The following is a 105747-nucleotide window of genomic DNA, read 5'->3' as shown; positions in this document are numbered from 1 at the left end:
ACTGTGTTGGGGTTCTGCAGAGCAAGCCTGGGAACCGTGCGTGGACTCACGGGAAGGTTGGGATTGGCTCTTGTCCTCAGGCCAGGGCAGGCAGTGGGGTCCAGTCTCATGGCCCCAGAGCGGGGCAGGGAGCCCGAGGCACTGTCCTGAGTGGGAAGGCTGCTGGCAGGAGCTGGAGTCCCAGGGCTGTGTCTGGCCAGGGGAGAGGGCATCCCAGCCCAGTAGAGGCACAGTGGCGTCCTCTCCGGTCCTTATCTGCTGGGCCCTCAGCGACTGGACTGGGTGGTGTGCAGGGCAGGAGGTAGCCTTCTGGGGCCTTCCTGCCACGTGGACGGCCTGCAGGGCACAGCTTCCCGGAGTCCAGCCCTCAACGCAGGCACTGCCCTGCTGCCCTGTCCCAGTACCTGGCGGGGAGGGGCGGGGAGGGACATGGGCGGAGCACGGGGTTCCAGGGCTGGCATGTGCTGTGCCCTCCTCCAAACCCAGGGAAGGCCTCAGCTTGGCCCAGACAAGGCGCAGTGTGGACTGGGGGAGGGTGCAGCCGGGACAGTGCGGCCCACTGGCAGGATCACGAGGGTGAGGCCACGCGTGTGCGCGAGGGGACACAGGGCACCGGACCCTCTGCTCAACGGGGCTGTGAACCAGAACTGCTCTAGGAAACAAAGTCCACCTGAGGGGACGGCCCCACCCGCTTCCCAGAGGGGCCTCGCACACGAGCAACCACCACGAGACGAGCGAGCGCTTCGTTCAGTCTTTAATAGATGCACAGGAACACGACGCCGTGGCCGTGCGGGCAAGGACAGCGTCTGCGGCAGAGCTGGCACGCAGGCTCTGCCCAGGCGTGCGGGACGCTTCACCATCACCAAGGCACCAGATGTCATGAACAATTTCCAAAAGCTGTGCTCGTGTCTGGACTGTTCGAAGGGGAGGCTTTTCCAAGCCAAGCTTTGATACATCCCTCACCTTCTTTAATTTGTAAAACAAATTCCTACATATAAAAACGCCCTCTCCCATGAGCTCAGTCTCACCGACACCTGTCCGCAAGCAGCTGCGCTGGCGCCTGCACGTTTGGCAGCGTGGCAGTGTCGGAGTGAACACCCTGAACCGGGCAAGCCAGGGGCGAGGGGCTCCCAGAGGTGGCTGCCCCCGGACAGGCGGACCGCATGGCCCTCAGACCAGGGCTCGGGGGCCGCCGTACCCCGGGGGGCTGGAGCTCTCCTGGGCCCCACAGGTGGCCTGGGCCTCTGTCCCTGGAGGGGGTCTCACTGGCTGAGGCTGGGAGTGCTGCAGGGCCACCTGGGAGCCCCAGCTGGGGTGGGGTCAGCTAACGCACCAGGGCAGCCTGGGAACCGGAAGCACTCCGCAGGCCTGTCCAGCACCTGGACCCAGTATGAATTTGTGACACGTTCAGTGCCAGCTGCTGCAGTGGCCTCAGGAACCTGAGTGTGTCAGGGGGACTGCTCTACCCAGGTCTCTGTGCAGCAGGGGCAGTGGATCCTGCACCTTGCACTTGTGATTGTTTCTAACATGACCTCCTCGGGAGGCCCCTGGGGTGAGACTGGCCTCCACACTGCCTTGTGGGGAGCCAGAGGGCGTATGGCGATGTCCCCAAGGCACGCCAGGATAGCTCTTAGGGCACAGAGCCCCCTGGCCACTGCAGCACAGGCCTCCCACACACTGCCCAGTGGCTGGGGGGCTTAAGAGGTGGCTGGCACACCGAGGGGCCAAGGACTTGGCTCACCTCTTTCTAGAAACCTGGGAAGCAGCCCTGACCTGGCCATGCAGCACTGCCCTCCTGGAACCAGCGCTGGCTCTCAGGGCTGGCTGCTGACCGTAAGGCCAGGGTCCCTCGCACCGTTTTTAAATCTCTGAGAGTATCATGTGACTGATAAATTTTCCCAAAACTCTGACACAGAACACAAGAATCCCGGAGGCACTGGTCAGCGTCTTCAGACACATTTTGTGCAGATTTCGTTTTCAGATTTTATTTTTCCTTTTTTTGGTCTACTGGTGCTTTGGTGAGCGACGTCTCAGCATCTCTGGGATCCCAATTTCCCCACCGGGTCCATGGAGCGGGCAGGTCAGCTCTGCCGCTCTGGCCAGGGCATCAGGACCAGCCCACTGCCGCGGCTGGTCATGCGCGTGGTGGGGGAATACTTGTAAATGTCACATCAGGAACTTACCGGGATCTAGAAAACGTTCCGAATCGGCAAAGGTTCCTTGTGCAGTGTACCCCTGCAGGCACTTGGACCCCGTCCCCCACCCACATCCGGACTGCTCCCAAGCTCGGCTCCTCCTCACATCTGGGCTGCATCTGCAGGTGCCACTCGGAAAAAAGGCATCAGAGGGACGCTGGACACCATCGGGACATTTTATTCCTCAGGACACAACACTAAGTCTCCTGGAGGAGCACGTCAGTGCATCGAGTTCTGCTTCTGTGGAAAATGTGCACCTTCGAGATGGCGAGTCTCCGCCTGGGTAGCTCCGCGGTGGTCCACCACGCAGGTCCAAGAAGCCATTCCCCAGCACGAAGCCGGCCTCTCCAGGCCCAGATGCAAGGGGCTGCTCTGCCCAGAGGCGCCTGCCTGAGGGGATGTCTCCCTCCACAGTCTCGGGCCAGCGTCCCTCCCTGACGGCCCAGAGCCTCGTGCCCAGCCTGGCATGCATATGCTGTGGTGAAGGATGAGGTCACGGGGTCATTCACAGGTATGTCCACGGCAGAGAGGCACGAGGCCTCACACGGACTCCTCGGTGGAGAGCAGAAGCGGGTTGATGTACTCGAAGCCTTCGAACTCGGACTGGTCGATCCTCTTTATGACGTCCCTGGAAGCACAGAGAAGGGGTGGGTGGGGGGCCGGGTGCCTGCTCCCTTGGGTTCTGCTGAGACCCCCTTGCCAGACCCATGGTAGAAAGGGAGGCCGGGAGGGAGCTGGACTGGAAGCAGCTGGTGCCCTGCACCTCAACTCGGCAGCCCAGGAGGGCGTCCTGACCCCTGGGCTGCCCCAGCACTTACTCATCATCTGGGGTCAGCTGCACGGGCTCGCTGGTGAACTGCGTGTCGAAATTGTCCAGGCCGTAGTCATCAGTGATCTGCGGCTGGAAGGGAGGCAGGGCCTGCTTCTTCTCTAGCTGGGGAAAACCAGGCGAGGAGCCTCAGATCAGTGCGGGCTCCACCCCCAGATTAGTCCTCGGCACTCGCTCAAACCACAGAATGAAATGGGAGAAACGCTGCTTTTCGGTATGCCTTGTAGATGGATGCCGAACACCCCTTCTTCTTAAAACAAAACCTACAGCTGGGCGCAGTGTCACACGCCTGTGATCCCAGCAGCTTTGGAGGCTGAGGCGAGAGGATCTCGAGTCAAAGCCGGCCTCAGCAAAAGTGAGGCGCTAAGCAACTCCATGAGACCCTGACTCCAACAAAATACAAAACAGGGATGGAATCTGGCTCAGTGGTCAAGCACTGGTACTCAAAAACAAAAACACACACAAAAAACATTCTCTCACCCATTCACTAACTCACCTAGGAGAAAATATCCAACAGCAGAAAAATTCAACTTGAGCTCAAAAACACTGGAGGCCTGGGCTAGGCAGGCCAGTCCCGGGTGGTGAGGCGCCCCACCCCAGGCAGAGACCTCCACGCTGGCCGGCCTTGCCTGAGAGCCACTGCCACCGAACTGGGGAACCGGGGCTCAAGTTTCCTTCCGTTTTGTCTTAGACGCACAGGTGCTGGGAACACCTGTGCTCTAGTCCACAGTGACCGCTGAGCAGGGAACGCACCAGGCAGGAGGGCCCCTGGTCCCCAGGCAGGCCCTGCACCCTCGCAGCACTTACCCCTGGCCACAGTCAATCGGGCTCCGCTAGCTGGGCTGTGGAGGGAGCCGAGAACTGCAGACACCAGGCCTGGGGCCTCGACCTCCACTGCTATTCACACACTGCTAGCCAGGCTTCTGCCACAGCCACAGGGACATCCCCTCCGGGACTCCTCTTCCTCAGACTCAGCCTTCCCTCCCTCCCTCCCTCTCCCCCCCCATGGACTCACCCATTCACTCACTAATTCACTCACCCGATCATCAATTCATTCCCTCACCTGTTCATTCACTCACTCACCCATCCATTAATTCCCTCACCTGTTCATTCATTCACTCACCCATTTTTATTAATTCACTCACCTATTCGTTCATTCACTCACCCATTCATTAATTCCCTCACCTGTTCATTCATTCACTCACCCATTCATTAATTCCCTCACCTATTCATTCACTCGCTCACCCATCCATCCATTAATCCATTCACTCACTGTCCACCAACTCATCCACTCATTGATTCTCTCACCCATTCACTAACTCACCCATTCACTAACTCATTCATTCATTCACTCCCTTCAGTCATTCATTCATTCACTCCCTTCTCACTCCCTCCAGCTCATCCACTCACACTCACGGGTGCTGCTCTCCTGTACAGGGCCAGGCTTGTCCCTAAACACTGAGCTCCAGCTGTGAGAGGCCCCATCTCTCCTAAATGGAGCTGCCACCTGACAAGTCCAGGAGGTCTGCCACGCTGGGTCAGCGCCCTTCCTTGCCAGGTGTGTAGGGGGACAGGGATTGAGAGGAGACAGACTCAAAGCTGGCCCTTTGAGGCACTGGACCCCCCAGCTACTCCCAGAGCAGCTTGGGCCACATGGCAGATGACCTGGTCACTCTGGACCAGCTGTCACCACCGTCTCCCATGGAAGAGCAGAGTAGGGCTAGTCAGAAGGCTCTCCTGCACTGGGCGTGGGGGTGGCTGATCCTAGCCAGGATGGCAGAGCGTCAGTCACTCTGCCAGTAAACAAGCCCATCCACCCGCCTTGGCTGGCCTCCCCCGCTCCCTGTCCTGGAGCCCAAGTTGGGGAGGAAATCAGGGTGCTAGAGAAAGATCTTTCTCACGTGAGGCTGGATGGGTGTTGGGGAGGTGGCCTTCTCAGAGACGGGCCTCCTGCAGGGGAGGCACAGCTGTGGGGACAGGACTCTCCCCGCCACCCCCACCCCCAAGATCACCCGTTTCTTTGTCAGTATGAGTTTCAGTGTTTCATGATAAGGAAGTGTAAAAGGGGGCATTTCTTGAATTGTTTTCTCCATCTTAGGTCTGGCTGCTTGAAAGGACCGAGATACCCAACAGGAGTCAGAACGGGAGCCGTGTGCTGGCCTCTCTCTGTGGAGGGCGAGGCTGCCTCGCTCTCCCTTTGAGAGTGAACACAGAGGCCAGCATTACATCCCTCTCTCTTGGCCACCGTGGCCCCTCTCAAGTGATATATATATATATATTTTTTTTTTTCTTTAAATATTTATTTTTTAGTTTTCGGCGGACACAACATCTTTGTTTGTATGTGGTGCTGAGGATCGAACCCGGGCCGCACGCATGCCAGGCGAGCGCGCTACCGCTTGAGCCACATCCCCAGCCCCTCAAGTGATATTTGTTGAGCATAGGTTGGTGTGAGCCATCATCCTAGGCCACAAGGACAGAGCAGTGGACGAAGCAAATTCTGCCTTGGAGCCCCCAAGGCCCACAACCACGGGGGCAGAAAGGACACAGTAGGCCAGGCTGTGCTTTGCCGCTGAGGGCCATGGGCCAGGGAGATCAGCCTGGGAACAGCCATGCAGACCGCGCCCTGCCTGAGAGGCCCTGTGGCAGGAGCACGCCCTATATGCTGGGGGACTCGTGGGGCCCTGAGAGGCACAGGAGGAAGGACGGGGGCAGGCGGGAGGTCCCCGGACAGAAGCTAGGCTGGGTCCATGATGTGGGTGGGGAGGGGGGTTGTGGGCAGAGGGCCGGGTGGGTCCTCTGTGCCGCTGAGCCCCTGGCGTGACTGGGCATGTGTCTGTGTGAATGCATGTCAAGATGCACCTCCACAGGGATGAAAAGGCTAACGGCTGATGTGGTGACAGCCATGACCTGCAGGGGACAGCCACCTCAGGCCCTCAGGCTTCTAAGGAGCAGGTGTCCTTCTGGCCTGCAGGGCTGGCCTTGGATTTGGGTGATGCCTTGTTTGTGAAAGAAGAGACTGTCAGGATGAGCCACCTACTCCTGGAGAAGGAGCTGAGCTGGGTGGGGGCAGGAGGTGTCCGGGAGGGACGCATATCCCACTGAGCACCTGCCCCGGGCTCCACCAGGTTGGCAGTGGACAGCTGAGTGTCAGTGTGGGTCAGGGGCGGGGTCACCTGGGTGGTGAAGTCAAGTCCAAACCCGTCTTTCCCTGGGACTGCAGAGCAGTAAAATCAAACAGAAAACAGCAAAGTTCTCTCTTGAAGTCTCTGCCCCCAGAGAGGAAGGACATGGGGCTCTGGCTTTGCCATGCACAGCTGCTGGGCTCCAGGAGGGGCCAGGGCCTGCCTGGTCACCTGACCCGCCCCCTTCCCAGGGTCCCCAGGTGTGCAGGACAGCCCTCTGACTGGCTGTGTGGAAGGGAGCCCGCTCTGACCACAGGGCCAGAGTGGACGTCGCTGCTGTGGCACACAGACCAGGTGGGGCTGGGAAGCAGACGCCGGCCTGAGCTTTGCCCCGCTGCCTCCCCTCACGGGCTGTTCGCATCACGGAGACACACTGCGTCGGCTTCTCTCCAGTCCCAGGGACCGACCAGACCCCACTTGAGTGTGGTGCCACTACCTGTCTAGTGACTAGTGGGGACAGACTGAGACCAGGCAGCTTTTGGAAACCGACTAGGACACCAAAGAAATTGCCCATAGATGGCCAGGAAGTGCCACCCTCAGCTTGCTGGCCGAGTTCTCTTTGTGTCCCCCTCACTCCTGGAGCCCTGGGGCCCATGCCCTCCATTCCCATCCTGGCAGCCCTGGCTCCACGCAGTGGGGCCCCACTAAGGACCCCGAGGTGCGTGGCCCTCCCACACGGCCTGCTGGAGGCCTGCTCGTGCCTGGGACGCACAGCTCCCTGAGGCCTTACCAGGTCCCAGTCGATGCTGCGGAAGAAGGCGTGGGACTTGATGTCCGAAAAGCCAGTCTGTGGCCGGCAGCCGAGCCTCTCCTTGGGGTCCTGGGGTTAGGATTCAAACGAGGGCCAGTCAGCCTCCCAAGACAGGCCCATGCTCAAGAGGAGACCCCGCCACCCCCAGTGGAAGTGTTCTGCGGAGCCCCGAGAGTCCCGAGTTTTACTGGCATTCTCTCCCAGACGGGCTGGGCTGCTCTCCCCTCTCCTCCTGGGCATGATGCCCACTCTGTTTTGTTAAGTATGAAGGCCCAATGAGGGCGGGGATCCCACATCCCAGGACCCAGAGCCCTCCACGGAGGCCCCTGGACAGGCGTGGGGCCAGGCGTGTACCTTGTTTAGGAATCCTTTCAAGACGTGGGAGGCTTTGACGGAGAGGAACCGGGGGATGCGGATTGGCTTCTCCAGGATCACTGCCAGGAGGGAGCAGGGAAGGGCCTGGCTGAGCCGGCTCTGCCCAGCACTTGCGGCCTAAGCCCAGTTCTGAACAGGGCCTCTGGGTGCCCTGCCAGGCCCCGTCCTACCCTGCAGGAGGGCTCCACGGGCTGCAAACCAACTGCTCCCCACACTCAGCCCTGTCTCAGGCGCACGGCAGCCTCAGCACACTGGCCAGCAGAGGGTGCCGAGGGACAGCCTGGCCCCTGGACCTGCATTCCCAGGACAGGGGCCTTGACCAGGGCAGGTGTCAGGGCTTCCAGGTGACAACGGCCGGGGCACTGTCCAGGCCTCCAGGTGTGCCTGGCCTGGGCAGAAGGGGGTTCGGGCTAAGTCAGGGTTCTCTTTTCAGGTCACCCTTGGTGACGTGAAGTGCATCACCACCACATGGCCACTCCCTGACTCACAGAGCCTGCGAGCCACGTGTGGGAACGAGGCTGGCCAGAGGGAGGGTGGCCAGGAGGAAGCCCGGGAGCACCCTGGGCCCACGCACCTTGGAAAAGGTAGTCCTCTGTGTTCATGTCAGGGTTGTCGGTGATGATGTCGAAGGGGGAGCGCCCGGCCATCATCTCGAACATGAGGACGCCCAGCGCCCACCAGTCCACGCTGAACCCTGGGAAGAGCCGTCTTTGGTTTGCTTGACAGGCTCAGCCAACACAAATGGGGACGCTTCCAAACTGGCGCAGCCTCGACCCAGGGAGCCCGCATCCTCCTCGGCGGCTCCCGCCACCCACTGTCCTGGGCCTGTCTCCCTCGGAGCTGCAGGACTGTTTGCAAGTTGAGCCGTCACCCTCGGCCCACACTGTGGCTCCCTGGTGGCCACCTGGGCCTTCAGTTCTGCTCGGGCATCCTTGATACGCTGCCCACCTAGTCGCCCTCCCTTTTCTGGGGGCTGAACCAAGGAAGGGTCTCACCACCGAGCGCGTTCCGTCCTTTTAACAATTTATTTTCAGACAGGACCTCACTCAGCTGCCCAGACTGGCTTGGAACTTACGATCCTCCTGCATCAGCCTCCCAGATCGCTGGGCTCACAGGCGTGGCCACCATGCCTGGCCAGTCTATTTCTTGTTTCTGCTTTTGTTTAACTGAGTTTGGAAAGCCCCCGCGACAGCACAACGCTCCCGTGACCCCGGCTACATCCACTCTCCGGCCTCCTGACGTTCAGGTGGTCTGTCGGGTACTGTCTTAGCGCACGGGGAGCCTCGGATTCTGCCTAAGGACAGCAGCTGCCACCACAGTCCAGATGGCCACCTGCCCTAACTAAGTCAAGGCCCTGCCTGCCGTGTGCAGGGCCCGGCCCAGCCCGCTCTGGACTGTGTTTTAGTCCACTGCCTGTCTGGTCTTCCTGCTCTGGCCACTGAGCACCTTTACCTTCAACCAAAGCAGCTTCGGGGGCCCAGTTACTCCGAGGGCAGGGCCTGGCTGGCCTGCCGGCTCCACCTGGTCTCCTGGCACAGGTGTGTCAGGGCAGTGGGCACACTAGTGGGCACACGCAGCACACCCTCCACACACAGGTGAACGTGGGTGCACATGACGTCCCGCTGCCGCCTCCCACCCAGAGCAGGACGGGAGCAGAAGACGCGTCAGCCTTCCCGGGGACACCTCTTCCCCTGCACCTGAGGTGGTGCCCCCCGATGCAGGGCACCTGTCCTGACCCCTGCCTGTCCTTGCTTCCTCATCCTCTCCCTGCCCCAGCCTCGGGGCTCTTGGATAAGGAAAGTCCTTGCAGGGCCCTCAAGGACCGGCTCTGGACACCAGGAGGTCTGCAAGGGCTGGCAGGCCAGGACACGTGGGGTGCGAGATGGCCAACCGAGCCTCTCCCTGGTGGCCAGGCAGGCCTTGCCCTGGACCCTGGGGGCTGGCCCAGTTGCCCCGCCTCCCTCTCTGCTTGAGGGCAGAGGCCTGGCCACGTCTGCTCCTGTGTGGCACCCACTCACCGTACTCCTCTCCCCGCAGGATTTCTGGGGCGATGTAATTTGGGGTTCCGCAGAAAGTACTTGTGGTGTCCCCAGGGCCCAGGCCTTCCTGTGGGGACAGATTCAAGGAGGGGACTGTACATGGACTGCAGGTGGAAGGGCACCTTGGAGCCCCACCATCAAGCTGTATCCAGGTGGTGGGCATTTCCTGGGGCACCAAGGGCAGGGCAGGCCGAGGTGCTGTCCCCCTGGACCACAGGAGGCTGGGGGACCTGGTGCCAGGGAAGGGCAGCTGCTCACCTTGCACATGCCGTAGTCTGTCAGCTTGATGTGTCCATCAGCGTCCAGAAGCACATTGTCCAGCTTCAGGTCCCGGTAGATGATCCCTCTCTCATGCAAGAAGTTGAGAGCAACGCAGATCTCAGCAGCGTAGAACCTGGGGGGCACCTGCCGTCAGCAGCGGAGGGCGGCCCGTGCAGAGGTCCAGCCGGAGGCCGCACTGCCTGACCCAGCTCCTGGCCACTGGCTGCGTCTTCTGTGTGACGAGCCAATGAGTGGCCCCCAAGACCCAGAGGGCACCCAGCACCACTGGACGTGAGGGGAATGCAAGTCCAAGGCACACCCAGGCCCCTCTACCACTGGGTGGCCACAACGACAGCACAAAACGGCCAGAAAACGCCCGCGGTGAGTGTGGGGAAACTGACCCCATGCCCTCTGCGGTGCAGCCACAGCGCACAGCAGGAGGGACGGCCCTTGAGCATGAAGACAGAACTCCACGTGGCCGGGCAGTTCCCCTCGGGTGTGGAGGCCAGAGTCCGGAGCAGGGCCTCAGAACTGCCCACCAGAGCAAAGCGCTTTATTCCCAGCAACTGAAGCGCGGGGTGACCTGAGTCCAGGACATGTGAATGGAAGGAGGAGGCCAAGTCTGTCCACTGCGTGGCCTTTAGAAGGACATCGCGACCCCGGGGCAACAGGGCAGGATGAAGACATCATGCTGAGCCATGGGGGGACGCAGACCAGCGCACCACGAGGAGCTCCTCTCAGAGGGGGCAGCCGAAGGGGCTCAGGATGGAGGCGGGTGCCCACCGACTCAGGGGACGGAGCTGTGGCCTGGGAGGTGTGGCAGGACGGCCACACAGCAGCGTGAAGGCCCACAATGCCACCACACTCACGCTGGGAAGCGGGCCGTGTGCACACGCCGCCACAGGCTCCGCGTCCCCAGAGGGTCCTGGGGACTCAGAACTGCAGGGCGGGTGGGGTACGGAGGAGGAGAGCTGGTGAGGGGAGGCTGCTGGGGGCCGCGCTGCCCGAGGCTGGCAGAGGCTTGTGGGCAGACACCGGTGCCACGAGAAGGGGCAGGTGTCCCTCAGTCGTTTTCAAAGGACACGGAGACCGCTCTTCCTGGCACGCTCTGCCACTGGGCCGTCTCATGTTGGAGCCCGCTGCTCCCAGGCGGGGCCTGGTGACATCAGGGCCGCCCACAAGACCTGGCTCCCCACAGCAGTGTCCTCTCTGCCCTTCCTCCCAGCTCCTGCCGACCTCCTGAGGAGGGTCCTCATGCCTGCCCCGTCTATCCGGCCCCTGCCCTGCCCTGCCTGGGACCCACCTGGCGTGTTCCTCCGGGAGCTTCCTCTGTCTCTGCATGTGGAACATGAGGTCCCCACCGTTGACGTACTCTATGACCAGGAACAACCTGCGCAGGAGACAAGGGGCCGGGCTCATGTCCCTCGGCAGCACCTATAGCCTCACCTCGGGCAGAGCAGCTAAGAGCTGCCTGGGAGTGGCAGCCTCCGAGACGGCCACTGGTGTTCGGAACTGGGGATGCCCTGCCACCAGGCTGCATCCCAGTCCTGTGACTTTTATTTTGAGACGCCGTCTCTCCAGTTGCCCAGGATGCCCAGGATCAAAGGTGTGAGGCCCCTGAGCCACAGGGATTGCAGGGGTCGGCCACGGTGCCTGGAGGAACTTGACCTTCAATAGCAGACAGAGCTGCCTTTGGCTGCTGGCCTGTAGCCTTTCACGTCCAGCTCCTCCCAGGTGGCCCAAAGAGGAGGAAACCAGGGACCCAGGTGGCTCCTGGGACCTGCAGGGACAGCTCAGACTGAAGGCGGCTGAGGCCAGCTCTGTGCCTGGGCTGGTGGGTGTGGCTCCGGCTCTCCCAACATCTAAGATCAACCCGGGGGCAGGCGCAGCTCAGGGCGCCAGGCAGAGGACGGGGACGAGGAAAGAGGGACCGGTAAGCAGCTGTATCTCCTGATCCGCCCTCCAGGGCTAGAGGCCCGAGGCCTGCCAGGTGGGGACCGTGTGGATAGGTGACCTCTGACAGGGCGCAGAGGCCTGGACAGGGCGCAGGGAAGGGGAGGCAGAGCTGCAGGACCACAGCTGGCCACCTGGAGCCGAGCCGGGCTGGGGCTGGCCAGGAGGGTGGGTGGGGGACCTCGTGGGGACCCCATGGTCTGCTGCCTCGTCTGAAGGGATTCCTGGGAGGGCCGGCCAGGAGCCACAGAGGGCCAGCAGGGGTGGTCTGGACCAGGGACGAGCGTGGCAGGAAGGGTGGGCACAGCTGACCAGACCTGCCAGCCACCAGGAAAGACAGGAAAGGGTGGGACTCTGGGTTGTAGCCCGGCCTTCAGGACTCAGATGTTCCAGTGTGGGGACAACACAAAGTCCCAGAGAGGAGTGGCCACGATGCGTCTGAGATGCCACCAGCCCTCCAGGCCGACAGGTAGGAAGGATGGCTGGGGCCACTGAGGTGACCATGAGTTCAGGGACAGGATCTCGACTGCACAGGTCCCTCCAGTCTCCAAACCCCTGGCCAGAGATGGGCTTCCTTTTACTGGAAAGACCTCGCCCGCACGTGGTGAGACCACTTCAGGGAAACCAAACTCAAGCCCGTTTGCAGACACGCCCTGCCGGGGCCCGGTGGATCTGCGCCCTTGGCTGCCTTGGAGCCCAGGCTGTCGGCCCCAGGGCACTGGCTGCTCCCCGGGCCTGGGGTCTGGACAGCAAGAAAGGGACGAGCAAGTCCACTTCTTCCTGCAGGGCTTGCACAGCCCTGGGCAGGCCCAGTGGGCACAGCCGAATACCCTTCACGGCAGCCGTGCCCATCCTTCGCCTGCCCTGGGCTCCAGGAGAACTGGCCGCAGGCCACCTAACAAGGCCCCGTGACCACGGCGACTGGAAACAACAGCTGCACACGCAGAAATCTGACGGGCGGAGCCGGGACGGGGCAGTCTGTGTGGGGCTGGGCAGGCCTTCCTTCCTGCCTCTGAGGGATGCGCTAGGGACACCACCTGCCTTCACTGCCCCTGGGCTTGCCGGTCCTCTGCCGCTGGCTATGAGAAGACACAAACGGACACAGCCATAGAGCCACATGCACGGTCCTGCCTGGGGCCCAGGAACATCCCAGGACCCCGACCCCACCTGGAGGGAGCTCGAGCCCCCTGTGGTGGCCCAGAGCAATCCCCCCACTCTTAAGTCACCCCCGGATCCCACCATGGCTGGCACAACCCCACGCTACATGCTCAGCCGAGCAGCGACGCCTCCAGGGCTCCCTCTCTCTGGGGTGCCGCCCGGGTGCCCGCTGCCCTCGGCCAAGCCTGGTGTCTGCACATCTGCCTACAGCTGCAGCAGGAAGGCCCAGGGCACGAAGGGGGAGCAGCCACGCGTCACTACATGACGACTCACACCCCCAGCGCTTTCTAAAATTTCTTTTTAAAATTTATATATATTTACAGTTGTTGATGGACCTTTATTTGATGTGTTTATTTCTAGGTGGTGCTGAGAACTGGACCTAGTGCCTCACATATATGAGGCAAGGCTCTACCACTGAGCCACACCCCCAGCCCTGCTTTTAAAAATTTTTGAGATGGGGTCTTCCTAGGTTGCTAGGGCCTCTATACATGCTGAGGCTGGCTTTGAACTTGCAATCCTCCTGCCTTAGCCTCCCGAGCTGCTGGGATGACAGGTGTGGCCACCACGCCGGGCTGTTCATGGTGCCCACACACTGGTGAAATCTCCCAGTGACGCGTTTCTCTGCACACCCCCGTGGTGGAGAGATGCATGAGGACATCAACCTCCTACATGTTACCGAGTCTGCCTACCCCTAAGTGGTGACGATGAAAATCACAGCTGTCACGTCCTTGCCGTGTCAGGACATTCCGAGCCCGTCTGTATTTTAACTCATTTATTCCCAGACCTCCAGGTGGACTTCAGCACCTGCCCTATTTTACAGATGGGACAAACAAGGGACAAGAGGGGAAGTGGGTTCCCAGCCCACATCACCATGACAATGAGCCCTGCCCCAGACAGCCTGGGTGAGCCCAGAGCCCACCCCGGCAATGCCTTGCAGGGTGGCCAAGTGACGGCAGAGCCAGGAAGGGGTTAGCCCAGAGAGTCCAAGGCCCAGAGGCCGCGGCCCTCAGGGGGCAGCCTGGGCACCGAGGCCCTGTGACACCAATAAGACGGTGACAACAACCAGCAACAGCGACGGGCCAGAACCCCCCGACCCAGGGAAGCACACGGAGGCGGTGCTGCTGGGGCAGGTCCCCGGTGGCATCTGCAGGTGGGAGGGGAGCGGGCAGCCTCAGCTGTCCCTGAGGATGGACTCAGAGCTGCAGGCGCTGGGGCAAGGGTGCTCTGGGAAAGTCACAGCGTGCAGGCCCCACCTTCCCAGGTCAGGAGACACTGCCTGCTGGAGGAGAGAGCTCCCAGAGGAGGAGTCAGGGGGCGCCCCCACGGGCTGGACACAAGGGGGACACCCTGGGCCAGCAGCCTCAGGGCACCCTGAGAGAGGACGGCAGGGGTGGCTGGCCCAGCAAGTGAGAGGCCCTGGGTCTGACCCCAGCAACACACACACACACACAGAAGGGGCTGGGCGTGGTGGTGCACCCCTCTGACCCCAGTGATTGGAGGCTGAGGTTCAAGGATCAAGTGTGGGACCAGCCTCAGCAACTTAGCGAGATTCTGTCTCAAAATCAAAAACAAACGTACACCAAAGGACTGGGTGCTGCTGGGCAGTCAAGTGCCCTGGGACAGTCAGTCCCCTGTCCACCTGAGCAAGGAAGAGGGAAGGCAAGAGGGAAGGGAAGGGAGGGGGTGAACTTGCTGAACAACAGGACTGCTTCTGCCAGGCTCCGGCCCTCTTCTCACCCCACACTGCCTCCCAGTCCTTCTAGAACCTTCTCCCATCACAGAAACTTCAAGTTCTCTGGGTCCTTTGCTAGTGGAAAGGCCACCAGATGGGCGGGTCCAGGAACTGGGGAGACAGATCCCTTCTCTAGCAGCGGGGCAGGGGCAGCCGCTCCAGGCCTGGCAGAGCCCACAGCTCCCTACACCCCCACCCTGCCCTGGACCAGCACCGCAGGTCTGCAGCGGGCACAGGTAACAGGCCCTTCTGACCTGCAGCGGCCGATCACTGTCCTGGCACAAACACCCAAGTGTCCACTGCCCACCAGGGCTGGCCAATGACAGCAGCCAGAGAGGGGCATCAAGAGACATCAGAACCAAGAGGGATGACATTCAGAGGTGTCCCCAGAGCCGCTTCCACACAGAGCCCAGGAGCTTCCGCGGAGGGAGGCCTCCAGGAGGCAGCACCGCACCCCAGATGCCGTGGGAGTCTGGTGGGGGCAGAGGCCACACCCCACTGCACCCTCATGCCACGGCCCAGGGACCTGGCTTGGGACAGCGTGAGTCCAGTGGCAATAAACGTCCCTGCCCCGATCTATCTTGTTCCAAGAGCCGCCTGTCGCCTCCTGATTAGGTGCCAGCGATGACCCACTTCCCCTGGAGCTCCCTGTGTGGTCCCCACAGCAGGTGACATGCCCCAGCAGCAGGACACAGCTTCCCTCTGCCCATCAGTGGACAGAGGCCAGAGCCATGGGGTCCTAGACAGACTCTGCTGCTCAGGGCTTCGGGACGACGCACCAGCATGTCCACAGTGTTCCCAAGATTGTGCGATGAACCCACATTTGACAAAAAAACCCCTGAACTCCTGCGTCCCTGGCCAGTACCTCCACCCTTCTCTCTTTGGAAAGCCTGTCCACCAGCTGGAGCCTGTCCAGGACTCAAGGACTGAGCTGCATCTAACCACGGCAAGCATTCCAGATAAAGAGGGCACAGCAGGCGGGTCACAGGGAGGCTGGTCCTGCGGAGGCCGCCCTCCTCTGCCTCACTGCAGGCACAGTGGCCCAAGCACCTGGCTCGCCCCCTCCCAGGCTCCTGGAGGCCCCGGGCCGTCCTGGCAGCGGGGCAGTGGCTGGCTCCCCGTTACCAGAGGCTGCATGGGAACCCTGGACCCACCGACCCTAGCGTGTCCCTCCTCTTCAGCCCTCCAAGGCAGTGGCCTGAGGGCTGGACCTGGCAGCTCTGCTCCTTTCCACCCCTCCCTCTGCTCCGGCTGGGCGCTCTCCCGGCCCTGCCCGCCTGAGGGCTGTTGGGCCTGCCTCGTCCAGCTCCCCTGGCCGCCAGGAGGATCCCAGCATCAGGCCACAGGCACCCTGCTGGGGAGGGGCTCCCCCGGCTGCTCCTCACCCGAAGGCCGAGCTGGCAGGCAGCAAGAGAGCTGGCCACGCCTCGAGAGCCCCAGGTCTCCGCACGTGGCCCCGATGCCTGCGCAGCCCAGTCACCATCTGCTCTGCCTGTCCTCGGGAGACCCAGCCAAGGTCCGCACATGCCACGGCTCCTGCCACTCCTCTGCATGGTGACTAAAGTCACCAGCTGCCCCAGAGCCCCCTGCTCTCTGCTGTCCCTCCTGATGCTCCCTGTGACTAAGCCCAGGGAAGCTACTCTGCTCCAGAGAGAGGCTACCCCCACTGGAGCTGCCCAGGTGGCATGCAGCACCTCCAAGCCACCTGGGCCAGGGCAGAAGTGTTCGAGGGTCTCACAGGGCATCCTGGAGGGGTGGAGGCTTGCCCCTCCTCCCTGTGCCGAGGGAGTGGCAGGGTGCAGACCGTCTGGCCTGGGTGGAGCAGGAGGGGTCTGCGCCGACAGCATCACCTCTGTACAGTCTGTAGGTCGCCCACTTTTCCTGGAGCAGCTTGACGGGAGGCTTCCCTGTTTTGGAGACTTTGTGGCAATAATGATCGTGGCCACTACCAGGACAAGGTGGGCCGTCTAGATACGGGGTACGGTCTTCCTGTGAACAGACGCTCATTCCTATTAAAAATACCACAACGTTGGCATCCGCGTGGCAGAACCAGTGCTTGGTTAAAGATCTGGGAATTCCGTACAGCTGCTCAGTGACGCGGAGGACGTCCGAGCAGAGCGGTGCCACTGGACCTGGGAGGACAGCCAGCGATCCTCGTGTCTTCCTACCCCGAGGCCCCTCTGCAGAGGGTGAGCCCATGTGCAAACGGCCGTGTCCTATCTACCAGGTTCCACGGCAGCGGCCAGGGAGCGCCTGTGTCCTGCCCTGCTTGGCCAGCTTCCTGTTGAATGGGATCCTGCTGGGGAGGGGACCGTGGCTTCCCCGGCCCCCCACAAGAGGCCTGGCAGAGCCACACGTGCTGGCTTCAGGGGAACCCAGGAGCCAGGTAAGTCCTCAGGTGCCCCCATTATGCTCAGCGGCTGGGGCAGCAGCTGGGCACAGGCGAGAAGCTCCTCCCAGCCAGTGTCGGGCCAGGCCTGCCAGGCCGACCCCCCTGGATCAGGAGCAGCTGGCTGACTCTCAGCACGGTCCAGCAGTGTCCTGGTGCTCGGCTCCTCCCCTGGGCAGTCTTCCCAGCCGCTGTCTGGCCGTGGGAGCTGCGGGCTCCTGTGGGGCCACGATGCCAGCAGGGCGGGAGCCCTCGCAGCACGGGGCAGACCTCGGCAGCAGCTGCTGGGACCAGGTCCAGCTGTGAGCCCCTCCAAAGGAGGGGGTGGCAGGAGGGCCGCACCAGGCAAGGACAGCCAGCAAGCGTGGCACAGGGCCTTTGCTCCTATGGCTGCCCAGGAAACCCTTAAGACGGTCCGGGGGAACCTGGGTGATCCCGGGCTCTTTTTTTTTCTTTTTTTCTTGGTACCAGGGATTGAACTCAGGGGCACTCGGCCACTGAGACACATCCCATCCCCCCTTTTTTTTGTTCCTGGTGCTGAGGATTGAACCCAGGGCCTTGTGCATGTGAGGAAAGCACTCTACCAACCGGGCTGTATCCCCACACCCCCAGCCCTTTCTGGTATTTTTTTAGAGAGAGGATCTCACTGAGTTGCTTAGTGTCTCATTTTACTGAGGCTGGGTTTGAACTCGCCATCCTCCTGCCTGCCCCGCCATGCCTGGTGCGGGCTCTCTTCTTTGCCCACTCTTTCTAGGGGTCGTCTGTGGTCCTGGAGGTGCGCTCTGACTCTAAGAGGCCTAGGACGCTGCCGTGGACCTGCGAGGGAGGTCCCCATGCCAGCTCTGCATCACCCAGGGGTCTCCTGACGCAGGTAGCACCTCACGCCTTCTTCCCTCACCCCACGAGTGGGTCACGTAAAACCAACCACCATCACGCTGCACTTGGACAAGAAGCGCGAGTTTCCCTGTTTTAAAAAGTTTCATGTAACACATTGCTGGGTGCCAAGGGCCAGAATCAACCAAAGCCGGGGACCAAACAGCACAGGACACGGGCTGCTCCTGAGCAGCTCACCAGTGGGGAGACAGCCTAGGGGTCGAGGCAGGCACAGGGACACCGCCGGGAAAGACACACCCGGCCACCAGTGTCCGGCGATCCCGGCTGGTGACAGATTCAGTGAGAAGTCAGGTGTGCACATCACTCCCTCCTGCGAGGCCTCCCTCCACTGGGAGGGCAGTGCAGGGAGCCCTGCGGTCACAGGAGATGCCGCCCACGCTCTCCTCTGCTCCGGTTCTGCACACGCAGTACTCACACCTAGGTCTCTGGAGGCCGGGCGCAGAGGCCACACCTTGGGCCACCTGGTGGAAGCGAGTCTGGAACAGCGGACCCTTTTAGATCTGCACCCTACCACTCCATGCAGGGAACAAATGGAGACAAAGCTCTTCTCTGGAGTCTCGCCCTCCGGGAACGGCTCGGGACTGTTCCGTAACGGGGAGCCACTGGCCGAGGGCCACGGGGGTGCTCGCAGGGGACCACTGATGGGGCTGGGCTCTGGGAAGGAGTGGGAGGGGAGGTGGGCTCCAGCAGGCAAGGCCGGAAGGAGGGCCAGGATCCGGGGCCTCGACACAGGAAACGAGGATTTTATTTGCTGGGAAAAGGTACCAGGAGCTTTGGCAAAGGGGAGGCAGTTCAGAGTGGCAGACCTCCATGGGCGGGCGCGGTGCCAGGCGCAGAGCGGAGGCGGGGGGACCCCAGGGAGACGCCTCTCGGGGGGCTGGGTTCAGGCAGGAGGGAGACTCAGGTGGATTCAGGAGGTGTGACCAGTGAGGACGGGAGGGGCAACTGCCAATTTCCCAGCTGGGGCGATGGGGAGGACAGGAGCGCCACAGAGGGCGGCGGGGGGCCAGCTCCCCGAGCAGGACGGGAGCTCAGCTCACTCCAGTGCTTTGCGAGCAGGTGACAGAGCCCTGAGAGGAGAGGGTGGGGCGGAGGGAGCCTCTGCATAGGGCTGGGCCACACCCAAGGGCTGAGTCTGCTGTGAGGGGAGAGGCCTGCAGGCGAGGCTGGCCTCAGTGGGTGGCCAGTCCCCTACACACATACAGAGTGTTCCCTGACAGGAAGGGCGGCTCACTGGGCCCAGCTGCACACCACGCCTCCAGCTGAGGTTTTATGTCAGCTGACTGGGCCGCGCAACACCCAGGTAGCTGGTCACAGGCCTCTGGAGATCAGCCTCTGGGCGCGCAGCTGGGCGGGGGGCCCCCTTCCCAGGGTGGGTGTGACACCCCACAGAGCAGAGGTGGGGGAAGGCTGGGCTTGTGTCCTGCAGGGCCGGGGCGTCTTCCTGCCATCGGGGCTCCTGCTTCTCAGGCCTTTAAACCACGCCATCAGCTTCCCCAGCCTCCGTGGTCTCACGGCCAACACTTTACAGTAAAGCTGTCCTCTCTCTCTCACACACGGCTGCCTCTCTGGGGAACCCCGAGGACTCCCGATGCTGAGTGTCTTCGGGCACTGGGGGTTTGGGCATGTCTTGGGGGAGGGTTCCATGGCCGGCCCTTGGTAAAGCCCTGAGCCACCCAGCTCACTGCGGGAGCCTGGGGGAGGCCGTGCCTCACTTCCTCCAGAACCTGGGGGCCTGTCCTTTGGCCCGTTTTCCCTTATACTTTTGGTGCAATAAATCACAGCACAGTACCCTGAGGTGGTCTTGGGCACAAGACAGAAGTTTTCAGATAGACACACCGAGTCCCCGCCAGCGGTGCCCGCGTTGTAAACAGAGCACCTCAATGCCGAGACCACGAGCCTTCAGGCATCTAAAAGCAGAATCCCAGACAGCACAGAGCTCGTGAGCAAGGCCGTCGGTGCTTACTGACAGCCCTCCATCAGCCAGAGGCTCCTGCAGAGGAGGCCTCCGACCCCCTGCACTCAGCACCCGGCCTGATGGTGGTGCACTGCGGGGCGCTTCCTGCACGGTTCATAAAGGGAATTGCACCACTCAGGTTCGACTGTGGAACCTCAACAAGGAGAACACAAAGCAAGCCTGAGGACCCAAATGCCCGCCCTGGCCATTGGCAGAATGCGGAGGACGCTGACACCTCGGCTGGGCTCGGCTTCCATGAGGCTCGAGTGGAAAGTCAGTGGAATCTCCAGGACACCTTTTTTCCTTACCTGCTGGTTGTCTGGAAGCAGGAGTGTAAGCCGACGAGGAAGGGGTTGCTGGATGCCTGCTCAAACACGTGCTTCTCTGTCTGCACCCAGTCGATATCCTGAAATAGAAACCAGGGGGTGCTAATGAGGCTCCTCAACACTCATCACCCACGTCCTGCAGAAGGCGGAGGCAAAGCAAAACCCTCTGTTCTCTGCTCTTGAGAAGATAATGCATAGAGGAAGAGAACACACCCACCAAAGAAATACGTCACCAACACAATCACCACCCACCCCACCATCATTACTGTGATACCACCAACTCTCGTTGTCATCACTATCAACCATTAGCATATACCCATCCCCAGCTCACCACCACCACCACCAATCACCACCACCATCACCAATCACCACCACCACCATCACCAATCACCACCATCACCAATCACCAACATCACCATCACCATCACCATCACCAATCACCCCACCATCACCAATCACCACCATCACCAATCACCACCATCACCAATCACCAATCACCACCATTACCAATCACCACCATCACCAATCACCCCACCATCACCACCACCAATCACCACCATCACCAATCACCACCATTACCAGTCACCACCATCACCAATCACCCCACCATCACCACCACCATCACCAATCACCACCATCACCAATCACCACCACCACCAATCACCAATCACCCCACCATCACCACTATCACCATCACCAATCACCACCATCACCAATCACCACCATCACCAATCACCCCACCATCACCAATCACCACCATCTTGAGACCCTGTCTCTAAATAAGTACAAACAGGGCCGGGATGTGGCTCAGGGGTTGAGTGCCTGTGACATCAATCCCCAGTACCTCCCCCCGCCCCCCACAAAAAATAAGTAAAATAAAAAGGATGGTAAAATGCCCCGGGTTCAATCTGATACAAAAAAAAAAAAAAAAAAAGACTCAAATCCAGCCCCAGCTCTGAGCCCTGAGCCCCGCCAGGTGGGGAGCCCTTCTGCGGCCACTGGCCACCTGGCATGCACCAGGGGCTGGGTGACAGCAGCACCGTGGCACCTGCACCTTGCCCTCTGCTCCTGAGACCCAGCGAGTACTCAGGTGTGAGGCCGACAGGCAGAGAAGACCCTCAGTGCTAGCCCTGGGCTCTGGGCCACTGGGAGGCACCACTGCACACCCATGAGGACCAAGGGACGCGAAGCCAGAAGCAGGGTGGGCATGTGCAGACACTGGAGCCCTCGCCCTCTGGGAGCAGGCGCCACACTCTGAAGCTGCCACGGGTCCTTGGGAGTTAGCGCAAATCCCAGGTGACCAGCAACTCCACCCAGACGTGCCTCCCGGGGGCTCAGGGACTCTGACCTCACTGCCCGACCGCTGTCCGCAGCCAAAGGTGGGAGAGCTCTGCCCGTGGATGGACAGATGCACAGAGCGAGGCCTTGGGACCACAGACTGGGCATCCTGATGCACGCTACCACCAGGGGACCCTGAGCAGGTGCCAGTGACATGCCCAGCACAGGACGCCACCAGAAGTCCACGCAGGACGCGGTGGGTGGCTGGGGGGCCGATGTGAGGGGAATGCCAGCCCAGCTTGGTAGGGTCAGGTCTGGCAGGGGAAGGGATGTTCAGGACTAGGTAATGGTGGCGGTCGTTCATAATGTGACAAACCAACTCAACGTGGCTAAATGGCAGGCTCTATGTCACGTGCACTTCACCACAACTTCACTGGCCAGTTCAAAGCCAGCCTCAACAAGACCCATCTCAAAATAAAACACAGAAGTGGCTGGGGATGCGGCTCAGTGGTCAAGTGCCTCTGGGTTCAATCTTTGGTACAAAACTAAACAAAACAAATCTTGAAGTTGAAATTGAGATTTCAAGAAATAAACCATCAGTCCTGTTGCCTTAACTTCTCCCCAGAAGCACCGGCGCCAGGGCCTGAGACAGGGCTCAGCGGCCGAGTCGTGCCTCGCAGTCACAAGGCCTGGTCACCCAGCACCACAGAGAGAAAAGGAAGCAGCTGGCATGGAGCTGCCGCTCAGCATGTGCCCAGAGACAGTGCCACCCTCACCACCCGACCGGCTCCGGCTTCACTGCCATGTCACCAGACTCAGCCATTCTGAGCTTGCAGCTGATACATCAAGCCAGCCGGTCACTCAGCCCAGCGGCTCCCCTCACCGGAGGAATCCAGCCTTCACCACAGCCTGCAGCGGCTTCCTCCTGCCCAGAGACGCAGCCCGTCCCCATCCCCTCAGAGACCCCTGCCCATGTCCACACTCCATCCCTGAGTGGACCCAGGGTGCCCACGTGGTCCCGCCATGCAGCCCTGCCCCCTGGGGACCCAGGTGCGTCCCCGGCCACCCCCACGCCCACGGGTCTGCACCACGCAGCCTGGTCCCCTGGGGACCCCAGGGTGCGTCCCCGCCCCCCCACCTGCCCACGTGGTCCCCCATGCAGCCCCGCCCCCTGGGGACCCAGGTGTGTTCCCCACCCCCCCACCTGCGCACGTGTTCCCCACCGCGCGGCCCCGCCCCTGCCCTCGGCCCAGCGCCCCCCCCCCCCACCTCGTCGTCATGGACCAGCTCCTTCTTGACCACCTTCATGGCGTAGACCTGGTCGTTCTTCTTCAGCCGCACCAGGAGGACCTTGGCGTAGCTGCCGCGCCCGATGACCCTGATGAGGTCGAAGTCCTGCAGCCCGAGCCCCTGAGAGATCTTGATGCCGTCGACCCCATCGATGACAGGTTTCAGGTCCTAGGGAGGGAGCCCAGGGAAGGGGAGGGATGTGTCTGCCAGGGTCGCTGGGAGGGCTGCTCCTCCAGGTGCCCCTGGGCCCTGTGATGGCACTGCAGCCCACCAGGCAGGGCCTCCCGCAGGGGACACAGTCTTGACAGCCTGCCAAGGTCTGCCCCGCCCCCAGCAGGCGGCCCTAGAGCGGCCTGCCAGACATCTGTGGGCGCCAGGGGGTGGTATGGGGTGGTCCCAGCGGGCTCCCGGTTCTTTCCAGACAGACTGGCCATGACAAGACCTGAGTGGTCCACGTCGTCTCTTTTTTGAGCTACATTCCCAGCCCTTTTTGAGACCAGATATCGCTAAGTAGCCGAGATGGGGCCTGCGGTCCTCCTGCCTCAGCCTCCTGAGCCGCTGGGATGACAGGGGTGGCCATGTGTGGCTGGTCACTTGAGGAAGGGCGCCCTTGAGGGTGCCGAGCCCAGCTCTCCCTGCATGATTCACCAGGCTGCCTGTGAGGCCCGTCCACCGCCTGGTCCACACCCAGGAGAGGGCAGCGCGGTGCTGGCCAGGCCAGAGGGTGGGAGAGGCAACAAGGAGGTCTTCATGCAGATAAAATGGGACAATGGCAGCTCAGAGGTCAGCCCTGGCCTGGCTCTGGGGCCGGGATGTGGGTCCCAACAGCCTGCAGGGCGCCCGCCCCGGGGAGGGGGACTCGTGGAGCAAGCGTCAGCAGCAAGACCCAAGGACGAGGTCCTTCTCCCAGACGCCACCGAGCCCTGTCTCACCTGAGGCCAGCAACAATCCCCAACACGTCTAGTTCATGCCTAAGTGTCCTCCACTGCCCAGAAACCGGCTCCACGGCTCTGGACGAGGGGACACACTCACCTCGGAATCGTCTTTGATGCCCTCGTGCTTCCGGGAGGAAGAAATGTACGCAACTAGAGAAGCAAGGGAGAGAAAAAGGCCATCACCCTGTGTCAGGGTCCTCCAGGGGCACGTGGTGGCCTGGCCAGGGCTGCTGTGCTCAGGGGCATCCCAGGGGCGGCCACATCAGACCCCAGTCTTAGGAAAATGCAGCCTTCTGGGTTCCACTCAGACCACAGAATCTCCACACAGGGCCTGGGAGCCCTATGCCAACAGGGTTCCCTGGGACTCTGGGAACTGGGGCGTCACATCCTGATACACTCTGTGTAGGCTGACAACAGTCCAAGTCAAAAGAGGAGTTTAGTGCATCTACCCTTTCAAACATCGTAAAGGAAGTGCTCACGTCTCCCCATCCAGCACGCCGCCTGCACCGTCCTCAGACTGACATCCTGAGCAGAACCACTGCCAAGTCTGGGACACCTCCCAGCCTTTGTCCTAAGGACAGGCCCTCGCAGCAGGGGCAGGAGGTCAGTGCTGGCTGGCTGGGTGGATGGTGGACAGGATGGTGCACAGAGGATGGATGGCTAGATGCTGGCTGGCTGGGTAAGTGGTGGCTGGATGGATAGGTAGCTGTCTGTTAGGAGTCTTTTTCATGTGGGGTGCTGAACTAAGTGCTCTGTGCTCTGTGGCCTTGTTTCATCCTTCAAGTTCCCAAGGGGACTCTTATCCAAGGGGAGCCAGAGCACCCATGCACCTGGGTGTGCAAGCTCACAGCTGGGCCACGACCCAACTGGTATCTGAAATCTCTTATCATTAAAAAAAAAAAAAAAAAGGTTTGTGGACCCACCACTGAGTGGACCTGACCTCACTGAGTGGACCTGACCTCACTGAGTGGACCTGGCCTCACTGATCTCAGGAGCTGAGCACCTGGTTAGGTCAGACTCACCTGAGCAGGTGAGTCAGGTTAGGATGTGGAAACAAGGGGCACCCTTTCCCAGAAACCCCCACAGAAATCCAAGGGCTGGGCAGCAGCCACCGTCGGCAGCCCCTCAGGCCCTCCCATGAGACCAGCCCCCAGCACCAAGTGCTCTCTGAACTCTCAAGTCCGTGTGGGGAGGGTCCTCACTCCACGGTTCCCAGGGCACAGAAGAACCAGCCTGGCCAGGATCCTCAGGTGGCCCCCAGTGCACCCCCAGCCCTGTGGGAGGGACCAAGCTTGCCCACATGAACCCTGGGCACCAGGAGGCCAGGAAAGGGAGGCAGCGGGAGGCAGACCGGGCAGAGAGGAGCCCAGCCAGGCCAGCAGGAGAAGAGAGTGCCTACTGCCATCGGTCTCCTCCGAGGGAAGGTCCACGCCGTCGCTCTTCTCAGCTACTGGAGGCTCTTGGGAAGGCATGACAGAATCCTGCCAGAGAGATGGGCGCGTCACCGTGGCTGTCCACGACCGCTGCTGTGCCCGGTGTGCCAGGGGTGTGCCGCCCAGAGCACAGCGGCCAGGCTGCTGCACTGAGCTCAGGAAGGAGACGAGCTGCCCAGGACAGCAGGCAGAGGACACTGCAGGGCCCTGGGCTGCGGCCTCCCTGCCAGGCCTTCTGTTTTCTAACTTTAATTTTACTATCTCGAGGTCCTGGGGACTGAGCCCCAGGGTGCTCTCCACTGAGCTGCACCCTTTTAAGACGGCGTCTCACTCGGTTTCTCAGGTTGGCCTTGACCTTGCCGTCCTCCTGCCCCAGCCTCCCGAGTTGCCAGGACAACAGGTGTGGCACTGTGCCCCCAGGAGGTGTCTTAGGGCTTCACACGTGTGGTGACCCGCCCCCGCATCATGTGCCTCACCGCAGCCAGACCCCAAGCATCACCCAAGGGCGCTTGGGTCCCACATGGCTGGCACCACAATGAAGCACTGAGCCATGGGCTCCCACCACTGGCCCGGGCTCTGGCTGACCACACCCGGGCTGGGCTTGCCTCCAAAAGCTACCGTGGACCTTGGGGGAACTGTCACCAGGCACTGTCATGGTTTTTGGCAGACAGGCCTGAAAGGACCCAGGAGTGTTTGCCCCACCCCTGCCTGTGGTACCCTGTGTCTGGGGCTCCAGCAACACCAGGCTGACACCCTGGGCCAGACTTGGTCCTGTCTGGGATGGGTGGGCACGCCGCCCCACAGCCTTGTCCCCACACACACACCTCCAGATGGGGTGTGGCCACCACCACTGGCCCTCAGCAGGGCTGGGGTCTCGCGCCCAGCCCTGGTGCCCTCTCCCAAGGTGCAGCAGAGCTGGGGTGTCTGGAAGAACGGGGGGTGGAAGCTGGGTCAACAGCGTGCCCAAGGGCCCGGTCTCCTCAAGTCCAGGTGCTCGGGATGAGCTGTCGAGGGAGCTGCCCCCACCTGGTCCCTAGGCCCTCACGGCTGCTCCCAGGCAGGGCCCCCAGCGTTGGGTGCAGCCTGGGAGCCCTGGAGATCTGAGCCACAGCGGGCAACAGGAGGTCCTCCCCACCCACCTGCAGAGGGCACTGGAGTGCCCCCGGAGCCCTGGCGGCTGTCACAGTGACACACAGGAATCCTTCCCATGGGGCTAGGGTGGGGACAGGGCCACGACCCCTCAAGACAGATGGGTCACAAGGCCAGCCTGGACCACAGGCCAGAGTCCGGGTCTAGCGCCCACCCTGGGCCCCGACTCACCATAAGCCTTCTGCAGGTCAGCGGGACGAGGCCGTGGCAGCGCTTATGGACCAGCAGCTTGCAGTGGACGCACCTGTAGCCCTGCCTGGCGAGGCCCCATATCCTTTCACTGCACTGGCCACAGTACGCTTTCTGCAGGTGGGAGGGGCACGTGTCAGGCCAGGGCTGACCCTCCCTGAGCCCTGCTGTGCCACGGGGCCCAGCCGAGGACCCAGCGGGCCGCACCTTTCACAATCGCTCAGGAAACGCCGCTGGGGCGCCAGGAGCCCCCCACTTCCCTTCCAGGAGCCGGGCCGGAGCGGCCTGGGCCCCACCGCGTGGTGCCTGCCCTGCCTCAGGCTGCGGTGCTGCCTGCTGGGTCTGGTCAGGCAGTCCAGGCCGCAAAGTGCAGGGGAGAGGTTCCCTGACCCTCCTTCAAACTGTCACCTGGGAGCGAGGACCTGGGGGAGTGAGCCTGCAGGCGACCTGACGCCACTGCCCACTAACTGGGAGGGCAGTCTGCCACAGCCCTGGGGGGGTTCTTGGGCACGGAACCCAGGGTTCCATCCACCACTGAGCTGCAGCCCAGCCCTTTAAATTTCTTATTTTGAGACAGGTCTTGCTAAGTCACCTGGACTCAGCCTCCTGAGTTGTTGGGATGACAGGTGTGGCCACTGCACCTGACGTTATTTTCCAATTTTGAACAGATCTTTTCTTCTTTGTGACTCTCATCAACCTGAAGTTAATGATCATCGCTTGTCTTGTGACATTCTCATGGGTTTCTGAATTTCACAAGATGCACATGGAGGAACATCTTTGGAACCCGGCTTAGTCCCGTGCGTCTGTGGTGTCCACAGGCCCTGGATGTCCCCTCTGGACTTTCCTAGGCAAAGTTCTTGTGCTTTTGCGCTTGGTCATCACTCTCAACCATGTCCTTCTTCAGTGATCCTCGGATCACTCCTGCCCAGGGCATCTGAGGTGACTGAATCTGCCCAAGAAAACTGAGCCCTGGCACCAGGGCCACGGGGCACTAAGGGGACCGCCTGGGAGCCGGTTCTCATCAGAGAAGAGCCATACCCAGGAAGCCAGGGCTCGGGGCTCGGGCACCGAGGCCAGCACCAGGGACAGTGCCCACCACACATGGGCTCCCACCATGTTCTTGTCATGGACAAGACCACTGCTTTTAACTTCAGTACCAGAAAAAAAGCATTCCAAGTCCTCACATGTTTTCGGAATCCGTTCCCCACCAGGGAAGGAGCTACCTTGGAATGCTCTGACGCGCAGGCAGGAGGCAGGGCGGAGTGGGCACGGGCTGGGGGCCCCAAGGCCCCAACCGGGCCACACAGTCTCACACCCATGGTCAGCTCCCGAATGCAGGCCAGTCTCCATTTCCTGCTGCACCTACAGTCCCCAGAGACACCGGTCACCACCTGTGGAACTCTTTAGTGAAAGGCCAAGTTTTTGATCTAATGTGCTAGATGCACTTAGTTTTTCTTTTAATATTTTTAGCTGTCAATGGACCTTTGTTTATTTATACGCGGTGCCAAGAATCAATCCCAGTGCCTCACCCACACCAGGCAAGCGCTCTACCACTGAGCCACAACGCAGCCCATGCACTTAGCTCTTCTAAGTCTCCATTTAACATCGTGATCTGCAATGCTTGGATCCCATGTGGCGGCGAATTCGCAGCTCCCAGGTGCCTTCACAAAGCCAGGACAACTGCTGACCTCTCCCACATGAGATTTGTACGGGAGGCTGCCAGTGCTTTACCAACAGCCCTTATTTAAAATCTACACTTGAATTACTGACATTTCACACAATGTGCCATTAAAAAATAAGATAAAACCAAAAGAGTCAAGTTTCTATTGTTACAAATTCACACAAATTAAATAAAGTCTTGTTTCTTGCTCATATTTTCAATCACATATTCTAATTTTTAAAGACAGTAAACACATTCTAACATTTTCAGCCAGTCTAAGCCTTCCGTCTGGGCTTCCGCCAGCTCTTACTCTGGATGTCCAGGTCCCTGCCACCCTGTGTGGTTTTGGATTGGGAGCTCAGACGCTGAGTGCACCCATCTGTGGGAATCCTTTGAGGCTGGCTGGAAGAGAACGGTGTTTGCAGCTGCCAGCCACCTGGGGGCACTGCTGGGCTGGACCCACTTAAGGGTATGAATCTGGGCTGCAGGTGTGAGGCCCAGCTCGATGCTTTAAGTCCTTGGGAACAGTATCCCTTCCCCCTCTTCACGTGGACGCTAAGGCAGCCTCAGGTCCCCTCTTGTCCTCTGAGCCTGTGCCTGGGACCGTTTCATGTTGATGGCAGGGTGGGCACGGGTCCCTCTCAGGTCTAGATTATCTCAGCAAACATAACTCTGAGCCTCTAGCAGGGTGGTGGCAAACCTCAGCTGCAAGCCAAACCCAGCCCTTCTCTTGTTTGCCCATGTAGAGTCGCAGGGTGCACATCCCAAAGGCCAAGGCGTGAACTTGGCTCCTGTACAGGAGGTGCTTGCTGACTGATCACAGTTGCTTGGACCAAAGAGCTCAGGAGAAGCTTTTTTTAAAAAAAGTAGTTTTAGTTGTAGACGGTCACAATACCTTTATTTTATTCACTTATTTTTATGTGGTGCTAATCTGGAACCCAGCGCTCGCACGTGCTAGGCGAGTGCTCTACCACTGACCCACACCCTCACCACAGGAAAGGCTCAGCCCGAGGGTCCCAGCTCTGCACTGATCAGCGCACCCCACCCACGTCACACGGCTCAGGACCACTCTGTCACTGCAAACTCTCTCCTTGTGACTTTTTTTCCAGAAGCCACAGGGGAGGCCAAGTGGAAGCTGACTCACGAGGGGCCACGGGGCTGAGCCCGCCCTGCAGAGCAGTGAGGGCCCCGGTGCTGCCCAGGGCCCCCGGCAGGTCTTGGGGGAGAGTGTGAGCTTCATCTTGGCAAAACCAGCCAGTCAGACACAGGAACGGGGAAAGGGGTTCTAGAACCCTCTGATACGGTGGTGGGCTGGGGCATCTGCTGGAGACGCCTCCTCTCACCAGCACCAGGCAGGTTCCCAAGTTTAGGAGAGAGAAGCTGTGGCCCCCGAGGGGCTGGTCCGCTGCCCACTTTGTAAATGGATGTGGGGCGGCAGGTGCAGGTCCTGGCCAGGCACCTCCACTTCCGCACACAGCGGCAGCCGGCTTTCCGTCTGTCCTGGCTCGTGAACAGCCTCGTGGGCACGCCCTGCTGCTCGGCCCAGACGGCCAGGGCCCATCACTCCTGCCCTGCGGCCCCCACCCACTGGCGGCAGCACCTGGTGCTTGATGACCTCCCTGGCCTCTTGCGGGTGACGCCGGTGACACCAGCCTCTCCACGATCTGTGTTCCACAGCCCCCTGAGGTCTGCCTGGACTCCCCAAAGCCGCCTCCTTCCTGGCAGACGCGCCCCTTTTCTCCTTGTCCCCAGCAGGCCCCGGGACTCCCCGGGACTTTGCTCACTCATCACAACACAGGACAAACCAGCGCCTAGCTTGTACCTACTGGGTGCCAGTGCGGGGACACAGCCTCGAGAGGGTGGAGTCCCTGTCCCCACCTGTTCCCAGAGCACTGTGCACCGTGGAACAGCCTCATTCAGAGCCACGAGGAACCTGCAGCGCGTCAGGCACGTCCCTGAGGGAGGCTGCCCAGGAGGGGCTGCTGGGCCCTCCTTGGCCAGGGGCCTGGACCCCTCCAGCCCCACCTCCAGGTGGTACCGTCTCAGGCCGCCTCCTCCAGCAAGTCCGTGGGCACTCCGGGCCGTGCTGGCTGGCCTTTCTGGGTGCGGGCCCGCGGGTCCCCTGGCCTACAGCCCTAGGCACTCCTCTCCTCCTCGTCCTCGGACTCCACGTCAGCCTCGAGGGGCGGGAGGCCCCGAGACACTGGAGGACCAAGGAGGAGGGACCCAGGCCCACAGAGCCTCCTGGAGGCCAGAGGACAGGTCCAGGGCAGGGCAGCACCCACTGAAGGCTGGGCTGGCCTGGGCTACCCCAGAGGAGAAGGGAGAGGGCCAGTGCCGATGGTGGCCGCCATGGGATGGAGCAAAACGAAGCTGCCCAGATGACAGAGCAGCTTCCCTGTGGCCACCTGACACCCGTCACCACCACACTGCTCTGCAGGCAGAGCTCAGAGAGGGTGCACCCTGCCCAAGGACACCTGTCACTGCAACCCTGACCCCCAGATAAGACTCCGAGAACCCTGAGGGCCACTGGGCCAGCAACACCACAGCCTCTGTGTGTGCCATGGGAGGTCACCAGGTCGCAGCTACCCAGCTGGGGACCAACGGTAGAAAAGTGAGGGGCTCAGCGGGCGGCGACACACAGGTGGCTGCAGGGAGCTCTGTGCAGAGTCCTGCAGTGGTCACTGGCCCATGGGCATCCATCCGAGTACCCGTCCACTCTGGCACCTGGGCACCGCCCCTCACTGTGAGGACGAGAGCACAGTGAAACAAGGGAGGATGGCGGAGCGTCCTCGGGAGGGGGCCAAGGTGAGGACATCTGGGGCCACAGGGGGGACAGAGCCCAGGGGAGGTGGGTGCTGCCTGCAGACTTGCAGGTGCACTCTGGACACAAGCAGCCTAGGCCCTCAGAGCCCCTGGGCACTCATCAGGGATCATGCCACCAGGGACGGCTGAGGGACACCATGAGCCCCCATGGGCTCAAAACAGCCCTGGACGCCTGTCCACCGCCTGCCGACAGGAGCCCAGCTGGCAGAAGTCTCGCCTGCCTCCTCCGGACGGAGGCCTGGGGGGAGCGGTGCGAGGGCCACTCACCCTGTTAAAGCGCTTGGCCTGGAAGAGGTGGCCGTTGGCCTGGTACAGCTTCCTCCATCTCCTGGCTCCCCGGCGGTAGATGGACTCTGGAAGGACAGGAGAGAGGCACAAAGGTGGGTCACGGCTGCCCGCCCGCCTGCTTGCTGCCCAGGGTATGGAGAGGACAGGCGGCTCCTGTCCAGGTGGCCTGGGGGACACCAGAGTTGCAGTGACAGCCTCCCCAGTGACCCCGGCCTCTCCTCACATGGAGCTCAGTTCTCACAGCCGTGACTGCTAGAGATGGCCGTCCAGATGAGGGGACACGACCGGGGCCACGGTCAGCACGGGCAGAGACGGACCCTGCCAGGCAGGCCAGCAGCCCCACCCGGGCCTGTCCTCCTTCCCGCCCACCCTCCAGCCAGCCCCAGGAGACTCAGGCCCTTTCTCCACAGGGACCCCGTTCAAATGGGCCGTGGTATGTAAACAGAGCCGCCCGAGTGGGCAGAGCCCTGCAGGCCACGGTCAGCCAGCAGGCAGAGAGCAGGGCCTCAGCTCACCTGGACTCCTAGGCCCAGCGCTCCCTGCAGCTTCCCCTGAGATTGGGGGGGTGGGCAGAGAGCCAAACCCAGCAAATTGCAAGTGACCTACAGCACGGGTCAGTGATTCAGACTGGTGGGGAGCGGGCGGCGGCCAGAGCCCAGGGCCCCACGCGCCTCAAACACGGGAAAACACCCGCGGAAACCACCCCAGGGACGCCACAGAGGATGGAGCTCTGTGCTCCCACAAAGCTGCAGGCAAAGGTGACTCTCATGAGCCCAGAGGAAGTGCCCCCAGCACAAGGCGTGGACCACGCAGAACACTCTCAGCTCCTCTCAGCTCCGGCTGGAAATGGCCACGCAGAGCTTCTCATGCCCCAAAGTCTGGTGTCACCTGATCCCCTGAGGGTTCCAACCTCAGATGAGACGCCCAGATGGCAGCCCTTCACCCACCTGGGACTTCAGGCCTGGGCACCACCGGAGGCTCGAGCCAGGGGGAGTGGTGGCACCCTGGCCCATCTGCCCCAAGGCTCTGGGGAGCCTTGAGAGCCCCACTGGCCTCTGCCCATGGGGACTGGACACGTCCTGCCCTGCCCAGCCCACTGAAGCCCCCTGGGGAAGCCTGGCCCAACACAGGTCCCTGCCCCAACAACCAGACACTGGAGGGGGAAACGACTGGGTGGCGAGGACAGACTGGGACCTGGCCTCTGGCTCCTTCTACCCAGCACGCCTGTCCCTTGAGTGTTGACCCTTCAGATTCGACTAACATCTCCAGGGAGGCAGGGGCTTAAAGCACCCAGCAGAGGCCAAGACTGACCAGCGGGTCCCCAGAGAACAGGGGGCAGGGCAGAGGACCCGAGCCCCCGGGGTGTGGGGTACAGTGGTGACAGGTGGCGGGGGGCACAGCGCGCCTGCCACCCACAGCAAGGAAGCCTAGCTTCGCCATGACCACAGCGCTGGACTGTCCCCAAGCACGTGTGCTAGCTCGGGCCCCAGGGGACTGTACTAGGGGACGAGGCCTCGAGGAGATGACGAGGGGAAAACGAGGGCCCAGGGTGGGGCCCTGATCTGAGGGGATCAGGGTCCTCGCTCTCCCCACCACCTGAGGACGTGGACAGAGGTGGCCCTTCCCTGAGCCCCAGGGTCAGCTTGGAGCCCACGGCAGCCTCTGGCCTGAGTGATAGCAAGTTCCTGCGGCGCACACACCCCTCAGGTGGCGCCTCCCGGCGGCACCTGCCCTGCAGCGCGGGCCGGCCGGCCGGGGCACCACACGGGGCAGCCCGGCGGTCACCAGCCAGGATGCAGGAGGACAGGCACGCCCCGGGACAGCACTCGGAGGCCAGGTCGACCTGCGGAACTGGAGGCCACACCGGGGTCCCTCAGACCTGGAGCTCTCGGTGTGCTCCCAGGAAGTCTGCTCGAGGACGACGCGCTGTGGCTGCAAAGCTAAGGCCACCTGGCCTGGGGCACCCAGACGTGGCGAGCCAAACCCAGGCTGCAGGAACCCGAGGGCACTGTGGGACCAGGAAATGGTGGAGCAGGTGGCGCCAGGCAGAGCCTTGGCAGGAGGCACCCCTGCTGCCAGCTGGCCTACTCCAAGTCCAGGACCTGGCCTCTGGGACAGCACCAGGCCACGCGGGGGCGGAGGGGTCCCAGCCCCACGGCTGCCGAGGGCAGGCGAGTCCGCGGCATCGTTAGGCTTTGGGATGTTCACCAGTTACGTGTTCTTGGCACACGTGCCGTCACACTAAACGATATCCATTAAAAGTAAAAACGGGGCCAAGGCCATGGTGGGCGTGGGCACTTCCCTCCACTGGTCCTCAAGTAGCTCCACCTGGCCTTCTGAGTGTCAGGGTTCGGCTGTGCTCGGGTGGAAACTCAATCCCCATGGCCAGACCTTGATGCATTCAGAGGTGACCAGGGTGGGGGCCCCTGGCCCTGGTGCTCCGTGAGAGGTGAAGAGACCTCAGTGGACACACTCGCTGCCCTCGAATGCTCTCCAGGGTGCAGTGTGACAGAGGCCTTGCCAGACACCACACCCTGCTCTGGTCTATGAAAAGTCCACCTCCAGTCTGATTTGTGAGCCTCGGGTCTGTGGGCGCGCCTGTGGGGGGGTGGTACTGGCACTGGACCCAGAGGCGCTCTGCCACTGAGCTCACCCCAGCCCTTCTGACTGTAGACGGGGTCTCAGTGTGTGGCTGAGCCTGGCCTTGATCTTGTGCCTTCCTGCCCTGGCCTCCAGGGTCGCTGGGGTCTCAGGAGTGGGTGCTGCGCCTGGGAGCACGTCACGTGTTAAAAGAAACAAGGGTTCCCAGCTCCCTGCAGGCGCCAGCAGCTGCCCTCAACTCCCCACTCAGACAGGCGCTGCCCATGGCAGGATCAAGGTCAGCGGGGCTCCACCGAGAGCCACAGGCACAGACACTGCTGTCCAGTCCACCCTGACAGAGGAGCCGAATGCAGAGAGCTGGGAGGACTTCCCTGAAGGCTGGAGAGGAGAGTCCAGGCCCACTCGCCTGAGGCTGAGGAGGCCCAGCACTGGGACTCCTCTGGAGAAGGCAAAGGCACGAGGGTCCACGCACACATGTCCTGCCAGGCTGGGCGGCAGCATGGCCTTGGAACTCTCCTCCTGGACGCTGGGTGTGGTTTAAGAGATGCACATGGGGGCCAAGAGGAAAGGGGCAGCTACGCTGGGCCACAGCCTCAGCTGTTTCTGTGATGGTGAGAAGGGATGGGACTGACATCCAAATTGTGGACCTGATTGATTGGTTGGTTGATTTTTGGTCTGGGGATTGAACCCAGGGTGCTTAACCACTGAGCCACAGCCCCAGACCTTTTAATAAGTATTTTATTTAAGCCGGGCACGGTGGTGCACACCTGTGATCCCAGCTGCTTGGGAGGCCGAGGCAGGAAGACTGCAAGTTCAAAGCCAGCCTCAGCATTTTAGCGAGGCCCTAAGCTACTCAGTGAGATCCTGCCTCTAAATCAAGTACAAAGAGGGCCTGGCTTCATCTGTGGACCTTGAGTGGAGCCAGTGGCCCTCCCTAAGATGGACGGGCCTCATCTACTCAGGTGAAGGCCTGAACAGAACTGAGAGGGATCTGGGCAGCCCCCTGGTGTTAACGTGACCTACAGTCCTGGCTCCTTCCCGGTCCTGGGCTGCCCGCCCGCCCGCCAGCCCCCCTGCTGCAACGCGGGACTTCCTCTCCCCCATCACAAGTGAGCCAGCTCCTTCCGACTTGCCTTCCCCTCTGCACAGTCTGGACTGCTTCTCGGGCATACCCTGACGGACGCAGGGGCTCTCAGGACAGTCCAGGGTGTGCCCAGCCCTCCCTCTCTAGCTCCCCAGTGACGAACTCCACGGGAGGTATTGCAGAGCCACAGATTCCAGCGGGCAGAACTGAGGGGGCCCCTGGGGTGTCGACCCACACCTGGGACACCGCCGGGAATCACAGTGACAGTAGGCATCCCTCACTTTAAAAATACACCCTTAGCTGGGCACGGTGGCGCAATGCCTGTCATCCCAGCAGCTCACGAGGCTGAGGCAGGAGGATGGCAGGTTCGAAGCCAGCCTGGGCAACCTAGCGAGGTCACTTAGGGAGACCCTGTTTCAAGTAGAGTGAGGGATGTGGCTCAGTGGTCAAGTGCCCCTGAGTTCAGTCCCCCCACCAATATGTAGAAACTTTATTCTGCAATAACTTAAGGACTGTATATTCCAAAGGTGACAGGGACAGTTCCCATGTTCACGCTGCCTGCACTACTGCTGCCCCAAGCTCATGCTGCCTGCCTGCTGCCCGCTGGCCTGTCCAGGCTGACGGCGGAGGCCCATGTTCACCAGTGCCCCTCGCTTTCCTCGACAGACTGCTTTTCTGAGGTCAGTGTTAGTGGGGACCCGAGGCCACGGCAGAGTTCCCACAGGCCCCTTGCCGGGCCCCTGCGGCCTGCCCTGTCAGCATGGGGTGACCATAGTCCACACCATTCACCACTCCTCACCTGCATTCCCACCTAGATGCTGCCGGGACCCCATGTGACATTTAGTCACCTCACGCACGCGGGCATCTCCCTGGATGACCGACAGTGCTGAGGAGGTCTCCGGGGTCTCGGGGGCTGGGGGTTGTGCATCCTGGGTCCTGACCTGGTAAGCACCTTTCTTAGGCCACGTTCCCCCGAGGGCTGTGGCTGCTCCATCCCAGAGAGCCTCACACCTGGCATAACTCACTGGAAGGTCCCCTCAGTGCAGGTGGCCCTGGACACGGCCAGAGTCCCCCTGGCTCTACAGGCTGAGACGCAGGGAGTGATGAGACCTGAGCACCCCCCCCCATGGGGACACACTGCCTGCGCGCCATGCAGACCAGTCACACTGTCCAACGTGGGTGCTGCCCGGAAGGGGACAGTCCTGTTCCTGACCTGGCGGCATGTGAACAGAGAGGGACAGATGTGTGTGGAGCTTTCTGGGGACAGACCCCAACCCCAGGCTGCCACCTGGAGGAGACGAGTCCAGGTGGGCTGGAGGGCCTCTGTCGGGGCTCTGGGCCCAGCTGGCCGGGCTCCTCCAACACCTCGTCGCGCAGTGGACAGGCTGCTTGCGGTGGATCGCGCTCCGGCTGGGGCAGAGGGCTGGGTGGCCACAGGCACAGCCAGTCAGGGAGGCGGGGGCCGCTCTTCTCTCAGCCTGAAACCCTGGCACCTCCCGGAGCCGCTTGCCTTTGAGGTTCTATAATTAGGCTGGCTGCAGGAGCGGGAGGAGTTCCGTCTCCCGGGCAACCCAGCAGCCCAGCACTCTGCCTGCCGGGCGGAGAACACACTCTCAAAAGCAAAGCCCAGCAACAGGCTGGGCTCCGGCGGCCCGTCCCAGGTCAGGACCAGCACGGGCGGGCGGGGTGTGCTAGGCTGGTCCCCGGGGCCTGGCAGGCGTCCTCAGGCCAAAGGTCCCCACAGAGCTGGGAGCAGCTGTCACCAAGGGCAGTCCAGAGTGGGTGCCACCTCCAGGCTTAGGGCCCCCCAGCACATGACTGGCAGGGACACGGTGGTGGCTGCTCTCAGCTGCCCTCCCAGGGGCGGAGCCCATTTGTGGCAGACCAACCCCAGGACCCCTGCCCTCGCTGACTGTGGCCCCCCAAGGCCCCAGCTGCGTCCAGCTGCCACGCAGCCGATGGGCACAGGAGTGTGGGTGTTCAGGTGGACTGGGCCTGGCACGGACCCGCTGGACCTTCGACCCAGGCACAGGCCTTCCTGGGGGTCCACAGGCCGGGTAGACACAGAGCCCCAGGACGCCCGTGCGCGCCGGAGCTCGGCCACATCCACTGTGGCTGCGTCCCCACCACAGTCCTTCAGGGCTGGGGCCCCACCCGAGCACTGCGGGCAGCAGGCGCAGCCGGGAGAGGGTGCCGCCCCCAGGGCCTTTCCACGCTGCAGGCTGCGGCTCCCACGCTGCGCTTCTAGCCTCTCATCTGCCCCTGGCTGACCCGGGACTCAGCAGGAGTGGGTTGGGGCCTCGCTGCGCCGCTGGGTGGGACAGCAGCCAAGGGTCCCGCAGTCCTCTGTGCCCAGGGAATGTCCCTCCAGAGCCACACCACACGGAAGACGCAGATGACAGAACACACGGCGGAGTCGAGGCAGGCCAGGCTGGGCCAGCTCTGCTCTGGACCAACCTCCTGCGCCCTAGGCCACCTGGACGGGGACACAGCCCAGGGCCTCAGGGGAACAGCCCTCAGGTGGGCTTCCCAACAACAGGGCAAGGGTGGCCCCAGCAGACACACCACCCCTCAGGGTGCAGCCTACAGGGGGCCACCAGAAGGTGACTCCAGACAGTGGCGCAGCAAGGGGGTGAACCCTGAGCTGTGAGCGCCAGGGCTGCGTGGGCAGGGTGCACAAGGGCCCCTGCCCTGAGCCTCAGGTTCCCTCGTGGGGGACACAGGCCACTCTCCTGGCTTCCACAGGTGGTCCTGCCCCAGCCCTGGAATTCTCACCTGGGGTCCACAACAGAGAAGGGCATTCCCCAGTGATGGGCAGCCGGGCCATCACGTGACCAAGACGGTCCAATCAAGCTGGAGAGCGACTTCAGGTCAGGCTGAAGGGTGGGGCAGGGCGGGAGCCCAGGACACCCTCCAGCCACTGTCCACAGCCTGCAGCCAAGCAACCCCTGGGTGGCCCACTAGCAGGCCAGTCTGTGGCTCTGAGGCTGAGACTTGTGAAATGGAGCCTTGTCCCCAACGTTCCCCTGGGAAGACACACAGGACTCGGAGGAGTCTCGGGAGCCTGGTGGGGTAGGGACCAGAGTGGCATAGGGCACTGGGCCGCAGGGGGAGGTCCCTGGACCTCACCAGCCCTGCCTGCGCCTGTGGGAAGGCCCCGGCCAGCGGGCCCAGGAGGCCAAAGGGACGTCTCAGGTGTGCTTTGTGAGGAGAGCCACAGGTACCTCCCAGGGCAGCCACTGAGCTCTGCTGCCCACGTGGGCCCCCTGCTGGACGGCGGCGGCATGGCGCAGGAGCAGCCCGGAGCGCCTGCGGAGCTGGCTCTGGCCCCAGGGGGTCAAGCCCCTCGGCAGAATCTGATCCACTTCTGCCAGTGACCCCAGCATAAGACAGGCCACACCCACAGATGACCCACTGAGGGATCACGTCCCTGAATTCTATTTATTTATTTATTTTTGGCGGCAGGGACTGAACCCAGGGTGCTTAACCACTGAACCATATCCCAGCCCATTTTACATTTTTGGGCAGGGTCTCATTAAGTTGCCGAGGCTGGCTTTGAACTTACCATCCTCCTGCCTCGGCCTCCATCATCTCTGAATTCTTAAAACGAGAAAATGCTTAAGTAACTGGGCTTCCTGGGAACTGGTGTGGGGAGTGGTGAGGGCTGGTGGGCACTCCTAGAATAGTGGACCCCAGCCACTACTCCCCCTGACCTGCAGAAGTGGTTGTGGGAGAGAAGGCTGCCTCTGGGTCATCATCAAACGTCATGGGGCCATTAAGCCTGAGATGTCGGGGGCAGTTATGACTTGCTGCAGCAGCTGGAGTTGCCAGGAGTTTAAGCTGTTGGGATGCAAATCAAGGTTGCTGGCAATGCTGGGAACCAGCCTTCTCAGACTGCCCACAGGCTGCCCTGCTCCTCACTGCCCACTTCCACGTGGTGACCGACTGAACCCACCTCTCACGCAGACCCAAAGCCAAGGCCAGGCTCAGGAGCCTGCATCCAAGGCGCAGGCTGAGGCTGGGCGCCTGCACAGGGCCCCACGCGCCGGCCCCAGCCATGGCCACGGCCAGGCAGAGGTGCTGCAGCAGAGGCAGCTCACCCCGGACAGCAAGGTCTGCAGACACAACTCACAGGGCAGAGCCAGGAGCCCCGCTCGCCTCGAGAACAATGGACAGAAGCTGGGACACAAAGAGGCGCTGTGCTGGCCAGGCCCGGGGCCTCGCCTGGCATCCAGGCAGCTCGGGAGGCTAAGGCAGGAGGCCAGCCTCGGCCACTCAGTGAGACCCTGTCTCAAAATGAAAAATAAGGGCGGGATGCAGTCCCACCCCTAGTACCAAGACAACACAACAGTCCTGCTGGAGCCCTGGGAGACCGCACAGCAGAGACGAGGGGGAGGGAAGGCGAGCAGCGGCAGGAAGGTGCCCTAGGCCCACCCTGGGGAGCTGCTGGAGACAGAAATGGGGTTCAGGGCTGCAGAGACCAGACTGGCAGTGTCACAAGTCTAGGACAGGACACCAGCTGCCCCATTCAGCTGGGCTGCCATGGCCAAGGGACCAGGGCTCCTCACGCGGGGATCTGAGACAGGGAGCCTGCAGGGCCTGCTTGGGGACACCCCTCCCTGGCATGCAAGTGGTGGGGTTCCCCCTGTGTCCTCACAGGGAGAGCAAGCCTGAGGGCCAGCTCCTAGGGTCTCTCACGAGGCCACGGATCCTACGTGGGCACCCACTCTCAGGACCCTCATCGACCCCAGAGCCCCACTCAACATATGGGGGCACAGACCTTCACTCGACAGGGCTCCATCCACGGCCCCCAGACCGTCTCCATGTCACTCCAGCTGGACAGCCCAGGTCTCACCTCATTCCAGATCACCTCTGCAGCAGAGGGCCCCGTCTCAACTGAGTCACCAGAGTAAGACTCAAGGAGGCAGGTGAGAGCCACCTGGGGCCACATTCCTCTCCCACAGGAACCTACACAACTGGATGGAATCAGAGCTTCCAGAAAACAGCTATGAGACAGGCCTGGGAGAGACGGCCCCTTGAGAGGAGGCAGCAAAGGAAGAAAAGCTGCTGGCCCCAGCAGACCCAGGGCCCAGCAGGCCCAGAGACCAGCAGGCCCAGAGCCCAGCAGACCCAGAGACCAGCAGACCCAGGGCCCAGCAGGCCCAGGGCCCAGCAGGCCCAGGGCCCAGCAGGCCCAGGCCCCAGCAGGCCCAGGGCCCAGCAGACCCAGGGCCCAGCAGACCCAGGGCCCAGCAGGCCCAGAACCCAGCAGACCCAGAGCCCAGCAGGCCCAGAGACCAGCAGACCCAGGGCCCAGCAGACCCAGAACCCATCAGGCCCAGGGCCCAGCAGGCCCAGAGACCAGCAGGCCCAGGCCCCAGCAGACCCAGAGCCCAGCAGGCCCAGAACCCAGCAGACCCAGAACCCAGCAGACCCAGAGACCAGCAGACCCAGGGCCCAGCAGGCCCAGAACCCATCAGGCCCAGGGCCCAGCAGACCCAGAACCCATCAGGCCCAGGGCCCAGCAGACCCAGAACCCATCAGGCCCAGGGCCCAGCAGACCCAGAACCCAGCAGACCCAGGGCCCAGCAGCTAATCTCTCCTCTGATGCTCTGCCTGGCACACAGTGGCTTGGAAGACGGCCCCTCTCGAGATCTGGGAAGAAAGGAATTATGGAGCAGTAGCCCTGGAGGTCAGCATGAAGGTCAGCATGTAGTGTGAGGCTTTGCTAAACCCTCAGTGCCACAGTGGAGGACAAGACCCAAGGTACCAAGCAGGAAGAGACACTAGATGTCATGCCCCAGATTCACAAAGCACAACCTCAATTGGGATCAATTCGATGTCTCCCCCTTTTTCCCGAGACTGCTAATATAGAAGCATGCTGACATGTTGACATGTTTTAAAGGACCCAAGGAGAAAGTCAAAGGTCACCTTTAGGGAAAAGGGTCCATAGGTGATATTCCAGCACAGGTGACCAAGCCACCAGATAATGCACTAAACAGAGAAGGGAACCACCACCCACCACATCCCGACACCCAGCGGGAGACAGGCAGCGGGCCGGGGCCACACCTGCAATCCCAGCGATTCGGGGGGCTGAGGCAGGAGAACTGCAGGCTGGAGGCCAGCCTCAGCACCTCAGTGAGGCCCTGGGGTTCAGCTCAGGGTGGGGCACCTGCCTAGCAGGTGCAAGGCCTGGGCTCGACAGTCAGTACCAAAAAAAAGAAAGAGAGACGCCCTTCTTCCACCTAAGCAAAGACTGACCCTCTGTCATCAGCGAGTTGGTGCTAAAGAAACCCAAAGACCTGGGTGAGAACAGGGCGGGAAAGGACCCGGTGGGAACAGCCTGGATGACAGCAGAGGACTGACCGGGACTGACACGTGGCTCCCACGCGAAGCACAAGTGGACCCAGCACTGCACCCCACAGTGACTGTCAGGCCAGAGGGGACACTCCCTGTGGCGCTCCAGCACCAGGTCCAAGACCCGACACAGAAAAGCCGAGCAGTCAGTCCCCAGTGCCCGAGGGTTCTGCCTGGAGAGTGACAGCAGTCAGGGCCGGGTCAGCACCGAGTGTGGGCACCTGCCTGGCTGCGACACCGACAAGGCCGTGTGACAGCCGCTGAGGGGCCTGACGCTGCCTCAGGAGCCAAGTCCTCTAGAGGTGACTGACGTCCGTGGAGGTGCAGAGGTCCCGGCAGACACTAGGCCATGCTTGGGCAGCTTGCAGATGAGTGTCCTGGCCAACCAGGGACAAGTGCAAGGAGGGAAAACACCATTCCGCACCCCAGGGCTGGTGCGATGCCCTCATCAGCAGTGTGCGGAGGGCGCCGGGCCCAGGTGAGAAGTCGGCACAGCCAGGCAGGAGCCCCCACTGTGAACCCTCCTGGGCTAGTGACATACCGGGCGGCCTTGTGACCACGAGGGCCGAAATGGACATGCACACAGGCCTCTAGGGGGCTAGGCGTGGGGGCTGGGGTGGGCAGTCAGGCCCTCGCTGACTCCCCCGGAGACCGACAGGTGCAGGCCGTGGCCCAGAGCCCAGCACAGGAGGGACTAACACGATCAAAAGAGAAGCTGGCGGATGCCCACCTGCAGCCAGACAGCTGGCGTTTCTTTCTGGGTAACAGGTATGAGAAGCTGACCAAGAAGACAGACAGAAACGACATGAACGTGACTGACGTGTCCACCCAGAGCGCCCGTGGCTCTTGCGTGCCTGGAGTGTCAGGGAAAGCAGGCCCAGTGGCTCAGGAGTCGGGAAGCCGGGGCTCCCTCCCCACAGTGCAGCCAGGCCAGGAGTGAAAGGGAGAAGGGCACCTCAAGACGCCCAGGTCCCGGAGACCAAGCAACATTCCTCTAACCCTGCAGCTCTGGAGGGATGCCAAGGTGTCAGGACGCCCTCGAGAAAGTGGTAAGGGTGGTGCACGCTGTGGAGGTCATGCTTGGAGGGGAACAGGCAGACCACACGTGGCAGGGAGGAGGAGGGGTCCAAGAGCTCTCCAGTGCAGCCTTGACTCCATAGGCAGCACCAAGGACGCCCGAGCCGCCGAGGGTGGACGTGATTCAGATGGGCAGAGGGAGTCGGCAGAACAGAAACACAGGGCAGCACCAGAAAAGGTGACGGAGGAGACAATGTACCTGACAAGTGTGTGCAAGACTGGTGCACCCCAGAGCACTCCCAGACCCCAGGCCCTTCAGACAGCCAGACTCAAAACTGACCACGACCACCCTTGCAGACAGCCGGCGGTCCCAGGCGGAAATGCCCTGAAGCCCCCGTTAGCCACGTTCAGCTTCCATCCCCAGGAGCCGCAGGACCCGCGGAGGCAGAGGCCACCGCAGAAGCCAGTGGGGCCTAGAGATGGGGACCCCGTACTCTTTCAGGACGCCCCAGGCAAACTGCAAAGACCTGCCAGGCACTCCCAGAAGGCCACCATGGGACCAGGAGGACCAGGGCTGGCTGGCCAAGGAGCTCACTGACAGAGGGAAAAGGAGAAACGGAAGGGTCCTCTCCACCACTGCAGGACGCCTTCTGCCAGCGGCAAAGGCCCACCTTGTGCCCAGCCACATTAGTGTCACGAGACCCTGACTCAGGACAGGTAGGACCTTGGCAAATAAGACGGGAAAGTGAGACACAGGCACCACCGGAGGGCAGTCGGAGGACGCGTTCGCCACAGCCCACTGCGGAAGCACGAGGTCTAAGAAAGACCGACTTGAGAAACTCAGCCGGCCATTTACCAGAACATTCCCTCCGAGCAGGCTCCAGGTCCACCTGGTGAGTCCTCCCACGGAAGTTAGAAACAGCATCATCCTCCACAGAACTTCCGCAGCCTTGTTTTAATGTTTATTTTTTAGTTGTAGTTGACACAAGACCTTTATTTTACTTATTTTTAGGTGGTGCTGAGGACCCAACTCGTGCTAGGGGAGCGCTCTGCCACTGACCCACAGCCCAGCCCCTCCCCAGGGTCTTAAAAAGCTCCATTTATTTTCTAAGACCAGCACAGCCCCAAGTAGCCACCAGAGGACAGCGTCCATCACCCAACAGCAAAGTCAGAGGCCACTCTGCTTCATGACACCCAACAGCATCAGCAACCTGCACGCCCCAGGGAGACAGAGCTGGTCAGCTGCCAAGGCCAGGGTTGGCAGAGCAGGAGAAAGGCCCAGCACGTGGACACAGCTGCCCCCGGGGCAGATCCCAGGAGCACGGCAGGAGCTCCTTAATGGGAGGAGGGGTTCCCAGGCGGACACTCCACAATCGACCCCTCCAGTGGAGAGGTTTAAAGGCCGTTCCCTGTAACAGGCACAGGAGGATGCTGCTGGGCACTGCATCCATCCCACGTGCCTGGGAACGAGACAAGGAAAGGGAGAGAGAGGCCTGTCGCCGGCTGAGGAAGTGGCCATTCCTGTGGGGAACCTAGGGAAGGGGAGGCAGAGTGCCAGGGCTGGCTGCAGGCTACGGGCACGGGCCAGCTGACCGCGCCCTCCACACGTTTGCTCGAGCAGCCAGAGAGCAGACTGTCCGCACAACACGGCTTGGATTCACCTGACAAGGACTCGGGTCCCGGGTTCCACCTGCAGAGGTCTGCGGGTGGCTGAAGGAAAGGCTCAGATGGGGCCTCTCTGCTACCATCTCCTTCACTCTGACCTCCTGGATCCAGGAACCAGGTCTGACCCGATGAGCACCTTGTGACGCGTCAAAGCTCCCCCCAGGTGACAGCAGCCTCACACCTGGGACAAGGCTCTGCCCAACCACGCCTGGGTGACAGAGCTGGTCAGCTAGAGGCACTGCCCCGCTACGCCCTCAGAACAGAGCCGACGGTCCTCCCCAGCATGGCCTTCCCTCTGGGGGACCTGGGAGCCTCCCAGGAGGCTGGAGGTGGCACGTGCCGGGACTGGGATGCAGAGGGCGAGGGTCAAGCTATCAGAAACAGGCTTAGGAGACAGGGTCTGGCGGGGGTCGGCCCAAGCGTCCCCAGAGTGCAGGTGATGTCGCCTCGCGGCAACAAGCCCTGGGCAGCCCTAGGGGTCACACAGGGGCTGGTGGGGTGCAGTGGGGGCTCCAGGATCGGGGTCTTTCCAGTCCTCCTCATCCCATCCCAGCCCAGAACTAGCCTCTCTTGGGCCTGCAACCTTCAAGGTGTGTCCCCATCCAGAACCTCTGTCCCCTCCCTCCCAGCCCTGCACAACACCGCTCAGAGGCGCATGTCCTGGCCGCAACCGGATGCTCCATGGCTCTCAGTGTCCCCACCTTCTTAGTAGAGTGTGGCTTCCCCGCAACATGGTCCCCAAACACCTTCTCTGTTCTTTCCCACCAAACCCCTAGTGCTCAGTGACCTTGGCTACTCCTACGTTGGCCCCCTCCACACACGTGACCCCCCGCTCCCAGGCCTCCGTGCCTGGCTTCATCACCTGCAGATGCGGCAGGGGCCTCAGCATCTCCACCTGAGCATCTGCTCGGAGCTGGTTGCCCTCGCTCCCACCAACCTTGCTGCCACACAGCCTCACTCCTGCATGGGGCATGCGGCTGCTGCCCTTCTTCACCTGGGAATGTCCCCTTGGCCTCTGGGTCTGAGTGGAGGCATCACCTGCTGGGAATGCCTTCCTGAAAGCCCACGTTCTAGATGGGTGAGACCCAAGGAGGTACGAGACCCAGGACAGGTGAGACCCGGGCAGGTGAGACCCACGGAGGGACGAGACCCAGGACAGGTGAGAACAAGGAGGGGTGAGACCCAGGACAGGTGAGACCCAAGGAGGGACGAGACCCAGGACAGGTGAGACCCGGGCAGGTGAGACCCACGGAGGGACGAGACCCAGGACAGGTGAGACCCAGGACAGGTGAGAACAAGGAGGGGTGAGACACAAGACAGGTGAGACCCGGGCAGGTGAGACCCAGGACAAGTGAGACCCGGGCAGGTGAGACCCAAGGACAGGTGAGACCCTGGGAGGGACCAGACCCAGGACAGGTGAGAACAAGGAGGGGTGAGACCCAGGACAGGTGAGACCCAAGGAGGGACGAGACCCAGGACAGGTGAGACCCAAGGAGGGACGAGACCCAGGACAGGTGAGACCCAGGCAGGTGAGACCCAGGACAGGTGAGACCCAGGCAGGTGAGAACAAGGAGGGGCGAGACCCAGGACAGGTGAGACCCAAGGAGGGACGAGACCCAGGACAGGTGAGACCCAAGGATGGACGAGACCCAGGACAGGTGAGACCCAAGGACAGGTAAGACCCAGGACAGGTGAGACCCAGGACAGGTGAGACCCAGGAAAGGCGGGACACAGGACAGGTAAGACCCAGGACAGGGGTCTCAGGACAGGGGAGACCCAAGGAGGGGCGAGACCCAGGACAGGTGAGACCCAAGGACAGGTGAGACCCTGGGAGGGACGAGACCCGGGATAGCTGAGGCTCCCCACAGGGGTCTCATCACCTGGGAAGCCCACAGTCTCACAGTGCCATCTCCCACTGTCCACCCTGGGCTGGCTCCTCCCTGAGGATGTGGGACCCTGAAGATGCACCTGGTTGAGGTGAGCTCAAAGCCCAAGCTAAAACGCCAGAGCCACGGCTGAGAAGGAAGCCAGGTCCTGCTGGCGTCCAGGAGGCCGCGGCCAGGGACCCCAGTGGGAGCCCAGTGGAGCCCCTGGAGGTAGCTCTGCTTGGGACTTGGGCCTCAGGTCCCCTCTGCTCGTGGAGAGAGCCTGGGAAAGGCTCTGAGCCCAGCTCCTTCCCCGCCCAGCCATATGGGCTGAGATTGAACCCCTGTGACCACTGTCTCCAATACCCAGTCAGTGACCAAGTCCACCTACCCGATCACTGGACATTTCCAGACTCTGTCCTGCCTCCCAACATCTCCCATCTGAACCAGGGCCCCAGCTGGCCGCCTCCCCTGACCCTCCCCAGCCACGCCGTGAAACCTGGGATAAGCAGCTTGGCCCACGGGCCTGGGTCTGCACCCCCAGTGCCGAGTGGTCTATAAGCAGGAGGTGCTGGGTCCCCACCAACGGGCCGAGGACCAGACCCAGCGGGTGCTGCCCTGCAGTGGGCGGGCGCGAGCTGCGACCAGCTCCTGTCCTCCTGTGGCTGAGACTCCACCTGCAGCCCCTCCCCACCCCGGGCTCCCTGCAGTCAGCCCTCCAGGGGAGTGGGCCATTAGCATGTTCTAAATTCATCACCACACATGACTACCAGAACCATCTCGTGGGGAGGGAGAGGCCTCCACTTACAGAGGAGAAAACCCAGGCACCTAAGGTCAAGGACTGCCCCCCAGGGAGACTGCTAGGGAAGAAAGAACCCCCACCAGCCTCCAGAGGGACATGGCCCAGCCCACACCTGGCCTTCAGCCCAGGTCCACCTTCAGAACTCTGGAAATAAACCTGCGTTGTTTTTAAGCCACCAAGTTGTGCTAATTTGTTACAGCAGCCCAGGGAAGGTAATCCATGTCCACAAGAATCATGTCCACCTGATCCAAGTCTGGTCCATTTCACCTGACCCACGTCCACCTGCCCAGGAATCTATTCAGGTCCACCTGGCCCAAGCCTACCTTCATCCATATCCACCTGTCCAGGAGAGATAGAGGGCACATCGGCTAGTCTCTCTTCACAGCCCTGGAAACTTGAGACCTGCCTCTTCCACGGCCAGTAGGCCGCGACTTGAGTCTTGCGGATGTGCCTGGACAGAGGCTGACCACGTGGACAGAGGTTGGAGGTGTCACTGCAGCCACCCACGTGGCTGCAGTGAAGCCAACCTCCCCCGCAGCTGGCACCCACGGACCTGGATGCAGTAGCCTGGACACAGTGGACACCCAGGAGGCGGTGCTGGGGTGTGCCCCTCACCCGCTCAACCCTTGGTGTCTTGTCTGCGCCAACTAGAGAGGCCCCAGGAATCCTGGCCCGGGGGCATGGCCAGGTGGCCTCAGACCTGTACACGCTCCATCCCACCAAGTCCGCAAGCTGCCCACAAGGCCCTGCCCTCGGCCCCAGTCCTCTGCCTCCTCCCGCCCCTCCCGCCGGCAGCACCACCGCCCAGACAGCTGGGCGCCTCCCCCCACTGGTGCCCAGGAGGGAGCTCACCACAGGACTTGGCCCAGGGCTCCCTGCCCCACCGCCAGTCCGCCCCAAGAAGCCCTGGCAGGGAAGTAAAGTGGGACGGCAGGCACCTCCCCAGAGTCACCACACAGCTGTCCATCACAGGGAGGGAAGGACCGAGACCCTTCCGTCAGCCTGGCACACCACGGAGGTGGGGACTGCCCACTGCAGGGCCACTACCCCACCGGCACCAGGAGGAGGGACACGGCCCCCCAGAGGGCCTGGCTGGCGGACGGCTGACCCACGTGTGGAGTAGCCAGCCCACCCAGGCAGGGACCAGCTCTGGGCAGGCAGCAGTACTCCCGGGGTCTCAGGGCGTGCTGTGACGGACACCCTCCGCCACGGCTGCAGGACTCTGGCTGTGGGGCTCTGACAGTGCCAGAGTCGGTCGGCCGGGAGGTTCTCTTCACTGGTGGTGCCAGGTCACATGTGCACTGGACAGCAATCCCAGGTCCAGCACTGCGCTGCAGTCATCCCTGGACACCAACCAGTGACCCGTGACACCATGCGGGGAGTGCGAATGCTGGCCTCCTGTGGAGGACGACACCTTCCCGTGGCCACACTGACCCCCACGTGGCGCCACCTCCAGCCCTCCCGGGTCCTGTCGATCACTCCTGCTCTGTCTCCAACGGCTTCTCCTGGATCCTCTGTGGCCCCTGCCCTCGGCCTGCTGGGCAGCCGCGGCCCGGTGGGCCAGTGCTGCCTCCTGTCCCGCTCAGCTCCAGGCCGTGCCCTGCGCCACAGCTCTGGCCTCTCCTGGGTAGGAGTGGCCTCCCCCACCAGCCTCTGGGCTCGTCCCACCCAGGGCCCTGTCACAGCTGCTCTCCACACCTGCGGGTCCTCCTCCTCCCTCTCTTCTGTCCAGTCCTGGCTCGGGGTCACCCCCGCCGGCTCCAAGCCAGCTCTGCCCAGGCTCCGTGGCCTCTTCTCTGCCCTCCAGGACGCCAGTTCCTGTGAGCAGGAGGTGCCACCTGGTCCGCGACCAACAAAGTCCCCATGGCACCTGCACAGAGGCCCCAAGGCTCAGGTGACTGATCCAGAGCCCACTGTCGTCCGTCCCTGGCCTGTGGTCTTGACACCCAGCGAGAGGACAGGCACCAACTGCAGCCTCCCTCCAGCTGTGGAGCTGGCATCTAGTCCAGCCAGAGGTCATAGCGAGGGCGGCGACCTGGTCTCGATGCTCGGCCGATGGCCTCGGAGCCCCCTTCGGCCGGCCCCACACCTGGACGGGCTGATGAGCCTCCCTCGACCCTGCTGACCCCCAGACCCCCTCCACTGTGCCGAGCCCTCCTGCCCAGCTCGGAACCCTGTGCGCCTCCCAGACACCTCATCCCACGGGCAGCACCAGTGACAGTCCCTGAACCACATCTGGGTGAAGCTGTCCCAGCCTTGGGGGCCTAGAACTGGCAACGGGACTTCAGGGGCCCGGTCCAGGTATCCGGTGTGGGGGCTGCGCCTGCCCACGCGGCACACCGGCTCCGTCGCGGCCTCCACGCTCCCCCTGCTGCTGGTCGGGCTTCCCCAGGGCAGCTCCTGCCGCTGCTCCCCAACCCACCTGTGAAATGGAGACTGGCAGCTCCACCAGTGGCCAGTGCCCAGCGGGACTCTGGGAAGGGGGACGGCAAAGACCCAGGCATTGTGTCCATGGGATCCAACTGCAGAGAGCAGCCGTGCTCGGGCCACGGCCACAGCCAGCAGCAGAGGATCCACCGGGAACCTTGTGCTGGCCGCTCGGGCCACACTGCCGATCTCAGAAACGCAAATCTGGGCGGGATGTCCCCCACCCTGTCCCGGGTCACACTGTGCACACCTGCCTTCCCCCCCCTTTCCCCGGCTGCGCACTGTTGGCTCGGGCCGCTCGCGAGGCAGGAGTCCCCCACAGTCGGACAACACGAGCAGGGGCCAGCAGGCCTCAGAAAGGCCAGGCAAGAGCCCACTGGAAAGAACACAACCTGAATCCTGGGGCAGAGCAGAGGGACGCGTCCAGAGGAAGGATGGGCTGGGGTCACAGCAAGGCGCGTAGGTGGCCCTCCTGCCAGGCGGAGAGCACGAGCACTCACGCCCTCCTCAGAAGCCTCCCAGGGACACGGTGTCAGGGACTGGGCTCGGCACCCAGCAGCAGGCCTGGGGCACGCAGCACACGCAGAGTGCTGCTCGCACCCACACCGCCCCGTGCCCGGGCTCCTGGTCTGCCGGGGCCCAGGGACAGATGATATCCAGAGCAAGTGAGCAAACGGTGGAGACAGCGGCCACTGCTAGGGGAAGAGGAGCCCAGGCCAGAAGGGCACCAGGCGCGGGACCTGCTCACCAGCAAGGCAGCCCCTTCCCCTCCCTCTACCAGAAGAGCAGCTGGGCCCCCAGGACTCGCCATGCTGCCCAGGTGCTGCCGAGTGGCCGACCCGGGAAGGGCCTGTGGTCTGGACACCCAGCGAGAGGACGGATACAAGGAGTGCTCCCCGAGGACGGTCAGGGAAAGCAAGGGCAGGAGGCCCGAGGCCCTGGGAGGCCCCGCGTGTGGCCTTCCCACAGAGGCCCGGCCCTGGCCCTGCCTGGCCGTGTCGATTCCCCGTGAGGCCACAGCAGCGCTGGAGCCCGACACAGAGACGGAGGGTCTCCCTGAAGCCCAGCCTCAGCTGCCTCGAGAAGGAGCCAGAGGCAGGGACCCGGGCACTTACCTGGGCACGCTGCAGACCATTTCCACAGCGAGTAAAGACGCAGTCCTCCGCTGCATGGAATTCCCAGCAAGACCAAACTCACTCACCGAGTCCCCGTCCCGCTAGGAGGGATTTGCAGACCCCACCTGTCCAGGGCAGCATGAGTGACAGATTACATCAAAGGTGGGGGACCTGGAGGCACAGAAACGCTCATGCCACCAAGAGATGGAGGACGGCTCTGTGAGGGCAGCTACCCCGGCCACCAGGCCCCCAGGCTGACGGTGAGAACTCCAGTTGCCCTGGACCCACCTTCTAAGTTTGCTCAGGGCACAGCCCACAGGCTGGGCCGACGGGGGCTGCACGGGTCAGAGGGCCCTGGGCTGGGAGACGGTCTGACCACAAAGGCTCCTGCTGGGCACACGGCTACCGCCTTCTGTTCACCTCTCGGAAGGACGCTAATATACACTCTGCCTGTGACCCCCGGATCACGGCCACCATCACACTGTCCACAGGAGCCGACTCCCGAGGCCACGGAGGTGGCCAAGGGAAAGGGCAGCCGTGGAGTCAGCAGAGGCCCACCTGGCAGCCTGTGGCAGCCTGCGGGCAGGTGACGGGGTCAGCACAGGGCGGCAGAGTCACGGTCTCTGGAACCCTGGAGGCGCAGTCAGCACCCAGCTCCCCTGTGGCAGACGCTGAAACAACCTCCGCAAGGAAACCTGCACCTGGAGAGCAGAGCCCAGGAAGGCGCGTCGGGGAGCCGAGCCCAGGAAGGCGCGTCGGGGAGCCGAGCCCAGGAAGGCGCGTCGGGGAGCCGAGCCCAGGAAGGCGCGTCGGGGCCCAGGCCGGCTGGTCTCGGCTCGGGAACCGGAATCACTGCCCGCGACAGAGGATGGGAAGGGGACCAGGAAGACCAAAAGGAAAGGAGCTGTTCAGAGCAGGGGCCCCGGTCGCTGCTGCAAGGGGCACAGCCTGCGGTCACCTCTCCCACAGAGGACCCTGACCACGCTGGCACTGAGCTGAAAGCGTGTTTTCCTGTTCCTTGCAAGTGATCCCATTTAGCTCGACAGGGACAGATGACGTTCAGCTTAACTGGAACAGGAAATAGGTCACATCCAGGTTTCACTGAACTGACTCTTAGAGCCTCACCAACTGCTCAGCTAGCCAAAGGCCAGCAGCTCCTGCACTGCCCTGCCTCCTGCCCTCCCCCTCAGCTGCTCTGAGCAGCAGGCCCAGCCCCCAGGGCCTTTGCACATGTTGCACCCCGCCTGGCTAAGGCCCCAGCTGCCTCGCTGCCTCTCCTGCCATGGCCCGTCTGTCTGGTTCTGAGCCACACCTCTGGTCACTCCTTGGTGCTGCCCGCTACTTTGGCCCCTCAGCAGCTGCCCCAACATGCATTACGAGTTGGAACTTTTAATTATCCGCCTGTGTGGACGAACCTGCTTGGTTTTTGTATGTCTGCTCTTTACCAGGGGCGTGCTGGGCTTTGAGGACCGTCCAGCCCGGCACCTGGGGGCCCCGCCAATGCACCTGGAGAGAATGAACAACAGAGCCTCAGGTCAGAAAACCTGTACGTGTCATCAAGGAGGCTTTTAGAAAGTAAGATGGACGTCCGCGGCATTCTCACATTTATTACCCAATTTAATCCCAGCAACTCACGACAGGGCCTTGCGGGAGACAAGGCAGCCCCCAGGTCACCTGGAGGACGGTGGGCGTGGCCAGGTCCGAGCACCGCTGAGAGCAAGTCTGTAGGCATAAGGAGCCTCCACAGGGCCATCTTGCCTGTGGGCTCTACCCTCGGCTGAGCTCGGGCCGCAGGCTTCACCGAGGTGGCCCAGGGTCAGACTGAGTGGGTGGCCCTGGCCACAATGTCTGGAGTGGCCTCAGTGAGGTAAAGCAGAAGTCCCCCAGGCAGGAGTGGGAGCTGGTGCCAAAACTGAGTCTTGGCCCCTCCTGGCCATGAGCTGGCCTCGTCCCCAGGACATCTATCACAGTGTGGTCACCAGCTCTGGGGCCAGGGCACAACGCCGGCCCTGCGGGCAGGAGGTGGGTCGGTCTGCGTGGGGACTCGGGGGCTGCCCTGTTCCCAGCAGGCCGCACCGCAGGTTGAATTCCCGACACGAGTGTCCACGTCTTCCAGATTTTTTTTTCTTAAAAAGCGGAGCGTCCCCAAGTCGGGAGAAGATGCGAGGCCCAGGCCCGCAGGGCAGGTGAGCAGCCCGACCCTCTCACCAGGGCCCTCCCCTGGGAGCGGCCGGGGGACTGGCCACCCCTGCCTTCTCCGTGGCTCAGTCAGTTCTGACCTTCTCCAAAGTTCCCGAGAGGCCCAGAAAGGGGCGTTGGTGGCCGGAACCTCGGTCACACCCAGAATGCACCTGGGTGGCCCCAGGCCGGCACAAACCGGTGACGGCGGAGTGGGCAGGGAAGCTGAGGGCAGACCCTTGGCGCCAGGCCTTGCCCAGCTGGGCTCCCTGTTCACTGTTCCCCACGGGGCTCCGGGGCCGGGTGGGGCCAGCCCCAACATCCCAGTGACCCCAGCTCCAGGGCCAGCTGCAGCCTGGACTCCGCCCAACCCCCCAGTGGGGTCGGAGTTCACACCAGCTGCACCCGGGACCCGTCAGTCAGGACGCCAACAGGTGACATCAGCACCCACGCTGAGGGACAAGCACCGTCGGGACAAGCACCGTCGGGGCCGTCCTTGCTCCGGACACAGGAGCCCATCAACCCTGCTGCTCCTCCCCAAAGCTGCGAAACAACCGCGAGTTCAAGTAGCAGCTCCCTGTGCAGCAACGAGCAAGCACCCCCGCGCCCAGGGCTGGGGTGCTGAGCTCCACAGGCCTCACCCCAAGCCCTGCCCCGGTGCGGACACCAGGAAAGGCTGGACAAGCTTGCTGTCCTCTCCTTGGCAGCGCCTGGGCTGTGCAGGAGAACGCGGGAGCCGGGTAGTTCATGGGGTGCAGACCCCCGCTCAGGAGCCACTCAGACCCAGTCGGCCCACCCGACAGCCAGCCAGGAGCGAGTCCCACTTTCTTGGGAGCAGCAGCACCAAGGCCACTTCAAACCACGAGGAGGGCTGTGTTCACCCAGGAGTCTTGTCAGCCCCCCGAGGCAAGCCACCAGCGTCTGAGAACCTGCTCAAGGCCAGCCTGGGACCGGTACTTGTACTGAGTACTTGTCCTGAGCACCAGTACACATTATTGGGTCTGACCCTTGGGAAAGCCAGGGAAGTTACCTGTGTCCCCAACCTGCCATCTGAGGGAACTGTGGCCCAGAGAGGAGAGGGGACCCACCCGGGGCCACAGAGAGGAGCAGGGCTGACACTGGCTCCCCATCTCAGCCGCCCCGCAGCGGCTGCCTTAGGTGCCACTTCAGCCACGACAGGGGGACCTAAGATGCCGTCCTGTGCCTGATGGACACATGTGGCACTAACAGCCCGTGTGACCAGGTGGTGAAGACACTTGGGGAGGCTCAACGGGAGCCTCCAGCACGGACCCAGGAAGCCACCGAGCTTTCTCCTGAGGGAGCCCAGCCCAGGGGCCCTGAGCACAGCCGTGAGTGACACTCGGTAGAACTGCGTGGCCAGACAAGTGCAAAGCTGAGCACACAGGCCAAGGCCAAGGTCCGGTGGAGCTTCTGCCGCACGGCCAGGGCCCTGAACCCACTGCAGGTGGAGGAGGCGCCGGGAGAGATGCTGTCCACGGCGGACACCAGCGCACACCACGCTCCACCCACTGCCTTCATGGAGACCTGACGGCAGCCCGGAACGTGGCCACCTCTGTGCCTCTTCCAGTGGGTTTCTCATGCCCCACCCGTGTGGCAGACATGAAATTCTCAGCCATGGGGAACCAGCCAGAGTGACGTGCGGTTGCCATGGGCAACAGATCCTCCCCCAAAAGTGGAAACAGTGAGGGGCTTGGCCCACTGCCACCGTGGGCACAGACTCCCACGGAGCTGGTGTCACGAGTGCCAGGGCCGTGGGCACCTGCAGAGGGAGGCAGGCACGGCACGGCCAGAGCCGCCCAACAGAGTGTGGGGCGACCCCGGGACCCAGCAGACCCACGGCAGCCAAGATGCAGAGCACCCCGCACGAGAAGTCATGGGGTGGGCCAGCACGGGTGTCCACGCAGGGCCGGCATCACGTGTGTGTCCACATCTGGGGTGGGTGCTTCCTAGAGGCAGGTGAGCAAAGAGGTCAGAACTGAGCTGTGAGGGAAATGGCCGCACAGTGTCAGGCACAGGCCGAGGGGGGGGAGGACACAGCCGCCCGTGCACCCTACAAGGGAAGGTAGGTGGGGCGGAGGCCGTGGGTCCCCAGGGCCACTGGGCTTGGCGGGGCAGCGAGGCCTGCAGCTGGACCCTCCCAGCGCCAGTCAGAGACGGGTCCAGAAAGACGGACAAGGGCCGGGGCCTTGCCCAGTGGCGGAGTGCTGCCCGGCACAAACAGGCCCCGGTTCAACCCCAGCACCCACAACTGCGGAAACGAGGGGCAGCTCCCAAAAGTCCGGGAGGTGGTGCGCTGGGACAGGACGCCTGGAGGACCACTGGGGATGGAGCTGAGCCCAGCCCGGGACTCCACGCCCGCCGCCCCGTCCTGCCCTCTGGCCCCACCGTGTCAGCGCTCGCTGGAAACTGGGGCCTCGGCTTCCCCAGATACCCATCCCTTAAGGCTTAAAGATGATCACGTTTAGATCCCCTGTTAAGAACAGACAGACTGACAGACAGACCAGCTGACATCCCTGATGAACCACGGGCGCGCTCCCGAGCGCACCCCTAAAGCTGCAGGTCCTCCTGGCCCCACGGCCCACTCCCAGGGGACAGCTGTGCCCGAGGCCCACACTGCAGACCCTCGGCCGCTCTCTGCAGTGCAGAGTGTCAAGTGCAGCTGGCTCCGGCACGGCCACGGGTGCTTCGTGCTGGGGTCCCAGGCCCCCAGCATGCAGGACGCCCAGGCAGGGCCTGGGAAGGGACCACTCCTCCCTCCTCTGCTGGGCTGGGTCCTCTTCTGCACAGTGCCCAGTAGAGCAGCAGGGACCTCTGTCCTCGTTGCCCTCAAAGGAGCACCGAGGTGCTGTGTCCCTGCCCATCGGGATTCACGCAGGAAACCCGGTCAGGAAGGGATCACGCACCGGGACAGGGCCAGCAGAGGGGACAGGCACTCCCGGCTGGATCCCGTGCAGGAGCAAGAATCTCAGAGAAGCAGTGAAATCCTATCTGGCTCACACTGTGGCGGGCAGTGAGGACAGGCCACCCCACTGTCCCCCAGACAGGCAGCTCCTGCAGCTGCATCATGCCGACCTGCAGCAGCTGTGTCCCGCACAGGCATGACCCCATGCAACAGGTCAAGCAGGCACGCGGCGCGCCGGTGATCCCAGCAACTTGAGGTGAGGAAGGAGGATCGTGGGCTCTGGCCAGCCTGGGCAGCTCAGCAGGACCCTGTCTCAAGATTAAAAAAAAAAAAAAAGTCCCGGGAGGCAGCTCAGTGGGAGGCGCCCCGGGTCCACGTCCCAGCACCGCACAAGTACAACCCGACCCACCTGAAGAATATCAAGAAGAGGAAGAGGTGGACCACCCGCACGAGCCAGGACACTGCCCGCTGCCCGCATGGGAAGCCCGTCCACTCTCTGCCCCGGAAGTCAAGGCTGCCCACACCTCTGCTTCTAGAACCAAGAGTTCCAGCCAAAGAGGCGAGACCCATGCGCACGGCCTAAGGTCCGCCATTAGAACCCGGGGAGAGCGCGACACAGCAGCCTTGTTCCACCGCGGTCAGCGGTCCCCAGACTCATCTCCAAGGGGACGCGCGGTGGCTGACACGGACGTGGAGAGAGTGGCACCCTGCACCACAGGACCTGTCCCCACACCCCCAGGGTGGCACCACAAAACAGAGATGGGAGCCTCGGCCCAGCCGCAGGAGTCAGGCAGCTGAAGGACCCGGATGCAGGCGCCTTCTGCCCCCAGGCGCACAGCTGCTCCCACGGCCAGGGCAGGAGGCCCCTCCCTGGGGACCAATGGGTAAGGAGGTGGGGTGTGCACAGCACGCAGTGACAAGCAGCCCAGAAGGAAGGGGACTGTCACACAAAGGTGTCCCCCGAGGGCAGCACGCTAAGTGGAACAGGGTGGTGACAGGAGAGACCTCGTGCTAGTCCATGCAGGCCATCAGGCCCCTGGGGACAAAGTAGAAGGGAGGCTGTGGGGAGGGACGGGAATGAGTGCTTAATGGGACAGTGTTGGCTCTGCACGAGGAGATGTCCTGGGGACACTGCCTGACCACGTGGAGGGGCTTCCTCCGTCGGCTGCACACGAGCCCTCGGTGCTGTGTGCCTTCTGCCACAACTGGAACCCAGAGTGACGGGAACGGGGCTCTGATCCCTTTATCAAGGTCACCTCAGGTGGCGCCTTTGGCAGTCTGTGTAGGGTGCTGGAGACGATCCCAGGGCCTCGTATGTGCCAGGCAAGTGCCCACCACTGAGCCCCAACCCCAGCCCTCGTGGGGTGCGCTTGACGAGTGTTGAGTGATAGGCTCAGGTCATAATGTCCAGAAAAAACAGGTCCTGCATGTTGTGTGGGGACGGTTGATAACACATCTGCACGAGGGGCTGGGCTGGGGCTCGGGGCTCGGGCACCTGGCATGCATGAGGCACTGGATTCAATCCTCAGCATCACATAGAAATAAACAAAACAGGCATTTGTTCATCTACAACTAAAAGATTTTTAAATATCTGCATGAACAAAGTCTGAAAATAAGTGAACCAAGCCTGGTGCAGTGGCCACACTGTGATCCCAGCCACTTGGGAGGCTGAAGCAGGAGGGGTCACAAGGGCAAGGCCAGACGGGCAGCTAAGAGAGACCCTGTCCAAAATAAATAATAAAAGGGGCTGAGGTGGAGCTCTGGTGGAGTGCCAGTCCAGCACGCACGAGGCCCCGGATCCGGTCCACAGCCTGAAAAAACAGACCCACCGACAAGCCGAACTTAGAGTCTAGTTCTGAGCCAGTTCTGGCCACAGATGCTTCCGCAGGCCACAAGCCCAGGCCACATCAGGTCAGCTGAGTCAGACCCCACGGGCAGGAAGGAGAACTGGGACAGGCCTCAGTCTGAGGGTGTGGCACCTGCCCAGCATGGGAGGCCTCGGTCCCGCCCCTCACACCACAAGGAAAAAAGAAACAAGACCAGGTGTCGTTTCTAAAGGCCAGGTGGCCACATGTCGGTCACTCCCCAAACCACCGAGGGTGGGCCCTGACCCCGGTGACTGGGGCGACTCTGGCAGTCTCGCACCCTGAGCAGCAGCTGGCCAGCGGCATCCTGGAAGTGGCCAGCAGCAGCACCCTGTGAGTCCCTGGGCTTGGGCCCTGCCACTAGGGCTCGACCTCGCCTCCCTCTTCGGCCACCTCCACACCACCCACTGCGCAGCCACAGGCATGCAAACCGGGGCAGGCTGGGGTGCCCGTTTAGGGCAAGGAGGCACAGGGGCTGCTGGAGATGGAGGATCCTTGGCATGGGCACTGCCAAGTTCAACCTCCAAACCCACGCCGGAGTTGTTACCCAGGGCCACGCGGCTCAGGAGGGACCAGCCTGGCCCTCGGGCCCTGGCCTCCACACAGGGACAGCCTTCCTGCTGTCGGTGCTGTGGGGTCCAAGCCCTGGTGCCACGCCACACGTGCACGGCCCCAACCCCTCCCCCAGCCTGCAATGGGTCCTGATGGGGTGAAGGCCAGGCCAGGAGGGCAGAGCCCCAGGCATGGGACTGGCGCCTTGCCAGAGGCAGTGTGAGCTCCAGCTCACTGGACCCTCCCTCCGCCAGGACCTCTCGGGAAGGCTCCGCCTCTGAACCTGGACTCCCCGCCCCCAGTGCTGGAGAAATAACGCCTGTTGCTTCTTTTTTTGGTCCTGGGGCCTGAACCCCCGGTGCTCATCACTGAACTGCATCCCCAGCCACATGTTTTTATTTTGACTCAGGTTCTCCTTAAATTCCCCAGGCTGGCCGGGAGCTTGTTGTCCTCCTGCCTCAGCCTCCTGCCTCAGCCTCCGGAGTTGCAGGGATTCCAGGCACGGCCAGGTGCCAGCAGCGTCTGCTGCCCCTAGGCCACCGGGCCGTGGATTTTCTTGCTGCGGTCACAGGGAGGACCCTGCAGCCTAACCAGACCAGGGCCGTGGCACTGTGCTGGGACAGGAAGGGAGCCTCGCGCCAGCCCTGCTGCTGCCTCCCCTCTGCTCCCGCGTCTGAACACAGAGCCCAGGAGCCAGCCTCCACGGGCGGAGGGACTGGCTAAGAGCAACGCGACTTGGCCAGCATGGCTACTCCGCGGAGGAACGCTGGTGCCCGGCACTGCCCCCGCCTTCACAGGTGAAGGTGATGCAGGCTCAGCCGTAGAGCTGCCGTCCCAGGGACCCGGCTGCTCAGAGCAGAGGCGAGCTGCCAGCTCTGGCCCTGCATCCTGCACCCCCACCCGCAGCCTCCATGTCCCGCCAGCTGAGTCCCTGGGTCCTCCGTCAGCCCCAGGTGGCCCTTCAGTAGAACTGGCGGAGGGAATGCTGGGGCTCTCCAGGCTGCCTGGGCGCTCCCTGGCCCTCAGCCCTCCCTGAAGAGCTACCTGGTGCTGGCGGGACCTCTGTGTAGGCCCCACACACCAGAGGCCCAGAGGCCGCCCGGCCCGCCATCCCCCCATCTCAGCCCGCAGATGCACCCTGAGCACAACCCACAGGCAGACCCGTCCCGCTGGGGGTCCCTCCTCACCTGGGTGCTCGGCACGGACCCTCCAGCCCACCCTCCACAGTCCCCCCATGTCCCCTGGTGGCTCCAATCAGAACCCCGAGTCCAGACCTGGCCCCACACACACTGGCCTCGCAGGCCACTCCTGATTGGCCAACGAGGGTTGTGCGAGTGACTCCCTCCCAGTGTCGGCCAGCCTGCCCCCAGCCCCGGTCCCCAGGGTCCCCACACAGGGCCACACATCCAGAAACCAGGAGGCTGATTTGCCAGACCCCCTGCCTAGGGAGGTCCTGGGACTCCGAGGTCATCTACAGCCACACAGGTTGGTGGGACAGTGGGGTGCTCAGAGGGCCAGTGCAGCAGCCAGGCCACTGACAACATGCCCAAGGGCAGAGCAGACACCAGCGGGCACCGACACCCAGGTCGGGGGCAGAGCAGACACCAGCGGGCACCGACACCCAGGTCGGGGACAGAGCAGACACCAGCGGGCACCGACACCCAGGTCGGGGACGAAGACGACCCGGCGGAAGCTGTTGGGGGCAGGCCCATGGTGGGCCCCTCTTGTTCCCCAGCCTGAGTGGCAGGGATGGGGCAACCTAAGGTCCTGCCTCCAGGGGACGAGTTCCCCACACACCGTCTGGTCCCCTCCTCTCGGCCTCCAAAGGTAAAACTGTTCATATGCTACACGGGGTAACTGCGCTCCCGAGACTCTCCGGCAGGGACAGAGGCTGTCAGTCAGTGGGTCCAGCTGACCCCAGGTCATCAGCACGTTCCTCGGAGAGCACCGCACCAAGGGGCGATTCGACTTCCGGCTGTCACTTGGCTGTGGTCGGCCTGTGCTGCTCTCATGACCAGAAGCAGCTCTTTGAACAAAATGTCACGGGTCCTTTCCTTCTGGTGCTGCCACTGGGGCCCTGGGGACATGAGCCTTGCACGTGGCCTCTCAGCTGGCCTGAGGGCCCTGTAGCCTACCCAGACCAGGGCCATGGCATCCTGCAGGCAGCTCTGTGCAGGAGGCACTGCCCAGAGACCTGGCTCAGAACCTCTCAGGCAGCTCCCCGGGACAGCGGGGACAGCTGGACCTCTGGCCACCACGGCAGGACGTCTCTGCTGTGTATCCTGGGAGCCCAGCGGGACCCAGGCACCCTTCTCAGCCCTGAGGCTGCGCCCCAGGTGAGGCTGTGCCCCAGGTGAGGCTGTGCCCCAGGTGGGAGCAGCTGGCCCACCTTGGGAGCCTCAATGGAGCAGGGAGGACAGAGTTGGGCCTTCTCAGGAGAGGCGGCCTCTGAGCAGACCCCGGGCAGGGACATGGGTGGAAGGAAGAGGCTGTGGCCAAGGCAGGAGGAGGACGCTGGCCTTGAAGAGGTCTGGGAAGGGAGCTGCGGAGGGGAGAGGGGCAGGGCATGGAGGGCTGGGGCCAGGTGGCTGAGGGAATGGCAGAGTGACCTCCCCACTCCAAGTTGCTCCAAGCCCATTCCAAGCCCCGGCCCGGGGCCCCACCCCGCAGGGAGTGCAGGGAGAGAGCGCTACTCAGAGCTGCTCCCCCACCCTCCAAACAAAGGAGGCCTTCACGCCAGAGCCTGGCGGCCAGCGGCCAGCACGCACCAGTCACCACGCAGCCGGCCCCACCACGCAGGTCTCCGGCCCCAAGGGCAGGCCTCATGGGAAATGGGGTCCTTGCCCTGCTTTGCAGACTAGGACAGTCACAAAAGCAGGAGCAGAGTGCCAGCCAGAGAATGTGACCCGGGTCCCCTTCCTCTGCATAGGCGACCAGATGCCCTGGCACGCTCCTCCTGGCAACGCGACTCCAGGGTCCTCTGGGTGAGGGGCCGAGGCCAGATCACTGAAGCGAAGCACAGCGTCCTGCGACCTCCCAGCCGAGGGTCACCAGCAGCTCAGAAGCCCAGGCCACCCGGCAGCTGCGGCACCCACTTATCCCCTACTCCCTGTCCACTCAGCGTCCCTTCTGAAAGCTGGTGGAGGGCAGTGGCCCAGCACCCCCTCCCCCCACTGACCCTGGGTCCAGCCCCAGGTACCGCCAAAAAGAAGGCCCAAGGAGAGGCCAGACTGCTGCCCAGCTCCGGACTCCACCTCAAGACGCGGACAGTGCAAGTGCCCGCGAACGGGACTGGCCTGCCAAGATGCTCTGGATGGCCACAACTACCCGTCACCTCCTCCGCAGCTGCCCTGTAGGCCCTGGCCACTCAAGAATGGGGCCAGCTGCAGTCCTAGCCCCTTGGGAGGCTGAGGCAGGAGGATGACAGGTCCCTGGGCAACCGGTGAGGCCCAGTCTCAAAATCGACATCAAGAGCTCTGTGTCGCGGCACCCTGGCTCCAGTCCCCAGGACCAAAAAAGAACTGCTTGATTTAGAAGGCATGTGGGCCAGCGGCGAGCCCCCTCCTCAGACACTGTCCCCAGCAGCACCACCTGCAAGGCACTCTGGGTGGCAGGCAGACGGTCTGTCTCGGGCACTTTCACCAACATGCTGCCTGGGCCTGGGTCTCCCGCGGCTGTGCACACGGCCCCATGGTCCAAGGCCAGGCACACCCGGGACACTGGAAACCCTCAGCCACCTGCCAGGTCTTGAGAGGAATCAGTGAGGCTGTCCCCAAATTCAAAACAATCCTAAAACCTCGTGTCGCATTACCAACAGCAACTTAGAAAGCTGGGAAAATTCTATGGCCAAGAAAGCTGTCTCCACTGCTGACCGCATTAAAAGAAAGACGCTTCTCCCGCAGTTTCTGTGTGGAGGACACTGAAGAGCTGTCACCAGGAAGGGAACACCAGGGATGCGGCAGCACGAGGCAGTCCAGGGACGGCCTGGTCATGGCCAGTCTCGGCCTAGGAACAGGAGCTGCCCCTGGGCGGCCCGGGGGCCAGCGAGAGGCTGAGCGAGGAGGCTGCACACCTCCTGCCCTTCAGGAAGCTCGGGAAGCCCAGCCGGGAGGGGCAGGCGGTGCCTGGGCTCAGACCGGGAGGCAGGAACCCGCACCCCAGCTCTCCTGTGTGAATCAGGCGGATTCTCACACGACCCTCGTAAGTCATGGGCAGACAGACGGAGAGCATGGCCAGCAGCCTGGCCACTCCAGAGCCACACTCCAGCAGAGCAGGCCCGGGGGTGTCCCAGTCAGGAGAGCTGCAAACTGGCCCCCTCTGTACTCGGCCTGCTAAAGTGGTCAAGGGGTCAGGGCTCTGCACCTGTTCTACCTGTGTGAAGCCAGAATGCCTGGTGGACACACAGGACCAGGCGTGGACAACGGGGTGAGAGGGATGGGGAGCCTGGCCGGCAGACCCAGGACCGTCACAGGTGAGCACCAGGCCGTGCCCTGGGGTCCAGCAGCCTCAGCTCACGAGGAATGGTTTCCAAAGACCACTCTCCACCTGGAGGAAGCCAGCTCCCTGGAGAGGTGTCCTCTCCTAGGCTGGAAGTGGGTGAGGGCCAGGGACCTGCGCGCCGGAGATGGGAAACGCCAGCACACCTGGACTGCAGAGGAGGCCACACTACCGGACCTGGGGAACCGCACCTGGACAACAGTGGGAGACCCTGGGGTCTCCCGGTGCACAGTGGAGGGCCCCACTGGCCACATTGGGTGAAGGAGAGGGCAGGACAAGAGTCTACTGGCTGGTGGGTCTTCAGCAGCAAGACGGTGTCGGGCAGAACCCACTGGCAGATGCAGACCCTGCCTGGGAGGGAGGGCAGGCCGGCAGCTGCCCACTGTCCACTCTGTTCCATGGACCCCAGGGGAGCTCCTAGGTCTGAGGCAGAATCACCTTCGATGCCAAAGGATATGAAGGACCCAGGGAAGAGATGCAGAGCTGGGCAAGAGGGGAGGCCACAGGCACCAGGGGTGTGGGTTTCCAATCCTGCAGGCAAGATGCCAAGCCTGGTTCTGGGCTCTGAAGAGGAGACTCCGCAGGTCACTCTCCGCAGGGAAGGTTAACTCTGCAACTGGGCTCCCAGACGCCACGGGCCACAGCAGACCACGGGACAATTCCCCGACCGTACCTTCCCTTCAAGAAATATACAAAAGGGCTGGGGATGGGGCTCAAGCGGTAACGCGCTCGCCTGGCATGCGCGGGGCGCTGGGTTCCATCCTCAGCACCACATAAAATAAAATACAGATGTTGTGTCCACCGAAAACTGAAAAAAAAAATTCTCTCTCTCTCTCTCCCTCTTCTTGTCTGTCTCTCTCTCTCTCTCTCTCTCTCTCTCTAAAATAAAATTAAAAAAAAAAGAAATATACAGAAATTTTGAAAATGCCACTGGTGAGGGGTTGGGCGCAGCTCAGAGGTGCAGCCCCTGCCCGGCACCTGCCAGTTGCGCGAGGATGGCCACTGTCGCAAAGCACCCCTCTGTGACACGAGGTTCTGGCAGACGGAGAGCAACGTGCGGCAGAAGCCGAGGTCACAGGGCTGAGATGGACCCTCTGCCCGCTCCGAGCCCCTCACCCCCTACCCAGATGCCTCTCCCATGCTCCTGCCACCCCTCCCTGTCTGGTGCCTCAGTGCCCAGCTGGGCAGGCGCAGGCCCGGGACTGCCTCCTGACCCCTCGCCCAGCTCTCGCTGTGGAAGCACAGGGGAAGGGCCAGCAGCTCCTGTGCCGCTCGTCACACAGCACTGCCACGAGGAGCAGAGGAGGCCTTGGAACACCTCGGTGCCCTGCTCACCGCCACCTGCAGTCCCCAGCCAGAGACCAGGACATGGGGACCACACATGGGCTACAGGACATAGGTCCGACAAGGGTGGCCCGTCTGAGGGTCAGCCAGCCCGGTGAGCCGTAGGGGAGGCAGAAGCACCTGATATGCCCAGGGCGGCCTGGAGAGGCCTGGAGTCCCAGCCTGTGGGGAGCTGCGAGGAAGCTGTCCCCAAGCCCAGGGTCCCCTCTGCACGTGTAGACCTGCAGAACCCAGCTACACAGCCTGCTCCGGGGGACTGGGTGTGGCTTACGAAAGCACACACCTGCTCAAGTGCACCACGGGCTGTGGACCTCCCCGCCAGGGCAGGAAAACGGCACCAGAGGGTTTCAGATGCCAACTGCGACCAGCCTTTAAGAAACCAGCACTGGTCAAGTTCCCGAGACCTGAGAAGACGCCGCTCCAGCCGTCCCCAGGCGATGCGGGGACCCCAAGGCCTCCTCGCAGGGTCTTCTTGCTTTGAAAACAGTCCTGTTGGTGCGGCCCGGAGGCAGAGCCCTCGCCCGGCATGCTTGGGCCCAGGTCCATCCCAGGTGCACCCAACACCACACACACAGCCACACTCCACCAACAGTGCAGCCTGTGCAGCCCCCCAAGGAGCTCGGGATCCATGGGCAAGTTCTCCTCTAACTAAGCCACGCGCCCGGTATCTCTGAGGACCTCGGCGACTTCCCTGAGCGTGGATGCTGGCCACGTCACCAGCCTGGTGCTGTCAGTGACTTGGAGCTGAAATCAGAGGACAGTGGAGAGGGGCAGAGGAGGGCACGGTGTGGACCCTGGTCCTCGTGCCACCAACCCCTTCCCCTGAGGACCCCTGCGGAGCTCCTGGGCTAGGACGGGTGGGGCTGAGCCCAGACACCATCACAAGCCACAACCTCCTAGGCCAGGCCGTCATCAGACAGGGCCCCCGTGCCGCCAAAGAGGCCCACACAGTCCCTCCAGGGACCCAGTCCACCCAGGCCAGCAGTGTCAACCTGCGGGAGGCTGACCGTGCTGCGGCAGAACCGGCCTGGGCGCTAGACACTCATCTGGGAAGACGGCAGCCCAAAGGCAGCTTGCAGCAGGGACCTGTGGGGACACAGGGGAGGCTCGGCCAGCTCACACCACGGCTCTCCTGCAGCCCCCGGGGCTGCTCCCCACACCACCCACCCACTCACAGCCACAAGACCTCCAAGTGCCACTCAGAGGGGCACCGCCAAGGCTAGTGGGGACAGAGTCATTCTTTGAGGCCAGTGGAACCTGGTCTCTCCCTGGCACCCTCCTCTGGCAGAGGGGCACCTCCTGGGAGTACAGGGAGTCCACTCGACACGCCTCTGTTGCCCGTGGGGGCTCACATGGGCAGCCCGGCTTCCTCTGTCTTCCCCAAAGAGCTGGTGTTGACCTCATCAGCCGGGAGCCCCATGAAGCCACCTCCACCCACAGAGTGACCCATCAAAACCTCCAGTCAGATCAAGGCAGACCTGAGACGGCACAAGACGAGCCAGCCACACCGGTCGCCGGGGCAGGAGGTGGGAAGCTGCTGTCCAGTGCTGCGACACCAACGCTGGGGTCCTGCTCCATACCTGACCACTCAGTCCTTGGAGAGCATGTGAGGGAAGCTGAGGCCCTCGCCCAGCACAACCCACAGCCTCGACGTGGAGACTCACTGGAACAGTGATGGCTGGATGAGGCCTGTTTAACATAACTGCCCAACAGGAAGGCACGGCGTGGGAAAGGGGGGCCTCTCGACCACACTCTGCCCTCTCTGCCCTTGTGGGCTCATCACACTAGGTGCAGTGTGAGGCCAGGTGGGGGCCACACCTGCCATCCCAGCTACTCAGGAGGCCAAGGCAGGAGGATTGCAAGTCCAAGGCCAGCGTCAGCTACTTAGTGAAAAGAAGAAAAAATAAGAAGGGCTGGGGATGTGCTCAGTGGTTAAGCCCCCTGCAGTGTGTCACAGAAAGCCAGGGGATGAAGGGCAGGGGAGCCCTCTCCAGGTGCCAGGGTGGCCGGTCTGACCCCACATGAGCCCTGCAAGAGCCAGCCTAGGACAGACACTGTGCTGGCCACTCCCAACATGGCCACATAGCTCAGGTCTGGAGGGGCCCACAGTGAGGGGAGCCTACCCTCGAGAGCTCCCTTGACCCTGGCTGACCATGGCTCTCCCAAGGGCCACACCAAGCTCCTGCATCTCTGGTGCCAAGGACCCTCCCTGGGGGTCACGCCTCCAGCCCAGGCCTGCTCAAGACCCCCATGGTGCCCCCTTCAGCCAGAGACCCTCATGGCCTGGCTGCAGCTCTGGCCACCTTCCACCGGGCCCCAGAGCCACCTGAAAGCACCCCAAAGCCCAAGGCTGGGCCAGCTGCAGCAACAAACCAGCAAAGTGGGCCTGGGGTCCACGGGGAGCACAGCCCCCCACCACCTCTCCCAGAGCAGGCCTGGGGTCCACCTGGAGCACAGCCCCCCACCTCTCCAAGAGCAGGCCTGGGGTCCACCTGGAGCACAGCCCCCCACCTCTCCTAGAGCAGGCCTGGGGTCCACGGGGAGCACAGCCCCCCACCACCTCTCCCAGAGCAGGCCTGGGGTCCACCTGGAGCACAGCCCCCCCACCTCTCCCAGAGCAGGCCTGGGGTCCACCTGGAGCACAGCCCCCCCACCTCTCCCAGAGCAGGCCTGGGGTCCACTCGGAGCACAGCCCCCCACCTCTCCTAGAGCAAGCCTGGGGTCCACTCGGAGCACAGCCCCCCACCTCTCCCAGAGCAGGCCTGGGGTCCACTCGGAGCACAGCCCCCCACCTCTCCTAGAGCAGGCCTGGGGTCCACTCGGAGCACAGCCCCCCCACCTCTCCCAGAGCAGGCCTGGGGTCCACTCGGAGCACAGCCCCCCCACCTCTCCCAGAGCAGGCCTGGGGTCCACTCGGAGCACAGCCCCCCACCTCTCCTAGAGCAGGCCTGGGGTCCACTCGGAGCACAGCCCCCCACACCTCTCCCAGAGCAGGCCTGGGGTCCACTCGGAGCACAGCCCCCCCACCTCTCCCAGAGCGTGGGGCTATGTGAACAGCACCCTGGAGAGCAGAGCCACGGGCGGGGAGGGCCACAGCCAGCCTGGCACCAGGCCCCGCAGCACTGTCCTGGCGGCCATGCAGCCTCAACACTGTGACCTCCACACCAGTACTTGGTATCAAGAGGACGCCTGGCCTTGGAATCTTCATCCCAAGCCCACGACCCAGTCCAGTCACGAGTGAAACCAAACTGAGGTCCTTCTACACCATGAGCTGCGTCCCCTGGCTGAGTCCCATCAGGACGGAGCCAGGAGACGCTGCAAACAAACACCCATGGTGGTGGGAGGGAAGAGGACACAGGAACAGCTAAGGAGTCCCCAACACAGTCACCTGGGCTTGGGCTGCAGGCGCGGCTGGCTCCCTGCTGAAGGCCTTGAGCGCCGCGGAGGACAGACCACAGGGCTGCCGAGCGTCACCTCCACCCCGATCCGTCTAGACTTTCAAAACTGTTCCAAACATGAAGTCAATTTCAAAAGAAATTAAAGGGATACGAGTAGGAAGAACTCAAACTATCACTATTTGCCAACGACACGATTCTACACTTAGAAGATCCAAAAATTTCCACCAGAAAACTTCTAGAATTAATAAATGAATTCAGCAAAGCAGCAGGTTATAAAACCAATATCCATAACTCAAGTGCATTTCTATACATCAGTGATGAATCCTCTGAAAGAGAAATTAGGAAAATTACCCAATTCATAATAGCCTCAAAAAAATAAAAATACTTGGCAATCAATTTAACAAAAGAGGTGAAAGACCTCTACAATGAACACTACAGAACACTAAAGAAAGAAATCGAAGCAGACCTTAGAAGATGGAAAGATCTCTCATGCTCTTGGATAGGCAGAATTAATAGTCAAAATGGCCATACTAACCCAAAGCAGTATACAGATTCAATGCAATTCCAATCAAAATCCCAACGGCACTCCCTATAGGAAAAAAAAAATTCAATCATGAAATTCATCTGGAAAAATAAGAGACCCAGACTAGCCAAAGCAATCCTTAGCAAGAAGAGTGAAGCAGGTGGCATCGCAGCACCAGACCTTAAACTACACCATAGAGCTGTAGGGGCTGGGGTTGTGGCTCAGCGGTAGAGCGCTTGCCTAGCACATGCGAGGCGCTGGGTTTGATCCTCAGCACCACATAAAAATAAATAAATAAAATAAAGGTATTGTGTCCAACTACAACTAAAAAAATATTTTTTAAAAAAACCATAGTAACAAAAATGGCATGGTATTGCACCACAATAGACATGTAGACCAATGGTACAGAATAGAGGACACAGAGACTAACCCACATGATTACAGTTATCTCATATTAGACAAAAGTGCCAAAAACATACACTGGAGAAAAGGTAGCCTCTTCAACAAATGGTGCTGGGAAAACTGGAAATGCATATGTAGCAAAGTGAAATTAAACCCCTCTGTCTTACCATGCACAAAACTCAACTCAAAGTAGGTCAAGGACCTAGGAATCAGACCAGAGACCCTGCACCTAACAGAAGAAAACGGAGGCCCAAATCTTCATCATGTCAGATGAGGCCCCGACTTCCTTAACAAGACTCCTAAAGCTCAATAAATAAAATCAACAATCAATAAACGGGATGAATTCAAACTAAAAAGCTTTTTCCCAGCAAAAGAAAAAACCAGTGAGGTGAATAGAGAGCTTACAGAATGGGATATTTACCACACACACATCAGATAGAGCGCTAATCTCCAGAATACATAAAGAACTCCAAAAACTTAACACCAAAAAATAAACAACCCAATCAATAAATGGGCCAGGGAACTGAACAGACACTTCTCAGGAGGTGATATACAATCAATCAAACATATATGAAAAAATGTGCAACATCTCTAGCAATTAGAAATGCAAATCAAAACTACTCTAAGACTTCACCTCACTCCAGTCGGAATGGCAGTTATCAAAGATATAAGCAATAATAAGCCAAGCGTGGTGGCACACACCTGTAATTCCAGCAGCTTGGGAGGCTGAGACAGGAGGATTGTGAGTTCAAAGCCAGCCTACGCAAAAGCGAAGTGCTAAGCAACTCAGTGAGACCCTGCCTCTAGATAAAATACAAAAAGGGGCTGGGGATGTGGCTCAGTGGTAGAGAGCCTGGGTTCAACCCCCAATACCAAAAAAAAAGAATACAAGTATCAATAAGTGTTGGCGAGGATGTGGGGAAAAGGCATACATTGCTGGTGGGACTGCAAATTGGTGCAACCAATCTGGAAAGCAGTGTGGAGATTTCTTAGAAAACTTGCAATGGAACCACCATTTGACCCAGACTCGGTCTACAACCAAAGGACTTAAAATCAGCATACTACAGTGATGCAGCCACATCAATGTTTATAGCGGCTCAATCCACAATAGCTAAACTATGGAACCAACCTAGATGCCCTTCAGTAGATAATAGATAAAGAAACTGTGGTATATAAAGAAACAATGGACTATTACTCAGCATTTAAAGAGAATAAAATCATGGCATTTGCAGGTAAATGGATGGAGTTAGAGAATATCATGCTAAGCAAAGTAAGCCAATCAAAACCAAAGCTCGAATATTTTCTCTGATAAGTGGATGCTAATCCATAATGGGGGGGTGGGCATGGGATGAGTGGAGGAACTCTGGAAAGGGCAAGGGGGAGGGGGCACGGGGATAGGAAAGATGGTGGAACGAGACGGACACCATTACCCTAGGTACATGCATGATTGCAGGAATGGTGTGACCCTACTTTGTGTACAACCAGAGAACTGAAAAATTGTGCTCCATTTATGTACAATGAATACGAAGAGCATTCTGATGTCATGTATAACTGATCAGAGCAAATAAAAATATATAAAAAAATTCTCTAGAGATGCAGAATAAAAAAGATTTTTTTTTTTTAAATGAAGTCTATTTTTAAAAGCCTTACAGTCTTTCCCAGCAAAACATCTGCCTGAGGCCACTGGGCCCTGCCAGACCTCTGTCTCCTGGGCCCGGTGAGTGCCCAAGAGAAGTCATCCTCTCCTGTGACCAGCAAGAAGGGAAGGCACGTGGCAGCAGAGCACGGCACCCACATGCTAGGTCCGGGAGGGACCCCAGCACCCAGGAAATTAGTAAATAAATAAAGCAGCCAGGGGCCTGTGGGCCCATGCAGCCTCGCCCACCTGCCTGCCTCCCCAGCTGAGCCTGCCTGGGGAGGTGTAGGCAGCTGGCTCTGCCTCCCCAGGACCCTCCAAGGAGACCTCCACCAGTGGCCTGGGGAGTGTGATGTGAACACCCACCCCGCCCCGGCCCCTCTGAGTCCAGTCTGAAGAAACTCTGGTATTTTCCTGGGGCAAACAGAAGGAGAGGCCAGGCACAGTGTACCTGACTTCCTTATCTCTTAGGGAATATGAGAAGAACTTTGACCTTGGGGAACGGAGGAGGTCACAAGCAGGCACCTCTGGGTGTACAGGGAGCCTCCCTATGGGGAACTCTCAGGGCCACCTCCAGCCCCACATTGCTGGATCCTGGGGCCAGTCAGTGGGATCACCATGTCTTTTAATTTCCAAGAGACTTTTCATTGTTCTTTGGGCTTCCTTCTCGAAACAGAGGGTCCAGCTCTTGTTCCACACCACTAGTCTGTGTCCGAGAGGCACCATGTGTCCGGGAGCACCATGATGCCATGTGGCAGTTCAGCAGACACCATGGACCCACCTGTGATGCCAGCAACTCAGGAGGCTGAGGCAGGAGGATCCAAGTTCAAGGCCAGCTTAGCAAGGCCCTGTCTGCTAAAGCTCCATCATGGAGGTCCCCACTGAACTCTTCCACTGAGCTCCTCCACTGAGGTCCTCCACTGAGCTCCACCACTGAGGTCCTCCACGGAGCTCCTCCACTGAGCTCCTCCACTGAGCTCCACCACTGGACTCCACCACCGAGGTCCTCCACCGAGCTCCTCCACCGAGCTCCTCCACCGAGCTCCACCACCGAGCTCCACCACTGGACTCCACCACTGAGCTCCTCCACTGAGGTCCTCCACTGAGCTCCTCCACTGAGGTCCTCCACGGAGCTCCTCCACTGAGCTCCTCCACTGAGGTCCTCCACTGAGCTCCTCCACTGAGGTCCTCCACGGAGCTCCTCCACGGAGGTCCTCCACGGAGGTCCTCCACGGAGGTCCTCCACGGAGCTCCTCCACGGAGCTCCTCCACCGAGCTCCTCCACTGGACTCCACCACCGAGCTCCTCCACTGAGCTCCTCCACCGAGCTCCTCCACCGAGGTCCTCCATCGAGCTCCTCCACTGAGGTCCCCCACTGAGCTCCCCCACTGAGCTCCCCCACTGAGCTCCTCCACCGAGCTCCTCCACCGAGCTCCTCCACTGGACTCCACCACCGAGCTCCTCCACTGAGCTCCTCCACCGAGCTCCTCCACCGAGGTCCTCCATCGAGCTCCTCCACTGAGGTCCCCCACTGAGCTCCCCCACTGAGCTCCCCCACTGAGCTCCCCCACTGAGCTCCTCCACTGAGCTCCCCCACTGAGCTCCCCCACTGAGCTCCTCCACTGAGCTCCTCCACTGAGCTCCTCCACTGAGCTCCTCCGCTGAGCTCCTCCGCTGAGGTCCTCCGCTGAGCTCCTCCACTGAGCTCCACCGCTGAGCTCCTCCACGGAGCTCCTCCACTGAGCTATGGCTCCAACCCTTTTTATTTTTTATTTTGAAACACGGTCTTGCTAAGACATGTATGATCCTCCTGCCCCAGCCTCCCAAGTCAATGGGATCATGGGCGTGGCCATGGCACCCAGCAAAAGGCAAACTCTACAGCGGCGACACAATTTCCCAACCAGGACAAGACCGGGGGCGCCCTTCCTGTGCTTGAGGAGACCTGGATGGATTCTTCCAACAATCCCATTTCACGGTGAGGCAAGCCGGGCAAGCAAGCCATCCAGGGCCATGTTCCCAGGTTCCCTGGTGGGCGCTGGCCCCACTCTCCACCGAGGGTCCTTCACTGCCTGCCTGAGCCAGGGAGGTTTCATCTTGCCAAAGATCCAATTCTTTTTAACTCCCCGGAGGAGACGTTTAACAAGAAGAGCAAGCGGATCCCACGGGCCTCATGGGCACGAGGACTGAAGCCAAGTGCCTCCCTCGCCCCAGCATCTGCCAATGGGTTTGCTGGCCACCTGGCCCCCTGCACCCCGTGAGCCCCTCCTAGGAGCTGAGCCGCCTGGGGAGGTGTAGGCAGCTGGCTCTGCCTGAGGCCTTGGGAGAGCAGGGGTAGCCTCCAGGTATGTAGGGAAGTCTGAGAACTAGCCTCCATGCCCTAACCCACAGCAGCGACTGCGTGAAGGTACCCTAAAGAGGGCTGAGTGCTGGACAGGTGGGTCCCAACCACATATCAGACCCCTTCACACAGCTCCTTCACACACGGTACATGCGCCTGCTTGGAGCCCAGCCCAAGTGGGAGCTAGGCACCCCTCCGCATGCCTGGCCAGTCTATGGATGACAGCTGGGGGAGCTGTGTCCCCAAGTGCCATCCCCCTGCAAGGAGTGAAGGCCATAGCCTGAGCAAAGGCCCTGTGGCAGAGGCAGCACGGAGACAAGAGGGAGCAAGAGGAGCAAGACGGGGCCAGACCCGCCAATCCTGGTGCCGGGTGGCAAACACAGAAGAGCAGTGCCCTAGGTTCTGTGGACGGTCAACCAAGGAGGGCTCTCTCCAGGACCATGGGCAGCCCCCACCAAGGCAACTCCTACCCGCAGGCCCTCTCAGCAGATCTAGACTGGCACAGGAAGGGACAGCTGCCCAGCCTGGAACACTCAGAAGTCAGGAGCCCATCCACTTGGATGGTGCTCCCAGCCGTCAGACCTCCCTGTGCTGGGCTAGTTGATGATCAGGAGAAGTGGACGCACACCCAGGCAGCTGCTGAGAGCACTCACAGGAAGTCTATGCCAGGCCCAGAGACGGCCCTGCTGGTCCCTGCCAGACCCCTCTGGAGGTCTGGAGCCTGCGGCGGCATGCACCAGCAGCCCCTGGCAGGGCCTGGCTCCGTGGATGCGCCAAGCCGTGTGGTCCGGTGCAGACAGGCAGCCCAGCAGGTAATGAGAGGGGGAGGAAGCCAAGGTGAGGCCCGAGCTCAGGCGGCCAGGCACCGCTCCTTATGTAACGCTGTGGCTGCCTCTGAAGGAGCCACGGAGCAGCCACTGCTGGCCCCATGGCCAAGGCAGGGCCTGGTGGCTCAAGGCAGCCCTGGCCAAGACAGGCACAGCTGCTCCAGTGGCCTCGGTAAGGGGCTTTCGGGGGAGGGGCCCTCACCCCTCAAATGTCCCTGGTCAAGGCCCTGACTAACCCAACCCAGGGCCACAGCACTAGAAGCCACCAACAAGGTCTGAATCCTGGCACCGGCTCTAGAGACCCTGGCAGCATCTAGATGGTGGGGCTTGAGTCGGCCATACACAGCCACGTGTGGCCACAGGAAGGGAAGAGGCCCAGCACCCCAGGCACCGGGGAGTGTGACACAGCTCGATCTGTGCGGCAGCACCGTGTGCACAGGCCCCGCCGTGCCTACCACCACCAGCAGGTCCGGTCCCAGATCCCAACGACAGTACCAGGGGGAGGGCGCCCTCTGCCCAGGGCCCCTTCCTGGTCCTTCCAGGCCCAGCTCCCCTCAGCCTGGCGGGGAGCCTGGTTGTTGTTGTTTTTTTTCTAAAAGCACCTTGCAAAATGGACGTCAGAGAAGCATCCCTGCTCCCCCATCCCCACCAAAGACCGCGCAGCCCCGGGTCCCCATCTACCTCCAACCATTTCAGAATAGAGAAGGGGACGTCAGAACCACACTCCCTGCAGACATCCAGGGACCCCGGTGGAGGGAGCCGCTAGTGCTGCCCGAGCCGCCCAGACTCCAACATGACGCTGCTGTCAGACAGGCAGGAGGGCAGGCTGCTCCTGAAAGCCCGCAAGCCCCAGCGAGCGAGCAGCGAGCGCGGCGTTGTTCATGGAAACAGGTGCTAGCAGCTCACGCGTGGCCCCAGCGACGACCCTGGTCCCCAGGCGTCACCAGAATCTGCCTGCCTGCAGCAATGCAGGACGGAGAGAGCCGGACGCGCACCTCTGCTCCGCACCAGCCACAGCACCACTCCCACGGCCAGCACCTCCCCGGGGCCCGAGTGGCAAGGAGACCAGGCTGCCCCGCCATGCCAGCCTCTGCAGCAGCTCCCAACCCCAGGCTTGGGGCACAACCGTGCCACACGCTTCCTCCCCCCCACGCCCGCGCTGCCCGCCTCGCCAGCCCGGCAGCGGGCATCTTTCTAAAAGCCTCCCAGCCTGGGAAGCCCAGCGCTTCTCACCGTACTTCCCCCGACACCATCCTGAGCTGCCGCGGCCACATCCCAGACCCGGCAGCGAGTCAGAGTCAGCGGACTCAGCGCCGGAACATCTGTGCAGCACAGGCTGTGGCAGCGCCAGGACGCGAGACCCGGATCGCCGCCTGGCAGCCCCAGAGCCGCATGCACACGGCCCGCCACCAACGCTGCGCTGCAGGCCTGCAGCCACCCCAGGGAGGGCCGCGCTGCTCACCGCTTTCTTCTCCTGCCTCCTCAGCAAGGGATTCTTTATGCTCGGCGGAGGGTGGGCGTGCAGGGAGGCATCTTCCTCCCTCGCCAGCCGATGCTGCGGCCCGGTCTCCCGACTGACAACAGGCAGGGTGGACTTCTGCTGGAGAGCGGCTTCTGGGGGAAGGCTGGCCGTCCTGCGCGCCCCCCCCTCACATCCCTGCCTCCTCGTGTCTCCAGGCCCGGGTGGTACCGGCTCCCCTGGGAAGCTGTAGCCGGCAGCTGAGGCACAAACTAAAACACGGCATGGATACCGAGGAGCTGACGTCACATGAAAACAAGCTGCTCCGCACGAGCAGGGCTGAGGGAGGGCGCGCAGGGGAGGGCGGGGAGCCCACTGACGGTCCTGCAGGCAGCCCAGGGCTGGGATTTGGGAGTAGCAACGGGGGCAGGCAAGCAGCCTCTGACCTACATCCGGTGGGCTCCGCAGACGCTGAGCGCCGCGGGCACCAGGCCTGAGCCGGGATGGGGGTGCTGTGGTCCCAGCCATCGGGGGGCCAAACTCTGGGGTCAGGTGGCCTTCCGAGTTGCTGCACCACCACACATGCAGGGGACAATGGGCACTGGCAGCTGAGCTCCCCAGGGAGGAGAGAATCCCCTCCTGGCATGAAACCCACGTGCCACAGCCTAAGGCGGAAGGTGCTCAGCACCCAACGTGGTGAGGTGCCGGGCTGCAGCAGACCTGGGCCACCGATGGGTGGCTCGACCCCCCACCCCCACCCTGGTGCCCAGCAGTGGCCTGGGCCAGGAGTGAGGCCGCCTCCCCGGAGCCTGCCTGATGCTCACACTGGGGGCTTCGTGCTGCAGGACATGGGAAGTCACAGGAGACTTCTGCCACCCTCTCCTCAGCCAACAACCCGCGGCCCTGCGGCAGGTCCCGGGGTCTGGGAGGGGCTCCTCCCACTGGAACTCTGCTGCCACAGCCAGGAGAAGGCTCCAGGGTCCAACTACGTTCTGTTTGATGTCTCTGATGGGCTGGCATTTCGAGTAGGGTGACCCTAAGGAACCGTCCCTCTCAGGATGGTCAATTCCTAGGGAAGGCAGGGAAGTCTCAAATACAAACAACCAACCCGTCCCAGGCCTCCTCCCCTCCGGGGCCTCACACTTCAGGCCAGGTCACCAGGGACACCCCTGTACCCTAGAGCCCACTGCAAGGGTCCCACCGCCTGGCCCTCAGTCTGCTCACCCAGCCTTTCCACAGAAGCCACGGGAGCCTCCCCCACACACTGGCTCCCTCGCCACCTGAGTGCCCCGGCACTTCCCCATGTGGCCCCGCGCGACCTGAGCAGCCCCTTCCCCCAGGGACCCGAGCCAGCCAGCTTCTCGAGGTACCCTCCCGGTCATCTCCTGCTCTGCTGGCCCTGCCACAAGTGGATCACGAAACAGCTGTTGGGCTTGTAAGTCTGTGTCCACCGCAGGCAGAGGCTCAGGGCCCCTCGCCAGGGCAGAGGCACCCAGTGGTGCACAGGCACTCCAAGGACATGGCACCAAGCAGAGGGCCGGCCCAGCCTCCTGGAGGGCGGACGCACCACAGGCACGAGGTGCCCTAGGCCAGCTGGACGAGCACCGGCTCCACGTTAGTCACTGGCTGAATGAAGAACAAGAGCCATCAGGCCTTGAGGGACCAGCACAGCTCGTGGACCTGCAGCCCCCACTCACCCAGGGTCGCCCCCAGAGGCCGTGAGTGCCCACGGCTCTGCTTGGCCCACGAGCACCTGGCCACCAGTGGAAAGGCCTGCAGCCCAGGGACACACAGTCACACAGCAACAGAACCCCGCATCCACGCTGGTCCTCGGCAGGAAAAGCAGACTGGCCTCAGGTCCGACGTGGACACCACACCCTCAGCGTCCCTTCGCGACACGGCCCCCAGCCAGCTTCTCTGTCCCAGTCCCTGCCCAAACGTCCAGCTCTGCAGAACTCGAGAATGTTCAGGCTGAACGGGCAGACGGCTAATTTTGTTGGACGCCTATTTTAGGCAGAAAAGTAGTTTTTCCATTTTGTTTCAATGAACGAGTCTGGGTGTCTCACGCACCGACCGACAGACAGACAGACAGACCTGTCCACGGGGTGGTCACAGCGCTACGCCAGCTGGGGAAGCCTGGGGTAACCGTCCACCCACGGAGGAGGTGCTCGGCCCTGGCGGGCAGTCCTCCATCCACAGGCAGGGTCCCCGCCCGCACCTGGCTTCCTCAGCGGGGACGCCGCAGTGGGCTTGGGCACACCTGATGGGACCTCCCGGGCCACCTGCCCTGAGGCGGCTCCAGGGCCCCTCCCGATGCACTGATCCTCACCTGGTGCCCTTTTACAAAGGGGAAACTGAGGCACAGGGCACCCTGCCCGCCTGCCTAAAGTCAGAGGGCTCCTAGCAGGACAGCAGTGCCACACAGTGCCAGCGCCATGCCCTCCTGCACCCGAAGTCAGGCTGCCCCAGACAGGCTGTCACCTCAGCACACCGGGCCCACCGGCAGCCCCCTGTGGGGACCGTAACCCGCTGGATCCCTCTGCCCACTCTGCTTCTGGGGCACTGTCTGGGTCAGGAGGCACCCAAGGCTTCAAAATTGGAAAAGAGGTGGACACAGCCAGGACACCACAGGTGGAGGAGGTGAGAGGGCTAGGGCAGGGGACATAAGGGGGTGTCACACATGGGGAATGGGGGAAAGAGACAGACAGGACAGAGACATGGGGGAGGGGCGCATGGGGAACAGGGGCAACAGAGGACCTTGGGGGCAGGGGACATGGGCAGCAGGGGACATGGGCTAGGGACACGGGGGCAAGAGTCAGGCCTGGAGTGAGTCCACCATTCAGCCAGCCCCAGGGCGCCCCCTGGAGATTAGCACCGAGACCCCTATCCTGCTGGGCCTCCACCTGAGGCAGCATAAAGCCACCCAGGTGCTGGGGAGTGGGACCGCACTCACCACCACCCCACAGGAGGCCGAGGGCAGCTGGAACTCCACCTGGCCACCAACTACGGTACCCAAAGTGGCACACGGCATCCTGCTCCCTGAACCTGCAGATGTGACCTCATCTGTAAAAGGCTCTTTGCAGATTGAGTTCGTGATCAAGTTCAGATCTTGGATGAGTGTCCTGCCACCCAGGTGCCCTGCCCCAGCGACCACCGTGCTCATGAGCAGAGGCAGGCGCACAGAGAGGGTGTGCAGCACCGTGGCCCCCCGGGCGCCGGGGGGTCTGAGGGAGCCAGCCTCGCTGCCCCTGGCTCTCCACCTGCAGGCCCAGCCCGGGGCCAGTGCCCAGAGCCTCAGCAGCACCAGCCTCTGGAGGGAGGGCAGGCCTGGTCCACGACCACTGCACCTGGCTGTCCTCCCAGGAGGACGTGTCTTCATCTAACGAGACCACATGGACGGGCGGTCCAGAGTGGGTGGGCAGATGGAGATGAAGCACCCTCCAGGTCCTGTCTGGAGACTCGTGGGGCTGTCCGGCCAGGGATGGAGCAGCGTGGCTGGCCGTGGTCACTTGCTGGAGGAGCTGCTCCTTGGCTCTCAACACCCTGCTTCAGTCCCCTGCCCCGGGAAGGTGCCCGTGGTGGCTCAGACCTGCAGGCCACCAAGTGTCCAGAGTGTGCCCACCGGCTAAGGGACCTGCACTCACTGCACCTGGGGTCCAGGGCTGTGGTCACTCACGTCTGAGAGAAGAGACATGGTGCCACGGTCAGCTGAGGGGTCAATGCCACCCTGGACATGGACATTTGTTCCAGGATCAAAGATCAAAACACAAGAAACAAAACATTCCCACCACCAGGGAGAGCTGGACAGGGAAGCCTTAACAGGCCCGCTGTGGGAGAGCCATGCGGGGACCCATGTGACAGCAGGCACTGCCAGGCACAGAAAGGGCCCGGCCTGAGGACACGTGGCCACGCCTGTGCAGTCTCAGGCACACGGGAGCACGGCAGTGGGGCCCAAGGTGCCCACGCGTGCCACGGAGCCCCCGTGCCCCTGCCCCCTCAGCCCCCCACTGCCCAGCACGGTTTGCAGCAAGTGACCTCGGACATCAGCGCCACTAAGCAACCTCTGTGCTTCAAGGAGTGACAGGAGGCCACGGGCACTCACCCATCTAGGCAGCCCACGTCACCTCACGGTCCTCACCTGCCACCAAACCCGGCCCCCGGGAAGTCCTGGCCCAGAAACGCTCCCACCCCAGGGAGGGACCCCCACTGCTGGACAGCAGAGCCCAGCCTCCCAGCCACATGCCCCCTCGTGCACTGACCAGCACCAAGGAGCTGACCTGGAGGCCACCGGCACAACTCCCCCAGACTGAAGTCCGTGAGGGGACTGCAAACCAAGTGACCAGTCCAATGTTCCAAGAACCGCCACCTTGTGTGAGAGCCTGCAGTGGCACTGCCCACGAGGGCCAAAGGTGGGGTCAGCCCAGGGAAGTGTGAACCCAGCAAGTCCACGTTGACTCAGCATAAAGAGGAAGAGCGGCAGTGGACAGACGCAAGGGCTGAGCCTCGAGTGAGCCCAGCGGCCCAGACCGGCCCAGACCGGCCCCCCAGCACACACAAACACGAAGACCAGGGCCAGCATCATGACCTGAAGAGACAGACACAGGAAGTGCCTGTCCCCACCCACAAGGTCATGAAGTGGGCACTGGGGACAGAAGTCCTGGAAAAATCCAATTTTGTGAATGTCAGGGAACACCCTCGACAGCCCAGGAACAGGGGCAGCGGGGCAGACCCAGCACCAGTCAGCTCCCAGGGGAGCCTGGCCGGGGCACCGCCCATGCACTGGACTGGAGACCCGCACCAGCCCTCGCCCAGCTCTCCCGGAGGACTGAGGGAGGACGGGCCTGCTCCCTCTGAAACACACCGTCCCACACCTGGGCCAGAACAGGGCTCTCCATGCCCAAGCCTGGTGTGGACCTCAGGCTGGACACACGAAGCCGGACACCCCAGGGCCATGAAGGTCACCCTGCAGCTTCCCATCCAGCCAGGCAGAGGGCAGCACGGGAGGGGGTGCAGGTCAGAGACTAGCCACGCTGGCCTCCCCTGGGCCCCAGTACCCGGCTTCTGACCTCAGCGAAGGCTCCATGGAATGTTCTGACAAAGCTGGGTGGGCCCCAAAGCCTCGGAGCCAGCCCTGCCCAGCACCAAGAGGACCCACTCATGTGCCCAGTGGCATTCTCTGCATGCCATGCCAGGTCACACCCCACTTCCACTGTCGGGCATCCTGCACCCCCATGCCCAGGCCTCAGCTGCAGTGCCCTGGGGCAGGCTGGCCTGGGTGCACAAGTGCCCCCGAGCTGCAGCAGACGCCCAGCCACACAGTGTGTCAGCACAGCCAGAAAGTCATCCGGGTGGCAACAGACCCGCTCGATGCCCTCCTGCTGACCAGCAGTGTGAAGGCAGAGGAGCACACAGACAGGGCGGCCCTTGACATCCCTCCCGCGACACCGGCCCTGTTATACTCTTTACGTGCCCATAAAGACACCCTTTCTGGGGGCACGCCCCTCCTGAGAGATGCAGGCACCCCAGGACACATGGCCACCAGGGCCACCCTGCAGGGGACGAGGACCCGGGCACTGGAGTGCTGGCCATCTGCTCAGAGGCCTCCCTGGGCTGTGCCACAGGCTCTGCACACTGCCCTGAGCCATCAGGACTCCACAGCCAGCCTCATTAGTATCCCTTGGCCCAACCCCGGCAGCCCCCCGAGTTGTCCTGCCCAGGGGAGCAAACCTGGACTCGGGCCAAATTCCTGCGGCTCCTCGACCCCCCCCAACCCCCCCCCAGTCCTTCTCCCTCACTGGCCCAGCTGCCCAGAAGGTCTCACGGAGCGGCTGGCCCTCACCCAGCACCTTCTCAACGTGGCCTCCAGGTGCCGTCAGAAGGACACAGAGCTCCCCCCGGGAACCCCGCTCCTGGGCTGCTTCCCTCGGTCCCTCCAGCACACCCTACGTGGAGGTGAACAAGCCGAAGCAGGGGGCATCCAGCCGTCTGCCTGGCTTCCCTCCTGGGGGCAGGTCAGGTGCGCCCGGGACCTTCTGCTGTGCCACCAGTGGCAGAGCCCGTCCCCTCCCTAACGCAGTGCCCACCAGACTATAGGTCTGGGAAACCGTGAGAGCACCAGGCACAGAGGAAATCCCAGGAGGCCACGATGGCTGCCCACGGACATTAGCCCTCAGTGAGGGCAGCCAGCCCCAGCCCACAACACGCCAACCAGGCTCCAAGCATGACCCGCCCCGTGGCAGGTGGGGGACGGGCCCAGCACTCACTATCTTCTCCAGGACAGGGCATGCCGGGCTGCTCGGGGACACTCGGGAACACTGCGCAAGAAGAAAGAAAGCCGCGTTAGTTCCTGCCGCAGCTGACCACGGACACGTGCCCCTGGCTCCGAGGACTTGGAGCTGCTCCTTGGGGCAGAACCACACAACCACTGACCAGCTCTGTGGGGCCTCCAGGTCCCCAGAAAACCCAGGGGAGAAGCAGCCAGTGGCATCCGGACAGCAAGCGGTCAGGAGAATACAGACCTGCACCAATGAACCCACACGGAACAGGAAGGGCGGCAGCGAGCCTGAAAACTGACGCCCAAGAGCACATTAGGTCTCTTCTTCCCAAGCATGGAGTTCGAATTAATAAACACCTACCTGAGCGTCGTCCACTAACGGTCAAACAGACGCTCAGAACGCACTAGCACTCAGTTAAGGGGCAGGAGCACAGCCCAGCGGCAGAGCACCTGCCCAGCAGGCGTGAGGCCTGGGTGGGTTCAACCCCGGTCCAAAACAGACAAGAAAACTTAGGGGAACTTTTTCTTATTCTACAAAATAAAGTGAATTTTTTAGGTACCACAGCTTTAGATGTAGAGATGTACCCTTTACCATCACGACAAATAAGTGACTTAACCTGAGAACTGCACTTAGAGAAAGGGCTAGACCATCAGTCATTTCCACTGGCTGCCTGCGGGCCAGGCAGAATGACAGGATAAACAGAAAACCGAGGGTGGCTTCGGGCTCCGATCCCCACTCTCAGGCTCAGGGGTCCACACCCACATCCCTGGGAAACAACTGGGCAGAGCCTGGAGTGGCCTAGGATGTGGCTGGCCGACGGGGGTGTGACATTTGTGCCCCCCACAGGCACCCCTGGAACCCGAAGGAGCTGGACAGCAGGTCGAAGCACCCGACCTGAGGACAGGACTGAGATGTGACCCACGACCTGGCCTCAGCATGCCTGCGATCAAGCCCCAGCTCCCAAGAGAAAGTCCAGGCTGGGGACGGCTCGGTGGAGGGCTGGCCCGGCATGTGTGCGCAGGGAGGGCTGCGAGGCCACCCCACTGCCGGTGCACCATGGGCCCTGCGTGGCCGCGGAGCCCCGAGCCCGGGGAAAACTGCAGCCAGGAGAAGCTGGCCCAGCAGGAGAGAGCAGGGAGGGTCCACGGCCAGGACCACCCTCTGCCTGGGGAGAAGACCGCAGCTTGCTGACTACCGGGTTAATAAAGAGTCAGAGAGAAAAACCAAACCCAAACGTATTATAGTTAACGTCCATCGATTCATGGCATCATAAGATTTTAAACTGCTCCCTGATCCCCCAGGTAGCAGAGATGCCCACAGATGGGGGTGGCCCCCAGGGACACTCATCTGCACAGATTTCCTGGGCAGGTGGAGAGGGCAGGGGCCAGCCATCACTCACCATGGATGACGAGCCCTTCACACTTGGGCTGACAGGCCAGGCGAAAGGCTTCCTCCAGCTCCATCTGTGAGGACACAGTGCAGGGGTCACCTACGCAGGGCAAGAGACACTGCTGAGGCCACCGCAGACAGAGGGGCCCGAGACAGCGCTGGCTCGGCACAGCACACGCAAGTCTTGCTGCCTGAGACCAGCCACCCTGGGGCCAGGTGTGCGAGACCAGCCATCCAGAGCAGTGAGCGAGCGGCCAGCCCTGGGCCTCCACCTAAGAATCAGTTAGTCCCCCCAGAGAGTTCAGTTCCCTGCAGCTGAGGGGCCCTAGAAGAGCCAAGCAGCAGGCAAGACCAAGAGCCCTCTGCTAGTCTGGACAAAGACAGAGGTGCGGAACAAGCCTCGCGCGACAACATTCCCACCAAGAGCAGCTCTGCCCACGCCCTGCAGAGAAGGGGCTGCTCCTGGATGTCCCCAACACCCCTTTCTAGACAATGCGCCGGAGGGAGAGGGCGGGAACAGACGGAGGTGGACAGGGAGGAGGGAGGGGAGGCCGGGGCACTAGAGAAGACAGAGTCAGACGTGGGCAAGGAGGGAGGTGGACACTGCCTACCCCTGACCTCCCCACTCTCCTGAGGAAAGCCACTTGCAGGCCAGGCCAGACACGAGAAGGTCAGGGGAGGGTCAGGGCTGCCCACAGCCTCTCCAGCTGTTCATGACCAGGCCTCCAGTCCCTCTGTCCAGCCCTGCAGCCAATCCCACCCCAGCTGTCCCTGAAGGGGAAAAGGGGGCCCGGCAGGTTTAATTCCTTGGTGGACATCTCTGAGGCCCGCGGAGGACAGAGGCCCACCTTCGCTGTCCACCCACTTGAGGGTGAGCGGGTACTCCTGGCGCAGCCGGCACATGTCCCGCACCTCCTCTCGGAGCTCATCGAAGGTCGTGGCCGCGTCCACACTGGTGATCAGGATGTCCCTGGGCAAGAGCACACGGGTCATCACCGTGGTGACATTTGATGAAAATACTGCCTATGAAACAAACTGCTGGCTACAGATGGACTGAGACTTTCCCCAAAGACAGCACCAGCGTCCCTCTACCAGCGTCCCTCTACAAACGCACAAAACACAACCACTGACCAGCTCTCTAAAATTCCCCCCACCCCTGAGGACGGAGCGAGGGCAGACGCCCCCTGGTGGAGGCAGGGCAGAGGCACCAGACGCCAACGCTGCCACAGGGGACCCAGGGGTGCACACAAATGGGTCAGCTAAGCCCTGTGGTGCTGCCACAGGAAAAGAACCCAGTCAAACCTCCCCCTGGACCTCCCAGGTGCAGACGCCGGCATCCCTGGAGGTCAGAGCTTGCAGGACGTGGAAAACTCAAATACTCTGTCAAGCGGCTTTCCCAGCCAGGAGGGGGCTGGACCAACCTGCTGCACTGTGGCCTCCTGCTACTTCCAGGCGCTTTTTTGGAAAACCATGTCACACGACATCATTGCCTTTTATCTTTTCTTCCTAAATGGGATGTAAACCTGAACAGGGATCCTGGGTGCCCGTCCCTGGTTCCGGGGAAACCAACCTGACACTCCCCAGGAGCAAGTGGGACATGGCTTCCGTCCTCCTGCCAGGGAGAAGTCCCGCTCCGGGCGGCTCTCAGCAGGACCTTTGCCAAGCTCACTGAAGTTGTGGGGAGATCTCCCCGTATGAGCCCAGGGTGGGCAAAACCTGAGAATCTCAGAGTCCCAAGCAACAGCCATGGCCCTGGCCTCCCACCAGGCCATCTGAACTCCGTCCAACAAAGCCAGAGCCACCGGGACGGAGGACCTGAGCCACAGCCCACAGTCCCCCAGCCCAGCAGCCCAGGGTCTCTGGCCGAGAGCCTCACCTGACCCATGCCACACCCCAGGGGAGGGGAAATGCCCCAGTTGCCTGCCTGGAGCTCTTGAACTGGCCGCCCCACACTGTCCCCAGCGCCCCACGTTCTCCACAGGGACTGACCCAGCTTGTCTTTCCTGCAGCCTGCAGCATCACGGCAGACAAGGAAAGTAGGGCACGGACGCACCCCTAACCAACTGGGGGGGCTCTGGAGTCCAAGCTCCCCCCACCTGTCACCCACACTGCAGGCACTCTGGTGGCCTGGCCAGCATTACTAGTCCTGCAGCCAAGAATTCAAGATTCTTGAGGGTCCACCACCTCTCGACCTTTGACCCCTTCCTGCTACCAAGAGGAAGCTACTCTCTTTCCCAAGAAGGCAGGAGGCCGCTCCTGTAAACCCCAGGGCTTCAGCACTGCCTGGCAGGAGGCTGGCCACTGCTGGGTCCTGTCCCAATCCTGGGAGAAGCAGAGCCTCTGAACCCTTTAGGACACAGCCCTGGGCAGGGGGAGTCATCAGCAGCCTGGCTGACCAACTCCCTGGACCCTGCACCTGAACAGAAAGGTCTGGATCAACAGCCTGTGCAGAAGAGGAGGGCCGGCTACCTGGCTCACTGCGGCTTCCTGAAAATACGGGTGCTGTACAACCCTGGCAGACTCCTGGACGACCACTGGGGTGGGACTTGAGACCCCATCTTGGGCCTCACAGGGTTGGGACAGGTGGGGGACTAATGGCCATCACATCATTCTCAGCTCAGAATAGGTTTCAGTGTGTAGGATCCTCATCTGTGGCCCGGTGGCCTCCCAAGGGGCAGGGTCTCACCCCAGGCCCCCTGCACACCTTCTGTCCTGGACAAAGTTTTACCCAGACCCAGGTCTTTCCAAAGCTGAGGGCTAACCTAGGCAGCCACTGCTTCAGTGTCCAACCCTGAAGAGGTGCTCCGCAGAGGCACTCAGGAGCCGAGGGAGAGGCAGGGGGCGTGGGTGGGAGGACCCTCTTCATGGAGATGAGACACAGAAAGGGGGAGGCAGAAGGAGAAAGGGATGTGGAGGACATGGAGGAAGGGGTAAAGGACAGAGGGAGGGTGCAGGGAGAGGAGCAGGGGGAGGGAGAGGGGATGGAGGGGAGGGTGGAGGAAGGAGGGAGGGTGCAGGGAGAGGAGCAGAGGGAGGGAGGGGGAGATGGAGGGGAGGGTGGAGGAAGGAGGGAGGGTGCAGGGAGAGGAGCAGGGGGAGGGAGGGGGAGATGGAGGGGAGGGTGGAGGAAGGAGAGGGTGCAGGGAGAGGAGGAGAGGGGGAGGGAGGGGGAGATGGAGGGGAGGGTGGAGGAAGGAGGGAGGGTGCAGGGAGAGGAGCAGGGGGAGGGAGGGGGAGATGGAGGGGAGGGTGGAGGAAGGAGGGAGGGTGCAGGGAGAGGAGCAGGGGGAAGGAGGGGGAGATGGAGGGGAGGGTGGAGGAAGGAGGGAGGATGCAGGGAGAGGAGCAGGGGGAGGGAGGGGGAGATGGAGGGGAGGGTGGAGGAAGGAGAGGGTGCAGGGAGAGGAGAGGGGGAGGGAGGGGGAGATGGAGGGGAGGGTGGAGGAAGGAGGGAGGGTGCAGGGAGGGGGAGGGAGGGGGAGATGGAGGGGAGGGTGGAGGAAGGAGGAAGGGTGCAGGGAGGGGGAGGGAGGGGAGATGGAGGGGAGGGTGGAGGAAGGAGGGAGGGTGCAGGGAGAGGAGCAGGGGGAGGGAGGGGGAGATGGAGGGGAGGGTGGAGGAAGGAGGGAGGGTGCAGGGAGAGGAGCAGGGGGAGGGAGGGGGAGATGGAGGGGAGGGTGGAGGAAGGAGAGGGTGCAGGGAGAGGAGCAGGGGGAGGGAGGGGGAGATGGAGGGGAGGGTGGAGGAAGGAGGGAGGGTGCAGGGAGAGGAGCACAGGGAGGGAGGGGGAGATGGAGGGGAGGGTGGAGGAAGGAGGGAGGGTGCAGGGAGGGGGGAGGGAGGGGGAGATGGAGGGGAGGGTGGAAGAAGGAGAGAGTGCAAGGAGAGGAGCACAGGGAGGTGGAGGAAAGGGAAGGAAGAAAAAAGAGGAACGAGAAGAGGACAGAGGCAACAGAGGTGGGAGAGAAGTAGGGAAAAGAGGAGGGCAGGGGGTCCACCTAATCAGTCCTGGAAACCAGAGTCAATAGGTCGAATTACTCTGCAGTGTAACCAAAGTGCTCCCCAGGGGCAGGAGCAAGGGGAGGAGGCGGACTGGGCAGTATGGCCCAGGACTGGGGGCGGGCACTGCCGGCAAGGTCCCCAGGTACACCAGGAGGTGATGGCTGAGCTGCACTGGGGCAATGCTGGAGGGTGTGGTGCCCACCCACCCTGAAGCCCAGGGTACAGATCTTAGGACCAGCCCCAGCTTAGTGGGTGGTTCCAGGAAGGGAAAACAAGTCTCCTGGTAGCTAACAGGTGTTCCACTCAGAATGGCTGGTCAGGGCGCTCTGGGGTCTGAAGACACCACACCAGTTTCCACTCTCCCCTTTCCAGGCCCGAGACAGAACTGACCTCCACCCTTTCAGGTGGCGCTGGAAGGTCAGGTCACCAGAAATCCCTCTTCCTTCTGGCTCACCTCCCCACCCCCACCCCCACCCAGGTGCATATCAAAGGGAGAGGCACTAGGCTGGAGGGGCCCCGAGGGTCCCAGGGAGAGACAACCAAGTTTCCACGGGAGACCCAGGGGTCAAGTAGCCCTTGAAGCCCAACCTCCTCAGAGTCAGAGGGCACTGCCCAGGAGGGGGACACCACCTGGGACCACAATATCCCACCACCTTTGTCCACTCCTCCCAAGGATGGTCCAGGAGAGGAACGCTTTGCAGGACCCCAAGGAATTTGAGAGTCCAGTTCACTGTGCTCCCCTCCCAGCAGTGGGGACCGTCTCATCTTGGGCGCCCACCATCTCAACTGGGGTTCCAGGAAACACAACAGCACCGGCAGAAGGAAGAAGCCAAGGAGCCGGTGCTCCCCACCCACTGTCTACACGGGGCGGTGACCGTGGGATCCCCCCACCAGAACCAGCCCCTGGCCCCGGGGGGGGGGGGGGGGGGGGGGAGGTGTGCTGGCCGCATTTCACAGCTAGATCGGCGGACTACAGGGCGCGGTGAGCGGACCAACTCCAAAGCCCCCTTCCAGTACACTGAGGGGTCTTCACCCAGTCCCCAGTGCAAGTGCCACCAGACCTGCCAAGGACCCTTTTCCCACGACTACGGTGGCTCAAGGCCATGGCCTTCACCTCAGTCACGGGCTTTCCTTAAACTGAGACGTCTTAAACCAGGGACTAGTTTACAGTTTTCAGTTTGACAAAAACTTTTGAGTCCTTACGGGTTGGTGGCCTGACGTACTTTCCAGTGAAAATGTCAACAACTGTGACCAGGGCGGAGGAGCGCACAGCAACGCCCGCCGCCCGCGTCGCGGGGTCCCGTGCGGCAGGTGCCAGTCCCGGGAAACCCAGACGCTGGAGGGGGGGAGAACGGCCTGCAGGGACACGCGCCCCCCCCCCCCAGAGCCGGGCAGGTCCGCCCCACCCCGCCCTGCCCTGCGGGTTTCCCGCGGGAGACGTTCAAGGGCGTCCGGACCGCGGGATCGCCTGGAGACACCGCCTGCAGTGTCAGGACCTCCCGGGACCCCAGGGGCCGCGCCCCTCCCTCCCTCCCTCCCGCGCCGCCGCCCGCAGTGGCGTCGACCAGGCCTCCCGAAGGCCGCGGTCCAGCCGCTCGCGCGCCCGACCGTCGGGTGCCGCGCGCTCACCCGCCGTAGTGCACCTTCAGGCGGACGCGGACGCCGCTCCCGTCCATCTTGGGGCTGGACCTGCTGGGCATGGCGCGCTCCGCCGGCCGCCGTCAGCGCCGCGCCCCGGACACTCGGGCCATAGCCTGGGGCGCCTGCCGGGGACAGGGGCGCCAGGTGGGGCGGACGGCGGAACGCGGAAGGGGAGCGCGCGGCAGGGACCGACGGCGCGGCCCCGCCAACTCCGCGGAACTTGGGCGGCGGGCGGGGCGGGTGGGCGCGGCCGGCGGGTACGCGCAGGGGCAAGGGGCGCGCACGGAGCCCGGCGTCCGGCGGGAGGCGGTGTCCGAACTTCGCCGACTGGGCCAGGCGAAGGCCAATCCGCCGGGCGGGCGGTCCTGGGGCGGGGGCCGCGGCACCTGCGACCAATGAGGGCGAGGCGGTGCCGCCACCTGGGCCAATCCTCGGGGGACCGCGCGGCCGCGGCCCAATGGCGCGCGCGGGGCGGACTACCTGTCGGGCGGGGCGCGGCCACCTGCGGCCAATGGGAGCGCGCGCCGCGCGGCTCTGCCCGGCAACCGGCGGCGATGCGGACCTCTCCCGGGCTCCGGGGCCACCCGCGGCCCCCGACGGCTCTCGGAGCCGGCCAGGGTGGGGGCCTCAGGGCCAGGGTGGGCCTCGCAAACTTGGACGTGCACGTTCTCGGCTTCCGCCCAGACCTAGGCACTGAGTGCAAACTCGAGCCGTCCGCGCTAACGAGCCCGGGCGACTGCGGCTAGCGCGGGTCAGCGGCGCGGGTCTGGGGTCGCGAGTGGCTCAGGAGCGCGGCCCGAGGGAGCTCCGCCTGCCGTCGTCAGGCGCGGTCCGCAGTTCAGACCCAGGATCCGTAAGGCCGCGGGGAGGACTCCCAAGACCCCAACCCCGTGCTTCCCCTTCGGAATCTAAGCTCCCAGGCAGGAAAGAGTTATCTACACTGGCTGCCTCTGCTCCAGTTCACTTCTCGACCTGGGCAAATCCTGGACAATTGGAAGGACTTCTCGGTCGTCGTTTTCACCTCACAGGTTCTCCTGGTGCCTGCTTGGTGCCAGGCACTGGGGTGACCCTAGAGGACTGCACGGATAGCCCCTAGGGTCCTAGCACTTCCTGGAGATGAGCGACGTGCAGACACCTATGTGCTTACTTGGGGTGAGCTAAGATCTTCCTGCCTATCCTGGTAAACTCTCGACAACTGCCACCTGCCCACTTCTCTGTCCCTCTGTACAGACCTGCCTAGCGCCCCACACTCGGTTTTCCCACCTAAGATACCCCTCAGATCTCTCACACAAGCCCCCCTTCCCCGACACCACTGACTCCCACACTTTATTTTTTAATTTATTTTGTTTATTTTTGCAGAAGTGGGATTGAACCCAGGGAGCTCTACCACTGCGCTGCATCCCCAGCCCTTCATATTTTTTTCTTTTGAGGCAGGGTCTCACTGGCGGCAGTAGCTGGGAACACAGGCATGCTGGGAGTCTAGGTGGGTGTCCCCCTGCACATCTTAAATACAGCTGTCCTCCTCAAGAGTCTGGCTTCATCTGATCTCTGACTTTGGAGGGGACCGTCTCTCTCCAGATGGCCTCCATCCGTCCTTCCCCTAGTCACACACCCTTTCACTGGGAGCCCCTGGCCTCAGCCATGCCTCTCACACACTACATGCTCCCAAGAGCTCCCTCAGCTGCCTGTCCGCACCTCCGTCAGTGCCAGCTCCCTCCTGAAGTTCGAGGGTTCACCTCAAGACCTTGGGGTCTCCTTTGGCCCTCCCTCCTTCCACCTGCAAATCCACGCCACTCCACCTTGCACACCTGCCAGAACCTAGCCACCCACCACCACAGGCTCGGTGCTGGGACTGTTTCCTGTGCTGCCTTACCACATAAGCCACTCCCTGGTGCCCTGTGTCCAAAAGCCCCCACGATCCCCATTGTTCTTGGATGACAGCCAAGTCCTCAGCATGGTCTACAGGTCCTCCCGGACTTGGGGCCACAGAATCCTCTCTGCCTTCATTTCCCCCTCGCTCATCCTGGCTTACCCCGCCACCTGGCCTCCTTGCTGGCTCTGGCCCAGGACCTTGCAGTGCAGCCCCCACTCCCAGGAGCGCCTTCCCAAATATCTGCCAGACTCTTTGAGTCTGTGCCTGACATACCCAATGGCCATAGGAGCAGTCTGTTCCCCTGCCTGGCAGGATGGGGCAGTGATGGGCAGCAATCAGCACCCAGGAGGAAGGGGGCCTGCTGGCAGAACCACCCCCTCCCCCTGGACCAGGCCATTGCCAGGGCTGTGGCCTTGGCCCCCGGGCCACCCAGAGCCCCCTCTGGCCATCCAGAGCCCCCTCTGGCACTAGGCCTTGATCCCTTCCTGAGGGGCCAGAAGAGAGAAGGACCCTAGGGGGTCCTCTGGTACCCTAGGACTTCCCCATGGCTGTGTGATTGAAGGAGACGTCAAGGTCCCAGCCCTGATGCTCCTGCCCTCTGCAGGCAGGTGGGTCAGCCAGTGTTTCTTTCTGTCCACTGGACACCATTTCTCAGACATGCCCCACCCAACGCCCCGTTGGTCACCCTGGCCCATGTCCAGCCCTGGAGCTCTTGATAGTCAGAGCAGCCCTTCCTGGGTGAGGGGTCAAGGGGGCCTGCTGGGAAGCTAGTTTCCAGGGTCACTGCTGGCCCCCCAGTCCAGGAGGGAACAAGGGAGGGGCTGCTGGCTGCCCTTTGGAGAGTGAAGCCTCAGTTTTCTATGGGGCTCCGAGGAGAGGGCACCTAATCCAGGAGGAGGCCTCGGTGGGGTCCCATCCTGTCTTGGACCACGTCCAGCCCTGGAGGGGGGGAGTCCTGTGCAGCTTCGCAGAGGCTCCAGCAGAGGGCTATCAGGAAAGCCTGCCAGGCCTCGCTCCCAAGCCTCCACCCACCCGGCCCATCCTTCCTCTCCTGCAGGGTGGAGGCCTCCCATCTGCATTCTTCCCGCTGAGGAGACCAGCAAAACAGGCCTCCGCCCTGGCCCTGGGGCCGCCTGGAGGAAGAGGGACCATGGCTTCCGGGATTCCAACAGCCCCCCCCCAGCCTGGAGGCCCTCGGGGCTACGGGTGCTGAGGGACAGGCAGGCAAGCTCACAGGACACGGTCACCAGGGTCACCATGTTGCTTGGCAACAGGCACAGTGTTTGTTCCCAAATTTAACACTCCCCTGTCAGGCTGGAACCCTGTGTGTCCACCTGGCCTCTCTGGCAGCTGGCTCGTGCTGGAGGGTGTGAGTGAACAGGTTAGTGTCCCTAGGGACTGCTGGAGCCAGCCTCTAGGGCCTCAGGCTCTGTCCCCACAAGGGAGGGCAGGGCCACCACCAGCTCCACCCGTCACGCCCGGCCACCCAGGAGGCAGTCTGTGGCTTAAGAGGTTTCAAGGACTCTGTAGGGGCCTCCCAGGACAGGTGGGGCATGGAGGTGACCCTTGGAACCTGCCAGGCGGGGCAGAACCCGGTGAAGAAGTGACCTTTGGAGCAGAGAAGAGCCCTGGAGGGGCATCCTTTCCTTAGTCTTCAGATTTCACACTCCCCCAGGTGTTGGGAGGGGTCTCAGCAGGTGACCTGTGGTGGGCAGAGGGCAGAGGACTGGCTCTCCAGTGGCACGAGGCTTACCCTCCGGCTCCCTCTGGTAAATGCCCGCAGACCCCCACCTGTGGGCACAGTACCCTTCCACGCAGGGGACGCCAGCCTGAGGTCTCCTGGTCTGTCCTGGGGCAGCCTCCTCAGACCCTGGCCCTTCCTGCTCTGCTCGCTGAGGGTCTCTGCTCTGCCCGAGTGCCGGCCCCTCCAGGCAGAGAGCTCGCCCTGCGCCTCTGCTGGCTCAGGCTGGGATCCCGGGTCCTCTGTCAGGTGCCAGTCTGACCCCCCTGGCCACAGGAAGGGCCGGAAGGTCTACTGACAGTGCTGGGCGCTCACAGCTGACGGAGGGGCCGGGTAGCAGATGTTTCCTTTCTGTGTCACACATCATGGGATTTGGAGACGCTGGTTCCAGTGACAACACCCGCCTCGTCCCTCACTCATGCGGTGTTGAGGGCCTGCGAGGGGGCAGTGTGGCTAGGTGCACCCACGAGGCCCCTGCCAACGTACCACACAGAGCTGCAACATGGCAGCTCCGCCAGGGCCAGGAGACCCGTCCTGGAAAAGAGGCTGCTTCTGGGACTTGAGATGTGTGCCCGAGAGCCCTGTGGCAGGGGAGTCCTTCTGAGGGGGCCCACAGTGCACGCGGGCCTCAAGCACCTGTGGGGCTGCAGACGCCTGCACTCCCTCTGTCTGTGGGGGTCCATGTGTTTTCCTCTGGGCACCACTTTGGCTTTCTGCCCGTGATTGGACACATGTGTCCCCTTCAATCCAGGCTCCCGGCCAGTGCTGCTGACCTTGGCGGGGCTGGCGTCCACCTCTTGGTGCTGGAGGCCAGGAGCCTCCCTTTTTCTCAGCGAGTGCAGTACCAGGCTTCCCCAGGAGGGGGCACAGGAGGGATGCTGCTTCTCCACAGTGGTCCCTGGGGCCTGGATCCGCCCAGCTGCTGGTCTGGGTCACAGGGGTGCTTTGTCTCTGTCCCCCTCTGACTGACACTGCACAGCCCTGCCTGCCTGGCCCCCAGCACAGGTGTGTGGGCTCTGGTCTCCTGCTCCCAATTCCCCCATCCCGTCTTTGGGCTGCTTCCGGCCCCAGCCTGGACAGCAGCCCACAGACCCCCACCTGTGGGCACAGTACCCCTTCCACGCAGGGGACGCCAGCCTGAGGTCTCCTGGTCTGTCCTGGGCAGCCTCCTCAGACCCTGGCCCTTCCTGCTCTGCTCGCTGGCTGCAGGGCTTCTGGTTGTCCTTTTGCTGAGTGTCTGCGAATTGAACCTGGACCCTGGATCTGAGCGCCTTCCTGTGTGTGTGTCCTCACTCTGTCCCTGTGTGCTGGACTCGCCGTGTGACTGCACTGTCCGCCCGCCCTCTCGTGTGGTCAGCCTGGAGCTGCACCCAGCCGAGGCAGGAGAGCCAGGAAAGGCTTGGTCTGCCCCACCCATGGGTTCGAGAGGGGGTGGCTGACAGGGTCAGTGGGGCTGGGGTGCCACGAACAGCTGGCAGGAAGGGCGGTCTCTTCCCCCTCCGTCCCCACGTGGGCTGTGACCGCCCTTCTTCCTGAGGGTGTGGAAGTCCTGGCCCCGTCCTCTCGATGACACTGAGGGCCAGCAAGGCTTTCCGCAGGCTGGGCCGTGACGTCCCTGCCAGGGCACATCTGCACTCTGCTCTCTGGGTGCCAGCCTGTGAGGCGAGAGCACGGGACGGACGCTGGGCTCCCGGGCTCCAGATAGGTGAGGCCAGGAAGTGGCCCTGAGGTTATTGAGGAGCCTGCGGAGCCGCGTTGCCATGGCAATGCTGGCGACCTCTCCCGGCTTCTCCTGGTGCTTCAGCCCCAAGAAGAGTGAGGCCAAGATGGCGGGAGATACAGCGCGGGATGCGGTGGGGAAGGCCTCCAGCTCCCTGTGTCCGGGCGGCATCCTCAGGTCCTGGCTGGGCTGGGCTGTGGGGGAAGGCCCCCCTACCGCCCACCTGGGACTGTCCTCCAGGGAGCAGCCACAGGGGGCCTGGAGCCTCAGCCAGCCTGACAGGGTCCCCTCTGGGGACCACCCCAAGAAAAGACCTGGAACACAGACAGCTCTTGTAGCACCAGACTTCGTCTGCAAGCCGCTGTGTGTCCAGGGCGGGAGGCCGCTGTGGACGGCAGCACATGGGCACACACACCCTGGAACGCACTTGAGCCAGGAGGAAGCCCCTCCACCAGGACAGAAGGAGGCCACTGGCCCCAGCGAGGGACAGCCGGAGGCTCTCAACCCCACGGCCTTGCTGGCTGGCTCTTCAGGCGTCCCCCTCCTTAGAAAGCATCCCATCTTCCTCTTGAGAGAAGATCCCCAAACTTCATCCTGTGACCACTGCTGACCCTTCCCCTGTCAAGCCCCCTTCAGGACGGGACCTCATTCAGTCTTCACTCCGCCTCAGAGAACATGTACCCTCACTGCAGGGTGAGGTGCTGCAGCTCTGAGACACAGCCACCTTCTCCGGGTCCACTGTGGGCGTGTGGGGCACGTGCCTCAATGCACCGGTCCACGAGAGCTGTGTCATCGGGGTGACCTGAAGTAACCCATGTAAGTCTGGGCTTCCAGGAGATGTCACCCAACCCTGCCCCAGCACCTCCTAGAAGTGGGGAGTCCTTGATGGCCAGGGAAATGGGGCTGTGGGGCCGGCCCAGGCTGAAGACTCAAAGCTCGGGCCAGCCCACCCAGCCAAGCCGGCTGGCCAGAACTTGTGCCTTGGGCTGTCCAGGAAGGACCATGCTGAGTGAGAGGATACCTTGAGTGGCCAAAAGCCTTGCTGAAATGGCACAGGCAAGTGGGATCTTCTCGGGAGGCTTCTGCCGACCTGGGTGGGCAGTCGGCTACCCTGGACCCCCTCCCCCCACCTGCCCAGGAGTGCTTCCCCAGCCTTCCTGGCCTGGGTTCCTCGCAGGCAGCGTGGGCCACTCCGGGTTGAGTGGAGCCTGAGGGGTACAGAGCCCTGCAGCTCTGGCCATTGTGAGGAAGAGGGCAGGTGGCCTTAGTGAGTCTCAAGGTCCTTCTGCAAAGCTGAGCGGGGCTCAGATGCCGTGGGGTTCCATGGTGTCTCCCCCAGCTCCTGTGTCCTAGGGAAGGGCAGCTGGACTTCAGCCCTTCCCAGGATGCCAGGGGTGGGGCAGTGTCTGACATCACAGGACCTGGAGAAGAAGAGGCCACTCACCTTTTCTTAATGGACACAGGGAGAAAACAACGGGCGTTCTGAAGCCACGACTCACACTCGTGCTCTGGGTCCGTTCAGCTGCTGCTCAGGCACCCACAGATGGCCCCTGGGTACAGGCAGGGGATCGTGCAGCCCAGGTGGGCTGTGGGCCGGGAGAGGGCTGCCTGCTGCCCGGAGCGTCATGTGCACCCACCGCTGACCCCACGGCTGGAACTTTGTAGCCCTGTGGAGGGTCTGAGATTTTACCAGCTGGTCTGCCCCAGTCGCGTGGTCACTCCTCCCAGCTCAGCAAGCACATGGGCACATCTGCACCAGGCCCTCTGCCCACAAGCCCCACCGGGGCATGGTGCTACACAATGGGGGACCAACCCTGAGCTTAAGGGCTCATGAAGTTTACAGTGGGCAGCAAAGAGCCCACCCTTTGCCCTGGAGGGCGAGAAGTCCAAGCCTTCTGTGCCACCGCCATCCTTGGAGACCAGCGCAGAGCAAAGCTCAAGGTGTGCAGAAACACCCCCGTGGAGCACTCTCCCGGCAAGCGTCACAGCCCCTACAGGAGCCCGGAAGTCCCTCCAGGAGCGGTGACTGCCCCTTGCCCCCTCCCCTATTGGAAGGTGACCCCTCTAAGTTGCTGCCTGGGTGTCCACTCAGCTCCTTGGCTTCTGCACGGCCCCAGCCTCTTCCCATGGTCCCTCCCTTGTCCTCGGGGAGCAGGGGACACACTCCCTAGAGGTTCAGGCTGGACAGTCCCCCACATCCCCACCATGGGGCCCTGGAAGACGGGCAGATGCTGCCCTCGACATCCACACCCTGCCTGCACACCCTGACCTTCTGGGGAACTAAAAGAACCCTCACAGTGTTTGCTGAGTCCATTGAGGTGAAGCCCCTGAGGGAGCAGTTGGGGAGAGGTGCCCGCTGGGGGCTCCTCCTCTGCCTTCCACAGTCCCAGGGGCTGTGAGGGGCCTTCCCAGCTCAGGGACCCACCTTACCACACCATGAGTCTCCCAGAGTCACGGAGGCCGGCTGGACCTGGGCGAGGGGTTGAAGATAATGGGCAGCCTGCAGAGGCCGGGCCTGGCTGTGGGCTAACGTAATCCACCTGGCCTGCTTTCTGCCCCCCAGATGGGAGCCTGGGGCCACATGAAGAAATAAGTGACAGCTGCTGGTGACAGCAGGAGCTAGACTCTGCTGAAGGTTCTTTTCCCAGAGGGACCCTGCTATAGCCACAGTGGCCCACAAGGAAGGGGCCTGCTGTGCAGACTGGTGTTAGTGCCCTGGAGCTCCATCATGGTGACAGACCCCTGAGAGGAGCCCACCAAGGGAAGCCTGGTCAGCCCACGGCGCTGGAGCCCACCGTGGCCGGGAGCCTGTGGCAGAGCAGAGCTGCCCACCTTAGGGTAGCCAGGAAGCTGCCCACCTTAAGATAGCCAGATCCCCATGTTCCCTCGAGGGCGCACCCCAGTGACAGCTCGGAGCTGCAGCCTCGGGGTGGGGGGACACAGCTGCCCGCTGCAGCCTTCAGGGGCTCTTGCTCCTTCCTGCCTCACCCCACCTCCTGGTCACTTCCTGCAGCAACTACGGCCCACAGTTCCCACCTCGGGCTCTGCTTTGGTCTGTCCTGGGACTAGACTCTGGTGGGTTCTGGGGCCAGCTTGCCCACTAGGATGGTGACATGAGGGTCCTGATGGCACCCGGGGTGGTGACAATCGGCCTGCAGAGCCCTTGCCACACCTGGGTCTGAAGGCCGTGATGGCCCTGCGGGGGTGAAAGCTCTCCTGGGGGGTGTGACGACACTTCTCTGGAAGCCAGAGGGCAGGCAGTGCTGAAAACCAGGCCCAGGGACTGACCATGAGTGGACCCTGGGGAAGCCTCGTGGGCTTGACTGGCGGTCTCCTGGCAGTGGGACTGGGTCCTGGTGGCTTGGCGTCATCTATGAGAATCCCCTGGGGATGGTCCTTGGAGGCGAGGAAGTGCCCCCCCCCCCGAGACTGAGCTTGGTTCTCTGTGGTCACCATAACAAGTGACCACAAACTGGGTGACCAAAGACAACACAAATTCATTGTCTCGTGGTTCTGGAGGCCAGAAATCTGGGGTGGAGGGTGGCCAGGGTGATTTCCTGCAGAGGGCTGTGAGGGGACTTGTCCAGACCCTCCCAGCACTGCTGGCCATCTTGGTGTTGTTTGGCTCACAGGAGCGTCCACTGCTGCCTTCATCCTCCCTTGGCCTTCTTCCCATATCTGAAGGACACCAGGGTTGGACACCAGTAGTGGTCTCATCCTGATGCAGGGTGACCTCATCTTACCCTTCAAAGACTGTCTTCAAACAAGGTCACCTCTGCAGTACCAGGGTTAGGACTTGGGCATTCTTCGGGGACACTTTCCACTCTGTGCTTCTCTTCAAGACCTGCCTTCTCCCCTGCGTCCCGACCCGTAGGTGGGACCGAGGGCCTGCCTAGCCTGTGCAGGGAGGGGAGGGACAGCTGCTGCTGCTGCAGAGCTCCGTACTGGGACGGGTTTACTCCACAAGGGCAGAGTCCCCCGCTGTGGAGCCCAGGCCCTCACGGTAGGAGGGGCCAAGTCGAAGTCTGGGAGCAGCCCTCGGGGAGTGGAGCTGGTGGGCAGGTGCCCCCAGGGTTGGGGCCTCTTTCCTGAGCTCTCCTCCACACCCCTGGCTGCTCCTGGGGTCACCCTCCAGACGGAGCCGGATACCGTTCCCCCAGAACCTCTGAATGACTTTACTTAGAACAGGGTCTTTGCAGGTGTAGACGGTTAAGAACACCCCGCTGAAGTGGGTGAGCCTGAATCCAGGGGGAGGTGCCCTGGCGGGGAGGCCCGAGACAGATGCCATGGGTGCTGGAGGCAGCAGTGGGGCGATGCCCACAGCAGCAGGAGTACAGAGGCCCGGCCCAGGTGCTCCCTGGAGCCTCCCCAAGGGGCCACCCCTGCCCCCACCTGGCTGTGCAAGTTGCAGCCTCCAAAGCTGAAAGAATCAGCCTCTGCTTCAAACCCTCCAGTGGGAGGCACTGGGCTCTGGCAGCCCTGGGAGTGCGATCCTGGCCCCCACGTCAACTCCCTGCACCCAACCCCTTGCTAGGCTCTGTCTAAAGGGAGCCGGGACCAGGACACCCCTCCCTGCAGTCCCGGCTGAGAGAGGGGCGGGGAACGAGGCTGTGTGTGGTTGGGGCTTGTCCTGCCATTGCCTTGGGAGAGGCTGGGTGCTGTCTCCCCCCACCCTGGGCCCCTCACCTCCATGCCAGGGAGGTTCAGAGGTCCCTGTTCCCAGCACACATCCCCACCTCCGTCAGAGCAAGAAGCCACCAACCCCAGTGACCTGTCCCTGCCAGGATGAGATGCCTGCCTGCCTCCGCCAACTGCCCCAGGTGCCCCCTCCCTGCGCTGGCTCCTCTCAGCTGCAAACTTTGATCCGCCCCTGGCCTTCAATCTGCTCCTCTCATCACCACCGGAATAGAAGCCGCTGTCTGAAAAGCACCAGTCCTCCCTCCTGGCCTGTAAACATGTGGGCAGAAATAGCAGCCCGACGCTGGAGGGGGAGACTGCTGGTGCAAAATGAGGCGAAGCTGCAGCTCAGTGGGCCTGGCTGCGTGGGAGCCCAAGGCAGCCTCAAAAGTGGCTTTAAATAGCTCCCCGTGGGTACATGCCGCAGAGCTGGGCAGCCTGCGGGTGGCAAGGAGGCAGGGCAGAGGTGGGCGCTGGGGGGGCGCCTGGCATTGCGGGGGGGGTGGTCAGCCTGTTGGCCTCTGGGTCCAGATGAGTTCAGCAGCTTGGTGAACTTGAACCCACCCCTTCCCCAAAGCCCCAGAACTGGCAGCGAGTGACCCTGGCCACCCCTGGGAGAGAGGAGGCAGTGTGGACCATCTGGAGCTCGGGCCCCCACTCCGGGCAGCTCTCCAGGTCCACAGAGGTAGAAAGCAGTCACCATGCCGAGAGGCCCCGAGGTGAGACAGGAGCTGTGCCTGGACCACATGGGGCCTCCCTGTTCTGTGCCTCCCCCTCCATCAGGAGGTGGCCTGGAGCCCCAGCTGACCCAGATCCGGCTCTCCTGCTGCTTGGCCACCTGTTCCCTGCTGGCTCTGAGGCCCATTTCCTATCTGCAGCTCCTGGTCACACCGGAGTCCAGCCCGTCCCAAGCCTCCCAGCCTCATCCTTACTGCAGGGCAGCCAGGGCAGCCAGGGGGTGTGCAGGGGTCCTTGGAAGTGAGGGTCTCAGCTGGATGCAGAGTGGCGAGCCAGGCCATGGTCTGAGCAGAGGTACTAATGCCCTCCTCTGCCCCTTGGGAAATAGCTGGACCCCGTGTCCCTGGCAAAATGTCTGGGCCAGAAGGGACCCCATTACCCTGCACCTATATGGGCCTGGGGTCCTGAGGGCTGTTGGTCAGCTCACACGGTGGGCAGTGGCCAGGGGGCACTCTTATGCTCCACAACTGTCACCACCAAGCACCCCAGTGTAGTGGGGTGGGGGCCACCAGGAGGATGACCAAGGGCTAGTCAGCGGTGGCTGGATGCCACCTACATTAGGCAGGGTGCTGGCCCTGGCTGACTTCACCTCTTGAGCTGGGCTCTTCTGGCTCTGCTGGCTGGACCCTACAGCAATCAAGGGGTGGACAGCAGTTCTGCTAATTGCACCCTGTGTCTTCCGTGTGGATGACCCAGTGCCGTGGAAAAGCTGGACCCTCATCAAGGGCTGCCCGTCTCATGCTCCAATGGCCACCAGGCTCTTGGGCTGCAATGCTGTCACCCTGAGTCCTTGGTGGCAGCAGATGGGATGGGCAGGGTGTCTGTGTGGCCTCCAGGGTCTTCTGAGTCTCTCTCACCTCATCCAGGAAGGCAGCGGAGTGACCATGCCCTCGGCCGGGGCACCCACCAGGGACCGAGGGATGGTACCTCCTGGAGCCTACTCCAGGACCCTGCCCCTCTGGCCCTCACTGGTGTCCTGGACATAGCGATGTGGCTCATCTTCTGGGACGCAGCCCCTGAGCTCCTCTGGCCCCAAGTCTGTCCCCAGCCCTGAGACTTCAGGAAGGCATCTCAAAAGCAGGTGGCTCAGGGGTCAGCCAGCCCTGACCTGGGCTCCTGGACCTGCGTCTGCGTTTGAGGAAGTGACCCATCACAGCCCAGATGCAGGGCAAGAAGGGCACCAAGCACCTGACACCAGTGTCACCAAGCCTCTCCTCTCCTCCCTGAGCCCCCAGCCCCAGTATCTAGCCAGGATCCCAACCCCACTGTTTTCCCAGCACAAGGTGCACGCCCACACTGACTGTTCTGAGTCGCCCGAGACTGCCCCCCCAGAGGGCACCCCCCAAGCCCGCAGGACGCCAGCATTCCAGGCTGTGGTGCAGCTGCAGCGATGGAGACCCGAGTGGCTGCCAGGCTGAGGTTTATTTCATGCTGGGACCGAGGAGGACTTGCAACAGCTTCTCCCCCTTTCACTGCGACAGGGGCTGGCCACCGCCTCCTCCCACTCTCTGATCCCGATCCCACAGAGCAAAGGCCGAGACATCAGTGTGAGCCTGAGACTAAAGATGCGGAGCCTGCCTCGGCCTCGGGGCCAGGCCAGGCCCACCCCTCTCAGCAACAGTCTCCCTAGGTCGGAGGGAGCTCAGGCTGGTGGTCCTTCCCAGAAGGACAGGGTGAAAGCACAGGAGACAGGCTTCCTCTCCTACTGCGCGACCAACTGTCCGCCCCCCGAGCAACGCAGAGGTGTCCTTCCTCCCCGGAGTTTCCAGGCGGCCTCTGCCCCGGCAGCAGGGCAGGCAAGGGCAGCTGCCGTCCTGCCTCACATAGCGTACGCTGCCCAGTAGATGACGTTGACGGCCGCAAAGGCCGCAGGGAACACGGCGCGGGCGTAGATGTCAATGGTGTCCGCATCGATGGGTTTGAACCTGGCGCGGATCCCCCCGGGGCCCCCGGGCCGGGCGCCCCCCTCCTTCTTCATCTGCCCTGTCTCCACCTCCACTGACCTGTAGGAACCCATGAGGTTCCCAGGGATGCCACGCTGCCGGCGAGAGACGGCCAGCTCCTGGGTCACTCCGGCGGCCGAGAGGGAGAAGAGCACAATGGCATTCCTCACGTCCATCTGCACAGCAGGGGACAGGGCTCCCATGCAGGACCCCACCTGGGCCAGTGGTAAGATCCCCTCTGCACTCAGCAAGTGCCACTGTGACCTGCAGCAGGCTGGGCTGAGGAGCCAGAGTGGCTGCCAAGGCCCAGGGCTGAGAGTGACCCACCAGGAGCTGGCCAGCAGAGGGGGCTGGGGGCAGCCATCTCTTGGCTGTGAGCCCTGAGACACGCCCTTGGGCGCTCACCTCGGTTCTGGGCTTGGCGACCTTGACCTTGGCCTTCCGCTTCTTCCTGTAGTCAGCATTGAAGTGGGCGAAGGCGTACTCCACCAGCGCAGCGAACACGAAGACGTAGCAGATCCAGAAGTACACGTCCAGCGCCTTGATGGCCGACGCCCGCGGCAGGGAGGAGCGGGCACTGACCATGAGCGTGGTCATGGTCAGCACGGTGGTGATGCCTGCGGACACAGGGGGGCGGTCATCGGAGCATGGCCACTTCCCCGTACCCACCTGGAGAGGGAGAGTCCACCAGCCCTCCATCCCCCACCGAGTGTGGAAGGGCTCCTCTGACCAGGCCCAGTCTGCTGCCCCCCAGGACAGGTGGCACGGGTGGGGGGCGGGATTCATGCTTCCGCACCCAGAGACACCCTGGCGGGCACTGCTGCCTGACTGATCCAGAAGGAGACCCAGGACATGGCGACCAGGAGCACGGAGGGCATGTAGGACTGGATGATGTAGACGCCGCGGTTCCTCCGCAGGCGGAAGTGCAGGCTGAGCCGGGGGAACTGGCCAGCTGTGGGGACAGCCCACTGTCAGGTGGCCTTCCCTGCCTGACCCACTGACCCCCACAGGACAGGAGAAAGAGGCCTTGGCGGGGACTTGGGCCCACGTGAGGCTCAGAGGGGAGACCCAGTAGCCTAATGAGCCAGGGGTCTCCCTTGCCCTAGGTCTGGCCACAGAGAGTGGGGCAGCACAGGGCCACCAGAGACAGGGGAGGAGAGGGCAACGCTCCTGCTGCCTCGCGCCTGCTGGGCGGCCGGCCCTGCGGAGCCCTCCCAGCAGGGGAGGGAAGTCTGTCGGCCTCTTCTGCAGACCCCTCAGTGCACAGCCAGGCTCTGCAGGGACAAGTTGGCCCAGGAGGGCGTGGCCCCTGAGCCCGCCAGTCTTCAGGATCCCCCTAAGCCCAGAGTGCTGGGAGGAAAGGGCCGAGGAACAACAGCGACCCGTCCCCGTCCTGTGCCACCGCCTGTGCCACTCAGCAAGTGCCCAACAAGTGGTTTTCCAGCTGCGTCCCGGGGACCTCAGAGCTGGATGGGGCTCGGCCAGAAGGTCTGAGAAGCCACTGCCGTGCACGGGAGAGAGCCCACAGTACCCGACTTGAAGTTCATCGACTCCGTGGAGAAGTGGTAGCTGGTGATGGTGAACTGGGCCAGCTGCAGCCTGTCCAGCCCGTGGATCTGCTCCTGGTTTTCCGACCAGTAGTAGACAATGTCCTCGGAAGAGTAGCCATCTGCAGGAGAGCCCACGGGTGGGCGGCAAGGCCTGGCCCAGCCGCTGGCAGCCCCCGCAGTAGCACCCCATCCACACCAGGAGGCCGAGGGTGGAGCTGCCCATGACAGGGACAGAGCCAGCAGCAGGGAGGCTGTGGGCGCTGGGACCACAGCGCACACCTCTGGCAGGTGCACAGGCCAGCAGTGTTGGCAAAAGCAGGGCCACCTCTGTCAGGGGTGCACAGAGGTGCAGGCTGGACCTGCATCAGTGGGCGGCCGGCACTGATTGGCCTGCTCTCCCAGGCCGCTGTCCTGCCGGCCCACGGCCCAGCTGCTCGGGCCTCAGGCTCTTCTCGCACACAGAGGTCCATCCTGAGAGCTCCTCTGTCTTTTGAGCCAGCCTTGTCCAGGCCCCCCACTGCACGGGCCCCCCACTGCACGGGCCCCCCACTGCACAGGCCCCAAGAGCCAAGTCTGAGTCCCCCTCCAGGCTACAGAAGCCCGAGGAGCCCACCCAGGGGGCCCACCCCAGGCGGCCCACTCACAGCTCTCCACGGAGCCCACCCAGGGGGCCCACCCCAGGCGGCCCACTCACAGCTCTCCAAGTCCAGCATGCACTCCTGCTCGTCCATGGGGTACTTGGCCAGGTCCATGTCACAGGCCACTGTCGAGGTGATTCTGACCAGACACACGTGCTGTGAGGCCCCGGAGCCTCTGCCAGGCTGGCAGCCCCCTGCTCCCACAGACAGATGTCCCTGCACCAACCCAGAGCTGCCTGCTTGCCAGGGGCACCACCTTGGGCCTGCGGCTGCCCAGGCTTTGTCTGCCAGCTGCCCAGGGTCAGGGTGAGGCTGAAAATGGCGCCCGCGGTGTGATTCTTCCTTCAGGGCATCCGGGAGTGGATGGCATTCATCCTTGCCATCTTTAAAAGTGCCTGCTATTTGTCCAGGTGGGGGACTCATGAGGCAAGGCCCAGCCTGGGGTCCCTCGCCTGGGGCCGAGAGCTCTGGTTTTCTGGGAGAGACCAGATATTTAGATTCTGATGTGAAAGCTCCTGACTTTTAAAATATCGCCACTGCATCTTTTAAAGGCATGTGCCTGGACAATGTTCAAAAGGTAAATATGTGTTCCCAGCGGCGGAAAGACAGAAGCCACGCATGCCCATCGACAGAAGAGCGGATGAGCACAACATGGCAGAATACTACTCAGTCAAAAAAAGGAGGGAGGCACTGCTGTACCACAACACGGATGACCCTCAAAAACGTAATCTGCAGGAAAAGCCAGATACAGGCCCAGCTGTCTTCCACTGAGACAAGATGGCAGAACAGGCAAGTCCATGGGGACAGTGAGTTGGTGGCTGCCTGGGGCTTTAGGGACCGGGACAGAGTGACTGCTTTCAAAGGGTATGGGTTTCTTCTTGGGGTGACAAGATATTTGGGGTTTTTTTTAATACCTTTATTTTACTTATTTATTTTTATGTGGTGCTGAGGATCGAACCCAGGGCCTCACACACGCCAGGAGAGTGCTCCTCCACTGAGCCCCGGCCCTAGCCCATGACGAGATGTTTTCAAGCTGGATGAAGGTGAAGCGGCTCAGTGTGATAACTGCGTAAGTGCCACTGGGCTGTTCGCTCGGGGTTGATCTGTGTTACATGAATTCAACCCCATTCATAAAACAGAGAGGCCCCGTCTTGGCCAGAAAGCCCGTCTGTGGCCTCCCGGCAGCTGCCCTGGTAGTGGATGTGGTGTCCTGAGCGGCTGCTGGGAGCTGGGGAGGGCACCGAGGTCACAGTGCCCCTCCCAGGCTCACGGCAGAAGTGTCCTGGCCTCCCGGCCAGGGGCGGCACAGAGGGCCCAGCTCACCGGATGCTATAGAGGATCACGCCGTCGGGCTGCAGCCGGATGAGCTTGTTCTCCACCGTCACGTCGTGGAACCAGGCGGACTTAGCGTTCACGATGAAGGTGTCGGGGAGCCACAGCTTGTCCACGAAGCGGCTGTCCAGGCCCAGGGTCTCGTTGGTGTGGTTGTAGGAGAGCCGGCTGTCCCTCCAGCTCTGGTGCAAGAACACGGTCATGGTGTATTCCTGCGGGGGGAGCAGGACGGCAGGGGCAGGGTCAGCCCCGGTCCTCGGAGACACAGGGCCCGGCCGGCAGCGCAGGGGGCACCTACCATGTTCACCTCTGAGATGTGGTCAATGCTGGCCACCTCCAGGGCCAGGGCCACGTTCACAGGGGGGCCTGTGAAGGAGCAGGGGTACTGGAGCCAGCACGCAGGGCCCGGCCCACCGCCCCAGCCACCCCACCGTGGGGACACGGACGCCCCTTCTCCTGTCTCCCTGGGGTCTGGGCTTGAAGCCCAACAGACCCCTTCACCAGCCAAGAGTCCAGCAGGCTGTCCCCACAGTGAGGGGCGCACTGTCCCGGCCAGCACGCGCTGCCCCTCCAGCCCTACCCTCACCTCCGATGCCGGGCCTGAAGTTGCGGGCGTAGCCCTCCATTAAGCCATCCAGGTTGGGGAGCCAGGATATCTCCAGGTTGGAGCCCACGTAGTCCCCAATGTCATTCATGGCTCTGGGGATGCGAAGCAGGTGGTCACCGGCAGGCAGGGCACCAGGGTCAGAGCCCCAGCTCTTCCCTGGGGGGGACGCCTGGGCTGGACGGACAGGGAGGACGAGGTGGGAGCCCCTCCAGCAACCTGGACCGGACTTGAGGAGCCCGGAAGGCCCCTGGCCCTTCTCCCGGCCTTCCTGTGCCCTCCTCACCCTACCTCAGGGGCCACCCTGTGCGGCCCCAGCGTGCACTGAGCCCCTGGCTCCCTCCTCTAACTGCCAGAGAGGGCACCACTGAGACCAGGAGGAGGCCCCCGCAGAGTCGCCCTCTGGCTTTGTCCCCAAGCAGCCACAGGCCCCCATTGAGAGTCCTCCCTAGCAGTGGCCTGAGAGGAAGGAATGTGCCAGAAGCCACTGGATGGGGACCCAAAAGGGCCCAGGAGGGTCCAGGCTGGGTCCCCAGATGGCCATGTGCTTCTGAGGCTGAGCCTGACCCACAGCAGCCCATGCTGTCCTTGTCCTCCCAGACGCACTGTAGGGCCACAGCCAGGGAACCCCGCAGCCCGCCCACCCACCTGCTCACCTGGACGGGGCTGGACAGCGTCCCCCCAGGCTCTTGTCCCCTGGAACCTCAGAAGAGGTCTGCTTTGGAACAGGGTCTTTGCAGGTGTGATCAGTTATGGCGAAGCCCAGTGCATCAGGGTGGGCCCCGAACCCTGTGACCCCGTCCTTAGGAGAAGAGACGGGCAGCCGGAGGCAGGTGCAGACCCGGGCAGAGAGCAGCACCAAGACTCCTGGCCACCCGAGGAGCGGGACCGGCCAGCTTCCCCAGACTTTCTGGACAGTTCTGGACTGTGCCCTCCAGAAGTGTGAGAGAACAAGATTCTGTTGTTTTGGGTCCCCTCATTTGTGATCACGTGTCACATCACCAGTCCCTCTGTCCACAGCAAGGACAGCCCACCGCAGGGGAGGGGCGGCTCCTAACGCCACGATGAGAAATGGAGGCAGGGTGCTCAGGAACAGCAGGAGCGCGGGCCTCAGGTCACCTTGAGCCCTGGGCCTGGCCAGTCCTCAGGGGAGACCCAGGGAGGGGAGGGGCAGGAACTGAGCCAGTAAAACCCCAGTCCCGCCCAGAGACACCCACGCCCCACACTGGGCCACTGGCCACCACAAAGGCCCTCAGGCCCCTCCATCCTGGGCTCCTCCAGGCGCTGATGGCTCCCCGCCCAAGCCCACCTCAGCCTCATGCTTCCTTGGGGACAGGGATGGCAGCCTGGGCTCACAGCACACCCTCCCCCTGCCTGTTGGCAGCCAAGCCCGAGGCCAGCCGCAAGCCCCCTCCCGCCCCACGCCATCCCTCCAGCCGGGCCCCCGGGACAGCTGGGAGGAGCCGTGCCTCCTCCCCAGACCGCATCCCTCCTCTCCCTGTCACCCAGATCTTCCTTCCCCGTTGCCTCCCCTGCCTCCCCCACCTACCCACCTGCCAGCCTCTGGGACCTCCAGCCCCTCCTCTCCTTCCCACAGGTCACCCCACTCGGATCACCCCCTGGAGTTCTGCCTGAGACACAGCCCCAGGAGCCCCTCGGA

At 62.4% G+C, this 105747-nt stretch overlaps 2 protein-coding genes across 2 annotated transcripts; both read right to left on the bottom strand.

The window, feature by feature from the left end:
• Window positions 1–2589: 2589 nt before the first annotated feature.
• On the bottom strand, window positions 2590–87330 carry Prkcz (protein kinase C zeta). The gene is made up of 18 exons (XM_027947606.2): window positions 87260–87330; window positions 82477–82598; window positions 81639–81728; window positions 80228–80278; window positions 31069–31154; window positions 26298–26429; window positions 24944–25025; window positions 23642–23694; window positions 22589–22777; window positions 20024–20121; window positions 10936–11022; window positions 9630–9765; window positions 9351–9438; window positions 7907–8026; window positions 7312–7391; window positions 6937–7026; window positions 3014–3129; window positions 2590–2823 (listed from the first exon to the last, which is right to left on the bottom strand). The coding sequence occupies exons 1-18, from the start codon at window positions 87328–87330 to the stop codon at window positions 2736–2738; spliced, it is 1779 nt and encodes a 592-aa protein (XP_027803407.1). The 3' UTR covers window positions 2590–2735.
• A 12127-nt stretch (window positions 87331–99457) lies between these two features.
• Gabrd (gamma-aminobutyric acid type A receptor subunit delta) lies at window positions 99458–104928 on the bottom strand. The gene is made up of 9 exons (XM_071617263.1): window positions 104744–104928; window positions 104070–104182; window positions 103782–103849; window positions 103475–103695; window positions 102208–102290; window positions 101495–101632; window positions 100760–100915; window positions 100369–100580; window positions 99458–100139 (listed from the first exon to the last, which is right to left on the bottom strand). The coding sequence occupies exons 2-9, from the start codon at window positions 104176–104178 to the stop codon at window positions 99840–99842; spliced, it is 1287 nt and encodes a 428-aa protein (XP_071473364.1). The 5' UTR covers window positions 104179–104182; window positions 104744–104928; the 3' UTR covers window positions 99458–99839.
• Window positions 104929–105747: the final 819 nt, after the last annotated feature.

This window comes from Marmota flaviventris, chromosome 10 (genome assembly GCF_047511675.1).
Source record: "Marmota flaviventris isolate mMarFla1 chromosome 10, mMarFla1.hap1, whole genome shotgun sequence".
NCBI lineage: Eukaryota > Metazoa > Chordata > Mammalia > Rodentia > Sciuridae > Marmota > Marmota flaviventris.
This window is presented reverse-complemented; position numbering and strand designations above follow the sequence as displayed.

Excerpts from the sequence above, each read along its gene's own strand:
- Prkcz (XM_027947606.2), bottom strand. The coding sequence starts at position 87,330 with ATGCCCAGCAGGTCCAGCCCCAAGATGGACGGGAGCGGCGTCCGCGTC. Across the intron at positions 80,279-81,638 it reads TGAAGGGCTCGTCATCCATG|TGTTCCCGAGTGTCCCCGAG; the intron begins GTGAGTGATGGC and ends CTTCTTGCGCAG. Across the intron at positions 7,392-7,906 it reads AGAGGACTACCTTTTCCAAG|TGATCCTGGAGAAGCCAATC; the intron begins GTGCGTGGGCCC and ends CCCTCCTGGCAG.
- Gabrd (XM_071617263.1), bottom strand. The coding sequence starts at position 104,178 with ATGAATGACATTGGGGACTACGTGGGCTCCAACCTGGAGATATCCTGG. Across the intron at positions 103,850-104,069 it reads CTTCAGGCCCGGCATCGGAG|GCCCCCCTGTGAACGTGGCC; the intron begins GTGAGGGTAGGG and ends GCTCCTTCACAG. Across the intron at positions 103,696-103,781 it reads ACATCTCAGAGGTGAACATG|GAATACACCATGACCGTGTT; the intron begins GTAGGTGCCCCC and ends CTCCCCCCGCAG.